The 144,179-nt window shown below is 45.1% G+C and overlaps 2 protein-coding genes across 2 annotated transcripts; both read right to left on the bottom strand.

Moving 5' to 3' along the window:
- Nucleotides 1-58,262: 58,262 nt before the first annotated feature.
- LOC141156748 (cytochrome P450 3A29-like) lies at nucleotides 58,263-135,562 on the bottom strand. Its single transcript, XM_073643090.1, has 13 exons — nucleotides 135,363-135,562; nucleotides 131,142-131,235; nucleotides 108,056-108,108; nucleotides 104,260-104,359; nucleotides 104,056-104,169; nucleotides 99,080-99,168; nucleotides 98,304-98,449; nucleotides 97,581-97,708; nucleotides 97,271-97,352; nucleotides 96,616-96,776; nucleotides 80,454-80,680; nucleotides 67,865-68,027; nucleotides 58,263-58,591 (listed from the first exon to the last, which is right to left on the bottom strand). Exons 1-13 carry the CDS (start codon nucleotides 135,431-135,433, stop codon nucleotides 58,496-58,498), a joined length of 1,524 nt encoding a protein of 507 aa, XP_073499191.1. The 5' UTR covers nucleotides 135,434-135,562; the 3' UTR covers nucleotides 58,263-58,495.
- LOC141156741 (uncharacterized) lies at nucleotides 61,084-64,028 on the bottom strand. The gene is made up of 2 exons (XM_073643077.1): nucleotides 62,353-64,028; nucleotides 61,084-62,322 (listed from the first exon to the last, which is right to left on the bottom strand). The coding sequence occupies exons 1-2, from the start codon at nucleotides 62,522-62,524 to the stop codon at nucleotides 61,397-61,399; spliced, it is 1,098 nt and encodes a 365-aa protein (XP_073499178.1). The 5' UTR covers nucleotides 62,525-64,028; the 3' UTR covers nucleotides 61,084-61,396.
- Nucleotides 135,563-144,179: the final 8,617 nt, after the last annotated feature.

Raw genomic sequence — 144,179 nt, 5'->3', positions numbered from 1 at the left:
TTAGTCCATGTGGTGTGGTGATGTTTCGGTTACAAATAACCTTTCTCAGCCGCCCCACATGGGCTAATAAAAGGCCACTTTTTCTCTGCATAATTTGGAGTGCTGCCTGCTGTTCATTTTTTATTTATCTTACAACTGGGTAATTGTTTGGAAGGCTTTGCACCCACCTCTTCATCTTATTGTGCTCTTCCATTTTGATACATAAATGATAGAGAGATACAAGATACTGATAGTAGATAAAAATAATGGGAGTAGCACTTCAGGCCTTTTTTTCTTCTGTATTTATGATCTATAAGCTAGTAGCAGATCCAGAGGTTTGCACCAGAACCTGGTGGCCTTAGTGCTGCTTTACTTTTTCTATATAGCAAGTAGTTAGTGCAGTAGGACACTGGAGGGAGAGGGGAGTCCAGTATTCGTGGCAGAGAGGTTACAGAGAACTGCAAAGTTCATAACAAAGAAGAGTTTCTACCTGCTCCTGAGGAGGAGACAAGATTCAGCTCCAGGGGCCCTGCCTTCACCTCACCAGAAGACAAGATGATGTCTGCTTCCTTGTATTGCCGGCCCCCACGCTGCCATACAGCCATGTCTACAGAGCAGCAGGGGGAGAAGCCGGCGCTATGTCTCAGGAGACAGGAAGAGGGAGTACCTGACGGAGCAGCCTGTGGTCAGATGTGCTGCACTCCTGATCTCCTCTCCCTCTTCTGATTGGCATGCAGTGGGAGCAGGGAGACGGAGCTACAGAGATATGCAAATACATATATGCCCCTGAGTGTGTCTGCAGGCAGCTAGCTACACATTTGGGGTAGAATAGTTATGATAGGTGCCTAGTGAGCCCTTGTCAGCTGTTCTGTAGACCGCAGGCTTAGAGCGACCTTCAGTCTACAGAACAGAGAGCAGTGCAGGGAAATTGTGTCTCACTGCACTACCGCAGGGCTTTACTGAAACAGTAGCTCTTGGTGGGCCCCTAAGAGCACAGTGCCCGGGGCAACCGACCCCCTCTGCCCCCCCAGTAGCTATGCTACTGCTGTCAGCGCAAACCTGAGCAGGGAAAGCTCATGGTCCAGCGCTGATCAGGATTTCAGCGCAGGGGAAGCAGACAATGAGTCCAATGAACATGAAGAGAGCCAGAGTCTCCATAGTTTTGAGTCAGCTCAAAATCCTGCTTCTGCTCTATCTTATTTCAATGGCAATGCAGCAGGAATCATGTGACGTCCAGCTGTGCTTGGTATCACAGATCCTAGAAGGGTGTATTGATGGATTCCTCCACAAGAGGCCCCCATAACCATTCACACATCTCCACCTTCCACCTCAGACCACCAGAGGGAGCCCGTTAGGGATAGATAAATAGGGAAGGTGGAGCCAGGCAGCCCAGAAAGTGATTCAGCAGTGAGTCTAGACTGGAGTCGACAGAGAGCAAACCTGTTGAGAGAGTTCCTGCAGTAAAGAAGCCTGAGAGAGGTTAGTCTGCAGTGGAGTGCGGTCGAGACTCAGTTGTAGCTCAGAGAGGTGAGGTGAGCTTAGGTGTGCTGGCGCCATAAGATCGGTGAAGCGTGGCAAGCTGCCATTAGTGTGAGTAGCCTAGTGAGGGCCCGAGCAGGCCGAAGGCAAGAGGAGAGTTAGTACATAGGGGGCAGAGGAGCTTAACTGGCTCACCCCGAAGCTGTTGCCGGACACCGGGTCCGAAGCTTACCGGGATCTCCACGACCCAGTAAGATAAACCGGAATCCCTGGAGAACTACAAGTCCCAGGATCGCTAAAGTGCTGATACGTAACAGAGCCAGGAGACACATAGGCCCCGTAAGTCGGGAGCGTGCACTCCAAGAGAAGGCCCAACCACAAGGTCAGCCAGCGCAGGACAGAGACAAAGTTAGGCCTAGCTCCAGGCAGGTCAGAAACTTACTACGCAGAGGCAAGAAACAGGAGGCCCAAAACCCGCTCATTGGGAAGGATCCTGACATGCACCCTTCACCCTACAGTGCTCCGGGACGTGCCTGAATTTCCATCAGTAAAAGGTACTGAAGTGACTATTGTGTCTGTCCCTGTTCTTGCTCTGACCCAGCTGGGTCGCGCCTGTCCTGCATTCCCCGTCATACACTGCCCTGAGGCCTAGCTCCACCTGTGGGGAGCTATACCATCGAGCTGCCTTATCAACGGCCTCAGTGGACTGCGCAGCGCTGGTGATCCTCACCAGAAGCCACAGGTGGCATCACAAACTCTTTTATTAACTTAACAAAATATCCACCCTTTTTAAGGAGAGACCCCAGGGTACGGGCCCGGGAGCCGACCACCGCGACATCCCTACAAGGCCAGGCTAATGGCTCGGGTACCGAGTCATCCCCATTCCCCTGGGCGAGTCAATCACACTTGACAATATTCAAGCATCAAATGCTCCTGCATCCAAAGAATTTATAAGGGATCTCTGCAATGCTTTCCTAAATTCATTTAATTGTCCACCTCTAATGTCTGCTACCGCAGATGAAGTAATTGATTCAGCATAAAGCCAAAATGAGTTGTCACCTTACTTTCTGAATAACTGTGATGATTAGATGGATAATACATTTACTAAGCCTAACATACCAGTATCAGAAATGTACATCAAGAGTATATTACATAGTATCAGAAGTGCGATTCAACAACTTATTGAGCCTCATTTTAGTAACACTAAGATATCTATAACTTTTATGAACTCAAAAATAAAGGATACTAATAGCTCATTGATAGAATTACAAAAAAAACAAACCAAACTAATGGATTCAGTGGACTCAATGCAAAAATAAATCTCATCACTTAATAGGAAAAATGCCAATCTAGAAAATAACTTGAGAAATAATTTAAAAATAAGAGGCATTCCTGAGAAAGTGGCCCCATCTCTATTATGCGATTACATCTCAAATATGGCTGCTGAAATCATTCCTGATTTGAATGGAGATCATATAATTATTAAAGCACACAGAATCCCTAAACCACATTTTATTCGTGCTGAAATGCCAAGGGATGTCATTGCAACTTTCAGCTCCTTTAATGTAAGAAATAAGTTCTTCGCCTTGACTTGGAACTCAAAAACACTTCCTGCTCCCTATGACGCAATCTACCTATTTAAGGTCTTTTCTAAAGCTACCATACAAGCGAGGAAAACATTTCAAAATACTACAAGAGAACTACTAGAGGCAGACATTAAGTACAAATGAGTATAATCCGCAATTCTTAAGTTAATTCAGGAGGCAGAATCTTTTCTATCTCTTCACCAGAGACGGGACCAAAATTGGTGAGCTATTGTAAACATCAATCCTTTTCAAAGATCCAAGACTTTTCTCCTACTTAAATGTCCAGAAAATACTCTTCTACAATAATCTTGTAATGGGCTATTTCAAATATTGGTCCTACGGCACACAATAACGTTTAACCGTATTACGGTTTCTCCTTCAAACCTGGCAATTAAGAAGCTACAACAGCATACTTTGGAAAGACCCCGGCTGTTAAGAGGGCGGTTGCAAACAACTTTAATTTAATGGAACGCAACCGACCCCGGGGTCCGCAATGCAGCCTGGTGGACTGCTGCCGAACACTTTCTGGGTGGAAAGAAAGCGACAACTTAAATATTAAACCCTTTTGTGTTTCTCTACACAGGAACGGGTCTGGCGGTACGCTCTATCTCCGTTAACAGCACCGGAGATGAGCGACTGGAAAACTATCTGTAGCCCTGTTACTGCACAGGGACTACAGTGGCGGCGCTAGAGTGCGTGTGTGACTACGCCAACGGGTACACGTGCCTCCAGCCGGCGTCCTACCAGACTGAAGAGTTCAACTCCACGTGGCTGACAGGCGTTAGCCGTGAACAGGACGTCTGCAGGCTGCTCGGGGTGTTAGGTGACCCCTTTGGCTGAGCCAGGCTGCTAGACGAAGCTACCTGCCTCTATGGAGCTAACCTGCCTCTATGGAGCTAACCTGCCTAGGCGACCTGTGCTAATTAGCCGAGCGAACTCTGGCATCGGCAGGTCACGGAGCGAACAGCTAGAGAGCACGTGGAACACAGTTGTCCACACAACAGCATAGCTTGCTTAAATGATCTGAGCGCGTCGCCATGTTTGTGAGCGGGTCTTTTAAAGACTAAGCCCTGCTCACCGACGCGCCATTGGTGACGTTACCCGTGAACCAATCAGGCGGTGCCAGGTCACCGGGTCAGGTGGGTGCCAACCCACCAATCATGATCCGCCAGGTCACGGACCTGATCAGTACGGCAAACCATGGACTTAGATTCCACAAGCCCTGTCTCCCTCTGCAACCCAGGCTTAACATTGCTAGGCACAGCTACCTGGGGGATAAACAGTGCTCGCAGACCAGCTAAGTGTTGGGGCTGATGGTGATGCTGAGCAGCATAAGCCCTGGCTGGACTGAAATGGGAGACCACAGAAAGTACTGGACCCATTTCAAATCCAGCACCAGCCCAACGCCTAAGCTGGCTTTTACTGGACTTCAGGATTACAAATTGGTTACAACTCTCATGGAATGAATTATAACTCTTGTTTTACTTCAAAGGACAAAACGGCCGGCATGTAGTACGTTTAACTTGGAACTGGCACTAAACCTAATCTCAAGGAATATGAACATCCTGCCCTGAACCTAACATTTGCCCCCAACAAGTCAAGTGCATTAACTTGACCCCAACAAGGATACATTTGAAGCAACTAATAAGACTCTAACTTTATTTTCTTTTTATTGCTAACCTGTTTTTTTCCTTTTAGGTACAAAACACTTTAGCAACAAAGACTACCATATTATTACTATTATTACTGTTTTTCTCAGGTTAGGATAATGTAAGGTGCCCCAGCGAGGTAGTCATGGGTGAGCTGTAGCCCCCTCTCGCTCTGGCACCCTACTGACAATTCATGTCCTCCCTCTGATGTGAGGCTGTGTATGTGGGACTCTCCACTTACTTCAAACCATCCGATCGCGGCTGTCTCCAGGCTTTTCTCTTCTGGGAACAGGGCAGCAATAAATTCAGAGGACATGAGGTTCTTAACCAGAACTTGGACTTTACTTGGGGAAGAGGAATATGTACAATATTTACAGGCAGATATAATGGATAAGGTCCGACAGGTTTTTATCTCTCTCACAGGAGCTGGCAACATCTTCAGCCCTGGTTCCCTTTTTAAGTGAAGCATCTCTGTGACTCTAATCTCTAGCCCAAGAGACTCTTCTGCAATGCCAACAGTGATCTGGATCCGATATCTCCCCCACGTCTTAGCCTGGAGTCCTATTTATCTTCCTCTGCTTCCTGCAGACTAGAAGTGCCCCGGGTCCTCAATACTTCCTTTGAGTTTCTCCGGCCGGCTAACAGGACTCTTGCTCTTGCGTAGGGAGACTTTCACACTGGTGATCCCACTGTCTGAGGGTATGGAGCTCCCGTCTGCCCTAGCAGCCACCATATATTCAGGCTGCCCGTACGGTTCACTGTCCTATCTCTTACTGAATATCTCTTCCTGCTTCTGGAAACTAAGCAGAGATTTTTCCTAAAGTGCCCACCCTTTGTGAGCTGTCATCACTCAGCATTAACCCCATCACTGCCTGTAACACTGCTAGCAGACTCAACCTAACATCTACACCCAGGACAGTGGCATCTTGTGGCTGATTACAGGTACTGCAGCCCACAAGGAATTATGCCAGGAACAAGCTCACAACACTCAAGGCTTGATCAGGGCACTAAGTTCCCCCTTTACTTTACTGACTGGACCACTGAAGCTAACCCCTTAGCTTGGCCTACCAACAGTTCAGAGAGGTCTAACTACAGGAACACTTCTTTTAACTACCTCAGGGCCAAGGGAAGGCTACGTCCTTCCCCACTATTACATTCCCCCACACTTTAATGTTGGTCGTCCCTGACCACACTAAACAATCAATACATATAACATTACTATATTTACTAAAACATTTTAGTACACGACTGGTCCTGAAGTCTTCTTCTTGAGCGGGAGACCGGCCCTTCTCGGTTAAGGGCCCCGGAACTGCAATTCAGGACAGTCCATTATCAGCTTTCAAACTTCTCAAAAGTACCAGTCCTTCTCGGCAAGGACCCTGGAAACACAATGTCCATGTTCATATTTTTAAGACAGGTCACACACCATTAGCCCTCAATCTCCTTTGAAGGCTGCATTCTGAGGCACACGGTCACAGGGAGCACCCCGTGAGTCACTTTCTTCTTGGCCCTAGCGGGGGTCACCGGTTCTTCCCGCTAGGCCACAAGTCTCTTAGATTTAGAGGACAGTCATCCTCACAGTGTGCCTCAGTGTTTTAAATTCCAAGGCGCAACAAGCGCAACAAAAATAAAAATAGAAGTAAAAACAAAAAGAGCAGCTCCCTTGGGCACACAACTTTTAGTGCTGCTTAAGGCCTTCCTGGCCTGGGAGGTAGGGGAACAGTCCTCCATTTTTTCTCTTTAACTCAACTCAACATGGGGCACTCTGCCCCCATTGGGAAACAGTCCCAGAAACAGGACCACCGCTGGTGGGTCCTGATAAAGGAAGAGGTGAAAGCTCAATGGACCTTTTAGCCAGCTAGCTCACTTCTTCCGGGCCTCCACCCCCGTTCCTTCATGAAGGTGGCCCGTGCTGCAGATGAAGGTGGCTTCTTCCACTTCCAAGGCTGATCAGGATATCTGCTAGGCCCGGGGTCCTCGTCCGAGGACGTAGCACTGCCACAGCCGACCTGGGTATGGCCGTAGCTGGTCACTGTAAAGTGGTGGACTTCATGACTGGCACCAGCCTGAGTCTCTCTGGCAGTTCCTTGCTCAACTGCCACAGCCCCTCCTGGGTATTTGGCTGCCGAGTCAAAATCAGGCACCTCACTGGGAGAGTCGGCCCTGATGCCGCTTTGGAGGACCTCCTCCTCTTCATTCTCGATGTCTCCCCACTGCCGCTTCCTGGGTTCCTCCTCTTGTGTGACACTAGCCTTGGGAGGGGGCAGGAATCCTTTAGGGGCTTCCCTAGCCCAGCGCTGCAGAGCCTCTCTCTTGGCCCTTCATTGGAAGACTTCTTTGTCCTTCTCAAGGACATCTTCCCATTTGTACGGTCGGGTGAGCGCAGCCGCGTACCACCCCCTTCAGGCCTAGGGGCCCCTGTCGTCGCGGAAGCTAGCACGGCAGGCGCCACAGGCGAAACCGGCGGCTGGGGTACAGACCGCTCACCTCCATCAAGATCCGCTGCAGTTATTGCTCCAGCCCCACCGGGATGTTCTCCACCCTCGGCCGAGGGGGACGTGTCTTCCGGCATCCGGCTCCAGCACCACATACGGAACTCGTGGATGAGCAGGCCCAACTCCGGATTGGGCCTAGTGGACCACTGGACAGCCACTGGGGACAAAGACTCAGGGGCAGCATCCGCGGGTGAGCGACTTTCGATTGCAGCCCCTGGGGTAATCAGCTCTAGGATTTCTTCCTCGCCGCTCATTCTGGACAGGTCATCCGATCCTCCGGTCGCCATCCTCTTAGAGCGTCCATCGCAACACCTCCTTCCTCTTGTGCGCTGGACAGAAAATGGCGCTGGTCGCATACCAGTGACACGCGTCCTGCGCGTCCAACTCCTCCTCTTTCTGGGCCGGCCTTCTGACGCGACCACTGCGTCACACATCGCTCTCGGAAGCTCCTCCTTCAGCCGCGCCCCCTCTCTGTGCGCACTGATACTCACGGGGCCGGACTTCACTTTACGCCGCACCCTCTTCCTCACTGGACGTCCCATCCTGGGACGCATCTTCACTGCTGGGCCCATCCTTCTTTGGGCCGGAACTCGTAGGGGCTGGACATCCTTTTGCGCGCTCCGGCGCCGTCCACTCCCACGATAGGCGGTACTTCTCCTAGACTTTACCGCCACTGTCACCATCTTGGAATGCATGCTTCGGGCCGCCATCTTGGGCCTTCCAACACTTTCTCCTCAGTGTTCTGCGTCGGCTCTTCCCCACTTTCTTCATGCGAGGAGCTCGTATCCTGCCGACTACGCCAAATGTAAGGTGCCCCAGCGAGGTAGTCGTGGGCGAGCTGTAGCCCCCTCTCGCTCTGGCACCCTACAGACAATTTGTGTCCTCCCTCTGAGGTGTGGCTGTGTATTTGGGGCTCTCCACTTACTTCAAACCATCCGATCGCGGCTGTCTCCAGGCATTTCTCTTCTGGGACCAGCGCAGCAATAAATTCAGAGAACACGAGGTTCTTAACCAGAACTTGGACTTTACTTGGGCAAGAGGAATATGTACAATATTTACAGGCAGATATAATGGATAAGTCCCGACAGGTTATTATCTCTCTCACAGGCGCTGGCAACATCTTCAGCCCTGGTTCCCTCTTTAAGTGAAGCATCTCTGTGACTCTAATCTCTAGCCCAAGAGACTCTTCTACAATACCAACAGTGATCTGGATCCGATATCTCCCCCACGTCTTAGCCTGGAGTCCTATTTATCTTCCTCTGCTTCCTGCAGACTAGAAGTGCCCAGGGTCCTCAATACTTCCTTTGAGTTTCTCCGGCCGGCTAACAGGACTCTTGCTCCTGCGTAGGGAGACTTTCACACTGGTGATCCCACTGTCTGAGGGTATGGAGCTCCCGTCTACCCTAGCAGCCACCATATATTGAGGCTGCCCGTACGGTTCACTGTCCTATCTTTTACTGAATATCTCTTCCTGCTTCTGGAAACTAAGCAGGGATTTTTCCTAAAGTGCCCACCCTTTGTGAGCTGTCATCACTCAGCATTAACCCTATCACTGCCTGTAACACTGCTAGCAGACTCAACCTAACATCTGCACCCAGGACAGTGGCATCTTGTGGCTGATTACAGGTACTGCAGCCCACAAGGAATTATGCCAGGAACAAGCTCACAACACTCAAGGCTTGATCAGGGCACTAAGTTCCCCCTTTACTCTACTGACTGGACCACTGAAGCTAACCCCTTAGCTTGGCCTACCAACAGTTCAGAGAGGTCTAACTACAGGAACACTTCTTTTAACTACCTCAGGGCCAAGGGAAGGCTACGTCCTTCCCCACTATTACAATAATATAATGTACACTTGTTTCCTTTCTTCCCTATCTTCATAGGGATTTTTTTTATTATTTTGTTGTTATTCTTTGATTTTATTCCTTGTTTTTTTTTCTCTCTTTCCCACTCATTTTCCCATATTCCTTATTAAAGTATTCCTTCATTTCCCCCTTTTTACCCTTAACCCTTTCCATCCTTCTTTTGCCTTTATTTTTTATTCGTTTATATTCCTATATGTTATTTGTTATATTATAAATAATTCAATAAAACCATTGGAAAAAAAGATCAATGGTATTGTTCAAAAGTACAACTCGTTCCGCAAAAAACAAGCCCTTACATGGCCTTATTAATGGGAAAAATAGAAGAGTTATGGCTCTGAGAAGAAGGGGAGCAAAAAACGAAACCTCAAAAACGGTGGTGAAGGGGTTAATGATGGAGAACCAGACTTGAAAAAGTTGCTTCAGTTTTTATTCCACATGCGATAGAGCTCAATAAAACTGTTTATGCTATAAACATAGGGCTATTACTTTGTATCAACAGAGAATAGAAGTCTATCTAAGAATATGTTCACACTGAGTTTTTGAGGAGGTTTTGTAGCAAAAACAGAGCAAAAACTCTCCATATTCTATGCAAAAATTGGAGTGTCCGCTCCAAAAACTTAGCAAAAAGACTTTCAGTGTGCACATACAGTACCCTTAGAATTTAATCCGAACAATTAAAGGGAATGTATCAGCAGGTTTTTGCTATGTAATCTGACAGCAGCATGAGGTAGGGACAGAGATCTTGATTCCAGCGATCCGTCACTTAGTTTACTGGGCGCAGCAGCTATGATAGAATCACAATTTTCTCTGCAACAGATATAGAAAAGCTCAGATGTTGTGTCCTGTGTAACCCCATCAACACCACTGATTAGCAGCTTTTTGTGTACATTGTAGAAAGGAGAAAGAGTGGTCCTTTAGTGATAATCAGAGGCGAAACCGATGGAAGTTGGAGCTGCCAGCTTTCGGACCGTTGAGAGAAGACGTTGGAATGACCTTGGACTCTGCTACTACTGTGGTCGCACTGGGCATCTTCTCAAGGACTGCTCAATACACCTTCAAGCAATCAGATTCGGGAAAACACCTAAGTCTGGGTGGTTGTCGAGGTCACCCAGACTTCCAGGTACCTTTTTTATTCTGCCACCGATGTACGTGGGTGAGATGAGTCTGAGCGATGTGAACACGGATCTCTTTATAAGCAATGGCAGATAGTGTTACTCGCTAACCTGTGCTCCTATTCTTTATGAACTGCACGTGATTAGTCTGGAAGGATAATGCAGTGATGAATTCAACAGGTTGTATTCACAGTACCTTGATGAGATGAGATATCAGGGAAGATGAGGCAGAAGTTAGGACTGCAGGTTAGAGTTGAGATTAGAAGCACGGGGTTAGAGGTAACAAGAGAATCCTTTCTCCAGTCTTGAAGCATGTGTTGTCCAAGATGGCACTGACACAAGAAGAAAGTGAGGAAAAAGGATAGGAGGCGTTGCAGACAGAAAGGTATTGTGGGAAAATAGAGTAATAATACATAAACAGCATAAATAACAATGGCTAGTAGATGGCAGCAAAGTACAATAAATACAATAGCCATACTAAAGATATAACATTAGATAAATGTTCCAAAATGGCTGAAAGTCTTTACTGAAGAATAGTTGAACAGCACACTCCCCATCTGAAATCCTTGGATTTCACTATATTAAAGTCTTGAGGTGGAGGTATTTTCCTGAAGTACCCTGAGGGATACCTCAACCTGAAAGACAAAACAATGCATGCAATGCAACAATAAAAATAACATATAAACGAGGTAGATGAATGTCTATAACAAGTTCCTGAAGTAATCCAATGGATAGCCCATCTTCGGATTGAAGAAGCCGCACTAGGCCAAACTGTCTCTAACCCAATTGTAATCCAAAGGTTAAAGCTCCTGGCTGCATTCAGAAGAGCATCTTAAGTAGTTTGAAAGTTCCTTGAAAGTTCCTCCTGGTTGAATGGATAGTCAATTCTCAACCGGTATGAATAAAATAACCTCTGATGTAGGCCTAATGAAAGATTTGGGGTCACCTTGCTTCGTGACTGACACTTCCACTTTGCATACCTTGCCACTTCACTTGGAAAGGTTTTTGATATAAGCCCCATAGGCCATGCGTTTCATTCTACCTTCTGGTCTTTCATGAGGACAAGATCTCCTACTTGTAACCTAGGTTTAACTTGTTGCCATTTTCTTCGTCCTTGAAGGAGAATAAGGTACTCCCTTTTCCATCTACTCCAGAAACAATTAGCCAGATGTTGTAAATGTTTCCAACGTCTCTGATATTTGTTACTGGACAAAGAGTCTTCAGGTGGGCTAGGAATGGTTCCAAGTTTCTGAGTGAGGAGAGTTGCTGGAGTAAGAATAGCAGGAGATTCTGAATCTGAAGATATGGGAACAATAGGTCTTGCATTTACAATAGCAGATACTTCTGCTAAGAAAGTGGTTAAGGTCTCGTGAGTGAGTCTTAAGAGGTTTGAGTCCATATCATTCTTTCCCATGATCCGCCCATATGGGAAGCATAAGGAGGGTTGAAGATCCAGGAACAACCATTATTTGCCAAGAAGTCCTGGACTGGTGTGGAATTCAATTGTAGTTCTCGACAGGCACCTACAACGTTTGTTCCACAATCAGATCTTAATTGTTTTACTGGTCCTCTGATGGTGAGGAATCGTCTTAAGGCATTGATGAAACTGGAGGAATCCATGGATTCTATTACTTTTATGTATATCACTCGCACACTCATGCATGTGAACAACACTGTCCACCGTTTACTTTCTGCATATTCGCCTCTGGTCCTACGTGCAGTGACTGCCCACGGGCCAAACCAAACCAATATAGGTAAATGGTGGCTCTGTGCTTGTCCTATCAGTAGGCAAATCAGAAATCTGTTGTTGTTGCAGTTTACCTCTTGTCTTGCTACACTGAACACAATGATGAATTAAATGGGAAACCTGTCTCTTTGCTCCCACAATCCAAAGGTCTGCAACTCTTAAGGCACCTTCAGTGAAGTGTCTGCCTTGATGTTTGACTTTTCTATGGTAATGTCATATTAGTAGAGTGGTGAAATGGTGATGGCCAGGAATAATTAGAGGGTTCTTTTCTGCCTCCTCCAACTTGGCTTTGTTTAAACGACCACCGACTCTCAGTAAACCAACAATCGACAATGGGGCTGTTTTTAGGAACATCTTGTTTTTTACGTATACATTCCAGTTTCTTGCGAAAAACATTCTGCTGCACATTATGTATCACAAACAGTGCACTCAGAGCAATGTCTTCTGCAGAGAGAGGCTTATGACAGATGTGCCAACTGTGACAATCAGCCTTACTGTCCTTATTGTGATAGCATTGTACAATGTGGATTAACCTTGCAATGGCACGAACAAGCCTTGTCCATCTGGAGAAGCGATGAAATCGCCGACAGTCCAAGCCAACTTTCTCTTCGGATTTGGTGATGAGGGTGCTGTCATCACGACGGATTTCTGGGTCAACGTCTGGACCCTAGAGGCTGAAGCTGTCTTCAATGGCAGTCTCTTCAAACTGGCCACGAAGGGACTCCGGTCATGTTAACCAAGAAGAATTTGCGAAAGCACCAACAGACACTAGCCTAGTAGTAAGGTCAGCAGGGTTAAGATGGAATGGAACATACTGCCATTGCTCAGGTTTAGAAGATTTCCTGATCCTTTCAATGTGGTTACTGACATAGACATAGAAGCGTTTTGTCTGGTTGTATATGTAACCCAGAACAACCTTGCTGTCTGTGTAGAATCTTGTGTCATTCACCTGAATAGCTAATTCGCTCTGTATGAAGTCTGCAAACTCTATGGCTAGTACTGCCCCACAGAGCTTAAGTCTGGCTATGGTGTGCTCGGGTTTAGGAGCCAATTAAGCCTTTTCAAATAGAAATCCAACATGGGTTTCATTGTTAAAGTCTATTAACTTTAAATTGGCATAGTTGCAATAGCTTCAGTAGAAGCATCAGAGAATATATGGATCTCTTTCCTATGACTCGTAGCAAGGGATTCTAGAATATAACAATGTGGTATGTGGATCTTATCCAAGGCGCAAAGAGATTCCCTCCATGACTTCCACTTTAATTGTTTGTGAGCAGGGAGTGGTACATCCTAGTCCTTAATAGACTCTGAGAGTTGTCTTAACAGAAGTTTGCCTTGTATAGTCAGGGGTGCAACAAATCCGGGTGGATCCTATAGACTGTGCACCACTGGCAGAACCCCATGCTTAGTAAATGGTTTTTCTGAACCACTAACCTGAAAGCTGAAGGAGTCCTTTAACAAGTTCCATCTGAAGTCCAGACTTCTCTGTACTGGTGGATTGTCTGAGCCTAGATTGTCCCTGAAGAAGAATAAAAAAAAGAAAAAAGAGTAAAATAAAGGAAAAGCTGATGAAACTTTCCCAGACTTGATCATTAAGGTGAAAGGCCTTCATGACAACAGCACTATTGGAGGCAATTTTCTGCAATCTTAAATGAGCCTTAGAAAGCATACCTTGTGTCCTTTTGAGCAGATCTATGGCTTCTTCCGCTGTGGGTAGGGATTTGAGACCATCGTCCATGTAGAAGTCCTTTTCAAAGCACTGTTGAGCATCCTTCCCGAACTCTGATTCACCATCAGAAGCAGTCCTACGTTGGCCGTTTGCAGCAACTGCAGGAGAAGGACTGTTTCCAAACACGTGCGCTTTCATACGGTATTCAACTATTTCCTTGTTGTTGTCATTGTCTCGGTGCCATAGAAAACGGAGATAATTTCTGTGATCTTGTCGCACGATGAAACAATGGAACATTTGTTCAATGTCAGCAGTAATGGCGACTGGCTATGTTCTGAATCTCATGAGCACTCCCACCAGGTTATTTATCAAGTTGGGGCGAGTGAGGAGAACATCGTTCAGAGATACAACATCATGTTTGGCGCTTGAATCGAACACCACTTTGATTTGTTTAGGCTTTCTTGGATGATATACTCCAAAGGAAGGTAGATACCAGCATTCTTTATTAGTTTGCAAGGGTGGAACTGGCTCAGCGTGGTCATTGCGAAATATCTTGTCCATAAAGGCTATGAAATGGTCCTTCATTTCAGGCTTGTTTCTCAATGTGCTCTGTAGTGAGATGAACCTGGATAAGGCCTGTTCTCGGTTGTTGAAGCTTGGCCCTTGTAAAATTGAAGGGTAAGGGAGCAACCCAACGGTCAAATTTGTTCTTGAAGAATCCACTGTCCATTATGTTAATGAACTCCTTGTCTTCTATGGATAAGGTGATTTTGTTGTCATCTTGTGTTGTACGAAACACTGTTCTCCCTAAATCATCATCATAGGGAGAGGGAATGATGTCAGGCTCTTGGATGAAGTCGGAGAACCTTTCTTTCACTTCGTAGTGATGATAGCATGGCTTAAAATGAGTTGTGCGACCATTTTGGAGTATTTACGTTTTAAAGGAGTTGACTTCGGATGTCTTGTGACTCTTAGCCAAACATACATTGCCCACGATTACCCAGCCTAGATCGAGTCTTTAGGCGTATGAAGCATCATCTGGGCCATTGCATTGTTGGTGCACCTTGTGGACCTTCAAAATGTCCCTCCCTAGTAGGATTAGAATATCAGCATTTGTGTCCAGAGGAGGAATTTCGCTAGTTAGGTGCCTAAAGTAGGGATGATGAAGCGCAGCTTCTGGAGTGGAAATTTCTTCCCTGTTATCAGGTATTTGGTCACATTCAATTACAGTTGGCAAGGGTATGTGTACATTCCCCTTGATTGAAGAGACAATGTACCCAGAGGCTCTCCTGCCAAAAGTCTCAATACGACCAGAGCAGGTGTTGAGGGTGTGCCGTTTGTCCCTTTATATTGAAGATCTCAAAGAGTTTTGGCTTTGCTAGAGACCTGTTACTTTGCTCATCTATTATGGCATACATTTTGGAGGCCTTGTCGGATTGTCCTTCTGGATAGACCTTAAAAAGACATACCTTGGCACAGCATTTAGGATCAGTCCCTTATCCACATACTTCAATACATGAGGAGGAAACAGCAGTTGCAGTTGGATCAGGAACTTGTGGCTCCCCGCCATGCTTTTGAGCAGGATTGGATGCTGCAGAAGGTTCTGAATTGTGTGGAGCTGGTGTGGGATGCATGGATGTAACGTGTTTGTCACTACTGCATTCAGTGCACTTAATGACGACCTTACAATCCTTAGCAAGGTGGTCTGAGGAGGCACAATACTTATAACGTATCCCAAGCTCCTTGAGAGTATCTCTATACTCCTGCAAAGTCTTTGCGCTGAGTCCATGGCATTCCTTAAGTGGGTGAGGTCTTTTGTGGATAGGGCACGTCCGGTTACTGTCCATAACTTTACAAGCAACAGCATTTGTTAGAGTGAAGGAGGGTGCAGTAAGTGAAACGTCAGTCTTTACTGTGCCCGTTAACTCTCTACGTTTGGTGGTAATGTTATCATACCTTGTAGATGATGACGATGAAACTGGTGGAGTAGGTTCAGTGAAGTCGAAGCTGGAAATATTCTTCTTCCAAGCTTGATCAATGACAAACCTGGAAAAATGTGAAAAGGGAGGAGAAGACATATTATCTTAACTTTTATACCATGAGCCGTGGTCTGCCCATTTATCTTGCATGCTGTGTGGCAACTTGGACACTACTGGATTCACACCGTAAGCAGTATCAAAGTAACTCAGTCCTGAAGGACGTGGGTCTAATTTTGCCAATTCTATTTCCTTTAGCAGGTCGCTCGGGTCTTGAAGTTTCCAGTTGTCTTTGTTAGTTATCTTTGGGAAGGTTTGCAGACTCTTAAATAAGGCACATTCTCTGGCTTCTGACCTGAATAGGTTTGTTTCTGTCTCTCCCATGCTGCAATAAGACCTGCATCTGAATGGTCCACATGAACTGTCCTTATTGTCTTAATGTGCTCTGCTGATTCAGGGCCTAACCAGTTAACAAGCAAATCCAGTTGTTCCTTGCCAGTGAGGTTAAGGTCTTGAATTACTGCTTGAAATGTCGATTTCCAGGCTCTATAATTCTCGGCACGATCATCAAACTTTGAGAGACTGTTGTTTATTAACTCCCTGCGGATCATGTATCTGGCGAAATCAGACATGTCCGATCTCCCGGTCATAGTTGCAGGATTAACTTGTGGAATCCCTGGGGAATGTAAGTTCTCTGGCTTATATGACTGAGACAAATCAGGATGAAATGATGCGGCATGAGGGTTAAGTTGCGGTTTAGTCTCTATAGGGTCTGCTGGCCTAAATTGTGGGTTAGTGCTGGAAGTTACCTTGTCGACAGTAGGTGGGGATATTTCTTGGCTTGCGGGTGCATCCCTGTGGGAGAACGGAGGTGGTGCTGGTTCAGATGTTAAAGAAGTTGTCCAGTACTTTTTTGAATTGGCCCAATGTATTTAGCCTGTGGTCATAAGTCTTTTTTGTAAATACCTTTAGTTATATGTATTGCTTGTGAGCGGCGCTATGACTGCCCGCTCACAGACATCACGTGACCACCGGCTCTTTCTTCCGCTGATGTCACGTCAAGTGAGGCATGACATCAGTGATGCGATCCTCGCGGTGGATGCTGGTCTTTGGGCGGGGTTACCCCGCTTGTCACACCCAGCATCCACCGCGTGCTTTCCCAATGAATGAGGAGAGGGAAAGCGCGCAGTGGATGCTGGGTGTGACGGCAGGGAAACCCCGTCCACGGCCCAGCATCCACTGTGGAACGCAGCATTGAGTCACGCCCGGCAGCCGCCGGAACTTGACGTGACATCAGCGGATGTCAGAGCCCGCTGCAGCCGGGGGTCATGTGATGCCTGTGAGCGGCCAGTGATAGTGCCGCTCACAGGCAATACATACAACTAGAGGTATTTACAAAAAAACTTATGGCTACATGCTAAATACATCAGGCCAATTCAAAAAAGTACTGGACAACCCCTTTAAATGTTTTAGCATGTAGTCTATAGTGCGATCAGCTGGGTCTTCCACTTCTCCTGGAATGAGGCAGTCCATATCAGCATCTTGACTTAGTGCTTGTTCAAGGACCTTCAGTTTGGCAAGGGCTGTTGCTTCTTCCCTTTCTGCTTGGAGTATTTTCAATTGGGTTTCCATCTCAGCTTCCTGCCTGGCAAAGGAGCTTCTAACTTTAGCTTCCTCTGCAGTGGCACGGATTTCTAGTAGCTTGTCAGACCATGTTAACTTCCTGGAGTGAGATGATCTGGAAGATCGAGATGTGATTTTGGTTGACGTTGTACGATAATAATAATAATAATTTTTATTTTAGTAGCGCCAACATATTCCGCAGCACTTTGCAATTATACAATTATAGGGGAGGCTTGAACAGACAAAAAGACGTTAAAGAATAAGCATAACTCAGATATTAAAAGGAGTGAGGGCCCTGCTCGCAAGCTTACAGTCTATAAGGAATTAGGGGAGACACAAAAGGTAAAATGTACATATATTGTATAATACAGCCTTAATATGCTGAATAGGGTAAGTACATCACACTACATGAACTGGTCGCCAGCCAGTATGTGTACAGTACAGACAGAGGCTATTCAGTGCATGGATGGCATAAGCATGATTTTGAAGGAAATTTGAATGTGGGTGTGTTGAGGTGATAGGCCAGTCTAAAGAAATGGGTTTTTAGGGCACACTTAAAACTGTAGGTATTGGGAATTAATCTAATTGTCCTGGGTAGTGCATTACAAAGAATTGGCGCAGCATGTGAGAAATCTTGGAGACGTGAGTGGGAGGTTCGAATTATGGAGGATTTTAGTTTTAAGTCATTAGCAGAACGGAGGGCACAGGTAGGGTGGTAAACTGAGAAGAGGGAGGAGATGTAGAGTGGTGCTGAATCGTGGAGAGCTTTGTGGGTAAGAGTGATAAGTTTATATTGAACTCTGTATTGGATGAGCTACCAGTGCAATGACTGGCACAGGGAAGAGGCATCGGTGTATCGGTTGGTGAGGAACATGATCCAAGCTGCTGCGTTCAGGATGGATTGGAGAGGCGAAAGTTTAGAAAAAGGGACACCGATTAGTAAAGAGTTGCAATAGTCCAGACGAGAATAAATAAGAGCTACAGTAAGAGTTTTTACCGAGTCAAAGGTAAGAAAAGTTCTGATTCTAGAGATGTTTTTGAGGTGTAGATGACACGAGGGAGCGAGTGATTTAATGTGAGGAGTGAAGGAAAGATCTGAATCAAGTATAACCCCGAGACAGTGGGCTTGTTGCTGGGGAATAATGGTGGAGCCACAAATGGAGATGGCGATATCGGGCACAGGTAGGTTAGTGGAGGGAGAAAGTACGAGTAGTTCAGTTTTTGACAGATTCAATTTTAGATAGAGGGGGGACATAGTGTTAAAGACAGTGGAAAGACAATCACTGGTATTTTGTAATAATGCAGGGGTGATGTCCGGAGAAGAGGTGTATAATTGGGTGTCATCAGCATAGAGATGGTACTGAAAACCAAATCTGCTGATTGTTTGTCCAATAGGAGCAGTGTATAAGGAGAAAAGAAGGGGGCCTAGGACTGATCCTTGAGGAACCCCCAACAATAAGGGGGAGCGATCAGCGAGGTAGGAGGAGAACCAAGAGAGAACAGTGTCCTTGAGGCCAATAGAGCAAAGCATAGTGAGCAGGAGCTGGTGATCCACAGTGTTGAATGCTGCAGAGAGATCTAGGAGAATCAGCAGGGAGTAGTGACCATTAGATTTGGCTGTTAGTAGATCATTAGAGACTTTAGTGAGTGCAGTTTCAGTAGAATGTAAAGAGCGGAAACCATATGATGATGTGACCTAACCTCTTGAAGGTGTACGATGCGGAGTTCTGCCTTATCCTGGGCATCTCACACTAATGCAGTCTTTGTTGGAGAAGAGTCTCCCTTTCAGCTAGCTCTGCTGGGGCATTTTCCATGTCACAGTTACTCAAGAATGTGATGTACTTTGCAGACAGTCTCAGGTAGCGATCATAGGCGCAGATAAACAATTTGCTGCTAAATAGTGATCAACTCTGCCCCATAAATGATCTAGGTTATCAAGGAACTCTTCTCTGGTTGTCTCAAGGTTCTCTCTGACCTTTTGTGTCCGCTTGATTACACGTTTGGGTCGTACGTTCTGCTCTACAGTAAATGTGGACTCTGCTCCCGGTGCATCTGTTGTGTCAGGTAGAGATGAGCGAATATTCGATTCAAATTACGATCGCCAAATTTGCGATATTCGCCGATTTATTCGTCGAATGTTCGACAAACGTTACCGAACGCCATAGGATTCAATGGGAGGACAAAAAAAACGCATATGTGACGCCTCTACTCGGAAAGCCCGTGTTTTACCCTGGGTATTGGGGGACTCGGTGTCGAACCCTGTGATGGAGAGGTGGGATGCAGCCGTGGCCCGGGCCCGACCCGTGCTCAGGGCCGTCACATTAGAAAGAGATGGTATGGGCTTGTCCGGGTTGAGTGGCTGATTAACGACTACGCCTCCTGTGGTGCCTGGTGAAGGGTCACCAGCGCCGCTGCAGTCCGCTGAGGCCTGGTGGTACTGCAGCCAAAGTTCTTACTACTCCCCACAGGCGGAGCAAGGCCTCAGGGCAGAGGGACAGGAGGATGGGGGGAAGTATTAGTAGAGGAAGAACGGAGGCCGCGTCGTGCGGTGTGGCGCAGGAATAACAGTCCGGAGGCCATAGGGGTGAACTTCCAAGGCTTTACTCACATAGCTGGCAAAGGAAGGCGACTCCCTGCTCCCCGCGGAGTCCTGCGGTCACCAGGGACAGGGGTGTCCGACAACCTCCGAGTAAGTCCAGCATTCAGTCGGGACCCTACACCTGAGTGTTCTCGAACTACAGACCAATTCCCTTCCTGTCCGTGTGTGTGCAAATAGGCCGGGTCTCCCTCTGAACTCCTCTCAGAACAAGAGCACGGGTGGCAGCTCCGCTCCGTCCGATACACGGTGGGATCCTCTGGGCCTAACCGGGCTTTCCCATCCAGGACGTAGAGTAGCAAGGTCGGGTGTCGGGGGCCGGTACCCCTCTTGCAGCCGGAGTCCCTCTGAATATATCAGCATGGCGATGACAGGTGGCGTACTCCGCTCCGTCTGCATCCTGACTGGGATCCATTTGCTACGGAGCCACACTCTTAAGCTCCGGGCCTTCTTGATCCTGGTCCTTGGCCGGGTTGAGACATTCCTTGTCTGCAACCTACCTCTCGTCCCGAGGCCAGGGTACGAGGGCTGTGTCCCTTGCCGGTGCAGGCCCACACAGGATCTGCGCTCCCGGAGGGAGGTCACATTGCACACAGTAGTCTGACAGCACAGTACGACCACATGAACTTGACTAACTAGGACCAGCAAAAGGACGAAGGGCCAAGATCAAAGATGGCTTTGAATTAAATATGAAATCTAAAGTGTAACTAACTTGTAAGTCCTCCACCCTCACCCACTAACTGGTTCCTACCACTTTGTGTTCCCCAGTCTCCCTGTAACCAGGTGAGCAGCACCTAGTGCATAATAGCTCCCTCTGGTGGAGAAGTGTGGTGTTGGATGCAAAAGGTTATGTCCCGACTATCACACTGTCCTTACCTCAGAGGAGGAATACCACACTCCACTAGAGAAGTGCAGCATCCCTGTGGCGGTCAAACCCTCAGGGGCGCCACACATACACAACACCTTAAAAGCTGCCAAAACACATCAAATTAGAGGTAGACACCTGGAAAGTGCCATCAATTGACCCAGAGAACAAGTACTATAATTATTACTATTACAGCGACATTTATTCCATGGCCTGTTACATGTGAAAAGGGGTCACCGACTAGAGGAGAGAGGACCCGGCCCACCAGGGCGCACAAACAATCTACAAGGGATGGGTGAAGATTCAGTAGGTCAGGGTACAGCAAGTCGTGCAACAGTATGCTGGAGCGAGGGTTACCGCAGATAGTATGCTTGCCACATGAAGTGGGTCTTCAGCTTCCCTTTCAAGGTTTCCACGGTAGTAAACATTGCAAGCTTCAACACAATGTTCACAAGGTAGACAGCAGCAGTAGTCTGTCTCCTAGACAACGAGCTAACTCCTTTATGATGATAGAGGACATCTGCAAGTAGTTTGTATGTTCTCCCCGTGTTTGTGGGGGTTTCCTTCAGGTTCTCCGGTTACCTCCTCAGTAAAAAAGCAGCCATACAGGAGTGTTCACTAATCAAAAAATTAGGGCCTGACACCACCATTTCCATGGCCAATAGATTGGAGATGGTGGATTTCCACCTCTTAGCTTTGTCATGTGTGGGAGGAAACTATTTTTTACGTGACCACAAATGAGGGACGGAGGGCTGGCTGCAGTGCTGAGAGAGGGCGGAGTACGGTCAAATGGACAAACTGTGAGTGAGGTGCAGGGGGGGACATGTTACGGTGTATTGAGAAACGTGTGGTGTGCTCGGTAAAACAAACACAGCATGCAAGTCCGCTTCCGTTACAGCTGACAGGCTCTCACTCAGCCTGACTGGAGAAGGTTCTGCAGTGGGAGACCTACGTGCCAATACTTGGCATGGTAACAGAGGAGGAGGAAGAAGCTGCGGATGCACTAGATGGGGCAGCTGATGGTTGTTGAGGTCCGCTGGTCCACATTTTATTGCAATGAGATTGTCAGAGTAACGCATGTTGATTGTGCATGTGAAGTTTCATGCATGTAGTAGTCAAATTATTGCACTTTTTCCCTCTACTGAGTTTATCGCAAAGTTTTCAGATAACGTGAGTTGGCTCATCCTTTGCGGTCTCAAAAAAGGCCCAGGCTAGGCAACCCTTGCCGTCCCTGTGAGCTGCAGACCAGTGTCCACTTCTGGTCACTGCCATGGTTGTGGCTAAGTATGTAGTGCTCCTCATGCTTGCATCACTCCGTGTCTGCGCCATAAGACGCAACGTAACCTCCTCATCTTCCTCCTCAGATGAGCTACTCAGCTGCGTGCCTCTGGGTTCACACCAAGTCGGATGTGTAACCTCATCATCATCTAATATGATATCCCATTCCTCACCCTCAGAGCCACCCTCCTCTTCTTCTTGCCTTGACAGCACAGTACAGTCGAGGGTCAGGAAGCTGCTCGGACCCAACCTTTTTTTTTTCCCCCTGTGTGGAGAAGAATATCTGCTCCAAACCATTTTAAGCTGAGATGCAGTCTGCTTTGTACACCCATGTTGAGTTTATCAGGTCTGTGTACCCCTGTATGGAAATCAATATTTGCACGAAAAAATTATTTTCACTAGAGTATAACTATTTTAAAGGAGACCAAAACCTCATCCACTGCAGCCAACCCAGCACATGGAGACCCAATCAGGAGTGTTCAAATTTCCCTAAATTAAGGCCTAATACCACCGAAGTGGCATCAATTTCAGTAGAGTAGAAATTGTACAATTGGGAACGACACCTCTTCCCCTACAGCCAATACAGTAGATGGAGACCCAATCAGGACTGTTCCCATTTGAAAACAATTGGGCCTAAAACCAACAAAGTGGCATCAATTTCACTAGAGTATAAGTAGTATCAATGGGGACCGACACCTCTTTCACTACAGCCAACCCAATAGATAGAGACCCAATCAGGATTCCCCACATTTCCAAAAATTACTGGCAGTCACCAACAAAGTGGCATCAATTTCAGTACAGTAGAAATTGTACAATTAGGAACAACACCTCTTCCACTACAGCCAACCAAATAGATGGAGACCCAATCAGGATTCCCCACATTTCCAAAAATTACTGGCAGACACCAACAAAGTGGCATCAATTTCAGTACAGTAGAAATTGTACAATTAGGAACGACACTTCTTCCCCTACAGCCAACACAGTAGATGGAGACCCAATCAGGACTGTTCCCATTTGAAAACATTTGGGCCTAAAACCACCAAAGTGGCATCAATTTCACTAGAGTATAAGTCGTATAATGGGGACCAACATCTCTTCCACCACAGCCAGCCCAATAGATGGAGACCCAATCAAGACTGTTCCCATTTGAAAACATTTGGGCCTAACACCACCAAAGTGGCATCAATTTCACTAGAGTATAAGTAGTATAATGGGGACAGACACCTCTTCCACTACAGCCAGCCCAATAGATGGAGACCCAATCAGGATTCCCCACATTTCCAAAAATTAGGGCCTAAAACCTGCAGCCGCAGCAAGAGGAGGCATACAAGCCATATCACAGACTGCAATTCGGCAATATCAATACAGCACACTAAAAACTACAACATCACCTACTCTGTGCAGTCTGCAATTGGGGTGCAAAAGTCCTTTGAGATCCATGACTTGTTCATCTTGATGAAAGTTAGGTGATCAATACTTTCATGGGACAGCCGAGTGCGCTTATCTATCAGGACACTACCAGTAGCGCTGAACACACGTTCTGAGAGAACGCTGGCTGCCGGGCATGATAAAACCTCCAAGGCGTGACAGGCGAGCTCAGGCCATTCATCCATTTTTGAAGACCAAAATGTAAAAGGGTCAAAATACTCACTGATGGTATTCGTATTGAGCTCTAGATAGTCCTCCACCATCCACTCCAGTCATTCTCCACGTGTCAGTCTTGTGCTCTGTTGTGCTAGTGCACCAGCTGGTCTAAAAAATGTGTGAAAGGACTCACAGAAATTGCTTCTGCCACTTTCTCTGCTGCTGCTAATGTTTTGGCGTTGACAAACTGACATGCCTTAGGTTGAAAGACTGCAGCTGCAATGCACACTGTGTGCCTCGCTCCTATCTTGGGGAAAAGCTCTATTAAGGTTGCTTAAAAGCTTGTTTCGATACTCCAACATTAGTGTGTCCCTTTCCAGGGCAGGAAGCATCTGGCAAAATTGACTCTTATAACGTGGATCTAACAGAGTGGCAACCCAGTAGTCAGCATTATTTCAAATCCTAACTATACGGGGATCATCTTGCAGAAAGTGCAGCAAGAAGGCACTCATATGTCGGGCTCTTCCGGGTAGTCCAAAGCCAGACTTTATTGTTGCCTGCGTAACACTGATGCATGTTTCCTTCGTCCCCTCCTGCCAACCACGTTCAACGGAGAGGGGATGACTATCCTCTTCGTCTTCTGACTGTTGCTCGCCCATCACCTCTTCCTCCTCCATTTGTTCCTCAGCTCTTGCACCTTCACTAACAGTATGTCTGGTATCACCAAACCCCCTCGATAGCAGGAAGCCACCGTCACTTGGCATCCGCCTGTGTGACGATAGTCTGGAACTTTGAGACATTCTTATCCCTTCCACATCCTCCTCTTCTTCTGGGACAACCACCTCCTGCCGCACGCTATTCAAAGTCTTCTCCTGCATGTAGATGACCGGAATAGTGATGCTGATGATGGAATTGTCAGCGCTAACTAGTTTAGTAGCCATTTCAAAACTGTGCAGAAAGGTGCAGTGGTCCTTAATCTGTTCCCACTCCGTAAACGTGATATGCCCCACGTCCATACTGCGTTGGCTTAGGCTATGCGACATGACATACTGCGTCAGGGCTCTTTGCTGCTGCCACAGTCACTGCAACATGTGCAGAGTGGAATTCTACCGATTTGGCACATCGCATATCAACCTGTTAACTGGCATGGAGAAAGACCTCTGTATCGCTGCAAGTCGATGACATGAGGGATGCTAACGGCAGAAGTGAGCACACAGCTTCCATACTTTCTGAAGAAGCTCATCCAGGCCGGGTTAGTGGCGGAGAAATTGCTGTACCACCAGGTTGAGGACGTGAGCCAGGCAAGGCACTTGTGTGAGTTGGCCTCGGCATAGGGCCGCCAACAGGTTCGCACACTGTTATCGCACACGGCCTTCCCTCGCTCCAAGTTCAGTGGAGACAACCATTGTTAAAACTGAGCCTGGAGAGCTGTCCACAACTCTTCAGCTGTCTGACTGCGATCTCCAAGGCATATTAATTTTAAGACTGCCTGATTGCGGTGAGCCCTGGCTGTGCAGTACAGAGGTGGTGTGGAATTGTTCTGCACTGTTGGAACGCGTGTCTTATTAAGGCAGAGGTTGATTGCGCAGGTGGAGGCCCTAGAGGAGGTGGAGGACGCAGAAGCAGTGGAGGAAGTTTGAAATACAGAGGTTTGTTCTGCAAAGGTTGGGGATTGCAAGATTTGTGGAGCAGCCCCTTCCCCGCCTGTCCACACAGCCACCAGAGTCACCCAGTGCCCAGTCAGCGAGATGTAATGCCCTTGGCCATGCTTACTCGACCAGGTGTCTGTGGTGAAATGCACCCTAGCAGATATAGATTCAGATCATAACAGTAAGTCCAGCCCAAAAAAACTAAAAGGAAAGAAATTCGGGGATCAGTATGTCTTCCATCCAGGATTTGGCTCAACGCTTGCAGGGATTGTCTCTGGAGGTGGCAGAGCTCCAGCAACTCGTGAGTAGCTGTTCTGGAGCGCAAACCCAAGTTAGGACTGCCTGATGCTTTTTATGGTAAACAGCAAGATTTTTTTTCCTTTAAAAATGCTTGTTTGTTATACTTTTGTTTGAGACCAAGGTCCTCTGGGAATGAATCACAGCGCATTGGTTTTATTATGTCACTTTTTCACAATGAACCACAAGGGTGGGCCTTTTCTCTCCAACCTAATGATCCATGCTTAAGGTCGGTAGAAGAATTTTTTTCTGCTATGGGTCTATTATATGACGATCCTGATTGAATCTCATCTGCTGAGGCAGAACTCAGGCGTTTGAATCAGGGGTCAGGTGATCTTGAAAATTATTGCACACACTTTAGAAGATGGGCTTCAGAAGTCAGATGGAATGATCCTGCTCTGAAATGTCTATTTCTTGCTGGTCTGAGTGAAAGGGTTAAGGATTTGCTAATTGCATTACCTGCACCTGAGACTCTGCAGCATGCCATGCAGTTAGCTGTTCGTGTGGATAGGAGGCTGAGATCTAGGCAGAATGAGGTAAAGACTCCTGTAATGCCAGGTCCTAGTCCCCAGAAAATCTGCTCAGACGGCAGAGAACCGATGGAGGTTGGGGGCGATATCGCTCTGCTCTCAGGAAAGAGACCGGAGGTCGCCGAGGGATTGTGTCTTTATTGTGGTGAAGCTGACCATTTGATTAAGTATTGTGAGCTTCATTTAATTAAAGAAAAAAAAAGGTCAGGTACGACCGTATAGCTTGTTTACTCTCTGCAGGAGTATTTCTTTCAGGGAGTACTACTTTGCAGGAAAATTTGATTGAATTTCAGGTATTTGTGGATTGTGGTTCAACACTTAATGTGATTGATAAAGGGTTTTTGGAAAAACTTAAATTGAAATCCAAACCTTTGTCATCACCTATTTCTGTGATTGCAATTGATAACACTCCGTTGAAATGTATTACTCACAAGGTTGCTGCATTTCCCCTCACTATCAATGGACTTCACCAAGAAATTTTGGACTTGGTTGTATTAAATAATTTACCCTCTCTGGTCGTTCTAGGATTGCCTTGGTTAAAACTGCACAATCCTTTGCTGGACTGGTCTACTAATGTGATTAAGTCTTGGAGTCTGAAGTGCTATGATAAATGTTGTAACGGTCGCATTGCGGCTGTGGAAAAAGGGGAATTACGTGTACCTATTCAAGATTTTTGGAGGATTTTTTCGGAGTAGGAGTCGCAAGTTTTACCTCCTCATAGGGATTATGATTGCGCCATTGAGTTTGTTCCGGGAGCTACTCTTCCCAAGAGTCGCTTGTTTTCTGACTATCCCTGAAAGAAAGGCCTTGGAGGAGTACATACAGACTAGCCTGGCTGCTGGTCACATTAGACCTTCTAAGTCGTCTGTGGCAGTTGGATTTTTCTTTGTTAAAAAAAAGGATGGGGGTTTACGTCCATGTCTGGATTTTCATGAAATTAATAAGATTATCGTACGCAATTCCTACCCATTGCCGTTAATTCCTGACTTGTTTAACCAGTTAGTTGGGGCCAAGTGGTTCTCTAAGATTGATCACCGGGGGTCATACAATTTGTTACGAGTGAAGGAGGGTGATGAATGGAAAACTGCTTTTAACACTCCGGTAGGTTATTTTGAGAATCTAGTGATGCCTTTTGGTCTTACCAATGCACCTGCATTTTTTCAGAACCTTATTAATGACATCCTGAGACCTTTGATTGGTAAGAATGTGATTGTGTATTTAGATGACATTTTGATTTATTCGCCAGATCTGGGGTCCCATTGGCAGAGTGTACGTGAAGTTTTGCAGTTATTGAGTGATAATTCACTCTTTGCTAAGCTGGAGAAATGTGAGTTCGCTGTGCAGAAAATTAGGTTTTTGGGCTACATTTTCTCCAGCGAGGGCTTTGAGATGGACCCGGTGAAGGTTCAGGCTGTGCAGGAATGGCCTAGGCCTATTGGTTTGAAATCTATACAGAGATTTTTGGGTTTTGCCAATTATTACGGGAAATTCATTAAGAATTTTTCTGTACTTGTTAAGCCTCTAACCGATCTCACCAGGAAAGGTGCGAATACGGTCCAGTGGACTACTGAGGCCATTGAAGCGTTTAAGTATCTCAAAGAGAGGTTCAGTTCTGCCCCTATCCTTATGCAGCCTGATGAGACCAAGCCTTTTTTGGTCGAGGTCGATGCTTCATCGGTGGGGGTCGGAGCAGTTTTCTCTCAGGAGAACAGGGATGGAGTACATCCTTGTGCCTTCTTTTCAAAAGAATTTTGGGAAACCGAACTGAATTATGATGTTGGAAATCAGGAGTTGCTGGCTATTAAACTCTTCGTTTTAACATTGGCGTCATTTTTTGGAAGGCGCTAGATTTCCTATTCAAGTTTTCACAGATCATAAGAATTTGATCTATCTGAATGCTGCCAAGCGCTTGAATGCCCGTCAAGCTAGGTGGGCACTTTTTTTTTCTCGGTTTCATTTTTATGTTACCTATATCCCTGGTACTAACAATATTAAAGCCAATGCTTTATCTCACAGCTTCTCTCCTACGGTCGGTGCCGAGGAGGAGGAGAGCATTTTACAGAAAGGAGTTGTGGTGGCGGCATTGGACTCTGTCTTGGAGAATGGGATTCTGAAAGCTCAAGATGACGCTCCATCTAACACTCCCCATGAGAGGTTGTTCATGCCTAGAACCTTTAGGAGAGATTTGGTTGTGGGGTGTCATGAGTCTCTGTTGGCAGGTCATCCAGGAATTTCTGAGACTAAGAGACTTATCAGTCGCAGTTTTTGGTGGCCTGGATTGCAGAAAGAAGTCATCAAGTGGGTGCATCAATGTACTGTGTGTGCTAGGTCAAAGGCTTCACATACTCCTGCTGCGGGGTTGCTTTGCCCTCTGGAGGTTCCTAATGTGCCTTGGACGCATCTCACAATGGATTTTATTACTGATCTTCCTGTCTCCAAGGGTTTTACTGTCATCTGGGTGGTCGTGGACCATTCTAGTAAGATGTGTCATTTGGTTCCATTCATTAAGTTGCCCTGCGCCAAGACACTCGCTAAGGCGTTTGTTAAGGAGATTGTCAAGCTTCATGGCGTTCCCACGGATATTGTTTCTGATAGAGGACCTCAGTTTGTGGCTCACTTTTGGCGTGCTTTTTGTGACAGGTTGGGAGTCCATTTGTCATTTTCGTCTGGGTATCATCCTGAGTCTAATGGACAGACTGAAATAAAGAACCAGGATGTAGAACAGTTTTTGCGTTGTTTTTTGGCGGACAATCAAGAGGTGTGGTCTGAGTTTCTGCCTCTCGCAGAATTTGCTCTTAACAATCATACATCCTACTCAGCTGGGTGTTCTCCTTTTTTTTGTTGTACTGGGAGACATCCATCTTTTGGTTCGTTCTCCAAATTGGGGTCGACGGTCCCGGAGGAGGAGAATTTTTCTGGTGATTTGAAGAGAGTTTGGACTAATGTACATTGCAACCTTCAAGAGGCTAACAAGAAGTCCAAGAAGTATTTTGACAAGAAACGTAAGGAGGTTTTGTTTACTGTGGGTGACATGGTTTGGTTGTCCTCAAGGAACTTGCGGTTGAGGATTCCCTCTAAAAAACTGGGTCCTAAGTTTATGGGTCCATTTATAGTGCTTCAGGTTGTTAACCCGTCTGCGGTTAGGTTGGATGTCCCTACTTCCTGGAAGATTAATCACCAAACCCCCTCGATCACAGGAAGCCACCGTCACTTGGCATACGCCTGTGTGATGATAGTCTGGAACTTTGAGACATTCTTATCCCTTCCGCATCCTCCTCTTCTTCTGGGACAACCACCTCCTGCCGCACGCTATTCAAAGTCTTCTCCTGCATGTAGATGACCGGAATAGTGATGCTGATGACGGAATTGTCAGCAGTAACTAGTTTAGTAGCCATTTCAAAACTGTGCAGAAAGGTGCAGAGGTCCTTAATCTGTTCCCACTCCGTAAACGTGATATGCCCCACGTCCATACTGCGTTGGCTTAGGCTATGCGACATGACATACTGCGTCAGGGCTCTTTGCTGCTGCTACAGTCGCTGCAACATGTGCAGAGTGGACATCGCATATCAACCTGTTAACTGGCATGGAGAAAGACCTCTGTATCGACGCAAGTTGATGACATGAGGGATGCTAACGGCGGAAGTGAGCACACAGCTTCCGTACTTTCTGAAGAAGCTCATCCAGGCCGGGTTAGTGGCGGAGAAATCGCTGTACCACCAGGTTGATAACGTGAGCCATGCAAGGCACTTGTGTGAGTTGGCCTCGGCGTAGGGCCGCCAACAGGTTTGCACAGTGTTATCGCACACGGCCTTCCCTGGCTCCAATTCCAGTGGAGACAGCCATTGTTGAAACTGAGCCTTGAGAGCAATCCACAACTCTTCAGCTGTCTAACTGCGATCTCCAAGGCATATTAATTTTAAGACTGCCTGATTGCGGTGAGCCCTGGCTGTGCAGTACAGAGGTGGTGTGGATTTTCTCTGCACTGTTGGAACGCGTGTCTTATTAAGGCAGAGGTTGATTGCGCAGGTGGGGGCCCTAGAGGAGGTGGAGGACGCAGAAGCAGTGGAGGAAGTTTTAAATACAGAGGTTTGTTCTGCAAGCCTTGGGGATTCCAAGATTTGTGGAGCAGCCCCTTCCCCGCCTGTCCACAAAGCCACCAGAGTCACCCAGTGCCCAGTCAGCAAGATGTAACGCCCTTGGCCATGCTTACTCAACCAGGTGTCTGTGGTGAAATACACCCTGGCTGATATAGATTTAGTCAAGGAAAGGGTGATGTTGTCTGCGACATGCTGGTGTAGTGCAGGCACAGCTTTCTTAGAGAAGTAATGGCGACTGGGCAACTGGTACTGGGGGACTGAAACGGTCATCAGCTTTCGGAAACCGTCTGTATCTACCAGGCGGAAAGGCAGCATTTCCGTGGCAAACAGATTTGAGATGGTGGAGTTCAACCTTTTAGCTTTGTCATGTGTAGGATGAAACAATCTTTTACGTGACCACAACTGCGGGACCGATGGCTGGCTGCGGTGCTGAAAGAGGGCAGAGTACTGTCAAACGGACAAACTGCTGGACTGTTAGTGAGGTACAGGCGCAGATGTTACAGTGGTGTGCTCGGTGAAACAAACAGCAGGCATGTCAACTTACGTTACAGCTGATGGGCTCTCAGTCAGCCTGACTGGAGTGGGTTGAGAACCAGAAGTTTTGCGGTGGGAGACCTGCATGCCAACACTGGCACGGTAACAGAGGAGGAGGAAGAAGCAGCAGATGCGGTTGATGGGGCAGCTGATGGTTGTTGATGTTCGCTGGTCTGCATTTTAACGCAGTGAGATTCCCAGCGTAACGCATGTTGTGTGCACATGTGAAGGTTCATGCATGTAGTAGTAAAATTATTGCACTTTTTCCCTCTACTGAATTTTTTCTTGCAAAGCGTGCAGATAACATGAGTTGGCTCATCCTTTGCGATCTTAGAAAATGCCCAGGCTAGGCAACCCTTGCCACCCCTGCGAGCTTCAGACTCGCAACTGCAGCTGGCCACAGCCACAGTTGTGGCTAAGGATGCAGTGCTCCTCGTGCTTGCATCACTCCGTGTCTGTGCCATAGGGCGGAAGGTAACCTCCTCGTCTTCCTCATCCACCTCCTCAGATAACCTACTCGGCTGCGTGACTCCGGGTTCAGACCAAGTAGGATCTTCAACCTTGTCATCATCCAATATGTTATCCCATTCCTCACCCTCAGAGTGACCCTTCTCCTTTTGTTGCCCTGACAGCACAGTAAAGTCCGCATGAGCCTCAGGTATCTGAGTCTCATCAGGATCACCTCCCTCCTTGGTGGTTAACGTCTGGTGACAAGGGTCAGGAACCTGCTCGGATCCTACTTCATCCTGCCCCAAATCCAACGTAAAAAAGTTTTGGGAATCAGTGCAGATGCTTTTCTCCTCTTCTTGACTCTGTGAATGTTTGGAGTACACTTCTGATGCCCATGGTATAGAATGGGTGAACAGTTCTACAGACTCGCCCATCTGTGGTTCGCTACAGTCAGCTGGGTGAAAGCATGAGTAATTGGGGTGCCACCTCTGTGGACTGTACTGTGTGTGATGTTGAGGTGGAGGAAGAAGAGGAGAGGCCACTTGAAGGAGCATTTGCCATCCACTGGAGCACCTGCTCTTTCTGGTCCTTATCAACAAGGCGTATCGCTGTGCGGCTGCCAAAGAAAGGGAGTGGAGTAGCCCATCCAGTAACAGAAGTTGTCAGTTGTCTTTGGATAGGACTGTTAGAACCCTCCTGTTTGTTTTTTCCATCTTGTGTTTTGCGGTCACGTGACCATCTGCCTATATATTCTTGCTCCGCCCTTTTGGCTGTGCTGGACTTTAGTGTTGTTTGACTGTTTTGCCAGCCAGGTGCTTCTGTGCCTATCTCTGTCAGTTTGCTTGGTCCTTCTGGGACCTCTAGTACCTTTTTGTCAGTTTATCTTTTTGTGTTCTGCAACAACCTTCTCTGTTCAGGAGGTGTCCTGAATTTCAACCCCACAAAAACAAAAATTGGCCTACAAGGGCTTGCTTGCTTTATCACATTATCAAGTGCAAAAATAGATTGAAGGTCTGCATAGAGCACAGTACAATCGATGCACAGCTCTGTTCTGAGCCATAGACCCTGCTCTTTCTGTGAGAATCTCAGTAATTGCACAAAAACAAAAAAAAAGTCTGCAAAGTCGATTGAACAGGTACACAGCACAGGACAGGACTTATCTACACTATCTGACTTCCACAGAAAGGTCCATCTATCTAGCTAATATCTCTCATTACACAGGACACAGCACAATCAGCAGCGTCTATCTCCTTCAGTGACATGCATAAAATGGCGCTGAGGGAACATGGCCGCTTTTTATATGGAGAGAACATGTGATTACAGCAGCCAATTGCAGAAGCCCTTGTGTCTGGGACACTGCGGATGCTTCCCGCGCTCTGATTGGCTAGCCGCGCTTTGCTGACTTAAAGTTACCGCTTACAGGAAGGCAAAAAAAAAAAACAGCGCGCTGCTGATCTGACCTGTTCTGAGCTTTCACCAGCCCCCCCACTCATCTGCCACATCTCCCCGCTCATCATACGCAAGCACTATGCTAGCAAAACTGTAAAAAAAGCAGTAGTTGCCCTGCAATCATTTAACCACCGCCGAACATTACTGATTTTCCCGAATTTAACACATTTTGCTAGTCTTTCCAATCACGAATTCGAATGTGCCACATTCGTGTTGAACTTAACATTTGAGATCGGATTTCGAACATATTCGCTCATCACTAGTGTTAGGAACATGATGTGCTTCTCTCACAGAGAGATCCATAGTGCTTTTTGTGGACATGCTTTAGCTAAGATGGCGAATGGTTAAAGACTTGCTAGAAGACAATGCATATGCACACAGACACTGTAGACTTAGGTCTCTTGTTACTATTCTGCCACCGATGTACGTAGGTGAGATGTGTCTGAGGGATGTGATCTCTGTATAAGCAATGGCAGATAGCGTTAATCGCTAACCCGTGCTCCTATTCTTTATGAACGGCACGTGATTAGTCCAGAAGGATTATGCACTGATGAATTCAACAGGTTTTATTCACTCTAGCTTGATGTGAAGAGATGTCAGGGAAGATGAGGTAGAAGTTAGGACTGCAGGTTAGAGTTGAGATTAGAAGCATGGGGTTAGCGGTAACAAGAGAATCCTTTCTCCAGTCCTGAAGCATATGTTGTCCAAGATGGCACTGACACAATAAGGAAGTGAGGAAAAAGGATAGGAGGAGTTGCAGACAGAAAGGTATTGTGAAAAAATAGAGTAATAATAAACAGCATATATAACAACTGTCAGTAGATGGCAGCAAAGTACATAAAATACAATAGCCATACTAAAGATATAACATTAGATAAATGTTCCAAAATGGCTGAAAGTCTTTACAGAAGAATAGTTGAACAGCACATTTTCACTCCTCAGATAAAGTACTGTTCAATGTGGAACTACTTTTCCAGAACCAGTCATTATCAGTAGTGATGAGCGAGCGTGCTCGCCACTGCTCGGGACTCGCCCGAGCATCACTATGTTTGACATGCTCGGTGAGTATTTCCGGGTTGCTCAGGCGGGAGTTCGTATCCCCGCCCTGCATGCTTGGCGCTCTTTAGAATGAACTTGCAGGGATTGCCTGTCACGCACTGTAATGCCGTAGCCATGTTGGTTGTGGCATTACAGTGATTGGCTGGCCGCATAGCATCATCGGGTCTATATAAGACCTGGTGCCCCTATGCTCGTCACAGTCTAACCCGGAAACGGGCAGAGTAAGGAGTAGGGAGAGATGCTGCTGAGCTAGGGACAGAATTGGCGGTGCAATACTTAGATATAGGTATTCTACAGCAAAATATATATATCCATCTGAACTAACAGTCCTTCTGAGGACTAATCCAGCTGCATATATTCAGTGGTGATAGCAGGAGTTAGGCAGGCAGTCAGGGTTTGTGGCAGTAGAGGGTCCATTGCATGTTCTGTCTGCTCTTGCTGTTACAGATATCTGTAGACATAGCCTCAGATATCAGGGGCCTGGGCTAATTTTTTTTTTATCTTAATCCTGATTATTTGCTTAAAAAACAGTCCAGAGTACACCATTTTACTGCTCCATATGCTTGTTAGCACTGCAGAATACAGCCAGATATTTTCCATCATTAGACGTGATCCCATATTACAGCAATAAAAATCCAGAAATTGGTAGTGAACGTGGAAAATATTGTCCTCCATTTAGAGTTTGTAGCATTGTGTCAGTGAAACTATTCACACGAGGTCGCTGCCAAAAATAGTAAACTAGTAAACTACAGGGCCGCTATTTAAAACCGTGGGTGTCCGTCAGACGTATCACATATAACTGCAGTACAAATCCAGCCATTTGTAGTGAACGTGGAAACTATTATCCTTCTTTTACAGTTTGGCAGCAGTGTGTCAGTGAAGCTATTCACACGTGGTCGCTGCTAAAAATAATGAACTATAGGGCCGCTATTTCAAAGTGTGGGCGTCCGGCAAACGTATCACATATAACTGTAGTACAAAGAATAGTAAACTATAGGGCCGCTATTTCAAAGTGTGGGCGTCCATCAGACGTATCACACATAACTGTGGTACAAATCCAGACATTTGTAGGGAATGTGGAAAATATTGTCCTCCATTTAAAGTTTGTAGCAGTGTGTCAGTGAAGCTATTCACACATGGTTGCTGTGAAGAATAGTAAACTACAAGTCCACTATTTAAAACCGTGGGTGTCCGTCAGATGTATCACATATAACTGCGGTACAAATCAAGCCACTTGTGGTGAATGTGAAAAATAGTATCCTCCTTTTACAGTTTGGCAGCAGTGTGTCAGTGAAGCTATTCACACATGGTCGCTGCCTAAAATAATAAACTATAGGACCACTATTTTAAACTGTGGATGTCCGTCAGCGAAGCTATTCACACATGATAATTGTGAAGAATAGTAAACTACAAGCCCACTATTTAAAACCGTGGGTGTCCGTCAAACCTATCACATATAACTGCGGTACAAATCAAGCCACTTGTAGTGAATGTGCAAAATAATATCCTCCTTTTACAGTTTGGCAGCAGTGTGTCAGTGAAGCTATTCACACGTGGTCGCTGCTAAAAATAATGAACTATAGGGCCGCTATTTCAAAGTGTGGGCGTCCGTCAAACGTATCACATATAACTGTAGAACAAAGAATAGTAAACTATAGGGCCACTATTTCAAAGCGTGGGCGTCCATCAGACGTATCACACATAACTGTGGTACAAATCCAGCCATTTGTAGTAAATGTGGAAAATATTGTCCTCCATTTACAGTTTGTAGCAGTGTGTCAGTGAAGCTATTCACACATGGTCGCTGTGAAGAGTAGTAAACTACAAGCATGCTATTTTAAACCGTGGGTGTCTGTCAGACGTATCACATATAACTGTGGTACAAATCCAGCCAATTGTAGTGAATGTGGAAAATATTGTCCTCCATTTACAGTTTGTAGCAGTGTGTCAGTGAAGCTACTCACACGTGGTCGAGGTGAAGAATAGTAAACTACAAGCCCGATATTTAAAACCATGGGTGTCCGTCAGATGTATCACATATAACTGCAGTACAAATCCACCCATTTGTAGTGAATGTGGAAAATATTGTCCTCCATATACAGTTTGTAGCAGTGTGTCAGTGAAGCTATTCACACGTGGTCGCTGTGAATAATAGTGAACTACAAGCCCACTATTTAAAACCGTGGGTGTCTGTCAGACGTATCACATATAACTGCGGTACAAATCAAGCCACTTGTAGTGAATGTGTACACCATTTTACTGCTCCATTTGCTTGTTCACAGAATACAGCCAGATTTTTTAAATTTTATTCACATTACTGTATTGTGGAAGCAGAGAAACTTTTTTCATTGATCAAACGGAATCCCATATGACTGCCGTAACAATACAGAAATTTTGTGGAGCGTGCCAAATAGTCCACTGAATTTAAAGTCAGACAGCTGTGTTTTGTTGAACCAATTGACATTTGGTCGCTGACAAATACCATACTATTAGGCGACTGCCTGAAACCGTGGCCATCAGACGTGATCCCATATGACTGCCGTAATAATGCAGAAATATTTGGGAATGTGTCACATATTACACTGCATTTAAAGTCTGTCAGGTGTATGTTGTTCCAAACTATTGACACTTGTTTGCTTACAAATACCATATTATTATGCGACTGCCTGAAACCGTGCTCATCAGACGTGATCCCATATGACTGCCCTAATAATCCAGCAATTTTTGTGAGCATGTCAAATTTTACACTTCATTTAAAGAATTGCAGTTGTGGGTTCAAACCTATTCACAGTTGGTCGCTGTCAAATAGCATATCTGTGAACAATGTTGTCAGAGTATCACGCCACTTTTACGGACTGACAATAAAAAAAACATACTAAAAAATGGAAAAAATGTTAAGAAACATTCTTTCTAGGGTAATGATTTGTATATAAGGCCAAAGAAATACGAAAAGAAAAGTTATGGACTGTGGAAGACATTTATGCGACCAGAATGAACACTCATCTGGAGCTGAGGATACCACCTAGCACCTGTCCCTATTGTAAATGCATTTAACAGCGTTATCGATAGGGAATAGAATAGATTTTATTTTTTTGGAGGCAGCACCAGAAGCACGCAGTATAAGGCAATAATACCTGGCTGGATCGGTGTAATACACTATCCATACTGCTATACCTCACCCGTAAATGAATTTCAGATAAGACAGTTAATATTCTAGAATATAGAATCTATTTGAATTGTCCTTCCCATTATTAAGGAGTGGGTGTCCTATACTGTTATTGCATATGCAGCAATTTCAAGGGCTGCCAAAAATTAGGACGCATTCCAATACACATTTGAAGAGACGTAAAAAAAATATAAATAAAAACACAGTATAAAAACCAGACTCGCTAATGTAACCTCAATGTAATCACATTGTTCAGCTGCTGCATCTCCTCCTCCTCCTGTTCGGCCTCCATCTCCAAAATGACCACATCAGTCACAAGCTGGAGGCACTGCAGCACTGCCTTGGCCAAGCGGCAACAGGCTGTGCTGAAGCTAATATGCTTAATGCTTAGGTGACAAACCGCACAACGCTGCAGAGTTGTTGAAAAGTATAACACAGCAGGCAGATTTGTGATTCTCACTGCTGAATATACAGCCAGGCATGGTGTCACGAACGTGGTTTGTGGAATCACTGTGTCTCGGACCGAGGAGTGCCTGGAGGGGCTTAACTAGGGGCCTCGCCCAATCCGACCCTAGACGCATGGCGGCTTTACGACTCCGCGTCCCGAGGAAGGACGAGGAAGGTGGCCCAGGTGCTACTCCAGAAAAGACCAACGGACTCGCAGCAGCTGGACCCAGTAGGACAGGCAGGATGGTGCCCAGGAGTGGCAAACAGGATAGCACTGGAGAGCATCAGGCTGGGTTGTACCGGAGTGCTGCAAGGTTTCATTGAAGTGCAGCAGGCTTGGCTGCACCGGAATGCAGCAGAATTGTACTGGAGTGCAGCAGGCCTGGTTTGCACCGGAGTGCAGCAGGATTGCACCGGAGTGCAGTAGGCTTGGTTGCACCAGAGTGCAGCAGGATTGGTTGCACCGGAGTTCAGCAGGATTGCACAGGAGTGCAGCAGGCTTGGTTTGCACCGGAGTGCAGCACGATTGCACAGGAGTGCAGCAGGCCTGGTTTGCATCGAAGTGCAGCAGAATTGCACTGGAGTGCAGCAGGCTTGGCTTGCACCGGAGTGCAGCAGGATTGCACCAGAGTGCAGCAGGCCTGGTTTGCACAGGAGTGCAGCAGGATTGCACCAGAGTGCAGCAGGCTTAGTTTGCACCTGAGTACAGCAGGCTAGATTGCACCGGAGTGCAGCAGACTTGGTAGCATGGACTAGTACGCAACTTTTACAACATAGACTGTAGAACAGGAAAGTTGCTCAGGCACCTCCCCAGCAGGGAGGAAGCAATATATATGTAATGTCCCACAGCCATTGTCTGGGGACGTAATAGCAAGTGTGCACTCTGGCCCTTTAAGAGGGCGAGAGCGAGCATGCGTGCCTTAAGGACACAACCAGTAGCCCTGCTGGAACCAGGCAGAACACAGGGGAGGGAAGAGCCGGCCACAGCACGGGTGAGTGAAGTGACACGCCGGAGTCCCTACCTGTCAGAGCGGGAATCCATCGTGGCGCTAACACATGGTCATGTGTGACAATGGCCGGAAAGAGAAATGACGGGGGGAGAAATGACAGCCATAATAGATACGGTTTCCCTGTATGCCAGTCCTAAACAATATGGCTGTGGTGAAATACAACTCTCTCTGAGAAGCAGCTCTGGCTAAGAAAAGTCTGTGTGAAGATTCCTGGACACTCTATGGCTGCTTTTTTACTATGGATTGGACGTGCTTATGCCATTGCCCAACTCTGTAGTCATGAAATTCAAGGTGCAAAGAAAAATCTTTGTGTGTTGAAGCGCCAGTGAGAAGTGTGAGCTGATGTTGGATGGGCTGCCATTGCTTATGCAACAAGCTGCATTAGAGGACTTCCTGGGAGAAAAGAAAGCTGGAGTAGATACAGTTTCCCTCTATGCCAGTCCTTTCACTGAGCTGTGGTGAAATACAACTCTCACAGAGAAGCAGTGTTGGACTAAAGAACATTAGGCTCACCAGAGGATTTAATTCTGAGGGCCCACCTTTCTCCTCTGCTCAAGAGCCCCAAAGCAGCTGCAAGGTTTGTGCTATGAACTCTCCTGAAGAAGTGGGCCTGTCCAACCCTGCTGAAAAGCAGCCCTGGCTAAGAAATGTCTGTGTGAAGGTTCCTGGACACTCTATGGCTGCTTTATTACTGAGGAGGAAACACATGCAAACACTGGGAGAACATACAGAATCCTTGCAGATGTTGTCCTTGGTGGGATTTGAACCCAGGACCCCAGTGCTGCAAGGCTTCAGTGCTGCCCACTGAGCCACTGTGCTGCCCTCTCTGTTCTCCCTGTGATATCTAACATGCTGGATAAACTTGCATCTACTGCCACTCAGTATCTTCAGCTCCTTTGTGAGAAACGGATGTATTTGGGCATCCACTTAGTCTACCAAATAACATTCCTGAGAAGGAAATTGTGGATGGCTTCACTACTGGTACTGGGGGCTCTGCTAATACCATGGCGTTGTTCCATAGTTTACTGGAAATATTCCAGGCTGGTAGGAGCCAAGCTAATTCCCACAGAAAAGTACCAGCAGCAAGCTAAGGAGATGGTGGCCTCTATCATCATCATGACCTGCAAGGTTTGCACTATGAACTCTCCTGAAGGAAAAGCCAGGGCCCACCGGAGGAATCTCCGGTTCACTGGTGGGCCCGTCCAACCCTGCCAAAAGCAGCCCTGGATAAGAAAAGTCTGTGGGAAGGTTCCTAAACACTCTATGGCTGCTTTTTTACTGTGGACTGGCTCCAGCAATCTATAAGATTGCAATCTATAAGATCCCTTCACTGGCTCCCGATTGCCTACAGACTCCAGTTCGAAACCCTAACCACGACATGCAAAGCCATCCACAACCTGTCTCCTCCATATATCTGTGACCTAGTCTCCTGGTACATACCTGCGCGCAATCTCCGATCCTCACAAGATCTCCTTCTCTACTCCCGTCTTCTCTCCTCTTCCCACAATCGCATACAAGAATTCTCCCGTGCATCTGACCTACTCTTGAACTCTGTACCCCAAGATATCAGACACTTGCCTACTGTTGAAACCTTTAAAAGGAAGCTGAAGACCCATCTCTTCCGACAAGCCTACAACTTGCAGTAACCCTCACTACACCATACTGCAGTCGGTAACCTCTTTTCACATGTAAAGCGCCATGGAATAAATGGCGCTATAATAATAAATAATAATAATTATATCAATTGTACTCTAGGTCAATTAATGTCACTTTCCTGGTATCTGCCCCTAAATTAATGTTTTTTGGCAGCTTTTGGTCCCGTTTGAAGGTGTTGTGTATGCGTTTGGTTTTGGACCTCATTGAATCCAATGGCGTTCAGTAATGGTTGACGAATATTCGACAATTACATTGGCGAATATAACAAAAACAGTGATCATAATCCGAAACGAATGATGAAATATTCGCTCGTCTCTAATCAGAAACACCCTTAAAAAAATTATGTGGGCATGGCATGATGGTCACCCTGGTGATATGCTGGTGGAAGATGCGGAAAAGGAGGAGGACGACATAAAATAGTATAATTCCTGAAGCATATACCCATGTCTGGATCTGAAGGGGTGCATGGGAATAGACCCCTAAAAAAATAACCACTGGATTTGAGTTTATGTTCGATGCTATCATCTGGTGGTGTTGAAAAGTCTGGCCCAATCCAGCCCTTCTTCATTTTGATAAGTCAGCATGTCAGCATTCATAGTTGACAGGTGCCCCCGGCGGCACTAAAAACCATCTCTGACAAAACATTAGAGGCCAAAACCTCCAAGGCGTAGAGAGACAGTTCATGCCACGTGTCCAGCTTGGATACCTAACAGTTGTAAGACACAGAGAGGAATCATGGAGGACGCTGGTACAGTCGCCAAGGTAGTCCTTCATTATCTTTCAAAACTTTTCCCTCCTTGTCAGAGTACCTCGTGTATCAGGGCCTGGGTCTGAGAAAACTGTCCCAGACCTTTGACAGCGTTCCCCTGCCTCTGCCACATCTGGTTTGTGTGTCCCTCGCTTGTACTCGTTGGTTGTCTAATGGTCCAATGAACTGTCTGTGACCTCTGCCGTCAGCATTGTCAGATGGGAATTTTTTTTTTGTTATAATTCTTCAAAAAGAGCCTGAACTTAATATCTCCAAAAATTAACTCCTTCGGTTTCCTTCCTCTACTAACCTACCTATACCTGACTTTTACTAACCTACCTATATCTGACTGTTACTAACCTAACTTTCCTTTACCTGACTTTTCCTAACCTACCTATATCTGACTTTTACTAGCCTACCTATACCTGACTTTGGAATTTCATTTAAGTGATGCCACCATAACTCCCACTCGGCACACCTGCTGTCTTGGAGTCATATTTGACACACAACTTTCCTTTATTCAATGTGGAAAATCACTCACTCGCTCATGTCACCTGCACCTTAAAAACATCTCCAGAATTCGACTTTTTCTCACCTAAAAGGCAACATTTCAAGTGAAAGTAGTCCAGAAATATGGCAGTTTAGTATTGCGCTTGCATTCCAAGTAACAGAAAGCTAAGGAGATGGATAGCCCCATCATGAATAATTTGCTCATTGTCTAGGAGAACGACCACTGCTGCTGTCTACCTTGTGAACATTGTTGTCTTCAAGCTTGATTGACCCAGGGTCTGCAATCCTCTGCATCTGGAGGACATATTCCGTCCCAGGGTCCCACTGGGTCCCTGCTTCCACAATATTAACCCAGTGAAATACATCAGTGAGATGTACTGTCCCTGGCCACATTCACTTGTCCACGTGTTTGTGGTTAGGCGGTCCTTCCCACCAAGTGCACTGGGGAGGGCACAGGTAATGTTCTGGGACCCATGCTTGTGGAAGGCGGGGACAACACCGGGAGAAATAGTGGCGGCTGGGGACCGAGTATGGAGCCCTGGCCGTCGCCATGAGGTTGTGTAAAGCTTCCGCCTCCATGAGCCTAAAGGGCAGCATTTCAAGTTCAGGCAGTCCAGAAATGTGGCAGTTTAGTATTGCGGCCTGTGGGTGGGTGGCTTGGCTGCATACTTGCGCTTGCATTCCAAGGACTGGGGTAGGGACAACTGAACGCTGCAAAGGGACAAGAACGTGGACGGCGATGGTTGCAAGTCTGCAATGACAGGTGCAGGGCGGGAGGCATCCTCGCATGCGCAATGGACAGAAAGCAATGCAAAGGTGCAAAAACGCATCATAAACACTGTGTGAACATAGCCCAACGTGCGGAGGATCATTTTTGTTTTTGTTTATTTATTTTGCCTTATATACAAGTCATTACCCTGGAAAAGATGTTCCTTGACATTTTTCCCAGAAAAATCCATTTTGGTTTTGTTTTTGTAAGTTTTATTGTGAGTCTGTAAAATTGGCGTAATACTCTGACAACATTGTTAACAGCAGTAACCTGGGAGTCAGAGATGCTTCCAGGGGTCTTCCCCATTCTGTTCCCATCGGTTTCGGCAATTTTTAGGCCCACTGCAGAGCTCTGAATGGGGGGTTGGCCGCCAGAAAAATGCTCAAGTTTCCCATAGAATTACATTGGGCTCGTTGCTCGGATCGAGCACTCGAGCATTCCAATTTGCTTGACTCGAGCAACGAGTACCCGAGCATTTTAGTGCTCGCTCATCACTAATTATCAGCAGTAGCTTTCATTGATTGTGGATCTGCTGCCAACTTCATCAATTCAGAACTGGTCCTGAGCAGGGCCAAGTGCTGGGGCCCTGAGCAGGCGGGGGGGCCCACTCGCCGTCGGGCACCCCGCCGCGCTACGGGACTTGTAAGCGGAGAAGAGCAGTGCCAGCGCCCGCTCCCTCCCTCTTGCTCAGAGCCCTGGCACCCGGCGCAATACTTACCTCTCCCTGTGCCTCCGCAGCAGCTCCAGTCTCTTCCGCGTCCTCTGACTGTGACGTCTCAGGTCAGGGGGCACGGTGACGTCTTTCCACCGCGCTCTCTCCTGAGTCGTCACAGCGCAGGGCGGGAAGACGCCGGCGACACTGGAGTCCGGAGCAGTGGCAGCAGGTGAGAAGTGAGGTATTTGATTTTTTTTTTTATTGTATGGGGGCATGGGGCATTATATGGTGGGGTGGGGGTGTGTGACATCCTGCATGGGGCATTATAAGCGAGGGAGTGTGCGACATCCTGCATGGGGCATTATAAGGGAGGGGGGTGTGACATCCTGCATGGGGCATTATAAGGGAGGGGGTGACATCCTGCATGGGGCATTATAAGGGAGGGGGGGTGTGACATCCTGCATGGGGCATTAGGGGCATTATAAGGGAGGGGGGGTGTGACATCCTGCATGGGGCATTATAAAGGAGGGGGTCTGTGTGACATCCTGCATGGGGCATTATAAGGGAGGGGGGTGTGACATCCTACATGGGGCATTATATGGGGGGAACAGCCTGCATGGGGCATTATATGGGGGGAACACCCTGCATGGGGCATTATTTGGGGGGAACAGCCTGTGTGGGGCATTATGTGGAGGGAACAGCCTACGTGGGGCATTATGTGGGGGGAACAGCCTGTGTGGGGCATTATGTGGGGGGAACAGCCTGCATGAGGCATTATGTGGGGGGCACAGCCTGCATGGAGCATTATGTGGGGGCACAGCCTGCATGGAGCGTTATATGGGGGCCAGTATTCTGTATGGAGCATTATATAGGGGCCAGTATTCTGTATGGAGCACTTTATGGGGGCCAGTATACTGCGTGGAGCGATTCGCCGGTTTCTGAGCTATTGTAGAATTTACAATAGATATCGCTCATGTAATGTAAGAAGTGAAATCTTTGCATTGTACTGTATATATATTTCTCTGCGGTATCTGTGCATCATGAACCGTGGTATGTGTTAAAGAGGCCCACTGAGACTCTTTCACCCAGGGCCCATAAAAACCTGGAGCCGGCCCTGGTCCTGAGATTAGGATTAGGCCACGGCCTCACTATCAGTATTTGGCCATGGCCCCAATATCATTATTTAGTCAATATTCGGTCATTATTTTTTCTCAGGAGTGAGAGCCAAAACCAGGCGTGGGTGATAAATGCAGAATTGGTGACTTGTTTCTATTCTACCTTTTCTCTGATTGTTCCTCACCTGGTTTTGGCTCCCCCTCCTGAGAAAAAATACTGACTAAATAATGAGAGTGGGGTCGTGGCCTTAAAGGGGGAACACTTCACTATGAGTTCACCTCCTGTTAGGTTTTGAATAATTTGGTTGCTGGGTTGATATTGGGGTTTCCATGGCTTAATTTGAATTTTATTGCATGAAATAAGTATTTGATCACCTACCAGCCAGCAAGATTTATGTCTCTCACAGACCTGTTAGTTTTTCTTTAAGAAGCCCTCCTCCTCCAGGATACAGTCCACAGTTCAGACCCCTTATTCACACACTGAGGTCAACTTTGACACATGGTAAGGTTTTTAATATTAGACAGAGTAGGACTATCCTGAATGGGTTCACATTGCCGTCGTGGGATAGAATTTATGCTATTTTTGATCAAAAACAGTGTTACTAAGAACTCTACTTTATTTAAATGCACTTTTGCTTTTTATTTATTTATTTATTTATTTACAGCAGGGTTTATGTTCATTTTGCTTCTTGTAAGTTTTTTTCTGATTTATGATTTTTCTGATTTATGGCCATTGTGAACATAGGTTTATGTACTGCATGTATACCAACTTAAACCCAGCTAAACAACTTACACTAAGCTAAAATTCTGGTGTTTTCTGTACATGCTAGAAAAATTATAGAAGTCTGTGGAGTAGAAGAAAACAAATTATATATTATCTCTGAACCTGAATGTACGTATTCCTCATTAAAGGATGGGACATATTTACAAAAAACATTCCTGTCGCCTCCTATTCCTAAGATCAGCAGTAGGTACCAAGCCTAAACGTGTACTATGTTATCACATTACTACACATCATGTTCCGTTAAATGAACACTTTTATCTTCACCTTTCAATAAAGTATAAACTAGAAGGTAAGATGGGGAATATACAGTGGGTGAAATAAGTATTTGATCCCTTGCTGTTTTTGTAAGTTTGCCCACTGACAAAGACATGAACAGTCTATAATTTTAAGGGTAGGTTAATTTTAACATTGAGAGATAGAATATCCCAAAAAAATCAAGAAAATCACGTTGTATAAATTAGATACTTTTTTTTGCATTTTGTAGTTAGAAATAAGTATTTGATCCCCTACAAACCATTATGAATTCTGGATCCTACAGACCAGAACTACGCTCGTGGTGCCGGCAAATGACGTCAGCGCATGCACGGTGAGAACTTTTCCACACTCGAGCTGACGTCAATGAGGTGAACGGAGTTCATATGACATGAACTCAACTCATCTTGATGCCGTCACAGCGAGTCACTGAGAAGCGCAAGCATGTGTCTCTGCAAGATGGCAGGCTGAATGGTCGCGTCAAGCTACTATGTAGCCTGCCATCTAGATGTAGCAGAGCTGGACCCATCGCAGGACACGTGGATTATGTTCTTCACGTCAGAAAGGTAAGGATGAGGTTGGTTTATTATTTTACTTTTATTACAGTTGACAATGAATTCTGAGGGATGGGTGTAATGGTAAGTAGGGATTCATTTAGAATATTAAAGGAGTCTGTGTGTATATTTCAAATAAAAAATGTTGTTCTCGGTGTGGGTGTTTTTTGTTCACATTTCACGCTCACTATGAGGTTAGTAATGGGGGCGTTTTATAGATGCCTCTCCATAACTAACCTGGGCTTGATGTCAGCTAATATTATAAGCTGACATCAACCCCAGCCCTATAACCCCACTTGCCAAAACCACAGGGCAATAAGCCGAGCGAGGCTAAGTGCCAGAATTGGTGCATACTATGGATGCGCCATTTCTGGGGCGACTGAGGGCTGGTGTTTCTTGCCTGGGAGGTGGCCAATATTCATGGCCCCTTCCTAGGCTATTAATATCAGCCCCCAGATGTCTGCCTAGACTTTGCTAGCTGTTAAAATAAGGGGACCCCACGTCAATTTTTTTTGAGGTCCCCCATTTTAGTAGCCAGTAAAGGCTAAGTATACAGCTGGGGGCTGATATTAGTAGCCTGGGACGCTCTGTGGGTATTACCTCCTTTCCAAGCTTCAAACATCTGCCCCAGCTGTCTGCTTAACCTCTGCTAGACAATAAAATTACGGGGGACCCCACGCCATTTTTTAAAATAAATTCTTTAATTTAACAATAAATGAAAAGTACAGTAACCAAATCAGTCACTGTACTAATTATATATGTGACTGACATCTTTCTATCTATTCTATGTGTGTATAGCTATTCTATCTATTCTAAATTGTTGGGTACTGCTATGTTTTAACTGTACGTGGCTAATGAATTTTCGGGTTTCAAGGAGATGGGTGCGTCAAAAATGGACGGCACACGCATGATCCGAGTGCTGTGCGATTTTTTTCATGCACCCATTGACTTGCATTGGCGAGTCTCGTCCACGATATGCAGCAATACGCAGCATGCTGCGATTTTTTTCTCAGTCTGATTTGAGCTGAGAAAAAAATTTGCAGATGAGAAGTCACTCATAGATTAACATTGGTCAGAGTGAAATCCGATTTTTTTGAGTATGAGCCCTTAGATTGGACATGTCTTTGCAAAAAATCAGACATGTGAACAGCCCCATAGACTATCATAGGTACAATCGCTATCCATGAAAACCACGGATATCACTCGTATGCGAAAAACTGATGTGTGAATGAGCCCTTATGCTACTATAAGCAGCTTTCCTTCATTTGCAGACATATTTACTTCTCTTATCTTCAGTTTGAGGCTCATTGATCCATACACCACTGGGCTTTTTATAAATATATAAATTGTATATAATTCACAAGTAGTTTCTGCAATCATGTAAACTTCCCAGTAATTTGACATTTAGGCTAAGAGCACTTCTAGGAGTGAGCTGTTCCCCTTTTCCTCCAGGAATGGTTGACATCAGTTCCCCTTTGTGAATAGTGGAAATCGCTGAGGTGCAGCCGAGGTGCCGCACTCCAGTATCTACTATTCTTGCTATCATACTCTTTAAGCTTCTCTGCTAATGGAGCTTCCTTATAGGATTACTGTTATAAACCTTCTCTTATACACAACTAATGAACTCTTTTATGTGCAAGGTTTTTATGACCAACTAGTTGTTACACTATCCAACTGCTTTACACAACAGCAAAAACACAATAATTCACAAGTTTTTAGCATTAGAAGGATAAAGCTCATTTTTACTTTGCCATCTGATCAGTTGTGTCCAGTTAACCTGGCACAGGCATTAATTGGCTGGCTGGAAACAAATTACATTTGTGAGCCGAAAAAGTTCTTTTAAGAACTGAAAAGTTCTTTTAAGAAATACCGTAAGCCATTTCTTAAAAAATAAATCATCATGTGCAAGAGTAAAATAGGGCAGTATATAAAGAGCGTGAGCACAATCTACATCCTCATCATAAAATTACTACCTTGATGTTTCAGCCCCAAAAACCCAAATTGGATTTTCCTAAAAACCGTAAAAATGTAAAAATAAATAAATAAAAAACAAGGGGAAAAAACCCTCAAAGCTGCAGCTCTATTCACAGATGGAGGTGCAAAAAGTCCTCTCATAAAAGTAGCCAGGAAAAAATCTTTCTGATAAAGTAAAACATATCTTTTGGAAGTTTTCTCTTTTCTTGTTTTTTTTTAAATTTACAATAAATAAATCAATATATAAAATTAAATGAATAAATGTCCTTAAAACAGTGTTAGGGCTCATGCAAATCGGTCTCAGCATGGACTGCTAATGCACATACTGGCCATGGATCACTCGACTCAAGCGTGACGGCTTTATGTATGTCTGTGAAGCTGTCACGCTCGGGTCGGCAGAGCCGCGGCCAGTTCATGCACTGCGGTCCGATCCCAGACTGATTTGCACAGATGAATGAGACATTAGTCTAAATATTTGATATCAACATTAAAAATTATTTATGTGAACACCACTAAGTTTCCTTAAAATACTTGTTCCTCTCTACGGCTGACCATTCACATTAGATGAATATTGGCCACAAGTGCCAATTTCTATTGTGTATGAGGACCTCCTGACTCTTCCCCAATAGCAAATGTCAAGGGCGATAAACATTAGACAGTTGGATTTAAACTGCATGTTCCTTTTGTTAACATGAAATTAAAGGGGTGGTCCAAAACTAACATTTATTTTAATCCTAAATGTCTTTCTATTTAATGTAATAATGTTATCTCTTTTCTAATTTACTTTAGTTAAAAGTTCCCTACTATTCCCTCTATAACTGCATCATTTATTTATTTTATCTACTTCCATTTTGATGACACTTTGTTTGAGAATCCCCAAAGCATGCTGGGATACTAAAACGTGACGCCATCATCGGGCAGAGGTTGCAGTCACTGATACAGCCTCTGCCCACTCCCTGAAAAGAGCGTCATTGGTGACATCCATTTCAGTGGCCGGGCTAGTCCTTGCTCTACTGAGCATGTGTCAGTTGTCAATTCCGACGTATGCTCAGTACGAGCTGCTTTGTCAAGTTATCCAGGACTACTTAATTATTTTACTAAGGGCCTAAGAACTAACAGGCATAGCTCCTAACCCTCTCGTATTCGTCGGGACTGTCCCCATTTGAGGGCTCAGTCCCAAATCCCGTCACGGCACAGCTGTTCTCCCAGATTCCAGGGCTAGGCACTGGTCTCAGATGTATCTGGCATTCACTTGTATTCGTGTCTACAAAGACGCGAATACAAATGAATATGCGAGCGCTGGCACTTCCGGGATGAGCTCCCTGCCCAACGTGCAGCATGATGATGTCATCGCATCACGCTAGGGAAGTTTGTCAGAGAGCACCGCAGAAGGCTGGAAGGAGCGTCAGCCAGGAGACGGTAAGTTTAGTTAGGCTTTGGTAGCTCTCAGTGTGGAGATGGGGCAGACTGAGAAGAAGTCTGTCTGTGGAGATGGGGCAGCCTAAGGGGCATGTCTTGCTGGGGAAATGGGGCAGCCTGAAGGGCAAGTCTGGCTGGGAAGATGGGACAGCATGAGTGGCAAGTCTGGCTGGGAAGATGGGGCAGCCTGAGGGGCAAGTCTGGCTGGGGAGATGGGGCAGTCTGAGGGGCAAGTCTGGCTGGGGAGATGGGGCAGCCTAAGGGGCTAGTCTGGCTGGGGAGATGGGGCAGCCTAAGGGGCAAGTCTGGCTGGGGAGATGGGGCAGCCTGAGGGGCAAGTCTGGCTGGGGAGATGGGACAGCCTGAGGGGCAAGTCTTCCTGGGGAGATGGGGCAGCCTGAGGGGCAAGTCTGGCTGGGAAGATGGGGCAGCCTGAGGGGCAAGTCTGGCTGGGGAGATGGGGCAGCCTGAAGGGCAAGTCTGGCTCGAGAGATGGGGCAGCCTGAGGGGCAAGTCTGGCTGGGAAGATGGGGCAGCCTGAGGGGCAAGTCTGGCTGGGCAGATGGGGCAGCCTGAAGGTCAAGTCTGGCTGGGAAGATGGGGCAGCCTGAGGGGCAAGTCTGGCTGGGGAGATGGGACAGCCTGAGGGGCAAGTCTGGCTGGGGAGATGGGGCAGCATGAGGGACAAGTCTGGCTAGAGAGATGGGGCAGAATGAGCAGAAGTCTGGCTGGGAAAATGGGGCAGCATGAGAGGCAAGTCTGGCTATGGAGATGAGGCAGCAGAAAAAGGGGACTCAATATGGAGTGAAATTATAGTGGGGGGTTAGCATGAAGGAAACAATGTGCAGGGCATTATTCATTAAGGATGAAGGTGTGGTGGGTATAACTCATAAGCGAGGGCAGTGGTGGTTGTAGTTTACCAAGGCATACAGTATGGTTGTTCTGTCTACTCTAGAGCAGTTAAGGGAATGTTCATAGAGTTATTCTAGTTGCGACCTGTAGCGGTCACCAGTTGTCTGTTTATGTTGTTTAGAAGCTGCACATCATCTAGTAATACTCTTATAGTCACAAGAGTCTGTCCCCTTTAAGAATAATGTGTGCAGAGGGACCGCCCCCCCTCCTTCCTCAAGGAGAAAGAGTTCCTGTAATCAGTTATACTCTACAACTTTCCTCTTGTCAGATGATTCCAGTAAGAGCAAATACAGTTACATGTTTTGGTGTGAAATTACTGTAAAGTGAAGTGTATTGTGCTCTGAGATACACCATTCCGTTAATGCCTCTTGTACTGTACTCAGGTTGATGCATTCTGTATAGAATAGAGCCTGTGGCAGTGATCTACCCCGGTTACTCCAGTTTACTGTAATCTGTATTATCACTATGTTAGTGCTAGTTTCTTTAATGTACCCAGTACTGACTGTCATCATTCTGTATTGTGTTATAGTTTTTACCACACTATCAAGTTCATACCATTAAATCAAGATTACAGAACGCTACAGTCTATTTAATTGAGTATGAATGAGGGTTAAGCTATATGCTAAATCCTCCACAGCATCATACGTTGAGGAAGGCAGAACAGTAAAAACGGACTCTATGTGGTTGAACAGACTTTACGGAACCACTAACGCCCACGCTGCACCGCATACTTGCATTACAACAGCCGCCATACAGCCACAGAGAGCAAGAGCCCAGCTCCCCCCCAGAAAGCACGACGCTATTCCCGCCACGCGGAAGACGGCCGCATATAGACTCAGTTTACCGCCAAAGTATTCAGCAGTCTACCGCTAAGCGCGCCATGTCTCGAAGCGCTACATCCTTACTCAAAACATTAATAGCAGAGCTCGCTGCAGTCGCTCGCGCCGAAGCCGAGGCGGCCAAAGCGAGATCCTCTTTCGTCGCACAAGAGATACAATTAAAGTTGAGACAAGCAGAGCAAGAAGCAGTGAGTGCTCGTCTGCGAGTGTCTCTGGAAAAACTTGCCACTGACAGAGAGGCAGCGGCCGCAATAGCCAAGGCAGAGTACTTGGAAGCAATGGAGTATCCTGATTGAAATGCAGCAACGTTCTGGGACCTGATCTAGATCAGCAGGATCCAGTACAGCGCATCTCAGAGTATGTCAACCGACAACACGGAAGAGATGACAGCCCTCACGCATTACATCGACCAGCCTACACCGAATACCAACGATCCAACCCCGAACTTCGCTACTACAAACGAGAAGACATCCAACACGGAGATGTCGACCACAGCCACAGTTCCCCCAAGCAGAAGGTAAAGCCCCCGTCCCGCCTCAAAGAGACACCTTCCTCTCCAGAGAGGTATCATGCAGACTATCCGAAGACAGAACCGTCCGACAGGTATGGTGATACACCACACTCTAGACGTGACTATAACACACCAGCTCGTATCAGCAAAAACCAAGCCACCATGGACTTTGTAAAGCTCCTTGCTCGCCGGGAGCTGATCACACAGGGACTTGTAAAGTTCACTGATCGAGCTGAGAACTATAGGTCATGGTGAGCCTCGTTCCAGAATGCCATCAGAGGTTTGGACCTTTCTTACAGCGAGGAGTTAGACCTCCTAGTAAAGTGGCTTGGAAGCGATTCCGCTGAACACGCCAAAAGGATCAGAGACATTAATATAAAGTATCCACACACAGGTCTACGCAAGGTGTGGGAAAGACTTGATGAGTGTTATGGGTCAATAGAAGCAATAAAAAATGCTTTATATAAGAGAATTGATGATCTTCCCAAAATAGTGTCTAAGGGTTACCAAAAGCTCAGGGAACTAAGCGATTTGTTAGTGGAGCTACATGTGGCTCAGGAGGAAGGAGATTTACCTGGATTGACATTCCTGGACACCACCAGGGGTGTCAATCCGATTGTTCAAAAACTTCCTGACATCCTACGAGATAAGTGGGTCACATATGGTTCGCGTTATAAACAGACTCATAACGTACCGTTTCCCCCTTTTACAGTGTTTGTAGATTTTGTCGCCCAACAAGCTAAAATCAGAAATGACCCTAGCTTCGACTTCACTTTGTCATGTCTCACTGCGCCCTGGTGTCAAAGCTAGTAGAACACCAGTGGCAGTCCACAAAACTAATATTATTTCCACAGGTCCTCCTCACAAGGCGAATAGGTCCCCTCCAGAAGAGAATAAACCTCAAGACGTCAGTAAGCAGTGTCCTCAACACTGGAAACCACATCCTCTCCCAAAATGCAGAGCCTTCAGGGAGAAGTCTTTAGAGGATCACAAAGAGTTCCTCAAAGAAAATAACATCTGCTTCAAATGTTGTGCCACAACCTCTCACCTTGCCAGGAACTGTGAAGCTAGCGTGAAATGTGCAGAATGCAGCAGCACGGACCACAATACAGCCTTGCACCCTCGAGTGTTGTCGCAGCCAGAGGAGCATGATGGAAGATTGAAGAACACTGACGAAGGCACCCCCGAGGTCACCTCTAAATGTACAGAGATCTGCGGAGGGATCGTGGGAGGAAGATCCTGTTCAAAAATCTGCCTTGTCCGAATCTACCCAGCAGGCCACAGGGACAAAGCGATCAAGATATACGCGATCCTGGATGACCAAACAGGTCTCTAGCCAAGTCCATCTTCTTTGACAACTTCAGCGTTGTAGGCCCCTTTTCTCCCTACGCCCTGAAGACATGTTCAGGTACCGTTGAAACGGCGGGGAGGAAAGCTACCGGATACAAAGTCTAGTCCAAAGATGGTCAGACCTGCCTATCGCTACAGACCATCCTGGAGTGCAACCAAACTCCCGACAACAGGTCTGAGATACATCACCCTTATCTGAAGCGTATAGCTCACCTGATACCTGAGTTGGTCCCAGAAGCTCCAATAGCTTTACTCCTGGGGAGAGATATACTAAGAGTCCACAAGTCTAGAGAGTCTATCAATGGCTTCCAGAATGCTCCGTACACACAGAGGCTTGACCTTGGTTGGATCATAATAGGAGACGTCTGTCTAGGAGGAGCACACAAGCCGACCTCAGTCAACAGTATGCTCACCAGCGCGCTAGAAAATGGACGTCCATCTTTCTTGAAACCATGTCCAAATAGTCTGCTGGTAAAGGAGTTACCGAGCAGCACTCACCTGCCTTGCCCTTCCTCATCTCCTTCCATTGAAGACCACGCCTGTGAAGGTGAACAAGACCACATAGGATGTGCAGTTTTCCGCAGGACAAAGGAAGACAACAAGACAACAATGTCCATAGAAGACAGGATGTTCTTGGACATCATGGATCGAGAGATAGTCAAAGACAAGTCAAACAGTTGGGTCGCACCTCTACCATTCTGACCCCGGAGAAGACGTCTACCCAACAACAGGGAACTGGTCTACAGTCGATTCATCTCCCTCGGACACAAGCTTTGGAAGTCGCCTAAGACGAAGGAACATTTCTTTACCTTCATGGGGAAGATATTCCAGAACAGCCACACAGAGATTGCACCTGCACTTCAGCATTCAGAGGAGTGTTGGTACTTACCTATCTTCGGAGTGTACCATCCTAAGAAGCCAGGTCAGATAAGAGTGATATTCGACTCAAGCGCCAAATGTGAAGACGTCTCGTTGAACGATGTCCTACCGTCAGGCCCAGACCTCAACAACAAGCTCCTAGAGGTGCTACTCTGTTTCCGCAGAGATATGGTGGCATTTATGGCTGACATACAACAGATGTTCCACTGTTTCCTCGTCAAGGAGGAACACAGAAACTACTTGAGGTTCTTCTGGTACCGCAATAACGACCCCGACAAGACATCACCGAGTACCCGATGAGGGTCCACATCTTCGGGAACAGTCCCTCCCCAGCAGTCGCTATCTACGGACTCTGAAATTCTGCAAAAGCGGGCGAAAAAGGTACAGATCAGATGTCAGATCCTTTGTAGAAAAGGACTTCTACGTTGACGACTGTCTTAAGTCCACACCAACAAACGAGGTTGCAATCAGCCTCCTGAAGAGGGCTCAAGAAATGCTTGCTCTGTCTAACCTGAGGCTACATAAGATCACCTCCAACAGCAGAGAATTGATGGAAGCCTTTCCTTCTCAAGACTATTCCAGTGATCAGAAGGACTTAGACCTAAGCATCGACTCCCCTCCCATACAGCAGAGCCTAGGATTGCTTTGGGATTTGAAGACGGATGCCTTCACCTTTCAGATCAACAAAGACGAGAAACCCTTTACGCGCAGAGGAGTTCTTTCCTTTGTGAATAGCCTGTACGACCCCTTGGGGTTTGTAACTCCAGTAACCATCCAAGGCAAAATGATGCTGAGAGACTTCACCCAAGGGAAATTTGATTGGGAAGATCCACTCCCAGCAGAAAAGGCAGACTTGTGGACAGAGTGGAGGAAGTCTCTTGAAGCCTTGACCGACCTTCATGTGAAACGGCCCTATGCTCTCGTGCCATCCACAGAAGTCAAGACTCAAAGACTTTGTATCTTCTGTGACGTATCAGACAAAGTGATCGCAGCAGGTCTCAAGACCACAGACGTGAACGAACAAAGCCATATCGGGTTTGTCATGAGTTGGACAAAGTTAGCGCCACTCCGTGAACACACGATACCCAGAATGGAACTCTGTGCTGCCGTCCTTGCAGTTGATTTGACTGAACTTATCTCGTATGGGTTGAATCTGCAGATCAAAAATGCCGAATTCTACGCGGTTTAGGCTGTACGTGCGTCCTCATTTGATGATGTAAGGAAGGGTCATGGTCGTAATTGGTGTTTCATATGGTAATGATCGGTGTGTGCATGTTTAGTGTGGATCCTGGGGCACTCCTACGTGTTCTAGGGTGCATTACGGGCGGACGCTCGTCGAGATGGTCGACAGCTCGAGCAGAATAGATCCAAGGCGTTGGTCAAGTGGATCGGTATTCATGGCATGACATCGGGGAGGGTCCTCCTGGAGGTGTCATGCTATAGCAGAATCGACCGTCCACCGGATATCCTCATGTTGCATGTCGGAGGAAACGACGTTGGCGTACGTTCATCTCTGTAGTTAATCCGGGAGATTAAATTTGACATTTTAAGGTTGTGGTCAGAATATCCCGGAATCATCATAGTATGGTCGGACATAGTGGCTCGGTCCACATGGATGTACACAAGGTCCGTAGATCGAGTCAACAAGACGCGGATGAAAGTGAATAAGGTTGTGGCCCGTTTTGTGTCCAGGAACGGTGGCATCATTGTAAGGCATAGGGAGTTGGAAACGCCGTCGGAGGAACATATGAGGCCGGATAGGGTCCACCTCAACACCATTGGTACAGATTTGTGGATGTTAGGTTTAAGGGATGGCATCAAGCAAGCGATGCGGTGGTGGCGGGACCGGGCCGCGTAAGGTGTCATGGTCCCGGTCTATGTCGGGGTGATAGGTCTGGGATAGAGGCGGGGTCAAGTGGTAATGGCCTTTGGTGGAACTATCAAGGCATGGTAGCTTTGGTGATAGGCCAGGGTAATTGCGGGCGTAGGTCCTGCAAAGTTAGGGGCTATTAATTAGGTGTGATTAATGCCTCATTCCCTTTACTGGTGCTGTGCGGCCAGGGAATTAATCAGGAAGGTGGTGATATGCCTCTGGACCAGACTTATCAGTGGGTTAATGTGATTCTTCTGTTATTCATGCTATTTAATGTTTATAATGTTTACATTGTTTTGATGTTTTGGGGCAGGAGGTTGTTGGGCGCCCCAAGGGGTACAATTTAATAAGAGGCTGCTGTGGCCATTTTTTACATCAAGTCACAAGCAGTCATGTCGTTATTTAAGGTACTAAAGGAAGTGCAAGAATTTAAGGTCAAATTAGGAATGATCTTATGCCTCCTTAACTTGTCAAGGTAAGATACTGCTGAGACAGTTGACCACTGAGAACACGGATTGGAACACTCCACTACTGTCCCAGAAACCACAAAGGGGGGTGACATGGAAGACGTCTCTGAAGATCTTAGAACATCCCATCTCATTCCTATCTTGTTCTGCGTTAAAGTCCATTTCAGCCGCCACTAGAAGAGAAGTCCACATTTTCCCTGACGCACCTACAAAGGCTATTGCTGCAGTAGGCTACTTGAAGACCTCAGAAGCCAACAACAGAGTACATTGCGGATTTGTCCTGGACAAGGCCAAACTAGCCTCAAGGCCTGCTCACACTGCACCAAGACTTGGTCTTTTTTTTTCTGCTGTACTAGTGGTGGAGGTTGCCCCTGAACAGTGGCACCACATCTCCACTGACCTGTATCCAATTTAGCAAGGAACAGGACTCATGGCTGCACCTAGCCTTTGTGACAACACCTGGCTGTTGTCTCCAAGCTTTGCACATGAGAATCCTTGTTCTGTTGATACTGGCAGCACATTTGAACTTGCGGAACCAGTCGCTGATGGAGAAATCAGACAAACCATCTCTACACACTGCATATCTATGACACCAAAGTTAAAGCTGAGGCCTTATCACTCTAGACGTTTCTCGAGCTGGTCATCGGTTGTGCAGGTTGGTATTCGCCTGACTTATACTGCCAAGTGCTTCATGAGAGACAGCATCACATGAAGGACATTACTACTAGACACAGCTTACGGCGGGGAGTATTCCGCCATATGCCTCCAGCTGTATTAGGAACTTTTACCAGTGTATTCTTGGGTTGATGGAAGTGTTTGTATGTTGCAGCTTCCCCAAACAGAGATGGGTTTCTAATTGACTTGGATTATTCAACTGTTGTGGACTTCAGGCCACCAACCAGAAAACTGAGCTTACAACTGTCATAGTTATTGTTGCATGCCTTGTGTTTCTTGTTATCTTTCAGGTCGACGGTGACATCATCAGAAGACATCACATCAATATAATCATCGTGAAATCTATAGATTTCAGAAGGGGAGTGTCATGTCCCATGATCTGGGAATTTTACAGACTGTATTGTACTTCTTTCAGTTGTTATGTATTGCTGTTTGTTACTATGCAATAAGGTTTGCCTTCCTTATAAGTTTGTCCTCTCTCTCTCCCTGTCCCCCTCTGATGGAGCTGTGATGTAAGTAACCCCTCCCTTCTTCCCCATGTTCCTTGCTCATTCCACATCTTCAGCCATGTTAGAAGCTCATGTGCTTCCAGTCTGTATGTAAAAAATTTTTTTTATCTGCTGTATGTTTGCACTTCAAGAAGATTTCTGCTTGAAAATAAATCTTCTTCTGAATCTTCAACTATGTGCTTCCTGCAGTCAAGTTAAACTATCTGAGGACATCGCTGCGTGTGAGTAAGGTTAAGAGACAGCCTAGAAACGGTGTCTCACAGCGCTCTATGATTGCAGCTTAGTCATGGAGTCAGAATAGTGAATATCTTTGGAACATACATAATAATGGTGTATAACAACAAAGTAACACAGAACATTAACCAGTAAACAATAAAACCAACAGCTGACTGCCAAACATATCCCAAGTAATGCATATGTCACCTCATGGTGTTTCCTCTACTACCACATCCATCTATACAATATAGCAGAACCAAATCAGTCCCAGAGATCCAGTCTTTATCTGCTGAATCATCTAGAGATAAAACGACCTATTTAAAGGGAACCTGTCACCAGAAAAAATGTTATTAACCTGCAGATATGGGGTTAATCTGCAGGTTAATAGCATTCTGCACCTGCCCAGCACTCGTATTTAGCCGAACACTGTGGGGAGAAAATTAACATTATTCTTCCCGGCAGCATTCGGTTGTAGTCACGGTGGCAGCACCGTTTCAGTCTCCGCGGTGGCTGTAACCATGCCCCTGGCACTGACTGACACACGCTCTGCATTGGGGCTGGCTGTCAGTCAGGTCTGGGACTCCAGCATTTCCTCCCAGTCCTCATCTTGAATGGAAGGTATTAGTATTTTCCATCTGTCCCTTACCGTTATAGGATTAGACTCAATACCTGTTGAAAGCGTATATAAATATAAGGTGGAAATGAGGCCTTACGATTTAAGGATTCCTATCAAAGGGAACGCTGATATTGATATTTCTGTGCCCTGGTGTATTGAGACCACTTTAGCATTTAAGAAGGAGTTATCCACTAGGGTTCACCCCCCTTAACATCTCCGTTTAGTCATGGAAGCACAATCCATCACTTTCAGCCATATGTCAAAAAGAAACAAATGTTTTACACATGCGGAAAATTATTTTGTCTTTATTAGTCTTGATATTGCAGAAGAGAATGTTCCAGTTTCTTTTGATGTGGGGGCACTGCTGTCATGCAATTCTTCCTCTTATAACAATATTACCTTTCATCTTACTACATAAAGAGCTTAATGTTGAGGTGAGAAAAACATCAGCTGATGTTGGAGTGGTGACTCTGTAGTTGCAGATGACGACGATGAAAGGAAACATTTTCCTATTGAATTTTTACATAGCTTAACCCTATCAGGCATGCCAAGTCATTGCCTTAGACTTAAGGTGGGCAGCATTATTATGTTGTTGAGAAATTTGAATACAAAACAAGGACTCTGCAATGGTACACGATTAGTTGTAACATCATTGAATAGAAATGTTCTTGAGGTAGAGATTTTAACAGGATCAGTTAAAGGTGATAAGGCATGCAGAAAGATTTCCACGCAATCTGTCCTGGGCAATTCACTTATTGATTTGGCGAACGTCTCTGTAATCTTCTAAATTTTATTTTTGTTTTCCATAATGCAATTTACTAATTTATTAATTATGACAACTTTGTTGTTTATCGTGTAAAATGGCTGAAAGTAAATAGACATGGGTACATCAGTTTTCTTTTGCATTTACAAGATTTACATGCTCCTTGGCACATTTTCTGATTATAGTGTATTCCAGTCAACTCATTAGTTCTCCATTTAGTACAGATATCTGTGTACCATCCACAGCGGTCTTCGGCATCTAACTTTCTGTCTTCAGGGCTTCTCTAGACACAAGGTTGAGTATAATAGGTTTTGCAGTCTTTAGGAATCCTCGAGTGTCAATTTCCAGAGGGATCTGTAAAATTAGATTTATCAAGTTAAGGGTAGGTTCACATGAGAGTATAAAAATCGTTTAGAATTTGATCCAGAAAAGTGGGATGTTTTGTTTCTCACTTGTCATTCGTGTGCAGTCCGTTTTTTATAGCAGCAGATATTAACCCCTTTACAACCCAAGGTGGTTTGCACGTTAATGACCAGGCCAATTTTTACAATTCTGACCACTGTCACTTTATGAGGTAATTACTCTGGAACGCTTCAATGGATCCCCCTGATTCTGAGTTTGTTTTTTCGTAACATATTGTACTTCATGACTGTGGTAAAATTTCTACGATATGACTTCCGTTTATTTGTGAAAAAAATGGAAATTTGGTGAAAAGTTTGAAAATTTTGCAATTTTCCAAATTTGAATTTTTATGCCCTTAAATCAGAGAGATATGTCACACAAAATAGTTAATAAATAACATTTCCCACATGTCTACTTTACATCAGCACAATTTTGGAACCAAAGTTTTTTTTTTATTGGGGAGCTATAAGGGTTAAAAGTTGACCAGTGAGTTCTCATTTTTCCAACAAAATTTACAAAACCATTTTTTTAGGGACCACATCATATTTAAAGTCACTTTGAGGAGTCTTTATGACAGAAAATACCCCAAAGTGACACCATTCTAAAAACTGCACCCCTCAAGAACTTTATTAACCCTTCAGGTGCTTCACAGGAATTTTTGGAATGTGGAAGAAAAAAATTAGCATTTAACTTTTTTCACAAAAATGTCACTTTAGACCCAATTTTTTTTATTTTCGCAGGGTTAACAGGAAAAAATGGACCCCAAAATTTGTTGTGCAATTTCTCCTGAGTAAGCAGATACCCCATATGTGAGGAAAAAACACTGTTTGGGTGCACGGCAGGGTTCGGAAGGGAAGGAGCGCCATTTGACTTTTTGAATGTAAAATTTGCTTGAATAATTAGCGGACGCCATGTTGCATTTGGGGAGCCCCTGATGTGCCTAAACAGTGGAAACCCCCCACAAGTGACACCATTTTGGAAACTAGACCCCTCAGGGAACTTATCTAGATGTGTGGTGAGCACATTGAACCCCCAGGTGCTTCACAGAAGTTTATAACATTGAGCCGTAAAAATACAATTTTCACATTTTTACAACAAAAATGTTTTTCAGCCCCCACGTTTGCATTTTCATAAGGGTAACAGGAAAAATTGCACCATGAAGTTTGTTGTGCAATTTCTCCTGAGTAAGCAGATACCCCATATGTGGAGGAAAACCACTGTTTGGGCGCGCGGCAGGGTTCGGAAGCGAAGGAGCGCCATTTGACTTTTTGAATGTAAAATTTGCTCCAGAGTGGGCCTGGTAAATGAGGCCCAGCGGAGGAGAGAAGAGGAGGGGAGCAGAGGAGGAAGGCTCCGGTAACTAAAGGGGTCCCAGGGGTATGGAAGGAGCAGGAAGCCACCCGTACGCTCTAATCTGTCAAGTGTCAGAGGGACCAGGCCGCAAGAAGGGAACCAGTCCCTAGGCTTGTCGTGTCGCTTCAAGCCTCGGCTAGGAAACCGGAGGCTTCTGACTTTTATGGTGCAGTTGCCATACTCGCATCCGGGTAGCCAAGAAAGGTAGCCGTGTAGGATCAGGGAACTCCAAGTGACCCTGAGGGATCCGAGGACTTGGGACTCAGTTTGTGAGGCGCAGGGCAGGAGGGAGAGACGCAGCGCGAAAAGTCGGCTGAGGAAAGGAACATATAGAAAGGGGGTCTCGATAAGTACTCTCGAATTGCCGGAGGGACTTCTGAACCCCTGCTTGGTGAACGCAGCGCGACGCGGGAAGCGGTAACCTGTACAGTGTACCTGAGGAATCTAAAAAGAACTGTGAGTAAAATTGGACGACTGCACTCCACTGTCTCTGTCGGTTATTGCTGCTGCGTAGTGTTGAGCGAGCACTAAAATGCTCGGGTGCTCGAAGCTCGGGCCGAGCTCGCCGTGATACTCGGGTGCTCGACCCGAGCAACGAGCCCAATGTTAGTCTATGGGAGACCTGAGCATTTTTGCGGCGGCACCCCCGGCAGTCTGTTGAAAGCCTAAAAAGTGCCCAAAACGATAGTGACAGTGCTCAAATGACATGGGGACAGCATGGGCATCGCCCCAGGAAGCATTTCTGACCCCCAGGTCACTGCTGTCAACAACGTGGTCAGAGGTTTGAGGCTGCCTGCCCACGTTGCGGATTCCAAGCGTTTTTGATGCGGAATTTCCGCAGCCGAAACGCTTGTAAAACGCTTGGTAATCCGCACCCCATGGTCCCCAATGGGATTCCGCAAGTTCTATGCACATGCTGCGGATGTTTCTGCAAGCGGAATTGCCTTTGTCCAATGCAAAAAAATCGCAAGGCAATTCCACATGTGGAAAACGCGCGATAAACGCGAGAAAAACGCGCGATAAACGCGTGTGGAATTCCGCATGCGTTTTTCCGGGAGAGGACTTGCAGAAATGAAGCAGAAATTTTCTGCTTCATTTCTGCAACGTGGGCACATAGCCTGAAGCCACTTTTACGGGCTCACAATAAAACGTTCAAAAACGAAACTGAAACTGTTTTCCTGTGACTTTCCAGGGTAAAGACTTGTGTATAAGGTAAAATAAATAACCAAAAACAAAAATACCTCATACACCCGCGGCTCTGCTCCATAAACGCGCGGCTTCGCTCCGTACACCTCGTACACGCGGCTCTGCTCTGCACACTCGTACACCTCATACACGCGTGGCTCCGCTCCGTACACCTCATACACGCGCGGATCCTCTCCGTACACCTCGTACACGCGCGGATCAGCTCTTCTCCGTACATCTCGTACACGCGCGGCTCCGCTCCGTACACCTCCGTACACCTCGTACACACGCTGCTCCGCTCCGTACACCTCGTACACGCGAAGCTCCGCTCCGTACACCTCGTACACACGCTGCTCCGCTCCGTACACCACGAACACGCGCGGCTCCTCTCCGCACACCTCGTACACGCGTGGTTCCGCTCCTCGTACCTCGTACACGCGCGTCTCCGCTCCGTACACCTCGTACACGCTCGGCTCCGCTCCATACACCTCGTATATGTGCGTCTCCGTTCCGTACACCTCGTACACGTGCAGCTCCGCTCCTTACACCTCGTATATGCGCGGCTCCGCTCTGCTCCGTACACCTCGTACACACGCTGCTCTGCTCCGTACACCTCGTACACGCGTGGATCCACTCCGTACACCACAAACACGCGTGGCTCCGCTCACCTCGTAAACGCGTGGCTCCGCTCCGCACACCTCGTACACGCGTGTCTCCACTCCGTACACCTCGTACACGCTCGGCTCCGCTCCATACACCTCGTACACGCGCGTCTCCGCTCCATACACCTCGTACACGCAGCTCCGCTCCGCACACTCGTACACATGCGGCTCCGCTCCGTACACATCGTACACGCGCGGCTCCGCTCCATACACCTCGTATATGTGCGTCTCCGTTCCGTACACCTCGTACACGTGCAGCTCCGCTCCTTACACCTCGTATATGCGCGGCTCCGCTCTGCTCCGTACACCTCGTACACACGCTGCTCTGCTCCGTACACCTCGTACACGCGTGGATCCACTCCGTACACCACAAACACGCGTGGCTCCGCTCACCTCGTAAACGCGTGGCTCCGTTCCGCACACCTCGTACACGCGTGTCTCCACTCCGTACACCTCGTACACGCTCGGCTCTGCTCCATACACCTCGTACACGCGCGTCTCCGCTCCATACACCTCGTACACGCAGCTCCGCTCCGCACACTCGTACACATGCGGCTCCGCTCCGTACACATCGTACACGCGCGGCTCCGCTCCGTACACCTCGTACACGCGCGGCTCCGCACACCTCGTACACGCGCGGCTCCACTCCATACACCTCGTACACGCGCGGATCCGCTCCGTACATCTCGTACACGCGCGGCTCAACTTATTTAGCTCTGTATGGCGGTATTATCTGGGCGGTGTGTTATTTAGCTCTGTATGGCGATATTATCTGGGCAGTGTGTTATTTAGCACTGTATGGCGGTATTATCTGGGCGGTGTGTTATTTAGCACTGTATGGCGGTATTATCCGGGCGGTGTGTTATTTAGCTCTGTATGGCGGTATTATCCGGGCGGTGTGTTATTTAGCACTGTATGGCGGTATTATCCGGGCGGTGTGTTATTTAGCATTGTATGGCGGTATTATCTGGGCGGTGTGTTATTTAGCTCTGTATGGCGGTATTATCCGAACGGTGTGTTATTTAGCTCTGTATGGCGGTATTATCCGGGCGGTGTGTTATTTAGCTCTGTATGGCGGTATTATCCGGGCAGTGTGTTATTTAGCTCTGTATGGCGGTATTATCTGGGGCGTGTGTTATTTAGCTCTGTATGCCGGTATTATCCGGGCGGTGTGTTATTTAGCTCTGTATGGCGGTAATATCTGGGCGGTGTGTTATTTAGCACTGTATGGTGGTATTATCTGGGCGGTGTGTTATTTAGCTCTGTATGGCGGTATTATCTGGACGGTGTGTTATTTAGCTTTGTATGGCAGTATTATCTGGGCGGTATGTTATTTAGCTCTGTATGGCGGTATTATCTAGGTGGTGTGTTATTTAGCACTGTATGGCGGTATTATCTGGGCGGTGTGTTATTTAGCTCTCTATGGTGGTATTATCTAGGCGGTGTGTTATTTAGCACTGTATGGCGGTATTATCTGGGCCGTGTGTTGGGGTACTCTGCCTCCCTCCCCCTATGTGCTGCTGGCCTCACTCTGCGTGTCCTCCTGCCCCGTTGGGTCAGTTACTAGATCATCCACCACATCCTCCTCTTCCACTTGCGCACCACGATCATCCTCCTCACTTCGTGGCAATTGTGTCTCGTCATCGTCCACCTCTTGTGACAAATTGCCAGCGTCGCCTTCCTGTGGCCGGGGCTGTTCAAATATTTGGCCATGGGATCTCCTCTTCCACCACTTCAAGCGGAGCAGGCGAGGTGCCCAAATATGGAAATGGACCAGTGAACAGCTCTTCAGATTGTCCAACTGTGGGATCAGTTGCTGTCTGACGACACTCGGCATGGTGGGAGAAAGGAGCATCAGGGTGAGGAGGAATATGCGGTCGAGACTCACAGCTACTAAGATTTGACCGTGTGGAAGACAGACCGGAGGTGGTGGTGCCAGGTAACTGGAAGTATTATCTGCTATCCAATTAATAACCTGTTCACACTGATCAGTTCGCAATACTGGTGTTGTTCTGTGCTTCCCTAGTAATTCGGTCAAGAAGTGGGAGCGAGAAGATGTGGCTGTTGGTGGTGGCACATTTTCACCTTGGCCACGGCCCCGTCTTCGGCACGCACCATCACCAGAACGTCCAGTTCCACGTCCCTTGCCACGCGCCTTGCCCATTGTAAAGGAAGTAAAATAGCTTACACTCGCACTATCAATGGAAAAAGAGTAATATAAAGTAGATTAGAACCGTGGAAGAGGAAAACCACAGTTCTATTTCTCTGGCCTATACCCGACTATTTTAAACAATCTGAACAATCAGGGAGAAACTATTACTGTTTTTCTTTACGGAAAAAATACCAAAAGCTGAATAATAGAGATTTTTTTTACCGTAGAATGGCAAAACCACAGTTACTGTTTACTGGGGTATACCAGACAATTTTAAATAGATATATTTGCAGCTGAACAGTGAGCGACACACTCAAACTGTTTTTTTTTAGGCAAAAATGGCCCAAAAGTGGATAATACAGAGGTTTGAACCGTGGAACTGCAAAACCACACTTCTATTTCTCTGGCCTACACCAGACTATTTTCAACAATCAGGGACACACTATTATTTTTTTTTTTTTACGGCAAAAAATGCCAAAAGCAGGATAATAGAGATTTGTTACCGTGGAACGGCAAAACCACAGTTCTATTTCTCGGGCCTACACCAGACTATTTTCAACAGATATATTTGTGTCTGAACAATCAGGAGACACTATTACTGTTTTTATTTACGGCTAAAAATGCCAAAAGCAGGATAATACAGAGATTTGACCCGTGGAACTGCAAAACCACAGTTCTATTTCTCGGGCCTACATCAGACTATTTTCAACAGATATATTTGTGTCTGAACAATCAGGGGACACTATTACTGTTTTTCTTTACGGAAAAAATACCAAAAGCTGGATAATAGAGATATTTTACTGTGGAACGGTAAAACCACAGTTATAATTTACTGGTGTACACCAGACTTTTTTAAACAGATATATTTGCGGCTGAACAGTGAGCGACACACTCAAAACTGTTTTTTTTCAGGTAAAATGGCCCAAAAATGGATAATACAGAGGTTTGAACCATGCAACTGCAAAACCACACTTCTATTTCTCTGGCCTACACCAGACTATTTTCAACAAATATATTTGTGTCTGAACAATCAGGGAGACACTATTACAGTATTTTTTTACGGCAAAAAATGCCAAAAGCAGGATAATAGAGATTTTTTACCGTGGAACGGCAAAACCACAGTTATAATTTACTTGTGTATACCAGACTTTTTTAAATAGATATATTTACCGCTGAACAGCGAGCGACACACTCAAACTGTTTTTTTTAAGGTAAAAATGGCCCAAAAGTGGATAATACAGAGGTTTGAACCGTAGAACTGCAAAATCACACTTCTGTTTCTCTGGCCTACACCAGACTCTTTTAAAAAAATATATTTGTGTCGAACTGTCACAGACACACTTTTTTTTTTTTTGGGGGGGGGGACACCAAAAGGTTAATAAGATGGGTATTTGTACAGTGTGAAGGAGGAAAAAAAAAAGAGGATTTAGATGAAAAAAAAAGGATTTTTCCTGGCCCCCGAGACCTGGAGCTAAGTCCAGCAATTTCAGCAACAGGACTGTAATGCAGCGTTTGCTGGTATAACCACTGCGTCTCCTATATAGCCTGCCTGCCTGATATCTGGGATGGAGATTAGTCCTGAGAAGGACTGTTTGTTTGATATGGCAGCCTTTACAGACCCTACACTAACTATTTCGCAGTATATATCTCTCCCTAAATCAGCAGCGCTGTCCCTACACTGTCTGATCCCAGCCGTCTGTGTCCAAGATGGCGGCGCCCGGTTTTAAATACTCGAGGTGACGCTGTGCGGCCAGTCAATCAATGTAATGCCCACAACCAACATGGCTGCAGCATTACAGTGACTGGCTGGAAATCCCTGCATGTTCATTGGCTCTGTAAAGAGCGCCAAACATGCAGGGCGGAGACCCGAGCTCCCGCCCGAGTAACCCGAAAATGCTCGGTGCTCGCCGAACATCCCGAGTAGCATGATGCTCGGGCGAGTACCGAGCAGTGTCGAGCATGCTCGCTCAACACTACTGCTGCGCCATCATCCCTCCTACGTTACAACGCCCTGCATCCCATCTATCAACTCTGCCCCAGGGGCCCGCTCCACCAGTGGGGAGCAGAAACATCCCAGCTGCCATCCCATCACCCCCGGAGGTCTGAAGCAGCGCTGGTAACTATTACCAGAAACCACAGGTGGCGTCACGAGACAAACTGTTAACAACAACACTAAAACCCCTTTTAAAGAGTGACACCAGGGTACGGGCCCGGGAGCCGACTGCCGTGACATCCCACCGAAGGTAAAGGCCCGGGTACCGAGTTCCCCCATATCCCCCCTGGGCGAGTCATTTAACACAGCCCTAGCTTACAGTACCTATGCTTGCCTAGCAAATCTTACTGACATTCCCATTATTCTCAAGCTGTTTCTCAGGAGCGCACTGCTCCCTTGCCTCTCATTTGCTAGGGGAAGGTGTGCTGCTGAAGATTAAAGGGAATCAGTCAGCAGGTTTTTGCTACCTCATCTGAGAGCAGCCTGATGTAGGCAAAGAGAAGCTGAATCCAATGATGGATCACCTTATTTATTGGGTGCAGCCATTCTGACACAATCAGAGTTTTTCCATTTAGCAATACAGATCTGAGGAAGCTAACCCCGCCCACACCAGGCTCTGTATGTACAATGTCCATAGACAGTAAGGTGCCTTTCACAGCAGGAGGCATTTCCGGATCAGGAGGCACACACTGCTGTGTCCCAGCAATGATAAGCTCTTGGTGCTAAAACAATCATTGGAAGTAAACAAAAACCACAGAGCTTGATAAGAGAGGCATTGCTGAAATCTGTGTTTTAAGCATTACCACATGCTGTCTCCAGTTTACATAGCAAAAACCTGCTGACAAATCCCTTTAACCAATCAGACTGGCAGCATAAATGTGCCACTGGCCAAAACTACGCACTCTCCTATTCTCCAAGCACAGGCAGCATTACTGCTATAGCATCGGCGGGGTAAGGCACGTACACCAGATTTAGCAATCTCTAAAATAGGTGAAGACGGCTGTAGATTCTCTCATCTGAGATAATCAGGTCGATTATGCAAATGATACTCTGATCAAACTTTTTTCAGACTTTGATCAGAGTGTCAACATAGTGTGATCAGATTCTCTCAGATGAGAGTATCGGAGCACACTGCCAGGAGAACATGGACAACAAAATTTCTCCATGTTCTCCATTGTGTGCATGTGTGGAAATTGGACTGTACTCAGATGTCATCCGAGTGCAGTCCGATGATTTCCATGCACTCATTGGAAAATATGGTGGTGTGAGCAAGCCCTAAAGCAATTTGCTTGTACTGTAGAGGTGGTCATTAACATAGGGAACAATCTATACATTACAGAATTAATAATCCCTAGAGGATTTTTAGGAGTGCATTTACACATTTACATTTTGGCAAACTGCAGTCTAGCTTTTTCCTTCCACACTTCCTACCACACTTTTTCCTTCCACTCAACTTTCCATTAATATGCTTGGATACAGCACTCTGTGAACAGCCCGCTTCTTTAGCAATGACCTATTGTGGCTTACCCTCCTTGTGGAGTGTGTCAATGACTGCCTTCTGGACATCTGTCAAGTCAGCAGTCTTCCCCATGATTGTGGAGCCTACTGAAACCGACTAAGGGACCTTTTTAAACGTGTTGGAAGCCTTTGCAGGTGTTTTTGTTAATTATTCTAATTTACTGAGATAATGACTTTTGTGTTTTCATTGGCTGTAAGCCATAATCATCAATATTAACAGAAATAAACACTTGAAATAGATCACTCTGTTTGTAATGACACTATATAATATATGAGTTTCACATTTTGCATTGAAGAACTGAAATAAATTAACTTTTTGATGATATTCTAATTTTGTGAGAAGCACCTGTATATATACTTACTGGAGTGTCTTTACACGTTCGGAAAGAGAAGTTCTGCAGTATCAGGGAGATGACTGATTTCATATTGATCATGGCAAATCTCATCCCTATGCAGTTCCTTGGTCCAGCTCCAAAGGGTAGAAAGGTGTAAGGGTCTTGTGTTTCCCTGTTCTCTTTACTAAATCTGTGCATGAAAAAGATATAACAAAAAACGAAAATGATTACTGCTTGACCAGCTTAACATTTCAACCAAAGTGTAAAGACCCCCAAACACATCAAAGTAAAGCAATCCGACCCCATTGATTGCTGCAGAATTGGCCGGCTACAGTGGCTTGTGAAAGTATTTTTCGAGGGTTTGCATCAGATCATGTAAAGTATATGCTTACAACTGTGAACATTTGGTTTACTTTTTTATTGTGAAGCAAGCAACAAATAGGACAAAATAACTGAAAACTTCAGTGAGCATAACTATTCACCACCTTTGAGTCCTTTGGAAGTGCATTGAGCTGTAGGGTGCATTGCTGCAAAAGGGAAAAAAAACAAAAAACCTCTTTAAATCTTCTTCCTTAGCGAGTGTGAACGAGCTGAGTGTGACCGGAGCGTAAGTGCAAATGGAAGTAAGTGTGTGACTTGTTTTTCAGTGAAGAGGTATTTGGGAATCCTGCAGAAAATACCTGTGTGAATTGCGGTGAGTTGCTGAATTGTGACCTGCTGAGTGCTTTTCTACCTATTTAGTTTTATTGGGCTTTTTAAAACCTATTTTCTCACTAAAGTTTTACAGTTTCTTAGTTTACTACCTGTGTATTTAAGGGTTAACTACATTGCACTAAAATCCTGAGGTGTAGCTATACTCACAAGGGATTAATTAAGGGTGAGGGGTCATAATTAAGGGTTTATAAGGGGCAGCTGGTTGGGGCATCCAGTCCTTTGGAAGTGCATTGAGCTGTAGGGTGCATTGCTGCAAAAGGGAAAAAAAAAAAAACCTCTTTAAATTTTCTTCCTTAGCGAGTGTGAACGAGTGCAAACGGAAGTAAGCGCGTGACTTGTTTTTCAGTGACTTTGGATTCAGGGAGTTTGGAAGGGAGGAATTTGGACTGAATTGCTGTCTGTATTTTATTAATTCTTTACATTTCTTTTTACTTAACATTTCTGTCTAGTGCAATCCCGATTAGGAAATGAGTTCCATTATTGGTAATGCTATCCAGTGTACATCTTGCCACATGTATGCAATCCTTGAACAGCCGGTCGGGGTTGCATACTGCTGCGCGAGATGTGTGCATGTTGTGCGTTTGGAAGCCCAGGTACTGGATCTAAATGAGCAGCTGGCAACACTGAGATCCATTGACAATATGGAAAGGAGTCTGCTGCTCACTGAGCAGCAGCTCACTGGGGTAGATGTGGGGGAGGGTGGTAGTAGGGAGCTGCAGGACAGTGAGGCCGCTAGCTGGGTGACCGAAGGGGGGGTAGAGGGAAGAGTGCCAGGGAGGCTAGTCCTGATCTGGCACACCCCAATAAGTTTGCAAAGTTGGCAGATGAGGGGGGTGACGGTACAGGAGTAGCACTGCTGCAGCAAGGCATGTCCCCTGAAAGCCGGAGGAGTGTCAGCTCCAGTAAGGAGGGAAATAGGAGAGCAGGGCAGGCCAGGCAGGTGCTGGTAGTGGGGGACTCAATTATTAGGGGAACAGATAGGGCAATCTGTCACAAAGACAGGGATCGTCGAACAGTGTGCTGCCTACCTGGCGCTCAAGTCCGGCACATCGCTGATCGGGTTCACAGATTACTGGGAGGAGCTGGTGACGACCCAGCGGTCATGGTGCACATTGGCACCAATGACAAAGTTAGAGGTAGGTGGAAGGTCCTTAAAGATGATTTCAGGGAATTAGGCAGCAAGCTTAAAGCAAGGACCTCCAAGGTGGTATTCTCTGAAATACTACCTGTACCACGTGCCATGCCTGAGAGGCTCAAGAACAGGAGTAGGAAGGAGGGATTTGGGTTCCTGGAGAACTGGGCCAACTTCTCAGTTGGCTACAGACTCTACGCTAGGGACCGGCTGCATCTCAATGGGGAGGGTGCCGCTGTGCTGGGGGAGAAAATGGCTAGAAGGTTGGAGGAGTGTTTAAACTAGGGATTGGGGGGGAGGGTATTCATTTTATAGGGGGGGAAGATAGTGCCGATAGTGACCTGGGCACAAATAAAGAAATTGGGGGTGGGGTTAGAACAGTCAATAAAGTAAGAAGGAATAGAGGTACAGAGAGATAAAATGCATGTACACTAATGCCAGAAGCCTCACCAACAAAATGGAGGAATTAGAATTTATTTTGTTGGAAAATAATTATGATATGGTGGGGATATCTGAGACGTGGCTGGAAGAGAGCCATGACTGGGCAGTTAATTTATAGTCTGTTCAGAAATGACTGTACAAACAAGTGAGGGGGGGTGTGTGTGTTTTTATGTAAAATCATCCTTAAAACCCATCTTGCGGGAGGATATATGTGAATCTAATGGAAATGTAGAGTCCCTGTGGGTGGAGATAAGGGGAGGGGGAAAAAATAATAAATTACTGATAGGGGTTTGTTACAAGTCTCCAAAAATAATGGAAGCAGCGGAGAATATCCTCGTAAAGCAAATAGATGAAGCAGCGACTCAAGGAGAAGTCATTATTATGGGGGACTTCAACTACCCTGAAATACATTGGGGGACAGAAACCTGTAGTTCAAGCAAAGGTAATAGGTTTTTGACAACTATGAGAGACAATTACCTTTCACAACTGGTTAAGGACCCAACAAGAAGGGGGGCACTGCTAGACCCAATATTAACCAATAGGCCAGACCGCATATCAAATATATGAGTTGGGGGTCACTTGGGTAATAGTGATCACAAATTAATAAGTTTTCATGTAACCTTTAATAAGATGTGTAGTGTAACATACCTGGCGGCGTCCTTGCATGGTGGTCCATCTCCCACTGTGCAGGAGGGCGCACTTGGTCTCCTGTCCAGAATGTCTCTCTGGCTTCCCTCCTTGCTGTCTGTTTGTCTGTTTTGGCTGCATAGGGCGACGCCCGCTGAACTTCCTGTTTCTTGTACCTGCTGCGGACACGCCCCTGTTGCACCTTCAGCCTATTGCTGTCCATCTTTGGGTATTTATACCACCTTCTTCCTCAAGATGGCGCCTGAGCATTGTGTCCTGTCAGTCGGCTTTTTTGTCTCTGACATGCCAGGTCCTATCCTGTTTTCCTGCCTGTTTTCCAGTTCTGTGTCTGAACTGTGGTCTGTTCTTGTGAACACGCTTCTTGCCTGTTCTTTCGCCTTCTAGGGGCCGTATTCCTAGATCTGCCTGTCTGTGCCTTGCGGTATCTGTTCCCGTCTGAACAGAGTCCTGTTTGTGTCCCTGCCTTGCGGTATCTGTTCCTGTCTGAACTGAGTCCTGTCTATTTCTCCTGTCTTGCAGTATCTGTTCCCGTGTCTGAACTGAGTCCTGTCTATGTCTCCTGCCTTGTGGTATCAGTTCCCGTGTCTGAACTGAGTCCTGTCTGTGTACTCTTGCCTGCTGCCTTTCCTGGAGGCTGTATTTCCAGGCCTGTCTGTACACGCTCCTAGCCTGTTCCTCCCGCCTTCTAGGGGCCGATTACCTAGATCCGTTCCTGTATCTTGTCTGTCCTGTCTGAACACGCTCCTTGCCTGTTCGTCCCGCCTCTCTGGGGGCCGTATTCCCAGACCCGCTCCTGTATCCCGCTGCAGTGTCGGTCTCTTCCGTACACTCAGTTCCAGTCTGAACTCTCTCCTATCCTTTACCTGTTTTGCCTCTATGTCCATTCCTTTCCTTTTTCTGCAGAGTCTGAACTCGTACCTAACTCCTGCTTGTTGTCTCTGTACTCCCGTTTGTGAGTTTGTGGTCCCCTCGCTACTTCACTGCAAGTACCCTGTGGGTATCTGGCTCTGCCTTTCCCTTCCTGTCTGTTCCGTGTGAACAGAGCCCTGTCCGTCCTGCTCTGACTCCTTGCTCACTGCTCCGGCAGCCTTGCTCCGCTCTTGCCCTTTTGCTCACTGCTCCGGCAGTCCTGTCCTGCCCTGCTTCTGCCCGCTGCTCCGGCAGTCCTGTCCTGCCCTGCTTCTGCCCGCTGCTCCGGCAGTCCTGTCCTGCCCTGCTTCTGCCCGCTGCTCCGGCAGTCCTGTCCTGCCCTGCTTCTGCCCGCTGCTCCGGCAGTCCTGTCCTGCCCTGCTTGTGCTCGCTGCTCCTGCAGCCCCGTCCTGCTCTGTTCTTGCCCACCGCTTTGGGCGTTCCCTCTCTGCTGTGGTTGTCTACCGCATCTGCGGTTCTGTGACCCAGTCTGTACTGGGTCTTAACCTTTCTGTGCTCCAGCCCGTCCTTTCGGCCAGTACCTCCCTGCCTGCATACTCGCCTGTATCCACCCCTCTGCATACCTGCCGTGTTTGCTTACATCCACCAGTCTGTGCCAGCCTAACCTGCCTGTTCCAGTAATTCCAGTGTGGGTCAACCCCCGTGTCCGGAGTTTGACCTGGAGTAGCACCTGGTCCCTCTGCCCGGTTTCTCCCTGGTGCACTGGCGTCGTATGCCGTCGTGCCACCTTGGTCGGATCGGCCAGATACTTAGTCACGCCCCTCCAGGCACTCTCCGGTCCATGGTCCAGTGGAACCACAACACCCGCACACGCCAGTCAGTCCGGGCGTGTGCATAACAGCATGCTCAGGCCATGGTTCCCGTTGAGCCCCACGGCCATCGCTCTTTGAGAAGTTTTTCCAGCGAATACATGCATTAAAATAAAATAAATAATTTTTTTTCCCCCTTTAGCTGAGTTCCAGGCGAATTACGCACCCGTCCAGATGGATCTATCAGCCCTCGTTCCTGCGGATCCGCCACGTTACTATGGGGATCCAAGACAGTGTCGTGCATTTGTGGAGCAATGCATGCTACACTTTAAGGCCTACCCTCTCTATTTTCCTTCCGATTGGGCTAAAGTGGCCTTTATGTTTGACTACCTAGCGGGTGATGCCTTGAAATGGGTCACCCCCCTATGGGAAGCATGGGATCCTGTCATCCTTGACCTGCAGGCCTTCCTGGTGGCCTTTCGTATGGTCTTCGAGGACCCTAACTCTGAAGCCCCTGCTGAAGCTTCACTTCCCAATATCCCGGAGCAGCCCCGACGGGTAATGTGTGTGGGTAGCGCAATAGTCCTCCAGCCCAATGAGACTACTGCCCACCCAGAATCCTCACAGGGTGACTACGCTTTCCGGAATACTTCTCTCAACCTCAAGAGGCAGTCCAGACGTGCTAGACTTAGAGGCAAGCCGTCACGCCAGGGTCTGTCCTCCCTGAGACCTCCTGACCCCAGCCTTGGAGTCCCTACTGAAGCTTCATCTCCCTGTATCCCGGAGAAACCCCAATGGGTAATGTGCGTGGGTAGTGCACCAGTTCTCCTGGCCGAAGAGACTTCTGCCCATCCAGACTCCACACAGGAGAACTTCCTGCACCCGGCATCAGATGCTTCTTTCTCTTTAACCGGTGTGCATGTCCAAGGATGCTCCAAAGCTGTGGTTACCTCAGAGTCTGTGCACCTCTACTACCTGGCGGAGGATCCCCTGTTGCCTCCTGAACCCTCCGGGATACCACTCGATGACAAATGGAGAGAGACTTCTCTACACCCGGTACTCAATACTTTGTCCGCTTCGTCCTGTGAGCCTGACAATGGGTACCCCAAAGTGGTAGTTACCTCCGAGTCTCTACACCCCTCCGACCAGGCGGAGGATCTCCAGTTGTCTCCTGAACCCTTCGGGGTGCTACCTGGTAGCGAAAGGACAGAGACTTTCCTATACTCTGTACCTGATACCTCGCTCGCTTCGTCCAGTGAGTCCAACTTAGTGTACTCCGAAGCAGAGGTTACTCCTGAGTCTCTACACCCCTCCGACCAGGCGGAGGACCTCCAGTTGTGTTCAGAATCCTTCGGGGTGCCACCTGGTGGTGAATGGACAGAGACTTTCCTATATCCTGGATCTGATACCTCGCTTGCTTCGTCCAGTGAGTCCGACCTAGTGTACTCTGAAGCAGAGGTTACCCCTGAGTCTCTACACCCCTCTGACCAGGCGGAGGACCGCCAGCTGTCTCCAGAACCCTTCGGGGTGCCACCTGGTGGTGAATGGACAGAGACTTTCCTATATCCTGGATCTGATACCTCGCTTGCTTCGTCCAGTGAGTCCGACCTAGTGTACTCTGAAGCAGAGGTTACCCGTGAGTCTCTACACCCCTCTGACCAGGCGGAGGACCGCCAGCTGTCTCCAGAACCCTTCGGGGTGCCACCTGGTGGTGAATGGACAGAGACTTTCCTATACTCGGTACCCGATACCTCGCCTGCTTCCTCCAGTGAGTCCGACCTAGTGTACTCTGAAGCAGTTGTTTTCTCTGAGCCTCTGCACTCTTCTGACCCGGCGGAGGACCTCCAGTTGTTTCCTGAATCCTCCGGGATACCACCAGATAACAAAGAGACAGTGACTTTTCCTCATTATGTACGTGATAACCCGTCTATTTCTTCCTGTGAGCTTGACAAGATGTACCTCGAAGCAGAGATTACCCTTAAGTCTCTGTCCCCCTCCAACCCAGTGAACGACTGGCCCTCGAATTCCCTGCGGAAGATTCTGGCAGGCCTGAAGAAGAGGGGGCGTAAGGGGGGAGGTACTGTAACATACCTGGCGGCGTCCTTGCATGGTGGTCCATCTCCCACTGTGCAGGAGGGCGCACTTGGTCTCCTGTCCAGAATGTCTCTCTGGCTTCCCTCCTTGCTGTCTGTTTGTCTGTTTTGGCTGCATAGGGCGACGCCCGCTGAACTTCCTGTTTCTTGTACCTGCTGCGGACACGCCCCTGTTGCACCTTCAGCCTATTGCTGTCCATCTTTGGGTATTTATACCACCTTCTTCCTCAAGATGGCGCCTGAGCATTGTGTCCTGTCAGTCGGCTTTTTTGTCTCTGACATGCCAGGTCCTATCCTGTTTTCCTGCCTGTTTTCCAGTTCTGTGTCTGAACTGTGGTCTGTTCTTGTGAACACGCTTCTTGCCTGTTCTTTCGCCTTCTAGGGGCCGTATTCCTAGATCTGCCTGTCTGTGCCTTGCGGTATCTGTTCCCGTCTGAACAGAGTCCTGTTTGTGTCCCTGCCTTGCGGTATCTGTTCCTGTCTGAACTGAGTCCTGTCTATTTCTCCTGTCTTGCAGTATCTGTTCCCGTGTCTGAACTGAGTCCTGTCTATGTCTCCTGCCTTGTGGTATCAGTTCCCGTGTCTGAACTGAGTCCTGTCTGTGTACTCTTGCCTGCTGCCTTTCCTGGAGGCTGTATTTCCAGGCCTGTCTGTACACGCTCCTAGCCTGTTCCTCCCGCCTTCTAGGGGCCGATTACCTAGATCCGTTCCTGTATCTTGTCTGTCCTGTCTGAACACGCTCCTTGCCTGTTCGTCCCGCCTCTCTGGGGGCCGTATTCCCAGACCCGCTCCTGTATCCCGCTGCAGTGTCGGTCTCTTCCGTACACTCAGTTCCAGTCTGAACTCTCTCCTATCCTTTACCTGTTTTGCCTCTATGTCCATTCCTTTCCTTTTTCTGCAGAGTCTGAACTCGTACCTAACTCCTGCTTGTTGTCTCTGTACTCCCGTTTGTGAGTTTGTGGTCCCCTCGCTACTTCACTGCAAGTACCCTGTGGGTATCTGGCTCTGCCTTTCCCTTCCTGTCTGTTCCGTGTGAACAGAGCCCTGTCCGTCCTGCTCTGACTCCTTGCTCACTGCTCCGGCAGCCTTGCTCCGCTCTTGCCCTTTTGCTCACTGCTCCGGCAGTCCTGTCCTGCCCTGCTTCTGCCCGCTGCTCCGGCAGTCCTGTCCTGCCCTGCTTCTGCCCGCTGCTCCGGCAGTCCTGTCCTGCCCTGCTTCTGCCCGCTGCTCCGGCAGTCCTGTCCTGCCCTGCTTCTGCCCGCTGCTCCGGCAGTCCTGTCCTGCCCTGCTTGTGCTCGCTGCTCCTGCAGCCCCGTCCTGCTCTGTTCTTGCCCACCGCTTTGGGCGTTCCCTCTCTGCTGTGGTTGTCTACCGCATCTGTGGTTCTGTGACCCAGTCTGTACTGGGTCTTAACCTTTCTGTGCTCCAGCCCGTCCTTTCGGCCAGTACCTCCCTGCCTGCATACTCGCCTGTATCCACCCCTCTGCATACCTGCCGTGTTTGCTTACATCCACCAGTCTGTGCCAGCCTAACCTGCCTGTTCCAGTAATTCCAGTGTGGGTCAACCCCCGTGTCCGGAGTTTGACCTGGAGTAGCACCTGGTCCCTCTGCCCGGTTTCTCCCTGGTGCACTGGCGTCGTATGCCGTCGTGCCACCTTGGTCGGATCGGCCAGATACTTAGTCACGCCCCTCCAGGCACTCTCCGGTCCATGGTCCAGTGGAACCACAACACCCGCACACGCCAGTCAGTCCGGGCGTGTGCATAACATGTAGTAGAGGGGTTACAAGGACACTAAACTTCAGGAAGGCAAATTTCCAATGGTTGAGAGATGATCTTAGTGCATTAAACTGGGACAATATCCTGAGACATAAAGCTACACAAAGCAAATGGTAGACATTTATTAGCATCCTGAATAGGACCTGTGCACAATATATACCCTATGGGAATAAACATGCTAGAAATAAGAGGAAACCGCTATACATAAATAGAGCTGTAAGGGGCGCAATAAGTGACAAAAAGAAAGCATTTAGAGAACTAAAGCAAGTAGGTAGTGATGAGGCATTAAATAAATATAGAAAATTAAATAAATTCTGTAAAAACCAAATCAAGGCAGCAAAGATTGAGGCAGAGAGAATCATTGCCAGAGAAAGTAAAAATAATCCCAAAATATTCTTTAACTGCATAAATAGAAAAAAACTAAAAAATTATAGTGTTGGCCCCCTTAAAAATAGTCTGGGTGAAATGGTGGATGAGGATGAGGAAGAGGAAAAAGCCAATATGCTAAATGATTTTTTTTCAACCGTATTTACACAAGAAAACCGCATGACAGAAAACATGATTAGTGATAACAAAAATGCTCCATTAAATGTCACTTGCTTAACCCAGCAAGAAGTACGGTGGCGTCTAAAAATCACTAAAGTTGACAAATCCCCGGCCCCGGATGGGATACACCCGCGAGTACTGCAGGAATTAAGTAACGTCATAGATAGACCATTATTTTTAATCTTTAAAAATTCCATAATAACAGGGTCTGCACCACAGGACTGGCGTATAGCAAATGTGGTGCCAATATTCAAAAAGGGGACAAAAACTGAACTTGGAAATTATAGGCCAGTAAGCTTAATCTCTACTGTGGATAAAATCCTGGAGGGTTTCCTAAGAGATGCTATACTAGAGTATCTGAAGAAGAATAACCTCCTGACCCAATATCAACATGGGTTTACGAGGGACTGTTCCTGTCAAACTAATCTGATCAGTTTTTATGAGGAGGCAAGTTCCGGACTGGACCAAGGAAATACAGTGGATGTTGTGTATATGGACTTTTCAAAAGCTTTTGATACGGTTCCACACAAAAGGTTGATACATAAAATGAGAACAATGGGGATAGGGGAAAATATATGTATGTGGGTTAAGAATTGGCTCAGTGATAGGAAACAAAGGGTGGTTATTAATGGAAACACTCAGACTGGGTCTCAGTTAACAGTGGGGTACCACAGGGGTCAGTATTGGGCCCCATTCTTTTTAACATATTTATTAATGACCTTGTAGGGGGCATACAGAGTAATATTTCAATATTTGCAGATGACTCTAAACTCTGCAGGGTAATCAATACAGAGGAGGAGGACAATTTTATATTACAGGAGGATCTATGTAAACTAGAAGCTTGGGCTGATAAATGGCAAATGAGCTTTAATGGGGATAAATGTAAGGTAATGCACTTGGGCAGAGGAAATAAAATGTATAATTATATGCTTAATTGTAAAACACTGGGCAAAACTGTAACTGAAAAAGACCTGGGTGTATTGGTGGACAACAAGCTCACGTTTAGTGGCCAGTGTCAGGCAGTTGCTGCAAAGGCAAATAAAATTTATGGGATGCATTAAAAGAGGCATAGATGCTCATGAGGAGAACATAATTTTACCTCTATAAAAGTCACTAGTGCGACCACACTTAGAATACTGTGTACAGTTCTGGTCTCCGGTGTATAAGAAAGACATAGCTGAACTAGAGAGGGTGCAGAGAAGAGCGACCAAGGTTATTAGAGGACTGGGGGGTCTGCAAATCCAAGACAGGTTATTACACTTGGGGTTATTTACTGTGGAAAAACGAAGGCTTAGGGGTGATCTTATTACTATGTACAAGTATATGAGGGGACAGTACAAAGACCTTTCTACTGATCTTTTTACTCTGAGGCCTGAGACGGGGATAAGGGGGCATCTTCTACGTCTGGAGGAAAGAAGGTTTAATCATAATCACAGACGGGGATTCTTTACTGTAAGAGCAGTGAGACTATAGAACTCTCTGCGTCATGATGTTGTAATGAGTGATTCACTATTAAAATTTAAGAAGGGCATGGATGCCTTTCTTGAAAAGTATAATATTACAGGTTATATATACTAGATTCGATAGGGCGTTGATCCAGGGAACTAGTCTGATTGTCGTATGGAGTCGGGAAGGAATTTTTTTCCCCAATGTGGAGCTTAGTGTTTGCCACATGGGTTTTTTTTGCCTTCCTCTGGATCAACATGTTAGGCTATGGGTTGAACTAAATGGACTTAGTCTACCTTCAACCTTAAAAACTATGTTACTATGTTAAAGTCAGTACTTTGTAGAGCCTCCTTTTGCAGAAATTAAAGCTGCAATACATTTTGACAGACCGAAATAGGTTTTGCTCAAGAATATCCCTCTATTTCGAACCATCCACCTTTCTCTCTACTTGGACCATTTTCCTTGTCCCTGCTGCTAAAAAACATCCCCACAGCATGATGCTGCCACCACCATGTTTCACTTTGAGGATGGTGTTATTGCGGTGATGAGCTGTGCTGGTTGGTGCCAGACATAGCATTTACCGTAGTGGCCAAAAAGTTAAATTTTGGTCTCATCTGATCACAGCACCATCCTCCATACATTTGAGGAGTCTCCCAAATGTATTTTAACAAACTCAAAATGAGCCTTACAATTTGTGTGTAAATAAAGGCTTTTTTCTGCCCACTCTTCCATAAAGGCCACATCCATAGAGTGTGAGGCTTATTGTGGTCGTATGGACAATACTCCAGTCTCTGCAGGCGAACTCTTCAGCTCCTTCAGGGTTATTTTTATTATTATAGCGCCATTTATTCCATGGCGCTTTACATGTGAAAAAGGGGTATAATACAAGAACAATTACAATAATCTTGAACACAATGTGACAGCGACTGGTACAGGAGGAGCGAGGACCCTGCCCGCGAGGGCTCACAATCTACGAGGGATGGGTGAGGATAAAGTAGGTGAGGGTAGAGCTGGTCGTGGGTTAAATTTTGGTCTCTGTGCTGCCTCTCTGATTAATGCCTTCTTTGCCCGGGCTGAGAATTTTGGTGGACGGCCCTCTCTTGGCAGGTTTGTCATGGAACCATGTTCTTTCCATTTGATGATAATAGATTTGATGGTGCTCCGGGGATCATCAGAGATTGGGATTTTTTTTATAACTCAACCTTGACTTGTACTTCTCATCAACTTAATCCCTGACTTGTTTGGAGATCTCCTTGGTCTTCATGGTGTTGTTTGGTTAGTGGTGCCTCTTGCTTAATGGTTTTGAATTCTCTGTGCCCTTTCAGAAAAGGTGTATATATACTGACAGACCATGTGACACTTAGATTCATAGGTGGACTACCTTTCACTGATCATGTGACTTATGAAGGTAATTGCTTGCACCAGAGATTTTTAGGGGCTTCAAAATGGGTGGATACATTTGCACATGCCAATTTTTAGTTATTTGATCCAATAAATTTAATTTGTACCTATATTTTTCTCACTTCACTTCACCAACTTAGACTATTTAGTGCTGATGCATCACACACAAATCAAAAGTACAAAAATATTTAAACACAGTTCGTAATTTAACAAAATAGGTAAAAAGCCAAAGTGGTTGAATACTTTCGCCAACCACTGTATTTAATATGATTGAGTTTTTCTCTTTATACTCATTGGCCCCGATTCATCATTGCCTTTGTTATTTTTTTGTGTAGTTCTGTGTGATTTGTGCCCTTGTTTTATTTGCACTCAATTCTTTATTCTATTTGTGCCCTTTTTTTAAAGTATATTTCATATGTGCTTGCCTGTTTTTTTCTGCTTTGTGGGCAGAGTTTATCAATTCCAGATGTTTTCTCCTGATTTTTAAAATGTCGCAAAACTTGGCGCAACTTCACTTCAGTCCCCCTGATGTACTTTCATATACGCCCAAATTTTAACACAATTTTTGCGCCAAAAGTACCAAAAGCAGTTCAAGACAAGAAAAAAGCCAATTTGTGGCATTATGCCAAATTCATGATTTGCTTGCGTCCTTTTGATGAATTTGGCACAAAAATGACAAGTAATACAAAAAAAGTATTTTTTTCACAATAAATGCCCCCACATATACAGTGTATGATACCTTTCAGGTCGGAAATCCTCTGAATCAGGCCACAACTCAGGGTCACGGTGCAGCACAAAGACTGGGATAACAGTCACCATGTCCTTTGGGATAGTCACTCCATTGATCTCAGTTGTGGTTTTGCAAACACGTTCCAGTCTCCCAGCTGCGGGATAGAGTCTTAAGGTTTCATAAAGCACCATATCAAGGTACTCCATCTGCTTCAGAGCTTCATATGTTGGAGGAGCCTGAAGACAATGAATACATTGAATACTTTGATTTTTGTACTTGAGATCATCTTCTAATGTAATCAGACATTCATAAATTTTCCCCACATTCGCCATTGATAGCAAGTTGTTACAAATTATGTTATTAGTACTGTATTTTTCAGACTATAAAATGCATTTTTTCCCAAAAATTTGGGAGGAAAATGGATGTGTGTTTTATAGTTATGGAGCTTTACCTGGCTCGCTGTGGGGGGGAGATGGGCGGCGGTGGAGAGGGGTCATAAGAGGCAGGAGCAGGGTCGCCACTGCAGGAAGCTGGCGGCAGGAGTGGGGCGATGCTGTGGGCCCTGGGCTGGGAGAAAGGGGTGTCCAGGCTTTGCAAAGCAAGGGAGGGAGGAGCAGAGCCCCCGCTGTGCACAGTGACCTCTCCGTGTTCTCCAGGAAAATGGTGCCAGTGTCAATGCATGTGCAGATTGAGATATTGGCTCAATGACGAGCTGAGACCTCACTCTAGGCTATGGATTTTTACACTGAAGGTACCTATTAAACCAGCATGACAGCGCTTTTATGCCCATACGTTTAGTTTAACATGCCTGGTCCTGATGACAGCTTCAAAATGTTATTTACTATTTTCCGGTGCATTTTAAAGTGCGAAAAATATGATAATTAATTTTCCATGTGAGGCATGTTTGTTATTTTGGCCATTATTATGTCTATTTTGGCTTTAATGTGGAAGCTTGTTTAGAATCTTGGAAAACCTGCTTACTAATGGTTTGTACATACTCACATACTGGAGTGCTGGCCGGGAAAACACTGCTTAAAATATGCACTTTTTTGAGTGGGGGAAAAGGTACTGCACAAACACTGAAAGAATTAGCATGCTGCAGAATTTAAACTGCCAAAAATCTGCAAGGAAACTCAAGCAACATGGGCATGAGATTTCAGGAATCTCATTCACTTTGCTGGGACTATAAGGACTCATGCAGACGTCTGTGTATCTCGGTCCGATCATGGACCGCAATGCACAAACTGGCCTGCTCCAGGTTTCGTGGGCCCCGGGCGAAAGAGTCTCAGTGGGCCCCTTTAACACATACCACAATTCATGATGCAAAGATACAGCAGATAAATATATATATAATACAATGCCAAAGATTTCAATGACTTCTTAAATTACATGAGTGATATCTATAGTAACTTCTACAATAGCTCAGAAATCGGCAAATCCTTGCCGCGCACAGTGCAGACTGGACAGTATAGTCCTCCATACAGTATTATGGGCACCACATAGTCCTCCATACAGTATTATAGGCACCACATAGTCCTCCATACAGAATAATGGACCCAATATAATGCTCCATACAGAATACTGGGTCCCATATCTTGCTCTGTACAGTATTATGAGCTCCATATATTGTTCCTTACAGAATAATGGACCCATATAATGCTCCATACAGAATACTGGCCCCCATATAATGTTCCATACAAAATATTGACCCCCCATATAATGCTCCATACAGAATATTGGCCCCCATATAATGCTCCATACAGAATAATGGACCCCATGTAATACTGAATGCAGAATACTGGCCCCCATATAATGCTCCATGCAGAATACTGGCCCCCATATAATGCTCCATGCAGAATACTGCCCCCCATATAAAGCTATATGCTGTATAGGCCCCATATAAATGCTCCATGCTGTATGGGCCCCATATAAATGTTCCATGCAGGATGGCCCCATATAAATGTTCCATGCAGGATGGGCCCCATATAAATGTTCCATGCAGGATGGCCCCATATAAATGTTTCATGCAGGATGGCCCCATATAAATGTTCCATGCTGTATAGGCCCCATATAAATGTTCCATGCAGGATGGGCCCCATATAATTGTTTCAAGCAGGATGGCCCCATATAAATGTTCCATGCAGGATGGCCCCATATAAATGTTCCATGCAGAATGGGCCCCATATAAATGTTCCATGCAGGATGGCACCCTATAGATGTTCCATGCAGGCTGGGCCCCATATAAATGTTCCATTGTTCCATGCAGGATGGCCCCATATAAATGTTCCATGCAGAATGGGCCCCATATAAATGCTCCTTACATAATGGGCCTATATAGTGCCCCATGCCTCCATACATAAAAAAATCAAATACTCACCTCTCCTGCTGCCGCTGATCTGCTCTGGACTCCTCAGCATCGCCATCTTCCCGCTCTCTTCGCTGTGACAGCTCAGCAGAGGGCGTGCTGGAAAGACGTCATCGCACCCTCTGACCTGAGACGTCACAGTCAGGAGATGCGGAAGAGACAGGAGCTGCGGAGGTACGAGGAGAGGTAAGTATTGTGCTGGGGCCCTGAGCAAGCGGGGGGGGGGGCTCCTCTGCTCACGGGCCCCATAGCGGGGTGTCCGATGGTGAGTGGGCTCCCCGCCAACTGAGGGCCCCGGAACTTGCCCAGGTGCGCTGGGTGCTGACGCCGTCCCTGAAATACAGTATATGAAGCTGTCATGCTCCAGTCAGGAGACCTGTGACCAAGATCCACGGATGTCTGCATGAGCCCTTAAAAGCTTCGTATGATGGCAAAAACACAACATGTGAACAAGCCCTTAAAGCTGAAGACAGGAGCAGGCCATGTCTAACTGGAAGAATATTTAGCTTTTTTGACAAAAGAGGACAATTATTTTAACTGAAAAAGTGCTGTGTCTAAAGTGCTGAACATAATATTAAATGCTATTTTCTGCATCAAATAATAGTTCTACTATTAGAATGAAATAGTAATTGTCAGTCATCACACTGTTGATGAGAATGTGCTGGAAAAGCATTTATTTCGATATATATTTATATTAAGTAAATGGCATTACTTCTCATTACTTCTCTATGTTGTACCATTATACTAGTTATTTCCTGAAAACAAAAACAAAAATTGGAACCCAAGCAAAGTAGAGAGTCCAAATGCACGACTATATATCAAGAACCAAAGTTGTTGTAAAAGGGTAAAAATATGTCCAAAACAGAACCCCTGACAAAGTATTTGTGAAATGCTTGTTGTGTGTATGGTGTATGGGGGGGGGGGGGCTTACCATTTTTCTGCTACTATTCCTTGTACCTTTTCTAATTCTCTTTTCAGAAAATCATTCTTTTGGCACTCCAATTTAAATTACGGCAGTCTATATATTATACTCTTTTGGGCATTTTGTATGCACTGTCTTATTATTGTGACTAGTTCCATGTTACTATGGGTATTTCCCCATCAATATGTCTTTGTGCCGGTTGTGTTGGATGTATTTATAGTAGTTGTAGTTATTTTCCCGGGTAAATATTTTTGTTTGTATCTATGATTTTTGGTTCTGTACATGTACTCCCAATGTATCTATTTAACTTTTCTATTTCAAACTTTCCAGACCTCAAACACCCAAGACATTGTACTGAATATTAGAGATGAGAGAATGTTTTGATGTTCGAGTTCGGCGAATAAACCTGAACATCCAAAAAATATTCGTGTTTGGCCACCTGATCACGAACCAGAACCCGAACAGGGCCCCAAACATCCCTGGTTTCCTGCACTGTCATATTTTTTGATAGCGCAGGAATCAGGGGCTGTGACCGGTGGTAAGATCGCTATCGCTGGTCACAGCGCTGCGGGATCATGCTGACAGGTGTCAGAGTGACCCCGAAGCTGTAACAATGACGCGCGGTAAAAAGTTTACCGCGGGTCACAGGTAGTGTTGAGCCACCCCCGTAGTTTTCGAGTTCGGTTCGGTTCGTCGAACACCCGTGTGTTCGCCGAACTGTTCGTCGAACTGTTCGTCGAACACCTTCGAACACCGTTAAAACCAATGGCAGGCAAACAAAAACACATAGAAACACATAGAAAACACCTTCAAAGGTGTCCAAAAGCTGACAAACTGCTCAGAAGACACAACTAACACATGGAAAAGTGACAAGTACATATAGTCATGCGAAAAGAAAAGAGGTGGAGGAGTAAAAGGAGGGGGAGACACAGATATAGGCATGTCATGTCCTTCTAAAATCCAAAAAGTGAGAAGCCGACACGTTCAGTCCGCTCCTGCCCGTGCCACCTCCGTGTCGCCGGGTATGTGCCAGAGCTGCGGTGAACCCTGACGGCCAGCCCCCCTCTCCCAATACTGGTGCCTGTCCGCTGGTGGGTCGAGCGAGCCCCCCTGTGGTGGAGGCAGCTCTAAGCTTTTTAATTTAAATTGTCTCTCTAATTTGAATAAATACACTTTAAATCCATTTACAAGGATCTATTGGAGGGCAAGTCTCATGCCAGCAGCCGCGTAATTCCAGCTCCAGTAGCGTCCACTAAAGCTGCTGCAGTTAAAAAGCTTTTATAAGGATCGAGCTCGGCTGTCCACCGCAAGGCATCCTACTGCCAGTCCGAGCCCCTATGCCTTGGGGTGCCTCCTGATGCTCTTCACTGAGTATCCCGTGGTCCCGAAGCATTTCCTTTGAAAAAATGAAGTGTCCAAACTACAGGTGGTGTAGCTTGCTTAACAGCCGGGATAATCCGCTGACTAGCAGACACTGCTACTAGGCACAAAGTATTTCCTGGGCTAGATGCAGTTAAAAATTTGTAATTAGATACTCTCGTTGGATGCTGAGAAAGCATTCCATAGAGTCTCCTGGCACGCCATATATGATTCTCTTAAAAAGCTTGGGGTAGGGGTCTAGGGGACCCTTTTATAGCCAAAATCACGGCCCTGTATCGCAATACGTCACCTAGGCTGAAGATAAATGGAACTGTCGAACCCTGAGGGCTCGGTTGCTACAGAGGTATTGCACCTCACCCAGAGGTGTGATATCTCACTCTCAGGTAAGGATGTAGTGTGGATCAGGACCCGACACCTGCATGCATTACACCACATTGCCGTGGGGCAGGGCGACCAATATGCCCCTGAGATGGGCACGACAGTCCCTGTCCCTGGCTGGAGTGGGGGGAGGGAACACTGAGGAAGGGGAACCCTGTAGTGCAGGAGCAGGGAGGAAGCAGTTCCTGGGTGCATTGAGAAGGGAGTATAAAAGGTGGGCACCATCTTAGTTCAGTGCAGAGAAGTCTGAGCAGAAGTGGCAGGGAGCAGGGGCTCTGCATGAGCTCTGCTCCGGAGGCGGGCCTAGTAACAGAGGCCCAGGCCTGGAAGAGGGAGAAGGAAGGAAGAGGAGCGGAGAAGGCTCCAGGAACGAGGAACGAAGGGATCTCAGGGGTGCGGACGGGCGAGTCGCCACCGCACGCCCGAATCCACCTGCGTGGAGGGGTCAGGCCAAAGGGGGAGACCGGTCCCCGAAACTAGTGGAGGCAGGAAACGACCCTCAGCTAGAAACAGGAGGCTGTGACATTTTATGTGGCGCAGCCCCTCGCTACACCCGCTAGGAAGGCACCACATAGGGTCAGGGAAACTGGCGCCAAGTTTACCAAGAGGAGGCCCGAGGCAGCCGGACAGAAGGGTTGGTAAGAAAGGCCAGACAAAGGACACACAAAGGGGGTCCTGTGAAGCACTCCAAAGTTATCTGGGAGTTGTCTGAGCCCCTCACCTGGTGAGCACAGTACGACGTGGGCAGCCGTTACCTGCAGACGTGGTCTGGATAATAAGAACTGTGAGTAAAGGCCCTGGACTGCATCACTGACTCCGTGTCATTACTGCTGCTGCCCTGCACCATCACCCCCATCCTCCGCATACACTGCCCTGAGGCTATACTCCTACTGGGGAGTTATGCTACGCTCTGCTGCACCCACAACACCAGCCTCAGCGGTCTGCCCTGGAGCGGCGGTTCACTCTGACCGCAATCCACGGGTGGCGTAGTCAGACATTTAAACATCAAAACCACATAAATAATTCCGCCACTGGTTTGACCGCTCTGAGCCACGGAACCGGGTTGCCGCCACGGAGACTACAACCACCAGCATCCACCAAAAAGGGTCCGGCTCCGGGTGTCCCAAGGCCCAGGGGGCGCGTCAGAACATTTTCATCACCTTTCACAATCACCAATGGGACAAGGCAGGGATGTTCTCTGTCCCCTCTCTTATACATCCTAGTGACGGAGCACCTGCTCTCATCAATTCGCCATAACCCCAATATTAGGTGGATTGAGGTGGGAGGCACCGAGTACAAGTGCTCTCTATTTGCTGATGATGTCCTAGTATATATCACTCAATCACATATATCCATCCATGCTGTTATGGCTGAAATAGATCACTTTGTTACATGGTCAAATTTTAAAATCAATGCAGCGAAGTCTAAGGCCCTCGATGTCTCCCTCCCCAAATCCATATAGGATTCCATCCAGTCCAACTTTCCCTTTGCCTGGCCCTCACAGGGTATCAAATACTTAGGAATTCCTATTCATAGAGACCTCTCCCATCTATGTTATCTTAATTTTGGGCCCTTTATTGAACAACTCCATACAGACCACGGTTGGCAAGTTAGAACTGTAAGATTCACTACGTGAACCACTGGTGTTTTGTGGAAAAGCACATGTACACTGTGTTCCAAATTATTATGCAAAAAGTGTTTAGGAGTGATAAGGGAAGAATTTGTTTGTTTGTCAGTTAAACTCATTGATGGTGATGTGTGTCAGGGCTCTTTATATCACTGTAAGCAATTGCAGACACCTGTGCTAATTAGTTTGGCAGGTGTGTCCAATGAAAGGCAAGACTACTTAAGAAGGCTGTCTCACATTATTAAGCAGCCTACATTTTCTGCCAAAATGGGAAAGAAAAAGGATGTGTCGGCTGCTGAAAAGCAACAAATTGTGGAGTGTTTAGGTCAAGGCATGACTACAATCAACATTGTGCGATGATCAGGATGAAGTGTCTTGGCAATCAAGAAGTATGTAGCTGATTCACAGTACACACGTGTGCGTGCTGATAAGGGCAAATTGAAGACTCTTTCCTACAGGCAATTACGTCAGGTTGAAAGAGCAGCGGCAAAAAAGCCTTGTCATAGCAGCAGACAAGTTTTTGAAGCTGCTTGTGCCTCCAACGTCCCCCGAACAACAAGATGCAGGGTCCTTCAGAGGTTTGCAGCTGTGCATACGCCATCCTGTCGACCTCCTCTATCCACTTCACACAAGCAGAAACGGCTCCAGTGGGCCAAACATTACATGAAGACTGATTTCAAAACTGTTTTGTTCACGGATGAGTGCCGTGCAGCGCTCGATGGTCCAGATGGATGGAGTGGAGGATGGCTGGTTGATGGACACCCCACGCAAACACGGCTATAGCGCCAACAAGGAGGAGGTGGATTAATGTTTTGGGCTGGAATCATGGGGAGAGAGATTGTCAGCCCCTTTAGGATCCCTGAAGGCGCTAAAGATGAACTCCATAATGTATGTGGATTTTCTCAAACAGCACTTCCTGCCATGGTTCAAGAAGAAGAACCGTGTATTTCACAGCAAGATCATTTTTCTGCATGATAATGCACCATCTCATGCTGCACATAAAACATCTGCATCTCTGGCTGATATGGGCATAAAAGGGGACAAACTTATGGTGTGACTCCCATGCTCCCCTGACCTCTACCCCATTCAGAACCTTTGGAGCATCATTAAAAGGAGTGTCTATGATGGCGGGAGGCAGTTCACATCTAAGCAACAGCTCTGGGAGGGTATTCTGTCCTCATGCAAAACAATTGAAGCAGAAACCATCCAAAACCTGACAAATTCAATGGACGAGAGAGTTCAGAAGCTCCTTTCGAACAAGGGGTCCTATGTGAAAATGTAACATCACCTAGAATAAAGTTTTGAGTTGAAAACTGTTTGATTTCAGTTTCTAACAACCTGCTAATGCTTATAATTTCAAAAATGACCATTTTTTTGGTCTTTATTAAAATGAAAAGGTTGATCGAAAAGTTTGGGGGATCTAAGAGTGTGGCAACCCAGTAGTCATGATTACTTCGAATTCTGACAATATGAGGGTCATGCTGCAGGTAGTGCAGCAAGAAGGCACTTATGTGTCTTGCGCATCTCGGAGCCCCAAAATTATTTTCCGGGCTAGATGCAGCTAAAAATTATTATTAATTTTAAATCTGGTGAAGCTTTAGTATAGATGGCCTAATAGGATCAGTGCTGCACACTGCTACAAAGCCCAAATTATTTTCCAGTCAAGATACAGATAAACATGATTAGTAATTTTAAATCTGGTGGAGCTTATTATAGATGGCCTAATAGAATCAGTGCTGCACACTGCTACAAAGCCCAAATTATTTTCCAGCCAAGATACAGATAAACATGATTAGTAATTTGAAAGCTTAAAACGGTTGGTAGGGTGATTTTAACCAATCATCAAGCTTTTACTCTCCCCAGGATGACACAGGGGTAGAAAAGTCGTTTCGGATCCATGATTTGTTCATCTTTATGAACGTGAGTCTGTCTACATTATCAGTGGAGAGCCGCGTGCGCTTATCTGTCAGCACACCACCAGCAGTGCTGAACACACGTTCAGACAGAACGCTGGCTGCGGGGCATGACAAGATTTCCAAGGCGTAAGTGGCTAGCTCCGGCCATTTATCCAGATTGGAAGCCCAAAAAGAGCAAGGGTCCAGTGACACAGTCGTGGCTTCAATGTTTACTTGGAGATACTCCTGTACCATCGTCTCTAGGCGTTGACTATGTGTCAGACTTCTTGTCTCCTGTGGCCTTGCAAAGGATGGGCTAAAAAAGTGGTGAAATGATTCCGCAAAATTGATGTTACCAGCAGATACTGTGGTTCTGTTACGGTTTGAGTGCTGAACACTTGATGGTCCCACGGTTGGCAAGTTGGAACTGTGAGATTCACTACGTGCACCACTGGTATTTTGTGGAAAAGCACATGTAAGATTCTGCAACAGTCTCTGCTGATACTCCTGCATGCGTGCATCCCTTTCTATGGCAGGAATAATTTCTGCAAATTTACTTTTGTACCGGGGATCTAACAGTGTGGCAACCCAGTAGTCAGGATTATTTCTAATTCTCACAATTCGAGGGTCATGTTGCAGGTAGTGCAGCAAGAAGGCACTCATGTGTGTTGCGCATCCAGGAGCACCAAGTCCCTGTTGTGTTGGTGGCGAGGTAACAATCATGCTTCCTTCCTCTGTCCTCTCCCCCCAACCTCGCACAACAGAAATGTGATCAAGGTCTCCCTCATCTGATGAGTCTTCCATCAGTTCGTCCTCCACCTCTTCCTGGGCTCCTGCACCTTCCTCACTAGTTTGGCTGCTACCATGCGCCCTGGTAAAACCATCTCCCCCACCCTCACATGCCTGCCGCCTTGGTGCTGCCGACCGTCTGGACCTTGCAGATGTTAGCCCTTCCGCATACAACTCCTCCTCCTCTACTTCCTCCACCTCCTCTTGTGCCACCACCTGACTCCGAATTCTGTTTAGCATGTGCTCCAGCATGTAAATCACCGGAATAGTCATGCTGATAATGGCATCGTCAGCACTAAACATCTTCGTCGCCATTTCAAAACTGTGCAGAAGGGTGCATAGGTCCCTGATCTGAGACCACTCCTCCAGCGTGATTTGCCCCACCTCTGGATCTCGTTGGCCCAGGCTATACGTCAGAACGTATTGCACCAGGGCTTGTCGGTGCTGCCACAGTCGCTGCAACATGTGCAGAGTTGAATTCCACCGGGTAGGCACATCGCATTTTAGCCGGTGAAGTGGCAGGCCCAACGACTTCTGTAGAGATGTAAGTCGCTGAGCTGCGGGATGCGAACGGCGAAAGTGAGCACACAGCGACCGTGCCCTCTGCAGAAGGCCATCTAGTCTGGGATAGTGGGCTAAAAATTGCTGGACAACCAGGTTCAACACGTGAGCCATACAAGGCACGTGTGTGACATTGCCCCGGCGAAGGGCCGCACCCAGGTTTGCAGCATTGTCGCACACGGCCTTCCCTGTTTTCAGGTCCAGTGGAGACAACCATTCATGAAATTGGTTCTCCAGAGCTGACCACAACTCCTCAGCTGTGTGACTCACATTTCCCAGACATTTCAATGTAAAAACCGCCTGATGACGTTGAGCCCTACTGCCAGCATAGTAAGAAGGTGTGCAGGATCCCTTCTGCGCAGTTAGAAAGCTTGTGGCATAACCAGACAGGCTTTGGGTGCAGGTGGAAGACCGAGAGGAGGTTGAGGAGGCAGAAGCAGTGGAGGAACTTTGACATAAAGAGGATTGACGCACAACTCGTGGGGACGGCAAGACTTGGACAGCAGCCCCTTGTCCTGCTGTCACCATAGTTACCCAGTGCCCAGTCAGCGACATGTAACGCCCCTGTCCATGCCTACTCGTCCAAGTGTCTGTGGTGAAATGCACCCTGTCACACACAGAGTTTCTCAAAGAAGCGGTGATGTTGTGTGCGACATGCTGGTGGAGCGCAGGCACACCTTTCTTTGAGAAGTAGTGCCGACTGGGCATCTGGTACTGGGGCACTGCGACGGACATAAGGTCTCGAAAATCCTCTGTGTCCACCAGGCGGAAAGGCAGCATTTCTGTAGCCAAGAACTTGCAGATGGTGAAATTCAACCTCTTAGCTTTCTCATGGCTAGGAGGAAATGGTCTTTTACTTGTCCACATCTGAGGGACCGAGGGCTGGCTATTGTGCTTAGACGGGGTTGATAAGGGTGTCCCCGGCAAACTGCCGGTCTGTGAGGAAGATGCAGGCGGACATGTTAGGTTGCCTTGATCCAAAGGTGGTGCTATCGATGTCGGACAGCGCTCAACACCAGCTGGTGTTACCACCTCCAAAGAAAATGATGACCTGCCAATCACGCTGGCTGTTGCGGGTAAAGAGGTGGCAGGTCTGCGCCCCAAAACAGGTGTGACTGCTGTCCCCCCAGTCACAGAGGATGAAGAGGCCGCGGATGCACAAGATATGGCAGACGGTGGTTGGCCCGGCCGGCTAGGCCGCATTGTAGCACACTGAGCTTCCCACTGCAACTTATGCTTCATGTCCATGTGCCGGTTCATGCATGAAGTACTCAAACTATGTATTTTTTGGCCTCTACTTAGCTTTTGCTGACAAATGTTACAGATAACACGAGTTGGGTCATCTTTATCGATCTGAAAAAATGCCCAGGCTATGCAAGGCTTAGCACCCATGCGACCTGAAGAGCCACCACGACTTGTGGTGAGAGGCAGAGTTGTGTTTGAGGATGCAGTTGTTGACGTGCTTCCAGTACTACGTCTCTGTCCAGGAAGGCGCAACCTGACCTCGTCGTCACTAGCATCTTCCTCCACCTCCTCTGCTGACCTCATCTCTTGGCTGACTGTGGGTTGACAGTAAGTGGGATCTCCAACCTCATCATCATCACCCTGTGCGTTATCACACCCGTCGTCCTCAGAGCCAACCTGTTCCTGCCCTGACAAAAAACTAAAGTTGTCGCTCCAATCAGGTATTTGAGTCTTATCATCGTCTTCCTCATTGTCTCCACCAACAGGAGTTACAGTTAGAACCTTCTGCGTCTGGTCCTGGATCCGACTCATAAAGATTCTGGGCATCAGTGCAGATCATTTCCTCGTCTGGATTCACAGAAGCGCTGGAGTCGACCTCTGATTCCCAGGCTATAGTATGAGTAAACAGCTCTGCAGACTCAACCATCTGTTCTACCTCATACTCAGACGGGCAGCTGGAGATTTGGGAGCTGTGAGGAAGCAAGTGCGATTGGGGTGACACCTTTGAGGACTGGAGTATTTGTGATGTTGAAGTTGATGTGGAGGAGAGCCCACTTAAAGGAGCACTTGATATCCGTTGAAGCACCTGCTGTTTTTGTGCCTCATCTGGAATTTGTAGCGATTGGCGTGGCCGTAAGAAAGGGATCTTATCACATTGTCCGCTAAAAGAAGTAGACATTTTAGTTTGGCTGGAAGATGGTCTTTCTTCTGCAGATGTTACTGTTGCTTTAACACCTACCCCACGGACACAACCTTTTTTCCCCTTCCCAACACGCCTATTCCCCTTTCCACCAGCAGCAGGCCTTTTTCCACTCATTTTGGTGGTTAACTAATTAACAACTCTGGAGTTGTTTGCACAAAAAAACAATGGATGGGAACCGAGCAGAGCTGAGTGGCCAAACTGTGGTATTAGGCCAAAACTATTGGCTGGGTTAGATGCAGAAAAAAATTATATTCAATTTGCAACCTGATGGAGGTCAGTATAGATGGACTAATAGAGAAAGTCCCACACACTGCTAGAAGGCCAAATATTTTTTCAGAGCTAGATGCAGAAAAAAATATATTCAGTTTGCAACCTGATGGAGGTCTGTATAGATGGATTAATAGAACAAGTCCCACACACAGCTAGAAGCCCAATATTTTTTCAGAGGTAGATGCAGAAAAAAATATATTCAGTTTGCAACCTGATGGAGGTCAGTATAGATGGACTGATACAACAAGTCCCACACACAGCTAGAAGCCCAATATTTTTTCAGAGGTAGATGCAGAAAAAAATATATTCAGTTTGCAACCTGATGGAGGTCTGTATAGATGGACTAATACAACAAGTCCCACACACAGCTAGAAGCCCAATATTTTTTCAGAGGTAGATGCAGAAAAAAATATATTCAGTTTGCAACCTGATGGAGGTCAGTATAGATGGACTAATACAACAAGTCCCACACACAGCTAGAAGCCCAATATTTTTTCAGAGGTAGATGCAGAAAAAAATATATTCAGTTTGCAACCTGATGGAGGTCTGTATAGATGGATTAATAGAACAAGTCCCACACACAGCTAGAAGCCCAATATTTTTTCAGAGGTAGATGCAGAAAAAAATATATTCAGTTTGCAACCTGATGGAGGTCTGTATAGATGGATTAATAGAACAAGTCCCACACACAGCTAGAAGCCCAATATTTTTTCAGAGGTAGATGAAGAAAAAAATATATGCAGTTTGCAACCTGATGGAGGTCAGTATAGATGGACTAATACAACAAGTCCCACACACAGCTAGAAGCGCAATATTTTTTCAGAGCTAGATGCATAAAAAAATTATTTTCAATTTGCAACCTGATGGAGGTCAGTATAGATGGACTAATAGAATGATGCTATGCCCAAAAGATTTTACTTCACTAGGTGCAGTAAAAAAATTGGTATTCTATACACAGGTGGTATATCTTGCAGCACAGATAGGCTACTCCACTGACTAACACACTCTGCAATAGGCCAAAAAGGATTAGCTTTGCTAGATTCAGCCAAATGCTGTGAAAAAAACTTGCACAGCACTGGCACAGACCTGCCTGGCAAAAACTGATAGGAACTGATGTAACCTAGTCCTGAAAAGGACTCCAATTACAATTAGTCTTTACTCCCACAATCTATCTATTTAAGAGCACAGACCTGCCTGATAAAAGTCGTAGGAAATGCTGTAACCTAGTCCTTAAAAGGACTGCAATCACAACTATTCCCTACTCCCTAGCTATCTGTAGATTTGTGCGAAAATTGGCTTAAAATTAACAAGGTATAGCACACACAGCAACAGCGGTGCCGTCTAACACGCAGCTGCAGCAGTGAGAAAATGGTGGCGACGGGGAAAATGGCTTGGTCTTATAGGGCAAGGACATGTGACATACACTGCCAATGACACATGCCCTTGCTTGTGTGAAAAAAAGCACTTCGCTCCGTGTGTGCGCTGCTGATAGGCTGACAGATTGCACCTCCCCACTGTAAATGCGGTAAAGAGAAAAAAAAAATGGAGATCTTCATTGTTCCTGCAGAGATCCATCCCCTGCCCCTCCCCCCACCCCGCTGTACACTCAAACTGCGTATTAACATTAATTTTCATCATTACTGAGAAAAAATCCAGTTATGATTTTGGTGCACGAACAGTTATCGAACATAACCTCGAACAGCCGAATTTTTCTCAAATTGTTCGTGTTCGCCGAACGGCTCGAACACCGCCCAAAACAGCTCGAATTTGAGATTGGCGAACAGTTCGAGTAGAACAACGCTCATCTCTAGTCACAGGCACCGGCTGATGGGACTACTACCCCCATCATCCGGCGCCTGCTGTCACTGTACACAAGCTGCGCAACTGCCACTGATGGGAGTAGTGAAAGTGAAAGTAAAAAAAAAAGTTAAAATAAATAAATAATTATTTAAATAAAAATAATAAACACATTATACTTACCTACACTTATTTACACCTTGACCCCGATGTTCTCACCCCCTGTAAAAAACAACAAAAAAAACAACAACATATGCTCACCTAACAGCTAATCTTCAAAGCCATCGTCCCCTGCAATAAAGGTAAAATAATAAACCAACCTCACCCTCTTTCAAGGCCGCACCATGTCAATTTCTCTTGCAGAGTCGCTAATTTCCCAACAGAAATCTGATCAGTACAATATATTGAACACATGCGGATTCACCTGCGTTCAATAGAACGCAGCGCTTTGGACACAGCATAAAGTGTGCTGCGTCCAAAACGCGGCCTGTCTGGATCGTGCGTACATACCCTAACCCTTGGATTACCGTCGGACCGGGGTGAGTATTTTTGCTGCAACCAAAATGCTCCGTTCTAATGCCGCACTTGTTTTGTCAGTACATGTGGTTTACCGTAATCGGTCAAAATCAGCAGCGGAGACTTGCGTCTCCGCTACAGAAATTGACATGCTGCGGTTGAGTTTATGCAGCATCAAAAACAAGCACAGTGGGCATGGGATTTCTTATAAATGAAATAAAATGAAGAATTAAATAAAAAAAATGGCGTGGGCTCCTGCGTCATTTTCATAACCAGCAGAGGAAAAACTAACCACTGGGGGCTGAAATTACTAACCGGGGAAGGGACCATTAGCCAAAGATGTTCCCCGGCGCTATTAATAACAGCTCACAGCTGTTTGCTTAGCCTTTACTGCCTAAATTACACCGGGACCCCAGAAAAAAATTGATGTAGGGTCCGCACATAAAATCTATCCAGCAAAGGCTAAACAGACAGCTGTGAGCTGATATTAATAGCCAGGGAAGGGGCCATGGATCCTGGCCCCCTCTGAGGCTAATGATTTCAGCCCTCAGCGGCTCCAGAAATGGCGCATCCATAAGATGCGCCAATTCTGGTGGTTAGCCTCCGCTCTTCCCACAGCTGTGGAGCGAGTGGGGTAATAGGGTGATGTTCATGTCAGCCTTTTATTGGCGGCTGATATGAAACCCAGGTTAGTAATGGAGGCGTCTTTAAGACGCCTCCATTACTAACCCCGTAGTAAGGTTTTTGATGTTTTTTCAATAAAGACACTGCCAGAATAAAGTTTTTTATTTAAATAAAATTCTACTTGGTTTTAATAATTTATTTAAAAATATAAAATACTGTATACTCACCTAACACCCAGTCTCCGAATCCCTCGTCTCCTGTAAGAAACGGAAAATAAAAAACAACCATATCCCTCACCTGTCTACCATCATGACGTAATCCCAGTGTCCCATGGCGATTCGGGTCACTTCTACAGGGGACGAGAACATCAGGGGTCAAGGTGTAGGTAAGTGGTAGGTGAGCATAATGTGTTTATTATTTTTATTTAAATAATTATTTATTTATTTGAACTTTTTTTTTAAAACTTTTTTTTTACTTTCACTTTCACTGCACAATTGCAGCTGATGAGAGATTACTTCTCCCATCAGCGGCGGTTGCGCAGCTTGTGTACAGTGACAGCAGGCGCTGGATGATGGGCTCCTGTCAGCATGATCCCGCAGCGCTGTGACCAGTGGTAACGATCTTACCGCCAATCCCAGCCCCTGATTCCCACGCTGTCACGGAAACCAGGGATATTCGTGTTCGGGGCCGACTTTTGCTGATTTTTGCACAAAAGCTCGATAACCGGAATTCGAATGTGCCATATTCGTGCCGAATTTGAAACTTGCGATCATTTCCTGAACATATTCGCTCATCTCTACTGAATATAAGACACCATATTGATACATATATTATATAATTAGTGAGCACCGTTTAATGCTATTATTCCATATCGGTGTACCTTATTTGGAAGAAAGGTGTCAATTTCCTCCTGAAGTTTGGTTTGGACATCCGGATAAGTTGCCAGATGGTAAGCCAGAAACATGAGTGTACTACTGGTGGTCTCATAACCAGCTATAATGAAGGTAAGTCCCTGAGCCATAATTTCCGTGTCTGTCAATTCTGTGAAGTACATACAACATAGAGTTGGTTATCTTACGGGCATAAACCTTTCTCCACCAAAAACCTGAAAGTTATATTGGCTAACTTGTGCATTAAATCACAAATATGTTGATAGAGCCCAAAGCAAAATATAGTAGGCCATATTCACACTGGTCAATAAAAAAGACAAAAACATATGTTTGTTGTTTAAGGGGTCCTATATTATTTTAACATGCTGGGCTTCTTCTTCTGCCATCCTAAGTAGTATGCCAGACAGTGGTCTTCTTGAAGAAACCCACCCTCCATCAGTATGCTTCAGATGTAATGAATCTCAGTGTTAAGTAAATTCTCCTCTACTAATGTTTTACATTCAGTTACCTAATAATACTGTACATTGTATCACAAGATTATTGGACAATAGGTTCTAGGAAAATTCTAATCTCTACAAGCTCAACAGCATCTGAAAGCCGCATGGAACACCTTTTAAGAAAGATGTGGAAAGTCAGCCTTCATACCTTTATAGCCATGATCTGACTCTCCTGTACTGTTGCCTCTAGACTGAGCATCTACCATGAGTTGTAGGAAATCTACTCGATCCTGAAAGACATGAGAAAAGATCAGAACAAGCAAAGATCCAGTATTTCTATTCTTTTGCATTCAGCCTTTTTATTAATGGGGTTCTCCAGTATTTGAAAATCAACTTGGGCTCAGAATTACAAAACATCAACATTTTGTCCCTTCCATAACAATAAAGATGGGTGGTAGAGGATGAAGAGGGAATCCGACCACTACTTATTTCCCAGTTGGAGTTACACATTCCCTTACCTTATGAATTCCTTTCTGTCTGTTTTTCTTTATGCTTTTTATAGCATCTCGAAAAAAGTTGAGGACGCTCATTGGAAGGAAGCAGAAATTCAGTTTTTCCAAAAGAGGCGTCAGGAACGGAAACATAACTGTAAGAATTATGCAAAAAAACATGATTTCATGAGCATTGTGATTATTATTTTCTAGAAGAAGTGATGGCTATACTGGCTTTGATGTCTAAATCTTGGTGGTTAAGAAATAGCTTCGCTTATCAGATGCCAAATGTAACTAAATCTGATTTCAAAGTATGACATTAAGACATCATCATGAAGTGTTTGCACAACATATGACCAAGTCATACATAAGATTTTAAAGAAGACCTGTCACTTGCTATAAATGTGATTTTTTGGGGGGTGTAAATTCTGCTGTTCTGCTGAATCTGGTGTTGGTTTTCTTTTGTTCATGTGCCCCTGTATTCCTGAGACATGGCCATCTCTTCCCTGTATGTTCATCTAGTCATTTTAGCAAAGTGAGCATGGTTCCCAACTCTTCTCTACGGGAGTCTTCTTTTTAGCCAACTGACCGTGGTCCTTAAGACTAGCATTATGTACAGAGATAAGGGGACCATATCTCAGGAACAAAATAATAACCCACTCCAGATTTAGAAGAACAGCAACATTTACACAAGGTAAAAAGTTGTCTACCTATCTTTAATAGATGTGAAAAAACAGTGAATTAACTTACATGTTAAGAACAGAGGGTTAAAAAAGGAGAAGGTGAAAAGTTTTCTTCCATTGGTCACGAATGGATCATTGGGATTGTTCAATGAATCCACATTCACACTAAAGAATGTACTCAGGACAATGTCCATGCTGTAGCTTCCAAAAATGCTGAAAAGACAAAATGGTGAAATACCAGGCTGAACTAAATTAGCCCAACACCCTCATGTATCACCTTCATACTCCCCATCTACTGTAGTAGCAAACTCCAGAGAAGGATCAAAAAGTTTACACTGCAATCACTTCCTATGTGGTAGCTAAAAGATAATGCTTATCCTGTGCATGTATAATAAATAGATTTGTGCTCTGGACAATTCTACTGTAGTATCACAAGTTGTACAGAAGTGTGGTCAGCATGATACAAAGTACTGCAGTTTAATATTACATTGCGTAGGGTGTAAGACTCATCAATTTCTCCATTTTCAGCACCCATTTAATGACTATTCCTTATCTGGGTTCATCTTAAGGAGGCAGAATAAAGAGTGCCACTATGCTGATGAATATATGTGAATACAACTGGGTAACTGCACTCAGCGAAAAAAATACAGGTGGTGCAAGATCTAGAAATAAATGATATTTCTTACAATGTCAGTTGCAACAGTGTATTTCTTGCCTGAATAAATATATGTGGCAGGTCCCTCTAGTTAGTCAGTGTCAGGCTGATAGTCTGTCCTTATGTATAGGAATCTGGTAACAACTGTGCGGTAGTGCATGGAAACTGTAATAAATCTGTGTACTTACTCCTTCATGTCTATAAAGTCTTTGTTATCAACTGTCTTCTGAATATTCTTAACTAAAAGGTCTCCATACTGTTTTATTATAGGGAACATCTGTAAGGATGACAACAAAGGGTTTGTTTCATGATGTATCATTTTAACAAAAAAAAAAATTCCTGAAATCTGCAACTGAGACGCCTAATAAAGTCTACAACACAGATGTGACTTTTTTTACACAAAGTTTGTCACAAGCAGTATGCAATATTTCACACTCTTATTGGATATATAATAAATACATCTAGGGATGGAGCAGACAATATGGCTCATATATCAATATTGGTTATTTGTATTGAAATTTGCATAAATCTACAACACATGAATAAATTTATTTTGTCAGACGTCAATTTAAAAATCTGCGATTCATATACTGGACAGGTAGAAACTGTTATGAAGCAACAATTTGGGAAATACCGAGTATGAGCTTTCCATCATATCATATGACACTAGATGAATCCTGTGAACTGTATGTGACATATTTCCTAAAACTATAATAAAAAAATAAACTCTTTTAAAGGAGCATTTAGAAAATATACCACATTTTCTCACATACATTGTTTCTATTTTCCTGAAAATGATTTTTTTTCCTGATATGTTAAAGGGAAACTGTCAGTTAAAAATATATATATGGTATTTGCCTGCAGCCGTAGTACTAGTCTGCAGGTAAACACTATTTTAAATACACCACAACCAAAAAGAAGTAATGGAGGAGAAGAGGTAGATCTATCAATGAGAGGGAAACCCCTATATGTCCCAATGTAGAATAATTAATGAACGCAAGTAATACCTTCAAAACAGCACAGCAAGGATTTAATCATGTAAATATACTTTATTGAAAAAATGAACAAAAACAATCAAATACAAAAAATGTAGCAATGGGAATTTGGGAGAGGAACAGCTAAAACAGGCAGGTTATAGATAGCAAATCCTGCAAAGAGACCTAAATCCCCTTAATGACACCCAATAAGTAATGAGTGTCAGCATAATCTGCCAGCCAAATAGTCTGGTAATGGATATGTTAAATGTTATGACTATAATTATGATATCTATAACCTGCCTTTTTTAGCTGTTCCTCTCCCAAATTCTCATTCCTACATTTTCTGAATTTGATTGTTTTTGTTAATTTTTTCAATAAAGTATATTTATATGATTAAATCCCTTGCTGTGTTGTTTTGGAGGTATTACTTGTGTTCAATAATTATTCTACATTGGGACACATAGGGGTTTCCCTCTCATTCATAGATCTACCGCTTCTCCACCATTACTTCTTTTTGGTTGTGGTGTCTTTATAGGGATTACGGACCATATATCGAATGGTCGGTTTATAGGTTTTCACTATTTTAAATACACTCAGCAGTCTAATTGGAAGTGCAGCTGCAGGGCGAAAATGTAATTATATTCTCCCTGCAGCCACTCAACTTCCTGTTATGGGTCTGGTGCTGGGGCTGTGATCAATCAGTGCTCACTACACAGTGTGCGCTTTGTAATCACTTGCACCGCTCCCTGATTGGCATTCTACTCGGTAGTGTGTGTGCTGAGTAGGATGTCATTCAAGAGAAGATTACCACTATGGCTGCATATAAATGCCATTTTTTTGCCCACTGGTTCACTTTTAGCAATGCAAAAAAAGATAAATACAACTGAGTAAGTGTTTATTCCTCAAAATATTTAAGGTTGTGTATCAAAGACTAGTATTCATTACAAGAGGATAAGAGGATTTTTCCCACCATAGTCATTTATGGCATGGTAATAGACTATAAAAAGTCACCTGCTGCCTCCTGATGAGTGTGGCCAACTGAAGCAATGGTGGCTTAATTTTACTGATCATGGAGTCTCAGCGATCAGTCATCACAATCATAAATGAATGGCAGATCGTAGATTTATGTCCAAAGCTATAGTGCTGGGAAAATTCTTTAAATCACCACAGGCAAATCATTTGCTAGCTTATTACTTCATCTAAGATCAAAATAACTAGTCAAATATATATACAGTACAGACCAAAAGTTTGGACACACCTTCTCATTTAAAGATTTTTCTGTATTTTCTTGACTATGAAAATTGTACATTCACACTGAAGGCATCAAAACTATGAATTAACACATGTGGAATTATATACTTAACAAAAAAGTGTGAAACAACTGAAAATATGTCTTATATTCTAGGTTCTTCAAAGTAGCCACCTTTTGCTTTGATGACTGCTTTGCACACTCTTGGCATTTTCTTGATGAGCTTCAAGAGGTAGTCACCGGAAATGGTTTTCACTTCACAGGTGTTCCCTGTCAGGTTTAATAAGTGGGATTTCTTGTCTTATAAATGGGGTTAGTACCATCAGTTGTGCTGTGCAGAAGTCTGGTGGATACACAGCTGATAGTCCTACTGAATAGACTGTTAGAATTTGTATTATGGCAAGAAAAAAGCAGCTAAGTAAAGAAAAACGAGTGGCCATCAATACTTTAAGAAATGAAGGTCAGTCAGTCCGAAAAATTGGGAAAACTTTGAAAGTGTCCCCAAGTGCAGTTGCAAAAACCATCAAGCGCTACAAAGAAACTGGCTCACATGAGGACCGCCCCAGGAAAGGAAGACCAAGAGTCACCTCTGCTTCTGAGGATAAGTTTATCCGAGTCACCAGCCTCAGAAATCGCAGGTTAACAGCAGCTCAGATTAGAGACCAGGTCAATGCCACACAGAGTTCTAGCAGCAGACACATCTCTTCAACAACTGTTAAGAGGAGACTTTGTGCAGCAGGCCTTCATTGTAAAATAGCTGCTAGGAAACCACTGCTAAGGACAGGCAAAAAGCAAAAGAGACTTGTTTGGACTAAAGAACACAAGGAATGGACCAGTGGAAATCTGTGCTTTGGTCTGATGAGTCCAAACTTGAGATCTTTGGTTCCAACCACCGTGTCTTTGTGCGACGTAGAAAAGGTGAACGGATGGACTCTACATGCCTGGTTCCCACCGTGAAGCATGGAGGAGGAGGTGTGATAGTGTGGGGGTGCTTTGCTGGTGACACTGTTGGGGATTTATTCAAAATTGAAGGCATACTGAACCAGCATGGCTACCACAGCATCTTGCAGCGGCATGCTATTCCATCCGGTTTGCGTTTAGTTGGACCATCATTTATTTTCAACAGGACAATGACCCCAAACACACCTCCAGGCTGTGTAAGGTGTATTTGACCAAGAAGGAGAGTGATGGGGTGCTACGCCAGATGACCTGGCCTCCACAGTCACCAGACCTGAACCCAATCGAGATGGTTTGGGGTGAGCTGGACTGCAGAGTGAAGGCGAAAGGGCCAACAAGTGCTAAGCATCTCTGGGAACTCCTTCAAGATTGTTGGAAGACCATTTCCAGTGACTACCTCTTGAAGCTCATCAAGAGAATGCCAAGAGTGTGCAAAGCAGTCATCAAAGCAAAAGGTGGCTACTTTGAAGAACCTAGAATATAAGACATATTTTCAGTTGTTTCACACTTTTTTGTTAAGTATATAATTCCACATGTGTTAATTCATAGTTTTGATGCCTTCAGTGTGAATGTACAATTTTCATAGTCAAGAAAATACAGAAAAATCTTTAAATGAGAAGGTGTGTCCAAACTTTTGGTCTGTACTGTGTATATATATATTTATATATATATATATATATATATATATATATATATATACACATATATATATATATATATATATATATATAAAATATATATACAGGTGCATCTCTCTAAATTAGAATATCATCAAAAAGTAAATTTATTTCAGTTTTTCAATACAAAAAGTGAAACTCATATATCATATAGAGTCATTACAAACAGAGTGATCTATTTCAAGTGTTTATTTCTGTTAATGTTGATGATTATGGCTTACAGCCAATGAAAACACAAAAGTCATTATCTCAGTAAATTAGAATACTTTATAACAACAGCTTGAAAAATGTTTTCAAAATCCGAAATGTTGGCCTACTGAAATATATGTTTAGTAAATGCACTCAATACTTGGTCGGGGCTCCTTTTGCATCAATTACTGCATCAATGCGGCGTAGCATGGAGGTGATCAGCCTGTGGCACTGCTGCGGTGTTATGGAAGCCCAGATTACTTTAATAGCAGCCTTTAGCTCGTCTGCATTGTTGGGTCTGGTGTCTCTCATCTTCCTCTTGACAATACCCCATAGATTCTCTATGGGGTTAAGGTCAGGTGAGTTTGCTGGCCAATCAAGCACAGTGATACTGTTGTTTTTAAAGCAAGTATTGGTACTTTTGGCAGTGTGGACAGGTGCCAAGACCTGCTGGAGAATGAAATTTCCATCTCCAAAAAGCTTGTCGGCAGAGGGAAGCATGAAGTGCTCTAAAATTTCCTGGTAGATGGCTGCACTGACTTTGGTCTTGATAAAACACAGTGAACCCACACCCGCAGATGACATGGCTCCCCAAACCATCACTGATTGTGGAAACTTCACACTAGACCTCAAGCAGCTTGGATTGTGTGCCTCTCCATTCTTCCTCCAGACTCTGGGACCTTGATTTCCAAATGAAAATTGGAATTCTGGGACCTTGGGGAGTATGTCAATGACTGCCTTCTGGACATCTGTCAAGTCAGCAGTCTTCCCCATGATTGTGGAGCCTACTGAAACAGACTAAGGGACCTTTTTAAATGCTTAGGAAGCCTTTGCAGGTGTTTTTTTGTTAAATATTTTAATTTGCTGAGATAATGACTTTTGTGTTTTCATTGACTGCAAGCCATAATCATCAACATTAACAGAAATAAACACTTGAAATAGATCACTCTGTTTGTAATGACTCTATATAATATATGAGTTTCACTTTCTGTATTGGAGAACTGAAATAAATTAACTTTTTGATGATATTCTAACTTAGTGAGTTGCACATGTATATAGATTAATAATATACATACCATACATATTTATATTTATAATCTGTCTACATATTTTACCTGCTTAAGTTTTCCGCTGGTGAATGTTGGTGACAACACTGTCCGTATCCTTTTCCATTGATCATCAGCAGCAACTGCCACTCCGGATTCTAAAGGGCCATTAAGGCCAAAATTCTAAAAAGAAACACTTTTTTAAATTAATATAGATAACAAGAATTATTAGAAATGTACAAAATCATACCAGGATTTGGTTGTAGGACTTACCCTTCTGTTGGTAAATATAGTATAGCATTCCTTAACTAGGATGGCCTTAATGATTGCGGGGTCCATTACTGCCAGCACCGGCTGTCTCCCATCAAAGAACCTGGTTCAGAAAACAGATATGTTCAGGTATATTGTGAGACCAGCACTATAGGCACAAGATGATTGCTTACATTTACCAAGTAAAACTTGAACAGTCTCAGCTGTGTACGTCAGTGATGAGATTACAGTACAGATCCTTTGTAATGTGTAATAAGCTCAGACTTACCTAACCGTTATTTCTGTAGTCAAAGGCATTTTACCCGGGTTGAAAGTTATCGACTATTCATAAGATATGGGATAAAGTACAAGTACTGATAGCTGGAGTCCAACCACTGATTCTGAGACTGGGGCCTTGTAGAACTTTAAATGAGGCCAGATGTCATGATCCTGCCATTCATGAGGCCCTAGGGTCGCAGTGAGTGATAGTTCAGCCACTCTGTAAAATGCAGGGGCGTGCTGGGCTGTCAGTTTTGTGAATGACAGCCCAGCTGCTCAATCAGTAGTAGTGGCGTGCTGGGCTCTCGGTATTGTGAATGACAGTCCAGCTGCCCAATCAGTGGTAGGGGCGAGCTGGGCTCTCGGTATTGTGTATGACAGCCCAGTTGCCCAAACAGTGGTAGGGGCATGCTGAGTTGTTAGTATTGTGAGTGACAACCCAGGCATCCATTTAGCTCTGGCCAGTTGGGTTAATTTCAGATGTCTCCCATTCTGAATGATTGTCAGCTAACTAAAGAGCCAGGCAATCGTTAGATCATTGCCAGTCATAGCGTTAGATCGGGAGTTTGTGTGCCTTGTTCTCTAGTGCTCTGTTATTCTGATCTTTTGCTGCCCGACCTTGAACCTTGCCTTTGACCATCCTTTTGCTTAGCCCCTCTGCGCGACCTCTCCGGAATTCTGACCTCTGACTGTGACCTGTTTATTATTTTGTCTTGCCTCTCTGTTTATGATGAACTCCCTTAGTATTTGACCTCGGACCTTTTTGACTCCCCTGCCTCATGGCTTGTCTGTGAGAAGTGACATTTATAAGCGTCACATTCAGACTGTCTGTATAACTTTTTTCTTTGCCAGTATGGATCCCATTTGTACATTATTTGATCAGCTGGCAAATTTGATTCAGATGTTTCAGGATCTGGACGAGGAGCCCCAGAACCTAGAATCGATGCAGTTACAACTGCACTGTCAGTTGTCTAGCATGATGAATGCTTCCTATAGCTCTCCACTGCTGGCAGTGGCTGTGACATCTGCATGTTCTATCGTACAGTTGGTCTCTCCTGAACCTGTAGTAACCCTCCCTGATAAATTTTCGGGGGCGAAAAATCAGTTTAGGGTGTTCAGGGGCAGCTGTAGGCTATTTTTTACTCTGATGTGATGAGTTCCAGTGGGTGTTGATAATCAAGTCCCTACTGTACTGCAAGAAGCGCCTCAGACCTGGGCAGTTTCTTTGTCCCCGCAAGCCCATAATGGTCTTCTGTTGATGCCTTTTTTTACACCGTAGGTTTGATCTATGATGAACCCAACATGATGCAGATTGCTAAGGCAAAGATCATGAACCTGACACAGGGGGACCTCACCGCTGAGGACTATTGTACCCAGTTCCAGCAATGGTCCATTGAAGTTCTGTGGAATAATGCAGCTCTCAGGTGCCAGTTCCACAAAGATCTTTACGAAAAACTTAAGGAAGCTCTGGCGCTTCATACTCCACCTTGTTCTCTGGGGGAGACCTTTGTATGACTCAGGTCATAAAAATGGATCACAGAATTCGGAAGAAGCGTGTTGAGCGGCAGGATGCTTTGGACATTCCCCATGAGCCTGTCCATGTACCTGAGGTGGAACCTATGGAAGTTGTGGTTGCCAGTCTTGTGCCATTGAGAGGAAACGTCGGCGCAATCTCGGATTCTGCCTCTACTGTGGACTTGCTGGGCATGTTCTTAAGGACTAGTCGACCTGCCCTCAAGGAGGAGGGTGATTGTCGAGGAGGTCAGCAAGACTTGCAGGTAACTTTTTAGTCAGACAAAGTTCTGCTTAATGTGGAACTACTTTTCAAGAACCAGTTGTTATTAGCCTTAGATTTCATTGACTTCCGGTCTGCAGCCAACTTTATTAATTCGGGACAGGTTATGAAATTAGGATTAGGGACAGTTAGTTTGGAAAGACCCATTCAAATTTTTGCCATTGACAGAATACCATTACTTCAGAATTTTTTCAGTCTGGTAACAGTGGAGTTCACTCTTTGAGTGAGAAAATTTCACTCTGAATCAATTTCCTGCTTTGTTTTGAATAATTTACCTGCAGGGTTGGTATTGGGGTTTACATAGCTACTTCTTCACAATCTTATTATCAATTGGTGTCAGAAGGATATTGTTAAGTGGAGCCTCAATTGTCATAAAAAAATGTATCTTTACAATTTTTTTCCACCAGTCGTCCTTATGATTGTGCTATTAACCTTATACCTAATGCCAAATTACCTAAAGCTCGCCTGTACAGTTTGTCTGGACCTGAATGTGTCGCCAGGAAGGATTATGAGAACAAAAGTTTACTTATAATCTGATACACATTCGGAGGAGTGACGAGTGGAAAATGGTGTTTTACGTCTGAGAGTGTATTTGAAAATCTTGACATGCCTTCTGGGTTAACCAATGTGCTAGCAATTTTTCAAAATTCTATGAAATATATCTTTTCAGATTGTATTGGAAGATTTATTGTGGTGTACCTTGAGGTTATTCTTACTTTTTTTTGCCCGATTTGGATTCTCACCATGAATACGTCCATTTTGTATTACAAAAGGTGAAAGAGAATTCTTTGTATGCTAAATTAGATAAATGTACATTTTCTATTAAATAAATTTTGTTGTTGAGGTTTGTTAGCTGCATGCTACTGGGGCTTTTAAAAAATTGAAAGAATGTTTCATGTCTGCTCCAGTCCTAATCAAACCCGATCTCCAAGAGCCAATCATTGTGGAAGTGGACGCTTCGGAGGTCAGGGTAGGGGCCATATTATCTTAGTGTCCCAAAACTCTGACCAACTTGTGGCCATGTGCATTTTTTCCTAGGAAATATTTGTCTGCTGAAAGAAATTGTGATGTTGGGAATCACGAGCTATTTGCTGTAAAATTAGCTTTTGAAGAATGGAGGCATTTTTTTGGGAGGGGGCAGGTTACCAAGTCACTGTGGTCATGGAGCATAAGCATTTAGCTTATATTGAATCAGCTAAATGATTAACCATAAGACAGGCCAGATGGTCCTTATTTTTTCTGGATTCAATTTCTCTACCATGTTCAGGATGGTGGCCCAGAATGTGAGGGCTGATGCTTTATCACACAGTCTTGATTCAGTTTCTCCTCCAAAACCTTTGTCGTCCATTCGTCCTCATTCTTCCTTAGGGCATAGTGTTTTCCATGGTAACCTCAGAGTTGGAAACAAAGATACGTAGAGTCCAGTCATTGGCCCCTTCTGCTACTCAAGGGTCCAATTTTTTTGTACCTGGGTACCTTAAATTTCATCTGTTATAAGAGTTTCATGATTCCATCTTGAGTGGTCACCCTAGTGTCCCTGCTACGTGGAAGGCCATTGCTAAACTTATTTGGTGGCCGTCCATACATATTGATATTAGAGATTTTGTGTCCACCTAAATTATTACAATATCTGTTGTGCTGTGCTAGGTCACGCTGCTCCTCTAAGCACTGGTCCCTTTTCAGAATTTTTTTTATACCAGTTTCTCTGCATAATGTGACAAATTCTCTGTTATATCTTTTACTTACCCCCATATTTTTCCATATTTATTGAAACATTCCATGTCAAATTCAAAGAGTCCCTAAAAAAAAAGTATTTTCTTTACTAATAAGTAGTAAAAAAGTGATAATCTGCAAACTAAAGAAAGAACATTGTTCAATGTAGGCAGAGTAACTGGTTTATAAAGTAGGTTATTACAGACATATGTAGCAAGCCCTCACAAAACATAAATATCAGAACAATATAGTTAATTGAAATCAGGACACTGCTCTGTGTCTCTGGTGGGTGATGACATGCTGCTTCTGTTATACAATCTCATATGCTACTTCTCTAACATTCAAAATTGCTGCTACCTGTTCCATCTTACATTCCTTGCACCGAGCTCTAAAGCAGGAGTGCACAACCTTTTTTGGTCCATGTCCACAAAAACAAAAAGTTGACAAAAGAGAGAAACTGGGTTTACAAGAATTGCAAGCACAAAGGGGCTTTCACAGGAGGTGTCAAACATGGCACCTCAGCTCCTGGACCCTGAGCTTCAAAGAGAAACAAGTGGTCTGTAACTAGGCAAAATATTTCTTATTTACTGTATAGAGAGGAGTGGGGGAGACATAGAATATTTGAAATGCAAAGCCCACCGTCCAGTCACAAACAGCAATTTTTAAATAGTCAAATCCAGGTCATCCTGGAAATATGAGTCCAGGACCAAGCATATAAAACTGTGTTGCACAAAAGAAAGTTGTTCACACGTGAAGGCATGCCTATAATGGTGTGATCTATATTTCATTTCTCCTTCCCTCAAGGAAGCAGAAGATAACTGTAGGCATAAACTTTTAGATATTTCTATTATTTTTCCTTCTCATATTTTAGAACTGTTTTGCATATTTGTGTCATTTTATTTTTACCTTTTTCTATCTTTTATTGTAAGCACTGTATATTTTTATGTTAAAGCTTAAAATCTCTAATAAGTTTGATTCCTGTATTCTCTATGGAATCAATAGCCTTTCAGAGAGTGTGTGGCCTTTTTTGATTGGCTGACAGCAACATATTTTGGGGACTCATCACCTCGTGTGTTTGATGAGTGGTGGCAGCATGTTAAGTAACCGGATTGTGTGGACTGTGTTGGGATGTGATTTATGCTCACTTTGCAGCCTAGAAGAGAGGTTGAGTGCTGGATTGGGTCAGATGAGATAAATTAACCCTTGCAGGCGCACCCCACATTACGTGCTGAACAGCCTGTACGTTACAGTCATACTGAACTAATCCAGGGGCTGCACTAAAAATTAAAGAGGTATTACCTTATGTGGCATTTGTGGTATATCAAAAGTATGTAACATAAATGTCTGATAAGTACAACTTCAACTTACTAGACTCTTACCTCCAAAAATCAGCACTCTAATGGTACATTCACATTGAGTTTTACAAGGATTTAGAAATAAATTCTACTCCTAAATCCACATAAAAAAACATGTGAAATAAGTTTCCAACTGATTCACAGTGTTTTTTCACATTATTTTGAACATTTTGCAGTAAAACCAATAGGAAGCTTATTCTCAGAGTATTTAAAGCATTTTTATGTGGATTTTCAGCAAATTATTTTCTAAATCCTCGTAAAACTGTGTGAATAAGTCCTAAAGACGATAAGAAAATGATAGAGAGAGCTCCTTGTGCAGGTCAACGGGGTTAATGAAATAGCGGTGAATGTCGGTGCTCACCTAAACTAGTTGTGCAGCTTCAGGCACAGCTTCAGGCTCCATCCGCTCTATCCCACAGACCGGAAATCCAGATGGAACATAGAAAACGAAAAGTGGATACTCAGGGCTCCAAAATAGCGCTGCCATTTTCGGATATGCTAGTTGGCCTATCAGAAAAAGGCAGCGCTATATTGCAGCCCTGAGTATTCATTTTTCATTTTCTAAAGAGGACGGTCATGCACACAGCTCTGTATAATATAGATCATGAGTTTTTGCTTACTGCCTAATGATTCAGAACTCCCATAATCTATAGTAGAGCGAGCCATAAACAGGGAAGCCCACATGTCTAATTCACATACGAATTTCTGGAGTGCCAAATAAGTTAAGAGACTCAATTCTCCTGATGTATGAGGCACCCTGAGATGTCTACACAGGGTGCCATTAGTACTTGTCAGTCCCTGCTCCTCAGCTGCTGCCACTACTCTTCTATGTGCCGGTCAGTCAAGCATTTTTCTGTCCATAAGGTTTAGGGCCGCAAAGAATGGCATTGCAGACCGCAAATGTCTCCCAGGCAGCAGACTGTGCACCCCTGCTCTAGAGGATCCCCATTTATAGAGTTATGTGTTTGTTTGCTCCTATAGATTTGTCTATGGAGGTGATGTGAGCATAGATCTAACTTTAAGCTTCAAACTAGTGATGAGCGAGCACTAAAATGCTCGGGTACTCGTTGCTTGGGTCAAGCAAATTGGAAAGTTTGAGTGCTCGGTCCGAGTAACGAACCCAATGTAAGTCTATGGGAAACTCAAGCATTTTTCTGGCGGCTCCACCTGGCGGTCTGCAGAGGTCCTAAAAATTGCCCAAATCGAAGGGAACAGTGCTCAAATGACATGGGAACAGCATGGGGAAGACCCCTGGAAGCATTTCTGACTCCCAGGTCACTGCTGTCAACAACGTTGTCAGAGGTATTACGCCACTTTTACGGACTCACAATAAAACATATAAAAACGAAACCAAAATAGATTTTCCTGGGAAATATGTTAAGGAACATCCTTTCCAGGATAATGAGTTGTATATAAGGCAAAATAAATAACCAAAAACAAAAATGCTCCTCCACACCTTGGGCTATGTTCACACATAGCGTTTTTGATGCGTTTTTGCACTTTTGCATTGCTTCCAACCAAGACAAATGCATTCACCGGGAAATGTCATTTTAACATTTTACAACCTTATCTGGCCATGTGGTGTGTGAAACATCATCAGACACATCCTGTTTCATTTATGAAGGAGGGATTGTGAAAGTCACAAACACTATTTTTATAGCCTTACTATTCTTAAAGGCCCAGCAGTCGTCTATGCTTTGTTGTTCCTATTATTAAAGAGTGTGTCTCCTATACTTTTATTGCGTATGCAGTGACTGCAAGGGCTGCCAAAAATTTTGACGCACCCCAATATACCCCTCTGAAGAGACATAGAGGAGGGTCTCAGTAAAAAAAATGTTCCCATTATAAAGGAGTGGGTCTCCTATAGTGGTAATGCTCATGCAGTGACTGCCAGGGCTGCCAAAATTTAGGAAAAACCCCAATAACGATTTAAAGACACATAGAGGTGGGCTTCAGAAATGACATGTTCCCATTAGAAAGGAGAGGGTCTGCTATCCAGTTATAGGGCATGCAGTGAGTCCAACGGCTGCCAAAATTTAGGAAAAACCCCACTAACAATTTAAATACACATAGAGCTGAGCGACAGTAATGACATGTTCCCATTAGAAAGGAGAGGGTCTGCTATCCAGTTATAGGGTATGCAGTGAGTCCACCGGCTGCCAAAATTTAGGAAAAACCCTACTAACAATTTAAAGACACATGGAGCTGGGCTACAGTAACAAGTACGACATGTTCCCATTAAAAATGAGTGGGTCTCCCATACTGTTTACCTATGCAGTGAATGCAACGGCTGCCAAAAATTTGGAGGCACTCCAATGCCCCTTGCAAGAGACGTAGAGGTCAGAGGGCCTCCTGAAAACAATGTTCCCTTTATTAGGAAGTGCGTCTCCCATACTGTTTCCCTATGCAGTGAATGCAACGGCTGCCAAAAATTTGGAGGAGCTCCAATGCCACTTGCAAGAGACGTAGATATGGTGATATGGTAGATATGCTGGTGATACGGGGGAGGATGTGGAGGATGAGGAGAAGGAGGAGGACAAGAGCAAATAGACAAAAAGAGGAAGCATATACCCATGTCTGGGTGTGAAGACAGAGGTTCATGGGAATAGAGTTAGACCTTCCAAAAACAGCACTGTATTTGAGTTTATGTTACGCTGCTATCATTCGGCGGTGTTGAGAAGTCTGGCCCAATCCAGCCCTTGTACATTTTTATAAGAGTCAGCCTGTCAGCATTTTCAGTTGACAGGCGGATGCGCCTATCGGTTATAATTCCACAAGCGGCACTAAAAACCCGCTCTGACAAAACGCTAGCGGCAGGGCAGGCCAGGACCTCCAAGGCGGAGAGAGCCAGTTCATATCACGTGTCCAGCTTGGTACCCAATAATTATAAGGCACAGAGGAATCATGGAGGACGTTGGTACGGTTGGCAAGGTACTCCCTCACCATCTTCCGAAACTTTTCCCTCCTTGGGAGAGTACCCCACGCCTCAGGGCCTGTGCAATGGGAGGGTATGAGAAAACTGTCCCAGAACTTTGACAACTTTCCCCTGCCTCTGCTGGACTGCATTTGTGTCTCTCTCACCAGTACTCCTTGGTTGTCCAACGAACTGTGACTTCTACTGCCAGCGTTTTCAAGTAGGAATTTTTTTAATAATTCCGCAACAAGGGCCTTCTCGTACTGCACCATTTTATTAATCCTCTCCTGTATGGGAATAAGAGACAGAAAGTTCTCCTTGTAGCGTGGGTCTAGAAGTGTCACCAACCAATAATGACTGTCACCCAAAATTTGGACAAGGCGAGGGTCATGGGAAAGACAGCGTAACATAAATTCAGCCATGTGTGCCAGACTGCTAACAGGCAAGACTTCCGTTTCCTCACCAAGAGGACGACTGACCATGCTCTCCTCCTCATCCTCCTCCTCATCCTCATCCTCCTCCCTGTCCTCAGGCCATCCATGTTGTACAGATGGTATGACAGTTGTGCAGGTAGTACCGTCTATATCGCAGGAAACTAGCTCCTGTTCTTCCTCCTCCTCATCCTCATTGTCACCCAATCCATGTTGGGATGAGATGAGGCTGGGCTGTGTGGAATCACCCTGTATGGTTCCTTGCTCCATCTCATCATGCTCTGCCTGCAATGCATCCTCTTTAATTGTGAGCAGAGAGCATTTCAGAAGACAGAGAAGCGGGATGGTGACACTAATTATGGCGTCATCGCCGCTCACCATCTTGGTGGAGTCCTCAAAGTTTTTGAGGATAGTACATATGTCTGACATCCACGTCCACTCCTGAGGTTTTATGTGTGGAGTTTGAACTGAATACCGATGGCCTTGTTTATGCTGGTTGTCAACAACTGCCCTCTTCTGCTCACAAATCCTTCCCAACATCTGCAATGTAGAGTTCCAACGCGTGAGAACATCGCACACCAGTCGGTGAGCTGGAAGCTGCAAATGCTGCTGAAGCACGGCAAGGGAAGCAGAAGCTGTAGCTGACTTTCTAAATGGGCACACAGGCGGTGTACTTTGACAAGTAGATCCGACAGATCCGGGTAGGTTTTGAGAAACCGCTGAACCACAGGGTTAAGCACATGGACAGGCATGGTTTGTGTGTGAGCTCTAGTGTTGAGCATTCCGATACTGAAATATCGGGTATCGGCCGATATTCGCGGTATCGGAATTCCGATACTTAATTCCGATACTTTTGCAATATCGTATACCGGAATTGGAAGTTCCCATAATGCAATGAGCCAGTTTCATTTTATTCAGCCAATGAGGATCCTAAGAAGTGTGGGCACATCCTGTTAGGCATGTAGGCATGTTAACTAATGGCATGGCTGTGATTGGCTGCTGAAATGATGTCATGATGCACTATAAAAGCCGCCGCGGCCATTTTGAGCTCACTCTGCTGTGAATTCAGTTAGGGATAGGACGCTGTTGTTCTGAGGGACAGTTTTAGCTACCTATTTGGTCTATTCTGCTTTACCCAAGCTACTTTATAAATCGCTGTGCCTTGCAGCGCTAGTGCACAGTTCTCTGTGCTGTTCACCGCTGTCTGCAAGGTCTCTGTGTGTGAGTGCAGCTCACCCTGTAGTGTGTGCTTCAGCCACGTCTGGTTGTAGTGCACTCAGTGTGTGTCACTGCCTCATACATTGTCCTTTTTTGCTAATTCATAATTTTTCCTGATATCTCCTATTAGTGTGGTGGTTCCATCCGTATTCAGCTAAATTGGTTCCAAACACACTATATAGGAGTAGATAGAGAATTTTTTTTTTGTCTTGCAGCGCTAGTGCACAGTGCTCTGCATCTGGTTGTAGTGTGCTCAGCGTGCGTCACTGCCTCATACATTGTCCTTTTTTGCTAATTGAACATTTTTCCTGATTTCTCCTATTAGTGTGGTGGTTCCATCCGTATTCAGCTACATTGGTTCCAAACACACTATATAGGAGTAGCTAGAGGAGCCTTTCTGCAGCATTGTGCCCTGCAGCCCCAGCCAGATTAGTATTAGCCTATTTTTTGTAGCCTCATCTATTGCATTGTAGGTTACCTTCCTACATTGTAATAGCTACATAAAGTTTGTGATACTATCGGTATTACTTCTTTGGGCACATCCAGTGTCTTTTTGTGACAAAAAAAACCTAAATAATGTTCACCAAGCACTCCTCTTTACAGTTGTGTAGGCCACATTAGCTCATATTAAAGTCTAGTCCACACTTTATAAAATTAGTGTTTCTTATACCTGTTAGCAGCTGTTCAGGAATAAGCACACTAAGCCCTTAGTACTTTTCTGCCTATCTTTATCAGTCTACCAAGATGAAGAAGGCAGGGAGTAAGGCATGTGGTCGTGGTCGTGGAGTTTCTGCAGGGAGAGGACGTGAGGATTCTGTGGCTGCAGGGAGAGGACGTGGGGATTCTGTGCCTGCTGCGGGCACCAGTGACTCAGCATCCCCCAGTTTTACCAGGGAACAGTCCTTTATGCGCAGCTTTGTAGGAGCTAGCCGTACCCCACTGCTGCGGGAGGACCAAATTGAAGCCGTTGTCGGATGGATGGCAGCTAACGCATCGACTTCAATTAGTTCCAGATCCTCTCAGGTCCTGAGCACTGAAGAGCACCCATCTGTCTCTTCACCACCTGCCAAATTGCCCAGGCAGTCAGAGAGCCCTGGACAGGAGCCATCTCTACTTCTGTTCTCTGAATCTCTTGGCTTGGAAAGAGGGGGCCAGCCAAGCAGAATTCGAGAATTTGAAGAAGAGGTAGTATGCAGTGATGCGCAACCGTTTTGTCTCTCTGAATCTGAAGAGGCGGATGGGCCAGTGCCTATGGTCAGCAGCACACCTCAGTACGCATCTGATGATGAGACTCAGGTGCCACTTTCTGGTGCGTACTGTGCTGTCGAGACTACCCAGGAGAAGCAGTTGTTTGAAAAGGGTGGTGTAGATGATGTGGTCCTTGACCCATCATGGCGCGAGGGACAGGAAGGTGGTGGGAGCAGCTCTGATGAAGAGATTCCCCGAACGGCCCAAAAAGGAGGGAGAGGGAGGGGGCAGACTCGGTTGCCTGTAGCCTCCACTTCGGCACCCATTAGGAGCATGGCTCTTCCAAAATCCAAAGCGGGCGCTCCCAAAACTTGCAGTGCCTGGTCCTTTTTTGACACAGTTGCAGATGACATTTGCTTTGTCAAATGCAAGCTGTGTAATCAGAAGGTGAAAAGAGGGAAAAGTGTCAGCAACCTCAATACCACAAATATGTGGAAACATGTGCGGACCAAGCACGTGGTGGAGTTACAAAAACACACTGAAGACCTAGGCCAACCTACAGTGCCACCTACCACCTCTTCAGCTCGTGTTGTAGCCTCTTCCTCCAGCTCACACATAGCTGGTTCGGCTTCCTCACAGGATCGCCATGGAAGAATCTCTGGCACTGTTGTACAGAGACACAGTGTAGTTCCACCCACAGCACCACTTTCCCTGTCATCCTCACACTCCCAGGCCAGTCTACAGCCATCGTTAGCACAGACATGGGAGAAAAGGAGCCCATACTCGGCAAACCACCCCCGAGCACAGGCTCTCAATGCTGGCACTGCTAAACTACTGGCCCTTGAAATGCTATCATTCAGGCTGGTGGAGACTGACACCTTCCGTAACTTTATGGCACTGGCAGTCCCACAATACAACGTGCCCAGCCATTTTTATTTCAGCAGGCAAGCCGTCCCTGCCCTGCAACAGCATGTGGAGGGAAAAATTAAACATGCGCTACAAAACGCCGTCAGTAGCAAGGTCCACCTGACCACCGATGCGTGGACCAGTAAGCATGGACAGGGACGATACCTTTCCCTCACTGCCCATTGGGTAAATGTTGTGGAGCCGGGTACAGATCTTGAGAGTGGCGCTGTACGTGTTCTGCCAACTCCAAGGATTGCAGGAATCAAGTCTGTACACTTTGACTCCTCCTCATACTCCAGTTCCTCTGAATCAGCGCTGCAGGAGCCGTCACGGTCTACCTCCACATCGACCCGTGAACGGTTACCTGTTATGATGACCGATATGAGCACAGCCATGGCCAAACGTCAACAGGCTGTATTAAAATTAATTTCTTTGGGGAATCGAAGCCACACAGCGCAGGAGCTCTGGAATACCATCAAGCAGCAGAGCGACGTGTGGTTTGTGCCAGCGAATCTCCAGCCAGGCATGGTAGTGTGTGACAATGGCCGAAATCTGGTGGCAGCTCTGGGCCTAGGCAACCTCACTCACATCCCATGTCTGGCACATGTGCTCAACTTGGTCGTGCAGAGTTTTTTGAGGGACTATCCGGATCTTGATGCACTGCTTCATAAGGTCCGCATAGAGTGCACTCACTTGCGGCGTTCCAGCAACGCAAGATCGCGCATTGCTGCTCTGCAGCGTCGATTACGTCTTCCGGAACATCGCATCATATGTGACCTACCCACCAGGTGGAATTCAACGTTACATATGTTGGAGAGGTTGTGTGAGCAGCAGGCAGCAGTAATGGAGTACCAGCTGCAGCAGGCGCAAACAAGTCGCAGTGCGCGCCGTTCACACTTCACCACCACTGAGTGGGCCTTTATGAAGGACATTTGCCACGTTTTGCGTGCCTTCGATTATTCCACGCGGATGGCGAGTGCAGATGATGCATTAGTCAGCATGACTATCCCCCTTATCTGCCTGCTTGAAAAAACACTGCAAGCACTAAGGGAGGAGGTTTTGGAAGAGGTGGAGGATGAGGAGTCACAAATGCCATTTGCTTCTGTAATGTCTGCGCAACGTGGTTCCTCACAAAGGCCTAGGCAGGGGACACTTTGTGAGGAGGATGAGGAGGAGTCAATGCAGGAGGAAAACATCTGTCCAGAGAAGGGAGGTACACAATGCTCTAGTAGTCAGTATCTAGAGCGAGGGTGGGGTGATGCAGAGCAGGCAGAGATCACGCCTCAAGCAGGGGACAGCGTTTCTTGGCCAGTTGGCAGTCTGCAGCACATGGTTGATTTCATGCTGCAGTGCCTGAGAAACGACCGCCGCATCGCCCACATTCTCAACACGGCTGATTATTGGGTGTCCACCCTCCTAGATCCTTGCTACCAGGACAACTTACAAAGCCTCATAACACCGTTGAACCGGGAGCATAAAATGCGAAAGTACCAAGACACACTGGTGCATTCCATCATGTTCTCCATTACAACCGAGAGCAGTGCTGCTAGTGCTTTACAAAGCAGCTCAGTGCGTCGAGGCAGTGGAGGAAGCTCTGCACAAAGAGGGAGCAGAAGCAGCGCCTCAGCACAAGGCAAGACCAGTATGGCCCAAATGTGGCAAAGTTTTGTGTCCCCGCCGCCACAAATGTCTACACCATCACAGACGGCTCCAGTCAGCAGGAGGCAACGTTTCCGTCAGATGGTGACAGACTACATGTCTTGCCCTCTCAGTGTACTCCCAGACGGCTCTTCTCCCTTCAAGTTTTGGGTCTGTAAGCTGGATACATGGCCAGAGCTTAGCCAGTATGCATTGGAGGTGCTAGCTTGCCCTGCTGCTAGTGTATTAACGGAACGCGTCTTTAGTGCCGCCGGTGGTGTACTAACAGACCGTCGCATGTGACTATCCTCCGATAACGTTGACCGGCTTACTTTTCTCAAAATGAACAAGGCCTGGATCTCGCATGAATTTGCCAGTCCTCTTCCAGAATAAATAATTTGTTGGCAACAGTATCCAGGTCTCCTGTTGTGTTCATGTTTCTACCACCTGAACTGTAATCCATGAGCTCCAACACCGCCAGTTGCAGCTCAGAAGTGCCGTCTGCACAGTCAATGCTTGCTCCAGTGTTATTGGGGTTCAGTAACGTCAGCTGATCCCCAGCTGTGTGTCCGGCAAATTCTCCTGCTCTGTCCACATCCACTGTACTACTGATTTAAAACTTGCTCCAATTACACCTCTGGCTCCTCTGTTTTCAGTATTATCCCTGAGCTCCAACACCGCCAGCTGGCGCTCTTAAGTGCTGTCTGCACAGTCAACACTTGCTGCCATGTTATTGGGGTTCAGTAACGTTAGCTGTTCCCCTGCTGTGCGGATGGCAATTTCTCCTGCTCTGTCCACATTCACACTACTACAGATTTTAAAGTTGCTCCAATTACACCTCTGGCTCCTCTGTTTTCAGTATTATCCCTGAGCTCCAACACCGCTAGTTGGCGCTCAGAAGTGCTGTCTGCACAGTGAACACTTGCTGCCGTGTTATTGGGGTTCAGTAACGTCAGCTGTTCCCCTGCTGTGCGGACGGCAATTTCTCCTGCTCTGTCCACATTCACACTACTACAGATTTTAAAGTTGCTCCAATTACACCTCTGACTCCTCTGTTTCAGTATTATCCCTGAGCTCCAACACCGCCAGTTGGCGCTCAGAAGTGCTGTCTGCACAGTCAACACTTGCTGCCATGTTATTGGGGTTCAGTAACGTCAGCTGTTCCCCTGCTGTGCGGACGGCAATTTCTCCTGCTCTGTCCACATTCACACTACTACAGATTTTAAAGTTGCTCCAATTACGCCTCTGCCTCCTCTGTTTTTAGTATTTACCCTGGGCTCCAATACCGCTAGTTGCTGCTCAGAAGTGCCATCTGCACAGTCAATGCTTGCTCCAGTGTAATTGGGGTTCAGTAACGTCAGCTGATCCCCAGCTGTGTGTTCGGCAAATTCTCCTGCTTTGTCCACATCCACTGTACTACTGATTTAAAACTTGCTCCAATTACAGCTCTGGCTCCTCTGTTTTTAGTATTTACCCTGGGCTCCAATACCACTAGTTGCTGCTCAGAAGTGCCGTCTGCACAGTCAACGCTTGCTCCAGTGTTATTGGGGTTCAGTACCATCAGCTGATCCCCAGCTGTGTGTCCGGCAAATTCTCCTGCTTTGTCCACATCCACTGTACTACTGATTTAAAACTTGCTCCAATTACACCTCTGGCTCCTCTGTTTTTAGTATTTACCCTGGGCTCCAATACCGCTAGTTGCTGCTCAGAAGTGCCGTCTACAGCTGTTCCCCTGCTGTGTGTCCGGAAAATTCTCCTGCTCTGTCCACATTCACACTACTACAGATTTTAAAGTTGCTCCAATTACGCCTCTGGCTCCACTCTGTTTTTAGTATTTACCCTGGGTTCCAGCACCGCCAGCTGTTTCCCAGCAGTGTCTTTGGCACGGGTACTCCCTCCTGCCTCCTGCCCAACGTCTGCTGGTCCTTGGTAGTGCTTTCTGGCACAGGTACCTCCTGCTTAGTAACCGAGTTCCAGTACCGTCAGCTGGTCCTCGGTAGTTCCATTGGCTCTTGTACCTTCTGCTACCCATCCGGGTTCCAGTACCGTCAGCTGGTCCTCGGTAGTTCCATTTGCTCTTGTACCTTCTACTACCCATCCGGGTTCCAGTACCATCAGCTGGTTGTCGGCAGTGTCTTTGGCACGGGTACTCCCTCCTGCCCAGCCTGGTTCTAGCACGCCAGCTGTTTCCGGGTAGTGTCAACGTCACTTTGCCTCCAATGCGTTGTCCTGTCGTGTTGCGGTCAGGTTAGCCGACTCTATGGTGCCTGCAGTTTAGGTGACTCCTATGTGAGCTGCGGGATCTGGCAATGAAGGCTGGTTCCATGGTGCCAATAAGACAAGCACCCCCTGTAGGACTGTGGGTTTCGGTAACTGCGGCTGACTCGCGGCCTTGCAACTTTTTTTTTTCATGGGTACCTTCTGTTACCCATCCGAGTTCCAGTACTGTCAGCTGGTTCTCGGCAGTGCCTTTGGCTTACGTGCCTCCTTCGCGGTATCCAAGTTCCACCAACGTCCTGCTTAGTAACCGAGTTCCAGTACCGTCAGTTGGTCCTCGGTAGTTCCATTGGCTCTTGTACCTTCTGCTACCCATCCGGGTTCCAGTACCATCAGCTGGTTCTCGGCAGTTCCTCAGCCTTCTTGTACCTTCTGCTACATTTCCAAGTTCAAGCTTTTTGAAATGGTTCTTGGTAATCACTCTTGATCTCCCTGACGAGGACCCTGAAGACGAGGACCCTGAAGACCAACCTGAAGAAGACGAGGACCCCAAAGACGACGACCCTGAAGACGAGGACGCTGAAGACCACCCCGAAGAAGACGACGACCCTGAAGACGACAACCCTGAAGACGACGACCCTGAAGACCACCCCGAAGATGACGACCCTGAACACGAGGACCCTGAAGACCACCCCGAAGAAGAGGAGGACCCCGAAGACGACGACCCTGAACACGAGGACCCTGAAGACCACCCCGAAGAAGACGAGGACCTCGAAGACAATGAACCTGAAGACGACAACCCTGAAGACCACCCCGAAGAAGACCAAGAAGATGACCCTGAAGAAGTTGACCAAGAGGACAAAGAACAAGAAGACAACCACCAAGATACAGAAGAACAAGAGACAGAAAACCAAGAAGCAGAAGTACAAGAATCTGCAGAACAAAAAGCGGAAGAACATTAAGCATAAGACTAAAAATCAGAGCAAAAGATATTATCTAAATTATAAGCAGAAGATGACTAAGCAGTGTATGGGGGTGAGTCCATTCCTCCTCGTGGTGCCCCTGGAAAAGACCTGCTGCTGCAGGCAAAACTGAATGCGGACAAATCCTGTTGTAAATCTTTTGTGACCGGCAGAACGAAAGGTGTAATGTTCAAACTTTTATAGATAACAACTACAGGAATACCTGTCACAAATAAGAATATGATGAAGAAGAAGAATATGAAGAAGATGAAGAAGTAGAATATGAAGAAGAATAATAGTTGAATAAGAAGAATATGAAGAATGTAAAAAAAAGAATAATATGAAGAAGGTGAAGAAGAAGAAGATGAAGAAGGTGAAGAAGAAGTTGATGAAAAAGATGCTGATGCTGAGGATGATGAAGGAGAAAGTGTTGGAGAAGTAAAAAAGAAGGTGAAGAGCATGGAAGTAGTGAACATAAATATCTGACAAAATATAAAAAAGCTTAACATAGTCAATATTTCTGTAACTCCGAACGTCTTAAAAAAAATATTAATTCCTGCTATTCCATTTGATTGGGCTAAACCTCTATGCCTTTATTGTCTCCCCCACCTCCCCCAATACATTCTACATTATTCTTAGTTGTTTTCCTTCATGTAGAATTAACCTACAAGGAAAAAAAGGGTTTATTTTTATTCCGATATTTCTGTCCCATTGACTTGCATTGGTTTCCGGTATCGGAATCGGCGATATCCGATACTTCTTGGGTATCGGTCCGATCCAATCCGATCTGATATTTCCCGATATCGGAAGGTATCGCTAAACACTAGTGACCAATCTCATGCTGCAAGCGTTTGCGCCGGCCAGCCGGCAAAACAGCAACTCTGACAGTTTGCACTTCTCTAATGCCATCACTAAGGATAGATCTGGCAGCATCACTAATGATCCTGCTGGCCGACCAAACACTATAGTGAGTCAGCAGATTAATTGGCATGAGCTTTGCGGCCTTGATACTCTATTTAAATCGCTACTAGGTTTCAGTTATTACCAGTTATCATGTCTCTGTACTAGACACGCTGCTGTTTATTGAATTGACAATTATTAGACCCTTCTTTGTCACAGTTTATTCAGCTGATTAACTCCTGGATGCCCTCTCGGATTTGACCATAAGACCTCATTCAAACCTTTGTTTTTTACGTATATATTCTATCTGTGCTTTATATGGATACGACACATACTCATTATACAGTTAGGTCCATATATATTTGGACAGAGACAACATTTTTCTAATTTTGGTTCTAGACATTACCACAATGAATTTTAAACAAAACAATTCAGATGAAGTTGAAGTTCAGACTTTCAGCTTTCATTTGAGGGTATCCCCATTAAAATTGGATGAAGGGTTTAGAAGTTTCAGCTCCTTAACATGTGCCACCCTGTTTTTAATGGGACCAAAAGTAATTGGACAATTGACTCCAAGGCTATTTCATGGACAGGTGTGGGCAATCCCTTCGTTATGTCATTCTCAATTAAGCAGATAAAAAGCCTGGAGTTGATTTGAGGTGTGGTGCTTGCATTTGGAAGCTTTTGCTGTGAAGTAAACATGCGGCCAAAGGAGCTCTCCATGCAGGTGAAACAAGCCATCCTTAAGCTGCAAAAACAGAAAAAAAAACATCCGAGAAATTGCTACAATATTAGGAGTGGCAAAATCTACAGTTTGGTACATCCTGAGAAAGAAAGAAAACACTGGTGAACTCATCAATGCAAAAAGACCTGGAAGACAACAGTGGTGGACGATCGCAGAATAATCTTCATGGTGAAGTCAAACCCCTTCACAACAGCCAACCAAGTGAATAACACTCTCCAGGAGGTAGGCGTATCAATATCCAAATGTACCATAAAGAGAAGACTGCATGAAAGTAAATACAGAGGGTTAACTGCATGGTGCAAGCCACTCATAAGCATCAAGAATAAAAAGGCTAGACTGGACTTTGCTCAAAAACATCTAAAAAAGCCTGCACAGTTCTGGAAGAACATTCTTTGGACAGATGAAACCAAGATCAACCTCTACCAAAATGATGGAAATAGAAAAGTATAGCGAAGGCGTGGTACAGCTCATGATTCAAAGCATACCACATCATCTGTAAAACACAGCGGAGGCAGTGTGATGGCTTGGGCATGCATGGCTGCCAGTGGCACTGGGTCACTAGTGTTTATTGATGATGTGACACAGGACAGAAGCAGCCGAATGAATTCTGATGTATTCAGAGCCATACTGTGTGCTCAGATCCAGCCAAATGCAGCCAAACTGATTGGTCGTCATTTCATACTACAGATGGACAATGACCCACAACATAAAGCCAAAGCAACCCAGGAGTTTATTAAAGCAAAGAAGTGGAATATTCTTGAATGGCCAAGTCAGTCACATGATCTCAACCCAATTGAGCATGCATTTCACTTGTTAAAGACTAAACTTCAGACAGAAAGGCCCACAAACAAACAGCAACTGAAAACTACCACAGTGAAGGCCTGGCAGAGCATCAAAAAGGAGGAAACACAGCGTCTGGTGATGTCCATGAGTTCAAGACTTCAGGCAGTCATTGCCAACATAGGGTTTTCAACCAAGTACTAGAAATGAACATTTTATTTACAATTATTTAATCTGTCCAATTACTTTTGGTCCCTTTAAAAACAGGATGGCACATGTTAAGGAGCTGAAACTCCTAAACCCTTCATCCAATTTTAATGTGGATACCCTTAAATGAAAGCTGAAAGTCTGAACTTCAACTGCATCTGAATTGTTTTGTTTAAAATTCATTGTGGTAATTTCTAGAACCAAAATTAGAAAAATGTTGTCTCTGTCCAAATATATATGGACCTAACGGTATTTTATGGGGCTGCTCACATGTCCATATTTTTTTTTGTAGACTGTGTGTCCTCAAAAAAATCACGGAGACTTCCATTTTCACATGGATCTAATTACCCATAAAAGTCTTTGAGTCTGTAAGAAATCATGGACAGCACACAATGCTATTAACATTGCAATGTCTAGGAGAAGCTTTGTCATTTATTTTTTTCATACAAGAAAATCACTGATGAAACACTGATGGGAAATACTGACAAAACACTGATGAAACTCAGATACAAAACACAAATGGAAATTGATCCATTTTATTCATACATGAATGTGCTACATCCCCATACTGGGGTACTCAGAGGGAGCCCGAGTCACAAAAGAGGGGTAGTAGAGCCACAACTGGGGGGAGTCCAAGGTCCCAAGGGGTTGCTGAGGGCTTGCCAAAGGCCACTGGGAAAGAGATGATCTGCTGGAGATGTCATGGTCCTGGTCACATAGTCGCCCGTTGTCCTATGTCCTCCATGCAGATAGACTGCAGTGCTAGGAGGCGCTGCTCGTACTATGCATGCCCCGCCTGCAGCGTGGACTATCAGCTCGGCAAGGACCCGTAGTCATTCCCGTGACAATAAATGAGGTACTGGTGTCAGGACTTTTGGACTCAGCGAGTCTCCCTCACCAGTTGATCCCTGGGAAACACGTGGGTGTTTGCTGTATCAACGGGGACGCCAAGCACTACCCTGTCGCCCAAGTGACTATAAAAATGAACCATGGTACTGAGTCCCATGAGGTCAGGGTTGTCAAGGACTTGCTACACCCAGTGATAACCGGGCGGTACTTCAGGCTGTTCTTGGACTTGTGCGGAAAGGCAGGGGTACACTCTAACTCTGATAGGAGCTAGTTCGTCCATGAAGAATCCCCTTTGCAGTCAGAGGCGGAAGAGTTTCCCTTGTGTGTCCTTGCTGGCGATGAGGACGAGACAGTGACCCATGAGGAAGAGATTCCAGAATTGGGAGTTTCTGGGGGGAATTTTGAGATTGCTCAAATGGAGGACCTTACGTTAAAAGGGGCATGGGACAATGTGACTGTGATAAATTGGGTTGTTCAAGAGTTGGGGGCTAACACCAGGTTTCCTTGTTTTTCAGTTCATCAGGATTTGCTATATCGGGTCACTAAACAGAGAGGGGAAGTGTTAGAGAAGCTGTTGGTGCCAAGACCTTATAGAGGTAGGGTACTAGACCTAGCCCATTCTCATGTCTTGAGTGGGCATCTGGGCATAGAAAAGACCCATGAGTGGGTCCTTCAAAGATTTTACTGGCCTGGATATCCCTGGGAGGTTGTTAACTTTTGTCGGTCCTGTCTTATTTGTCAGTTAACTGCTCCCATGTCCCACTTCTGTACTGGTCCCATTACCCATTATAGAGGTCCTATTTGACCGAATTGCTATGGACCCTTTAGGGCCATTAGTTATGTCCACCAGGGGTCACCAATACATTCTGGTGGTGCTGGACTACGCACCACAGTACCCAGAGGCGGTACCACTGAGAAACTCCTCTGCCCGTAGTATAGCGCAAGAACTAGTCAATATCTTCTCCCGAACGGGCCTGCCAAAGGAGATCTTGATGGACCAAGAAAGTCCTTTCATGTCGAAAGTGATGAGGGTGTTGAGTAAGGCTCTGCAGATTACCCAACTCCGGACAACTGTCTACCATCTGCAGACGGACGGCCTAGTAGAGAGGTTCAATAAGACCCTGAAGTCTATGCTTAAGAAGGTCGTGAAAAAGGATGGCTAAGACTGCGACTACCTACTGTTCTCCATTAGGAAAGTTCTCCATGCCTCTACGGGGTTCTTACCCTTCGAGTTGCTTTATGGATGGCACTCTCGGGGACTATTGTACATTGCGAAAGAGAACTGGGAAGCTGAGGTAATACCCCACCGGAGCGACATCAAGCATGTGGCCCAGATGCATGACTGGATCGCAAGGGTGATGCCGATTGTAAGGGAATGCCTCCTCTTCAAGCACAAGATGCCCAGGCAAGAGTCTACAATTGGTCGGCAAGACTGAGGCAATTTAGCCCTGCAGACCGGGTGTTGGTCCCCACGGTTGAGAGTAAATTCCTGGCCAAGTGGCAAGGGCCATATGAGGTGGTCAAAAAGTTGGGTGACGTCAACTACAAGGTCCACTAACCAGGAAGAAAAAAGCCGAATCAGGTGTACCACATTAACCTGCTCAAACCTTGGCAAGACAGAGACAGGTGGAAGCTACGTGCCTGGGGGCCCATCCTGAAGCCTGAGTCGAGGATGTCACAGTGGCACAGAGACACTGTCACCGGCCCAGAAGCAATAGAGCCAAGAGCTGCTTCAGTGGAACCGGGACCTGTTTTCGGGGCTGCCAGGTTGTACGCAGGTGGTCAGGCAGGAAATCTTGATGGAGCCGCATGTGAGGGTGAATCAAAGGCTGTAATGGATTCTTGAAGCCCGCCGCAAGGTGATCTCCAAGGAGGTGAGGAGAATGTTGAGCCTGGGCGTCATCGATGAGTCAAAACACGGCTGGTGTAGTCCCATTGTCCTTGTGCCAAAGCCAGATGGAGAATGCGGTTCTGTAATGACTACAGGAAGCTAAATAAGATGTCAAAGTTCGACGCATATCCAATGTCCCGGGTCGATGAGTTCATTGAAAGGCTAGGGTCAGCCAGATATATGACCACCCTGGACTTAACAAAAGAGTACTGGCAAATTCTCCAGTCCCCAAGTGCCAAGGAGAAGACGGTCTTCCCTGATGGGTGCTTTCAGTACACCAGGATGCCATTCGGTCTGCAGGGAGCCACAACTACCTTCCAGAGGGACATGGACCAGATCCTAGCCTCTCACAAAAAGTATGCTGCAGCTTACCTGGATGACATTGTGATACTCAGCCCGGAGTGGGAAAGTAATTTACAGAAGGTCCAGGTGGTACTGGATGCACTAAGGAAGACAGGGTTTACTATAAATCCAAAGAAGTGCGCAATTGGGAAAGAAGAGGCAAAATACTTGGCTGCATCATCGGAAGGGGCGAAATAAAGCCGCAAGTAAATAATGTGGAGGCTATCCAAAACTGTCCGCAACCGAACTCCAAGAAGCAAGTTCGTGCATTCCTGGGAATTGTGGGATATTATCGGCGATTTTCCCAAATTTTGCCTTGACAGCCACCCCACTAACTGATCTTCTTAAAGGCATGAAGACATCGATGGCCAAATGGTCCTCGGAAGCGGAGATGGCATTCCAGGAGTTGAAGCTCACCCTATGTAAACAGCCGGTCTTATTCGTGTCTGATTTCACTAAGGAGTTTGTGGTGAAGACAGACGCATCCGAGGTCGGTTTGGGAGCGGTGTTGTCCTAGGAAATAGATGGGGATGAACATCCAGTCCTATTCCTGAGTAGGAAACTCTCTTCCTGTGAAAAGAACTATGCCGTCGTAGAGAAGGAGTGCTTGGCCATCAAATGGGCAACTGAGACACTAAGGTACTATCTGTTAGGCCGAAAGTTCAGGCTAGTGTCAGATCATGTGCCCCTGAGATGGATGAGGGAAAGGAAGGGGAAGAATGCCCGGGTGACCAGGTGGTTTCTAGTGCTCCAGGACTTTAATTTTCATGTGGAACACAGGCCCAAGAAACTACAAAGTAATGCAGATGCCCTGTCCAGACTTCCCTGTTTAGCGAGTGAAGGTGCCAAAACACCTGGCTTTGGGCAGAGAGGGAGGATATGTGACAAAGTCACTTACAGCGTGTCGGACGTGAGATATGTTTCACTGAGGCTATAAGCTTCAGTGATGTGAAACTGGAAGTCTTCTCCGGCATGGTATGTGCTGAGAGAGTTAATCAGCCATATTTAAATGGGTCAGTTTGTGTGAACGACTATAGAGTGGGTGGGAGGTCGTTCACCATATCTCCACCCCAGGGTGTGGTCTGGGGTTTAAATACTCGGCCTACTGAGGCATTCAGTGTTCAGTAGGTCTGGAGAGAGGAACTCCAGACATGTTTGTGTTGAGCTGACCTGGACCTCTGTCTGCAGCTGAGTGAGCAATCTACCACACTGTATATACATTACTGATCTGGCATGTTATATACACTACTCAAAAAAATAAAGGGAACACTCAAATAACACATCCTAGATCTGAATGAATGAAATATTCTCATTGAATACTTTGTTCTGTACAAAGTTGAATGTGCTAACAACAAAATCACACAAAAATCATCAATGGAAATCAAATTTATTAACCAATGGAAGCCTGGATTTGGAGTCACCTGCAAAATTAAAGTGCAAAAACACACTACAGGCTGATCCAACTTTGATGTAATGTCCTTAAAACAAGTCAAAATGAGGCTAGGTATTGTGTGTGGCCTCCATGTGCCTGTGTGACCTCCCCACAATGCCTGGGCATGCTCCTGATGAGGTTGTGGATGGTCTCCAGTGGGATCTCCTCTCAGACCTGGACTAAAGTATCCGCCAACTCCTGGACAGTCTGTGGTGCAACGTGACGTTGGTGGATGAAGCGAGACATAATGTCCCAGATGTGCTCAATCGGATTCAGGTCTGGGGAACGGGCGGGCTAGTCCATAGCTTCAATGCCTTCATCTTGCAGGAACTGCTGACACACTCCAGCCACATGAGGTCTGGCATTGTCCTGCATTAGGAGGAACTCAGGGCCAACCGCACCAGCATATTGTCTCACAAGGGGTCTGAGGATCTCATCTCGGTACCTAATGGCAGTCAGGCTACCTCTGGCGAGCACATGGAGGGCTGTGCGGCCCTCCAAAGAAATGCCACCCCACACCATTACTGACCCACTGCCAAACCTGTCATGCTGAAGGATGTTGCAGGCAGCAGATCGCTCTCCACGGCGTCTCCAGACTCTGTCACGTCTGTCACATGTGCTCAGTGTGAACCTGCTTTCATCTGTGAAGAGCACAGGGCGCCAGTGGCGACTTTGCCAATCTTGGTATTCTGTGGCAAATGCCAAGCGTCCTGCACGGTGTTGGGCTGTGAGCACAACCCCCATCTGTGGATGTTGGGCCCTCATACCATCCTCATGGAGTCGGTTTCTAACCGTTTGTGCAGACACATGCACATTTGTGGCCTGCTGGAGGTCATTTTGCAGGACTCTGGCAGTGCTCCTCCTGTTCCTCCTTGCACAAAGGGACGGAGGTAGCGGTCATGCTGCTGGGCAGTTGCCCTCCTACAGCCCCATCCACGTCTCCTGGTGTACTGGCCTGTCTCCTGGTAGCGCCTCCAGCCTCTGGACACTACCCTGACAGACACAGCAAACCTTCTTGCCACTGCTCGCATTGATGTGCCATCCTCGATGAGCTGCACTACCTGAGCAACTTCTGTGGGTTGTAGAGTCCGTCTCATGCTACCACGAGTGTGAAAGCACAACCAACATTCAAAAGTGACCAAAACATCAGCCAGAAAGCATTGGTACTGAGATGTGGTCTGTGGTCCCCACCTGCAGAACCACTCCTTTAATGAATGTGTCTTGATAATTGCCAATAATTTCCATCTATTGTCTATTCCATTTGCACAACAGCATGTGAAATTGATTGTCAATCAGTGTTGCTTCTTAAGTGGACAGTTTGATTTCACAGAAGTTTGATTTACTTGGAGTTATATTCTGTTGTTTTAGGCTGAGTTCACACGATGCGTATTTCATGCGTTTCCGCGGCGTTTTTGCAGTTGCATAAACGCTGCGGAAACGCATGAAAAACGCATGGTAGAAGGGAAGCAATGTTCCCCAATTGAAATCCGCATGTGCTGTGCCCATGATGCGGATTTTTCCGCAGCGTAAACGCTGCGCTCAAAAATCCGCAGCATGTCATTTAATTTTGCGGAAACGCGGCGTTTTCGCCGCCATTGACTTGCATTAGAACGCGCCAATTCCGCAAGACTGCATCTGTACTTGCGTAATTGGTGCGTTCTAATGTGCGGATGGTACCCGAGTGTGGAGGAGAGGAGAGTCTCATCCACACCCAGGTACCATTAAAAAAGCTGTAAAAACAAGAATAAAATAAAAAATATATATATACTTACCATCTGTCGGCCCACGCACCGCTCCTGCTTGCTTCCCGGCACTCGCAGTGAGTTGTAGGACCTGCGGTGACGTCAGAGTCATGTGACGGGTCACGTGACGCTGACGTCGGCAGGTCTTTCAATTCAAAGTTGCCTGGAGAACGGATAGAGCAGGACAGCGCGGGCCATCAGAGGTAAGTATATACACTCTCTCGGGTCACACTGTATAAATCCATGCTGTTTGCATGGATTTATATAGTGTGACCTAGTTGTCAAGCACTTTCCAGGTGATGCTAAAATCGCCTGGAAAGCGCTTGTCAATCTGCATGCGGAAACGCATGTTAATCTGCATGTGGATCCGCATGTATTCTGCAGGAAAAACGCATGCACAATCTGCATGCGTTTTTTCTGCCAGGGAGATGCAGAAATGATGCAGAAATTTTCTGCTTCATTTCTGCATCGTGTGCACATAGCCTAAGTGTTCCCTTTATTTTTTTGAGCAATGTATTTTCTCCTAAACTTGATCTACCAGCCAGAAGCTACTACCCAGAGGTCCACCCAGGTAAAGTGAAATCCTTGCATTGTGGTGAAAGGTTAAATACCATTCTAAGTGGACAGGCTAGTGCAAAGTCTGTCATTAGATGAATATTTTGAGTTGACAAATTTGCTGACTAGTGCAATGTGCTGTCTTAATTTACGTTAATCATTTATAACTTTGTATCTTACAATCTTTCATATTCAAGAACTTCTGACTTCACTGATTAATGTGAAAAGTAGCCTGGGTAAAGGTCCCATCACAATTATTTTTATTATGTTCAATCACATACTGTGCACAGATGGAAATAATTTATTGGAGTGCCACACTGGCCTCACCACCAAGCAATCACATTTGTGCATAGCTCATTATTTTTACTCTATTTATTTTACCTACAATTATACACTGTAACGAAAGTCAGGACAAAAGAGAGATTTGGACCAACCCTGAAACATAAAATACAGTATTGGTGCCTATGGTGCAAGTAGAATCAAATTGTCTAAGGATTTGGAAATTGAGATTAGCAGAGATGCTTAGTCATCCAGCATATTTGTTAGTGAAGCTTTACCTTGGTCAGTAATAAAAAGCTTTTAGACTTTCATATTGATACAGTTCAGACATGCGCCTCGTTTGCCTGTAGTTGCACAACCAGAGAAATGCAGTAAATTGTACTAAGGAATAATGTGGACCTATAATAGTAAGAATGGTTTTACGAAGTTTTGCTGCTCACTGAAATAAATTCTAACCACAAAACTAATGATAGAGTCTATTATTTTATTTACTTTATTTAGTAGATACATTTATAATAAAATACATTAATATAGTAGGTGGAATCAGATGATTTGTCTTTATACTCACATATTTGTTATCAAGAAAATTTCCAATAAATGGTAGGGGTCTAGGACCGGGTATTCCATATTTTTTGAATATTCTGTATGGCCAGATCCCATAACTGGAAAGAAGATAGCAAATTAAAAAATAGGTTTTATTTATTTATTTCATATTTTATCCAATAATTGAAGAATATTTATCAACATTTCTAATATTAGAACTTGTTCATATGTGATTATATTTATAGAGAACCCAACACCCGATACATACTGTCCTATTCGTGGGCAACGGTAATCATGTTATTTAAATGCTATTGTCTGAGATTGTGCCAAAACTACCAAAAAACTATTTACTTATAACATTAGAGGGCCAAAACAAAATAACTAAAGAAGAATATCCCCCACTAAAAACTATAATTTTATTAAATTATATTAAAACCACACAGATAATTCATCACAATAGTACTGGCTATATAAATGACCAATGCTAAATCAACAATCACACAATAAATATTAGGGAAACAGCAGATAGATTGCATGAATTTCACAATAACGGAAGGCTGGGTAAATATGAGAAAGTATTCAATGCTCAGTCATCAGAGCAGAGTGGAATCTCCGTCTACTCTATGCCGGCAGAGACTGGCGCTGGGCACAACAGGCAGGTAGTTAACAACTGCTTTCTTGCCTGTTAGTTCTTAGGCCCTTAGTAAAAAAATGAAGTAATCCTGGATAACTTGACAAAGCAGCTCGTACTGAGCATACGTCAGAATTGACAACTGACACATGCTCAGTAGAGCAAGGACTAGCCCGGCCACTGAAATGGATGTCACCAATGACGCTCTTTTCAGGGAATGGGCAGAGGCTGTATCAGTGACTGCAGCCTCTGCCCCATGATGACATCATGTTTTAGTATCCCAGCATGCTTTGGGGATTCTCAAATGAAGTGTCATCAAAATGGAAGTAGATAAATTAAATAAATAAATGACGCAGTTATAGAGGGAACAGTAGGGACTTTTTAACTAAAGTATATTAGAAAATATATAACATTATTACATTAAATAGAAAGACATTTAGGATTAAAATAAATGCTAGTTTTTGACCACCCCTAGTTTTGGATCCATGGACACGTGCATTAGCAATCCATGCTCTGACCGATTTGCATGAACGTCTGCATGAGTCCTAACACTGTTTTAAGGACATTTACTCATTGAGTTTTATATATCAATTTATTTATTATAGATTTCAAAAAAAGGAAAGAGAAAACTTCCAAAAGATATGTTTTCCTTTATCCGAAAGATTTTTTTCTGGCTACTTTTCTGGGAGGATTTTTTTTTGTACCTCCATCTGTGAATAGAGCTGCAGCTTTCAGTGTTTTTTCCCCTTGTTTTTTATTTATTTATTTAATTTTACATATAGTCACGTAGTAAGTAGTGTACGGTTTTCAGGAAAATCCAATTTGGGTTTTTGGGGCTGAAACATCAAAGTAGTAATTTTATGATGAGGACGTAGATGGTGCTCACGCTCTTTATATACTGCCCCATTTTAGTCTTGTACATGATAATTTATTTTTAAAGAAATGGCTTATTTCTTAAAAGAATGTTTTAGCTCACAAATTGTTTCCAGCCAGCCGATTAATGCCTGTGTCAGGATAAATTGGACACAACTGATCAGATAGCAAAACCAGGAGTGGATGATAAATGCAGAATTGGTGACTTGTTTCTATTATACCTTTTCTCTGATTGTTCCTCACCTGGTTTTGGCTCCCACTCCTGAGAAAAATTACTGACCAAATGCTGATAGTGGGGCCGTGGCCTTAGGCTAAATGTCAAATTACTGGGAAGTTTACATGATTGCAGAAACTACTTGTGAACTATATACAATTTATATATTTATACAAAGCCCAGTGGTGTATGGATCAATGAGCCTCAAACTGAAGATAAGAGAAGTAAAAATGTCTACAAATGAAGGAAAGCTGCTTATACATACTAACGTAGCATAAGGGCTCATTCACACATCAGTTTTTCGCATACAAGTGATATCTGTGGTTTTCACGGATAGCGGTTGTACCTATGATAGTCTATGGGGCTGTTCACGTCTGTGATTTTTTTGCAAAGACATGTCCAATCTTAATCCGAATGTCGAATCAAACTCGGCAATGCAAGTCTATGGGTCTGTGAAAAAAAATCGGACAGCACTCGGATGCCATCCATGTGCTATCAATTTTTTACATTCTATTTGATAAAAGGTGGAGAAATTTTTTTTTTACACATACAAGAAAAATTGGTGAAAATCGGACCAAACTCTGATGAAACTGATGAAAATCTGATAAAACTCTGATGATAATCACTGATAAAACTCAGTCCGATTTTGTTGTACTTGAAAAAAACTGATGTCTCATTGAGGTCCAAGGCTACATTCTCAAGATGAGTTTTGACGCTGCATATTTTTTACAAAAAATGCAAGTAACCTATTTTACTTAATGGGTACAGAAATGCTGCAAAAAGTCTGCACCATCAAAAACTCACCAAATAGCTCATCTTGGTAACGTAGCCTTAGAGGGCACTTAAAGGGAATCTGTCACCCTTTTGAGCTTTTTGAGTTACAGTATGAGTATGGACATACAAGTTGTATGCAGGTGAAATTAGTCATACCTGTACTGGCGTGGCCGGAAATCCCACGCCTGCGCATTCAGCCTGCTGTCACTCCTCTGCTCTGTTACACCCTTCTGTGGGTGCTGTCTTCAATTTTGATGTGAGTAGACACCAGCGTAGATGTGAGTAGAAGGCCAGCAGGATGCGTGGGATTTCTAGCTGAGCACATGACGTAAAAGTGACATGGGTGTGATAGCATAATTTGCATGAGCCAACATCATCCCTAGCTCATGCAAATTGTGTGCATGCGCACTGCTCTTTTTCAGAAGCATCACTGTGCCTCTGTAGCCGGGTGTACGCTTACTGGCTTCAGAGGCGCATTGCGAATGACCAGAAGTTCAGAAGATAGCTTCCCGTCATGCGCAGTGAGCCTCTGAAGCTTGGAAGCGAACACCCGGCTATAGAGGAACAGTGATGCTGCGGAAATGAGCGGCAAGCATGCGCCACAGGGGCGCTATAACATGGAAAGAGGGCTGACTAGTCTGGAGAAACTAACACCTATCGACTAATCAAAGCCCTACTTAGCACAGGAAATGGACATTATAAATGCTTTTTTAAAACATTTATTTAACTGAATAACATTATACACGACTGATTAGGCAGGGAATTTACTCATACATAGGTGAATGCTGCTGGGTTGGAGGGCATGGGGGACCTGACAAGTTCCCTTTTAACAAGGCCACATCCAGGAGGCATACATGTATGATTAATTTTAGCCATAATTTCATACAACCTATATGCCCATATTCATAAGTCAAAAAGTTCAATAGGGTGACAGATTCCCTTTAAGCTTTTGGTTAGTACACAGTGGTGGTGGTAAAGACTATGAGCCTGATTCATCATTTGTGATTGATTGAAGTAATCAATTTGTGATTGATTGAAGTAACTTCTTTGTTTTGTATTTGCTTAAGTTTTTTGAGCCAATTTTTTTAAAAAGCCACACACGGTTCATAAATTTGTTGCAAAATCAATTTTTTGTTCTTAAACCAGTTTTTGCAACATTTTAGCACCAAAAGTTGCAAATCTATTGAATAGAAAATTGCAAACATGCATTAAATTTAAATCTCCTCCAGAAAACCTTACTCCAAGAAAGAAAAAAAAATGCGACTTGATTTCTGTCTAAAACAGCTAAATAAGCAAAGTTCTTGAGGAAGAATAACTAAAACACTTTAAAAAAGAAAAAGAACTAAAAAAGTGGCTCAAAATGTATAGAGAATAAGGCGCAAATATTAAACTCACTAAAAAGGAGCAAATTACTGCAGAATCGCAGAGAAATTAAATGATGAATAGAGGTTTATATATTTCCCATCTTACCTTTATACTTTATACTTTATTGAAGGGAGAAGATAAAAGTGTTCATTTAACAGAACATGATGTGCAGTAATGTGGTAACATAGTACATGTTTAGGCTTGGTACCTACTGCTGATCTTAGAAATAGGAGGCGACAGGAATGTTTTTTTGTAACTATGTCCCATCCTTTAATGAGGAATACGTACATTCAGGTTCATGCATGTAAAGCCATTATCTTTCTCCTATTCTATTGAAAGAACAGACAAACTACTTCATACAAAGTGAGAGTGAAGGATAGGAATCTTACCAAGTGAGAAGTGCCAGCAGTGTGATGAGCAGAATCCATGTTTCTTTCGAGAAATCTGGGATGAGGTACATGCTCAATCTTTCTTTGATGTTACTCTCTCTTCTGTATGCCCGGTCTTTCCCTTCTTCTTGTTGCTGGTCTTCCTGCACTTCTGGCTATCCTACTCCGGCAGCTTTTAATATCCTGCTCCCTCCCCTGTTATGCTGCTCTGGAGGAGGGTTCACATACATGAGAACAATTTTGGCCACAGACCAGAGACTTGTGTGCACAGAGATAACATAGAATTATTTTTCTTCTACTCCACAGACTTCTATAATTTTTCTAGCATGTACAGAAAACACCAGAATTTTTTGTTATACTGAATTTACACGAGTTGACTGCATTGATCAGCTACATGCAAGTTAGATGGCCAACGACAGCTAATACGATTGTTCTATGCACATAGGGCATCATTGTTCTCAGCATGTCCCATTTAAACAAGGCGATGTGCAACCAAGAACTATAATTTAAACAGGCTAAAACATAATCACACCTGACAAACAAGTGTTTTGCTGGCCTGTTTAGATGGCTTGACAGTTGCAAACCCAATTATCTACCCATCTAAAAGCAGCATTAGGCCTTTGTGGCAAAGTCACTGGAAATGTACTGGAGGTGAGATATGTAGCACTGAGATTGTTAGCTCCAGTAATATAAACATAGGAAAAATGTTCCAGCACACGAAGTGAAGAGGGGTTAATCAGCCATGTTTAGCGCTAGGGTGATTCAACACCTGTAGAGAGGGAGGAGGTCAGAGGATAAACTCCCAGCCTTTTAGAGCATTTGGTGTGGGGTGGGCCTGGAGACACAAGCTCTGGAGCTGTATTTTCATGTGAAGGAAAGTTAAACTTTGGGTTGTTTGTTCCTGAAGCGGGCGGTTACCCGTAGCAACAAGGACTGTGCCATACATCATGTTTTGTTTTGCCTGTTAGGCTGGGAAGGCTGTATTTGTTATGCTAACATTATGCAGTACTCTTAATAAACCATCGGAGGATTTAACCCCATAACGCTCAATGACGGACAATGCATTGCATGAGCGGGTGCTAGTTCCTGCTCACTGCCGTTCAGTGTCCGTCATAGCTTTAAACCGTCACTTCGTGTAAACACGCTGTGACAGTTAAGTGGCAACAGCTGTCTGTGCAGCTGTGTGGCAGGAGAAGAGGTGCAGGGACCCATGCCGGTGGTCCCCGCACCCAGATCGCTGCGATCGGTCAGTCAATCTGACTAACCAATCTCAGCATGATTGTGCAGGAGATGCTGTAATATCAGCACCTGCTGCCCGACCAGAGCCGGAGGTCAGCGCTGCTAGTGGCTGAACTCCGGCCCTAAACATCCAGTAGCGGTGTCATCACTGCCCCTGGCTGTTAACCCCCTGAATGCTGCGATCAAGTGCGATCGCAGCTTTCAGAAGGCAGGCGGAGGGACAGGAGCTCCCTCTGCCTCAGATCGGCGCCCCCGCAATGTAATCATGGGGCCCGATCGTTGCCATGGTGATCAGGGGTCATCATGACGACCCCCGAGTCACCAAGCTACGGAAAGCTGCTGAAACCATGCTCACAGAATGGTCCCAGGAGCTTTCACTATAGGTATAATGCACTGCAATCTAGTGCATTGCAATGCATTATACCTGTGATCAAAGGGAAAAAAGTGAAAGTCCCATAAAGGGACTAAGTTAAAAGATATTGTAATTTTTTTTTTTAACAATATGTAAAAACAAATATTACAAAATAATAATAATAATATTAAAATATTACACTAATAAATACACATTTTTATGTAAAAAAAATGAAATAAAAAAAGTACACATATTTGGTATCGCCGTGTCCGGAACGACCCGACCTATAAAAGTGTCACACTAGTTAACCTCTTCAGTAAATGCTATAGAAAAAAAAAAAAAAACAAGGCAAACGATGCTTTATCATCATACCACTGGAAAAAAGTGGAATAAAACTCGATAAAAAAGCGAATATAAATAAAATTGGTACCGCTGAAAATGTCATCTTGTCCCGCAAAAAACAAGCTGCCATGCTGCTCCATCAGCGGAAAAATAAAAAAATGATAGCTTTCAGAATACAGCGATGCAAAAATAATTATTTTTTCTATAAAAGTTTTTATTGTGTAAAAGCGCCAAAACATAAAAAAACGCTATAAATGTGGTATCACTGTAATCGCACCGACCTGAAGAATAAAGCTGCCTTATCAATTTTACAAAACGCGGAACTGCATAAAAAAAAAAAAAAAATTCCTGAATTGCCGGATTTTGTTCATTCTGTCTCCCCAAAAATTGGAATAGAAAGCGATCAAAAAATGTCATGTGCCCGAAAATGGTACAAATAAAAACATCAACTCGTCCCGCAAAAAACAAGCCCTTACATGACTGTCCCGGTGGAAGATTCCCTATAATGAGGCAGATGGAGGCACCGTGGACGCCGTGTGACCTTTGATCCGGCGGTGTCCATCTTTTTATGTGTGCATAAAAGCGCGGTAGGCCGCAGTTTTGTGCACCTCTGAAAAGAAGGACAACGCTGAACAGAGGCCAGACGGACCCCAGAGTAACTCTGCTGCCTCATTATAGTGAATGGATCCCCTGGGGGTGTCACCTGAATCACGTCATTCAGAGATTTAGATAGAAACCCTGATGTAAGCGCTCAGCATAGAGCACAGGATAAATGTGATCCAAATGTTATGTAAAATGTTCTCAATAAAAGCTTCTACTCAATCCACAAAAAAAAAATCCACTCAGGTCAGTCATCTGTCAATGCAAATATAGGGGCTTCCACGATACTGGTAGCACAAAGGCTCTGGAAAAGTGAAATGGCTCCTCGCACCCAAAGGAAATTCAGCAAATTCTGCGCCCCGAAATTCTAATCCCCCCCCCCCGCCCTTCTGAGCTCCAGTCTCTGCCTAAACCACATTTTGCTTCCACATGTTTGGCAGTGGTATAATTTCCAAAATGGGTCACTTCTCTTCTAGCATTTAGGCTCTCTGTATATTGAGTCCGCTGGGAAAATCTGTGCTCCAGGAGGCAAATAGCGCTCCGTTGCCGTGTGGCTAAGCAATACTGTACAGCCACATATGAGGTATTACCACATTCAGCAGAAATTGTGGGACAAATTTTGGTGCCAGTTTTATCCATTATCCCCATTTGAAAATATAAAATCTGGGGCTAAAACAAAATTATTTTTTCTTCACTGCCTAATTGTATAAGGTTCTGTGACACACCTGTGGTGTCAATATGATCACTGCACCCATAGATGAATAGATGAGTTCATTGAGAGGTGTAGTTTGTAAAATGGGGTCACTTATGGGGAATTTTGCTGTTATGGCACCTCAGGGGATCTCTTAGTGTGTCATGGCACCCTCAAACCATAACAGTAAAATCTGCACTATAATATAGTGCTCCTTCCCTTCTGACCTTTGCACTATGCCTCAAAAGTAGTTCCCAGTTACATGTAGTATATTGTGTACCCAGAAGAAATTGCACAACAAAATGAGAGGTCAATTTTCTCCTGTTACCCTTGTGAAAATAAAAAATTTGTGGCTAAAAGAAATTTTTGTGGAAAAAATGTGATTTTTTTATTTTCACAGCTCTATGTGAAGCACCTGGAGGTTCAAAGTGCAACATGGCGTTAACTCTCAATTCCAGGCAATTCTGCATTCAAAAAGTCAAATGGAGCTCCATCCTTTTCGAATCCTGCCGCGCACTCAAACAGTGGTATTCACCCACATACGGGGTATCAGTGAACTCAGGAGAAATTGCACAACAACTATTGATGTACCTTTTCTCCTGTTACCCTTGTGAAAATAAAAAATTGGGTCTAAAAGTTCATTTTTGTGGAAAACATTTGATTTTTTAATTTTCACGGCTCTACATTATAAACTTCTGTGAAGCACCTGGGGGTTCAAAGTGCTCACCACACATCTAGATAAGTTTATTAAGGGGTCTAGTTTCCAAAATGGGGTCACTTGTGGGGGTTTTTCACTGTTTAGGCACATCAGGGGCTCTCCAAACGCGACATGGCGTCCGCTAATTATTCCAGCAAATTTTGAATTCAAAAAGTGAAATGGCGCTCTTTTGTGAAAAAAAGCTAAATGTTATTTTTTTTCTTCCTCATTGCTTCAGTTCCTGTGAAGCACCTGAAGGGTTAATAAACTTGAATGTAGTTTTGAGCACCTTAAGGGGTGCAGTTTTTAGAATGGTGTCACTTTTAGGAATTTTCTGTAATGTAGACCTCTCAAAGTCACTTCAAATGTGATGTGGTCCTAAAAAAATGGTTTTATAAATTTTGTTGGAAAAATGAGAAATCGCTGGTCAACTTTTAACCCTTATAACTTTCTAGCAAAAAAAAAAAATTTGGTTCCAAAATTTTGCTGATGTAAAGTAGACATGTGAGAAATATTATTACTATTTTGTGTGACGTATCTCTCTGATTTATGGGCATAAAAATTCTAAGTTTGAACTTTGAAAAATTTTCAAAATTTTCACCAAACTTCTGTTTTTTTCAGAAATAAACACAAGTCATATTGAATAAATTTTACCACTATCATGAAGTACAATATGTCATGAAAAAACAGTCTCAGAATCAGTGGGATCCGTTGAAGCATTCTAGAGTTATTACCTCATAAAGTGACAGTAGTCAGATTTAAAAAATAAGGACTGGTCATTAGTGTTGAGCGAGCATGCTCAACGCTGCTCGTTACTCGCCCGAGCATCACGGTACTCGGGATGTTCGGTGAGCACCGAGCATTTCCGGGTTACTTGGGCGGGAGCTCGGGTCTCCGCCCCCTGCACGTTTGGCGCTCTATACAGAGCCAATGAACATGCAGGGATTGCCTGCCAGTCACTGTAATGCCGCAGCCATGTTGTTTGTGGGCATTACAGTGATTGGCTGGCCGCACAGTGTCACCTGGAGTATTTAAAACCAGGCGCTGCCATCTTGGACACAGTCGCTCCGGATCAGCCAGTGTAGGGTCAATGCTGCTGAGTTAGGGAGAGATATATAGTGCGAAATAGGTAGTGTAGGGTCTCTAAAGCCTGCCAAATCAAACAAACAGTCCTTCTCAGGACTAATATCCATCCAAGATATCAGGCAGGCAGGCTGTATAGGAGACGCAGTGGTTATACCAGCAAACGCTGCATTACAGTCCTGTGTGCTCCTGTTGGTCAAATTGCTAGACTTATCACCCAGGTCTCAGGAGCCAGGAACATTTTTATTTTTTTCCATCTAAATCCTGTATTTTTTTTTCTTCCTCAGTCAGACTGTACAAATATGTGTCTTATTAACCTTTTGGTATTCCCCCCCCCAAAAAAAAATTGAGTGTGTCTGTGACTGTTCAGACAACAATATATCTGTTTAAAAGAGTCTGATGTAGGCCAGAAAAATAGAACTGTGGTTTTGCAGTTCCAAGGGTCAAATATCTGTATTATCCTGTTTTTGGCATTTTTTGCTTAAAAAAAAAACTGTAATAGTGTCTCCCTGACTGGTCAGACACCAATATATCTGTTTAAAAGAGTCTGGTGTAGGCCCGAAAAATAGAACTGTGGTTTTTCAGTTCCATGGGTCAAATCTTTGTATTATCCTGCTTTTGGCATTTTTTGCCGTAAAAAAACAGTAATAGTGTCTCCCTGACTTTACAGACACCAATATATCTGTTTAAAAGAGTCTGGAGTAGGCCAGAGAAATAGAACTGTGGTTTTGCAGTTTCACGAGTCAAATCTCTGTATTATCCTGTTTTTGGCATTTTTTGCCATGAAAAAAGCTGTAATAGTGTCTCCCTGACTGGTCAGACACCAATATATCTGTTTAAAAGAGTCTGGTGTACGCCACATAACTATAACTGTGGTTTTGCAGTTCCACAGGTCAAATCTCTGTATTATCCTGTTTTTGGCATTTTTTGCCGTAAAAACATACAGTAATAGCGTCTACCTGACTTTGCAGACACCAATATATCTGTTTAAAAGAGTCTGGCGTACGCCACATAACTATAACTGTGGTTTCGCAGTTCCACGGGTCAAATCTCTGTATTATCCTGCTTTTGGCATTTTTTGCCGTAAAAAAAAACAGTATTAATGTCTCCCTGACTGTTCAGACACCAATATATCTGTTTAAAAGAATCTGGTGTAGGCCAGAAAAATGCAACTGTGGTTTTGCAGTTCCACGGGTCAAATCTCTGAATTATCCTGTTTTTGGCATTTTATGCCGTAAAAAAACACTGTAATAGTGTCTCCCTGACTGGTCAGACACCAATATCTCTGTTTAAAAGTCTGGTGTAGACTAGAAAAATAAAACTGTGGTTTTGCAGTTCCACGGGTCAAATCTCTGAATTATGCTGTTTTTGGCATTTTTTGCCGTAAAACAAAACTGTAATAGTGTCTCCCTGACTGGTCAGACACCAATATATCTGTTTAAAAGAGTCTGGTGTACGCCACATAACTATAACTGTGGTTTTGCAGTTCCACGTGTCAAATCTCTGTATTATCCTGTTTTTGGCATTTTTTGCCAGAAAACAAAACTGTAATAGTGTCTCCCTGACTGGTCAGACACCATTATATCTGTTTAAGAGAGTCTGGTGTAAGCCAGAAAAATAGAACTGTGGTTTTGCAGTTCCACGGGTCAAACCTCTGTGTTATCCTCCTTTTTTCATTTTTTGCCATAAAAAAAAACAGTAATAGTGTCTCCCTGACTGTTCAGACACCAATATATCTGTTTAAAAGAGTCTGGTGAGGCCAGAAAAATTGAACTGTGATTTTGCAGTTCTATGGGTCAAATCTCTGTATTATCCTGTTTTTGTCATTTTTTGAAGTAAAAAAAACTGCAACAGTGTCTCCCTGACAGGTCAGACACCAATATATCTGTTTAAAAGAGTATGGTGTATGCCACATAACTACAACTGTGGTTTTGCAGTTCCACGTGTCAAATCTGTATATTATCCTGTTTTTGGCATTTTTTGCCATAAAAAAACAGAAATAGTGTCTCCCTGACTGGTCAGACACCAATATATCTGTTTAAAAGAATCTGGTGTAGGCCAGAAAAATAGAACTGTGGATTGCACTTCCACGGGTCAAATCTCTGAATTATCCTGTTTTGGGCATTTTTTGCTGTAAAAAAACACTGTAATTGTGTCACCCTGACTGGTCAGACACCAATATATCTGTTTAAAAGAGTCTGGTGTAGGCCAGAAAAATAGAACTGCGGTTTTGCAGTTCCACGGGTCAAATCTCTGTATTATCCTGCTTGTGACATTTTTTGCCGTAAAAAAAAACAGTAATAGTGTCTCCCTGACTGGCCAGACACCAATATATCTGTTTAAAAGAGTCTGGTGTAGGCAAGGAAAATAGAACTGTGGTTTTGCAGTTCCACTGGTCAAATCTCTGAATTATCCTGTTTTTGGCATTTTTTGCCGTAAAAAAAAAGAGTAATAGTGTCTCCCTGACTGGTCAGACACCAATATATCTGTTTAAGAGAGTCTGGTGTAGGCCAGAAAAATAGAACTCTGGTTTTGCAGTTGCACGGGTCAAATCTCTGTCATATCCTGCTTTTGGCATTTTTTGCCGTATAAAAAAGAGTAATAGTGTCTCCCTGACTGTTCAGACACCAATATATCTGTTTAAAAGAGTCTGGTGTAGGCCGCAAAAATAGAACTGTGTTTTTGCAGTTAGACGGGTCAAATCTCTGAATTATGCTGTTTTTGGCATTTTTGCCGTAAAAAAAACTGTAATAGTGTCTCCCTGACTGGTCAGACACCAGTATATCTGTGTAAAAGAGTCTAGTGTACGCCCCATAACTATAACTGTGGTTTTGCAGTTCCACGGGTCAAATCTCTGTATTATACTGCTTTTGGCATTTTTTGCCGTTAAAAAAAACAGTAATAGTGTCTCCCTGACTGGTCAGACACCAATATATCTGTTTAAGAGAGCTTGGTGTAGGCAAGAAAAATGGAACTGTGGTTTTGCAGTTCCACGTGTCAAATCTCTGTATTGTCCTGCTTTTGGCATTTTTTGCCGTAAAAAAAAAACAGTAATTGTGTCTCCCTGACTGTTCAGACACCAATATATCTGTTTAAAAGAGTCTGGTGTACGCCACATAACTATAACTGTGGTTTTGCAGTTCTACGGGTCAAATCTCTGAATTATCCTGTTTTTGGCAATTTTTGCCGTAAATAAAACTGTAATAGTGTCTCCCTGACTGATCAGACACCAAGATATCTGTTTAAAAGAGTCTGGTGTACGCCACTTAACTCTAACTGTGGTTTTGCAATTCCACGGCTCAAATATCTGTATTATCCTGTTTTTGGTATTTTTTGCCTTAAAAAAAAACAGTAATAGTGTCTCCCTGACTGGTCAGACACCAATATATCTGTTTAAAAGAGTCTGGTGTACGCCACATAACTATAACTGTGGTTTTGCAGTTCCACAGGTCAAATCTCTGTATTATCCTGTTTTTGGCATTTTTTGCCATAAAAAAATACAGTATTAGTGTCTACCTGACTTTGCAGACACCAATATATCTGTTTAAAAAGTCTGGTGTACGCCACATAACTATAACTGTGGTTTTGCAGTTCCACGGGTCAAATCTCTGTATTATCCTGCTTTTGCCATTTTTTGCCGTAAAAAAAAACAGTATTAATGTCTCCCTGACTGTTCAGACACCAATATATCTGTTTAAAAGAATCTGGTGTAGGCCAGAAAAATAAAACTGTGGTTTTGCAGTTCCACGGGTCAAATCTCTGAATTATCCTGTTTTTGGCATTTTATGCCATAAAAAAACACTGTAATAGTGT

The sequence above is a fragment of the Phyllobates terribilis genome, unplaced genomic scaffold (genome assembly GCF_046119375.1).
Source record: "Phyllobates terribilis strain yellow unplaced genomic scaffold, ASM4611937v1 Scaffold_1__5_contigs__length_1240528914, whole genome shotgun sequence".
NCBI lineage: Eukaryota > Metazoa > Chordata > Amphibia > Anura > Dendrobatidae > Phyllobates > Phyllobates terribilis.
The sequence above is the reverse complement of the archived record's forward strand: the minus strand, read 5'-3'. Positions and strand labels throughout refer to the sequence as shown.

Bases quoted from the DNA above. Each gene is read 5' to 3' on its own strand.
- LOC141156741 (XM_073643077.1), bottom strand. From the start codon at position 62,524: ATGTACGGAGCGGATCCGCGCGTGTACGAGGTGTATGGAGTGGAGCCG. The intron at 62,323-62,352 runs GTGTATGGAGCG...CGCGTGTACGAG, and splicing joins AGCGGAGCTGCGTGTACGAG to GTGTATGGAGCAGAGCCGAG.
- LOC141156748 (XM_073643090.1), bottom strand. From the start codon at position 135,433: ATGTACCTCATCCCAGATTTCTCGAAAGAAACATGGATTCTGCTCATC. The intron at 131,236-135,362 runs GTAAGATTCCTA...TCTTCTTTCCAG, and splicing joins CTGCTGGCACTTCTCACTTG to TTATGGGATCTGGCCATACA. The intron at 58,592-67,864 runs GTAAGTATATAT...CTAATTTTACAG, and splicing joins GAACGTGTAAAGACACTCCA to ATCCCTCTGGAAATTGACAC.